This window comes from Mus caroli, unplaced genomic scaffold (genome assembly GCF_978045245.1).
Source record: "Mus caroli unplaced genomic scaffold, Mus_caroli_1 scaffold_7, whole genome shotgun sequence".
NCBI lineage: Eukaryota > Metazoa > Chordata > Mammalia > Rodentia > Muridae > Mus > Mus caroli.
The window spans coordinates 57,497,386-57,637,396 of NW_028227262.1; the positions used below are offsets into that span (position 1 = coordinate 57,497,386).

Genomic DNA, 140,011 nt, shown 5'->3' on the forward strand with positions numbered 1-140,011 from the left:
CCTCTTGGGTGAATTTGCTTCCTTTTGTTCTAGTGCTTTTAGGTGTGTTGTCAAGCTGCTAATGTGTGCTCTCTCTAGTTTCCTTTTGGAGGCACTCAGAGCTATGAGTTTTCCTCTTAGAAATGCTTTCATTGCGTCCCATAAGTTTGGGTATGTTGTGGCTTCATTTTCATTGAACTCTAAAAAGTCCTTAATTTCTTTCTTTATTCCTTCCTTGACCAAGGTATCATTGAGAAGAGTGTTGTTCAGTTTCCACGTGAAGGTTGGCTTTCTATTATTTATTTTGTTATTGAAGATCAGCCTTAGTCCATGGTGATCTGATAGGATGCATGGGACAATTTCAATATTTTTGTATCTGTTGAGGCCTGCTTTGTGACCAATTATGTGGTCAATTTTGGAGAAGGTACCATGAGGTGCTGAGAAGAAGGTATATCCTTTTGTTTTAGGATAGAATGTTCTGTAGATATCTGCCAGATCCATTTGATTCATAATTTCTCTTAGTTTCACTGTGTCCCTGTTTAGTTTCTGTTTCCATGATCTGTCCATTGGTAAAAGTGGTGTGTTGAAGTCTCCCACTATTATTGTATGAGGTGCAATGTGTGCTTTGAGATTTACTAAAGTTTCTTTAATGAATGTGGCTGCCTTTGTATTTGGAGCATAGATATTCAGGATTGATAGTTCCTCTTGGAGGATTTTACCTTTGATGAGTATGAAGTGTCCCTCCCTGTCTTTTTTAATGACTTTGGGTTGGAAGTCAATCTTATCAGATATTAGAATGGCTACTCCAGCTTGTTTCTTCATGCCATTTGCTTGGAAAATTGTTTTCCATCCTTTCATTCTGAGGTAGTGTCTATCCTTTTCTCTGAGATGAGTTTCCTGTAAGCAGCAAAATGTTGGGTCTTGTTTGTGTAGCCAGTTTGTTAGTCTATGTCTTTTTATCGGGGAGTTGAGTCCATTGATATTAAGAGATATTAAGGAAAAGTAATTGTTGTTTCCTGTTATTATTGTTGTTAAAGTTGGCATTTTGTTCTTGTGGCTGTCTTCTTTTAGGTTTGTTGAGGGATTACCTTCTTGTTGTTTCTAGGGCGTGGTTCCTGTCCTTGTATTGGTTTTTTTCTGTTATTATCCTTTGAAGGGCTGGATTCGTGGAGAGATAATGTGTGAATTTGGTTTTGTCGTGGAATACTTTGGTTTCTCCATCTATGTTAATTGAGAGTTTGGCTGGGTATAGTAGCCTGGGCTGGAATTTGTGTTCTTTTAGTGTCTGTATAACATCCGTCCAGGATCTTCTGGCTTTCATAGTTTCTGGTGAAAAATCTGGTGTAATTCTGATAGGCTTGCCTTTATATGTTACTTGGCCTTTTTCTCTTACTGCTTTTAGTATTCTATCTTTATTTAGAGCATTTGTTGTTCTGATTATAATGTGTTGGGAGGTATTTCTTTTCTGGTCCAGTCTATTTGGAGTTCTGTAGGCTTCTTGTATGTTCATGGGCATCTCTTTCTTTAGATTTGGGAAGTTTTCTTCTATAATTTTGTTGAAGATGTTTGCTGGTCCTTTGAGTTGAAAATCTTCATTCTCATCCACTCCTATTATCCGTAGGTTTGGTCTTCTCATTGCGTCCTGTATTTCTTGGATGTTTTGAGTTAGGATCTTTTTGCATTTTACATTTTCCTTGATTGTTGTGCCGATGTTCTCTATGGAATCTTCTGCACCTGAGATTCTCTCTTCCATCTCTTGTATTCTGTTGCTGATGCTGGTATCTATGGTTCCAGATTTCTTTCCTAGGGTTTCTATCTCCAGTGTTGCCTCATTTTGGGTTTTCTTTATTGTGTCTACTTCCCTTTTTAGGTCTAGTATGGTTTTGTTCATTTCCATCATCTGTTTGGATGTGTTTTCCTGTTTTTCATTAAGGACTTCTACCTGTTTGATTATGTTATCCTGTTTTTCTTTAAGGATTTGTAACTCTTTAGCAGTGTTCTCCTGCAATTCTTTAAGGGATTTTTGTGCTTCCTCTTTAGTGTCTTCTGCCTGTTTAGCATTGTTCTCCTGTATTTCTTTAAGTGTGTTATTAAAGTCCTTCTTGAAGTCCTCTACCATCATTAGGAGATATGCTTTTAGATCCGTGTCTAGCTTTTCCGGTGTGTTGGGGTGCCCTGGACTGGGCGAAGTGGGGGTGCTGGGTTCTGATGATGGTGAGTGGTCTTGGTTTCTGTTAGTAAGATTATTACGTTTACCTTTCGCCATCTGGTAATCTCTGGGGTTAGTTGTTATCGTTGTCACTGTTTAAAGATTGGAGCAGAAGCTGTGTTCCACTCACCAGCAGTCCCAAAATCCTGCGGCGGGGGTCGTGGGTAGCTGGCGGGTGTCAGGCAACCCTGCGCTCCTGCTACCCCGGCGCTGATCCGGCCGGATGAGGCCTGTGGTCCTACTCAGGCCGGTTTCTGCTTCCCTAACTAATGCAGTCTCAGGTCCCGCGCAATTGGATTGGAGCAGAAGCTGTGCTCCACTCACCAGAAGTCTTAAGATCCTGTGGCGGGTGTTGTGGGTAGCTGGCGAGTGTCAGCTGACCCTGCGCCCCAGCTGCCCTGGTGCTTTTCTGACCGGAAGAGGGTTGTGGCCCTATGTAGGCCGGATTTCTCTCTCCCCAACCAGAGCAGTCTCAGGTCCCGCGTGATTGGACTGGAGCAGAAGCTGTGTTCCACTCACCAGCAGTCCCAAAATCCTGCGGCGGGGGGTCGTGGGTAGCTGGCGGGTGTCAGGCAACCCTGCGCTCCCGCTACCCCGGCGCTGATCCGGCCGGATGAGGCCTGTGGCCCTACTCAGGCCGGCTTCTGCTTCCCTAACTAATGCAGTCTCAGGTCCCGCGCAATTGGATTGGAGCAGAAGCTGTGTTCCACTCACCAGCAGTCCCAAAATCCTGCGGCGGGGGTCGTGGGTAGCTGGCGGGTGTCAGGCAACCCTGCGCTCCTGCTACCCCGGCGCTGATCCGGCCGGATGAGGCCTGTGGTCCTACTCAGGCCGGTTTCTGCTTCCCTAACTAATGCAGTCTCAGGTCCCGCGCAATTGGATTGGAGCAGAAGCTGTGCTCCACTCACCAGAAGTCTTAAGATCCTGTGGTGGGTGTTGTGGGTAGCTGGCGAGTGTCCGAGAGCTAATTAATACAAGACTGTGGCAGGCTATTAGAAAAGCATCCCAGGGGAAAGTGCTCCAGAAAAAAACCTATGCAATTGCCAGACAAGAGGCTTTATTTCCTACTTATCCATTTATTTTTGAGACAGTCTTGTTATGTAGCACAGGCTGGCCTCAAACTCATAACTCTCCTGTCTCAGTCTCCCAAATGCTGAGGTCATAGGCCTGTTCCACCATGCTTGGCTTTGCTGGATGACTTTTAAGCTAACTAGATACAGGGATGATACTGCCATGACAAAGTGAGCTGCTTTGCACACCATGGGCCCCACTGTGATGTGCTACCAAAAGTGAGGCATGGGTGGCTGAGGCTGCAGTGTGCAAAGCTTGCATTGTAAGGTGATATGCTCAGGAGTCCTCTCTAGTGACCTAAGATGAATGGCCACACAGAGTTACTATAGGATCTAAAATGTTTAGCAAACTCTGGGACATGAAAAAATGATAAAATACAATCCACGTCCAGGAAGAATAAAACCAACACAATAAAAATTGCTGGGTTTCCCTTGAATTTGCTTAGCTGAAAAAAAACTTCAAAGAAAATAAAGTATACTTAAAGAACTAAAAAGGTTATGGCAATAATGGATCAATAGAAATGGATATTGATTAGGAGATATGAATTACCTTTAAAAAGAAACAACATAAAGTTCTTAAGTTGGAGAATGCAATTACTGAAATAAAACAAAAGTTACTGGGTAAGTTCAACAGCTGATTTGAGACCACAAGTAAAAGAATCAGCAAACATGGAGAGAAGCCAGGCGAGCACTCCAGCTGAGGAACTGAACATGTATAGATGGAGGAGAAATGAGAAGAAATGAGCAACACCTCAAAGGCCCACTACTCTGTAATAAGAGTTCCAAACAGCACAGACAAAAGTGCAGGGAAAAGGAGGACAAGTGGTCCAAACTCCCCCCAAAAACAGATACATTGTATATCCAAAGAGCTCAGCATCCCACAGGAAACATCCAAAGCAACACACAGAGAAAAATCATCAAACTCTTGTAACAGAGGGAAAAAAAGGAAGAAGAAAATCTTAATGCGAGCAGAGGGAAGGAGAAAAGTCATGTTCTGCAGTATGACAATGGCAGGCTTCTCCTCAGAAACAGAAGGCTATGAGGGGAAGAGGTAGAGCCAAGTGATGAAAGCAGAATCTGTTCAGCCAAGACTTCTATATCCAGCAAAACTATCCTCCAAATTTCCAGTCAAAATAGAAACATTTCCAGGTAAACAAAAACTCAGAGAGTGCATTTGCTGAACCTTTTGCCTTAAAAGAAGTTCTGTAAGAAGTTTTTCAAGCAAAAAGGAAATTACTCCAGAAGTTACTAAAAAACCCCAGGAAGCAATAAGAAAACAGCAAAAATGGTAAACAAATGACTTTACTCTAAAATGCATTTCTCATTTCTTTTTTCTTTTTTTTTTTTAAATTCTGTGGGTAGAACCTGGGGCTTCTGCATGTTAGATGAGCACTGCACCGTGATAGTAATCGTCTCCTCTTTCCCCACTATCAAAGCATCCAAATGTATAAAGCAATATTAGGGCAGTGAGCCAGTTCTAAGGGTGAGCCTAGAACAGTGGAGAGAACCATCTTTACAAAGTTGTTCTCTGATCTCCATACGAGTGCTTATGCTCACATGAGTGCAGCACACACACACACACACACACACACACACACACACACACACACACACACAGATGATGGTGATGATAACAATAATTATAAAACCATAACACTATATTGTTTGGTTTACAGCAGACACCAAATTGTGAGTATAAAATGTAAAATATAGAGAAATTTTTACACAAATTATATGGAAATAATAATACAAAGGAGAGGGGAAGACACAAGCCTTCAGCGGAACAAAGTTCATGTCTTACTCATTTTAAGTCAGTCAATTACATTGACATGAACTTTAGTTGTTTAAGGTGCATACTGAAATACATTGAGCAACAATTTAAAAAGTAACTTAAAGGGACTGGAGAGGTGATTCAGTGGATAAAATGTTTCCTACATGGATAATAACGAGTTTAGCTCCCCAGAACCCACATTAAAAAACCAGGCAGATATGTTAGCTCCCCAGGCTGGTTAGCTAGAGTAGCTGGAATTGGTTCAATGGAAAGCAATGGAATAAGACACTTGACATCAACTTCAGGCTTCCACAGACATGTGCTCCCATATCCATGCAAACACACACATATATGCACACACACTACACACACACATATGCAAGAAAAGAAAAAGAGCTTAAGATAGGAAAAGTCAATAGAGAAGTTAAAATGGTGAACGAACAAAACCAAATAAAATAAGCTGCCTAACACAAATTAAACCCATCAAGAAAAAACAAAGGAGACAGATGGGCCTGAGAGACAGCTTGGTGGTGAAGAGCACTTGCTCTTCTTGCAGAGACTTGTGGCTTGGACTCTCAGCTCTCACAAGGTGTCTTGGACTCTCTGCACTCACGAGGTAGCTCACAACCACTGGTCAACTCCACTTCCAGGGACTCCAATACCTGCTTCTGGCCTCTGCAGCCATGGTGTATATGTGGTACATAACTGCACACAAAGGCAAGAATATTTGCACACATAAAACATTTTTTAAAGTGGCAAACTTAACTGCAGATACATTGGTAATTACACAGAATGAGTGGTCTGAACACCCAGATACAAAGACTATTGGACTGACAGAAAAGGAGAACTCCAATGGAAAACAAACAGGCTTTGGGGAACAGAGAGACGCCCACACTATAAGAACTGGTGCTACAGGTCAGAGACGTTTCATTACTGTATCCAAAATAAATAAATAAACTCCATGGCAAAAAATATTGCTAGAGCAATATTTGTAGATGTATCAGGATAATACAATGTTCATCTACAGAAAAATGCAACAAATACAAATATAGATTCTAAGCAAGCACTTCAAGATACAAGAAGTAAAAATTCCAGCACTTGGGAGGCAGAGGCAGAGGCGGAGGCGGAGGCGGAGGCGGAGGCGGAGGCGGAGGCGGAGGCGGAGGCGGAGGCGGAGGCGGAGGCGGAGGCGGAGGCGGAGGCGGAGGCGGAGGCGGAGGCGGAGGCGGAGGCGGAGGCGGAGGCGGAGGCAGAGGCAGGCAGATTTCTGAGTTCGAGGTCAGCCTGGTCTACAAAGTAAGTTCCAGGACAGCCAGGGCTTCACAGAGAAACCCTGTCTCAAAAAACAAACCAAACCAAACCAAACAAACAAACAAAAAAGAAGTAAAAATTACAGTCAGAAGAACAATAGACAATTTTACAATAATAGTTGGAGATGAGAACTTAGCTTAGCAAATAAGAACCCTTTGTAGAGACAGATGAGTCAATCTATCAGGAAGATGTAACAATTATAAACATAGTTGCTTCTAGAGCCCTAAATAAAAAAATGGACACAAAGAGAGGACAGTTCAATAATGGCGTAGGGGATAAGAGACTAGCACTATAAACGGATAGAGACAGTGGCAGAACTCTTATCCAAACAGCTATGGAAGATTCACCTCAAGCTCAGAGGGAGCATCCTTTAGGACAGAATTCCACCAGGCCATACGCCAAATCTCAAAACATTCTGAAAACTGAAATCTTACAACTTTTCTTCTCTAACTGTGAAGAAATTAAATTGGAAATTAACAACAGAGAATTGAATTTGGGTAATCTCCAACCACTTGGAAATTAAGCAACACACTTCTCTATTTATGGTGGGAAGACACATCTTTTATGTCTCTCTAGGAAAAGTCCACTCAGCCAGGCTCCACCCTCTGCAAGGCTCCATCCTTACAGGACAGAAATGAACAGCAAGCAAAGGAACCGAGGAAGAACAAAACTATTCACACAGGACAAGATGGAGAAAATGGCCCACTCTACTCTCAAAGTACAGGTGAGCTGCTGCTTCATGTATAAAACCGCATTATGACAGTGAAAGGTGAGAGAAAACACCCCAGCTACAAACCTTAAGGTCCAAGAGACAGCATATCCCTGTGCTCTGTGGGTTTTCTCGGTGCTTCACCAATCTCAGGCTGGGTAGTCATTCTGTTTTCTGTTGCTATGTTAAAACATTCTGACAAAAAAGCAACTTGAGGAGAAAACAGTTCATTTCAGTTTCAAGTTTACAGTTTAACACAAAGAAGAGCCAAGGCAAGAACTCAATGCCAGATCCTAAGGCAGAAACACAGAAGAACCCTACTTGCTGGTTCATTCTTTGGCTCATTCAGCTGACTTCCTTATATGTTTCAGTACCATGTGCCCACAAACAGTGCTGCCCATAGTGGGCTGGGCCCTCTTGCATTGGTCAGCTTTATTTTAGAGGTAAGATGTAGAAGAAAATCTGTAATAGTGTAGGATGACAGTTGTCGATGAATGGGGATATTTAAGATGATTATTAGATAAATGATGGGGAATAAAAGAATTTTGAGAGAGACTAGACAGTTGTCTCGGCAGTTAAGAGAGCACTTGATGCTCTTGCAGAGAACCTGGGTTCAGTTCCCAGAACTCACATGATGTTCATAACTGTCTGCAGTTCCAGGTCCAGGGAATGTGATATGCTCTTTTTACCTTCTCAGGCACAAGACATACAGGTGATACACAGACATACATACCTACAGGAAAACATTCACACACATAAAAATAAACAAACAAACAAAGTTTAAAAGAGTATGAAGAGATAAGGTTTCTACACTACTAAAGCTGGGAAGCATAAAAACTAGCAGACTGTTAAGTTGTGTATGTACGTATTAGTACTTCACTTCCTAGAACAACCCCACACACAAAGATTGTGTGTGTGTGTGTGTGTGTGTGTAATATACATATTAGGTACAGCAAAACACACTTCAAAGAAATAAAAATGGAATTTCAATAATTGTTCAATCGACCCAAAGGATATAGGTTTAAAGAAATGAAAACAATTACACAAACAAAAAGAGCAAAGAAGTAGACAGAAAATGAGATGGCAGATTGAACCCTTACCTCTCAGTAATAAATTAACTTTAAAGCATTTCATTAGATATAAATTAAAAGACAGATTCCCACAATAGTTGCAAACACAGCACAACTGTATGCTTTCTACAAGAAACTCACTTCAACAGTAAGAGCATAGATTGACTTAATGTAAGAGAATGAGGAAAGTCCAGTACACAAACACTGATTAAAAAAAAAGAAAGTATCAAGTAAAGACTAACTACAAAGCTCTGCTAATAAAAACTGTGGTACCCTGGTGACACACAGCATGTAGAACAAAAGAAGGAACAGACCGGAGAACTCCAAAATAGCCCTGATTATGAATAGCTGATCTTTGGGGAAAATGAAGATACATCGCCCCCCCCCAACTAAACTGCTAGACAAAGCAATAGAGCTAATTGCACATCTTATACAAAACTCAAAGCAAAACAAGCTTAGGGTACAGCTTAATATTAAAGTTCTGACTACCATAAGGCCCTAGGTTTATAGCAAAAGTGCCTGGATTTTTAAGAAATCAAATAAGTAACTTAAAGTTGCACCTCAAGCACTTAGAAAATCAGGAACAAATAAAACCTATAATTAACATGGAGCAGAATCAAGTGAAAGTCAAAAATCAAATTGGATAATGAAACAAACAGTTCTTTGAAAAGATAAACTTTATCTAGACTAACCTGGAAAGAGAAAGTCCAGATAAAAAGAGATTAAAAAAGAAGACATCACAACAGATACTCAAGAATTAAAGGAGTCATTAAAGATTATCTTAGAAAACTATATTGTAATAAATTAGATAACCCAGAATAAATGCACAAATTTATGGACACAAATGATCTCCTAAAACTGAAATAAGATTAAAAAAAAAAAAACCTGAGCAGATAGATGACAATGAGATTTGGACAATAAGAAAGTCTCCCAATGCACAGAAGCCAGGAGCTAGATAGCTTCTGTGATGAATTCCAGCAAACATTAGACACTCTCCATCTTACTCTTTGAGACAGGGTCTCTAACTGAGCCTAGAGTTCACCATTCAGCTAAATCATGTGCCCAGGGAACTCCAAGGATCTCCGGTCTCGGCTTCCCCACCACACGAATTACAGATATGTGTCATCAAACCCAGTTTCTTAGGTGAGTGCTAGGGGTTCAAACTGAGCTCCTTGGACTACTTTATTATCAGAACCATAATCCAGACCCTCAACAAATCTTTAAAGAACTCACACGATGCTTCTCAGAGTATTCTACAGAGTCGGAAGGGAGGAAACCCTTTCAAGACCCATTGTGTGAGGACAGTTAACTCTATTACCCAAACTTGAGGGCACAAAACATTTAATTAAAAAAAAAGCTATAGACCAATATCACTGGTGAACCAAGACACAGAAATCCCCAACAAAATATCAATGGGTTAAACTCAGTGGCTCACCCAGAGGACCACTAACGATCCAGTGGGTTTCTTCTCAGGGATGGAACAGTATTCCAACATAGCATGTCATCTTAACAGGAGAAATTACAAAAATTACTTAATCATCTCAACAAATGTAGGAAAAGCATCTGGTGCATTCAACATCCCTTGGTGACAAAAAGCCCTGAGCAGAGTAGCTGTAGGTGGAACAGGCCTCAGCATAGCAAGGGAACCATAAGATAAACCCACTGCCATCATCGTGAGAAAAATGTGCAAGTGTTTCCTCCCATATCAGGAACAAGAGCAGAGTGGGCTTGCCCTGATCTTCCATAGAGTACAACAGATCTGCTGCCCAGGGCAATGAGACAAGGCTTACAAACCAGAGGGAGCAAGCAAACCACCTGTGGCAGATCAGAAAACAGAGAGTACAACTCAGGTAAGAAGCCAGGCTTGGCTAGAACCTACAGGCCTGTTCTCCAGAGGACCACTTCCTCCAGTGAGGTCCCTCCTCCTAAGAGTTCCATGTCCCATAACAGTGCCATCAGCTGTGAACCAAGTGTTCAAAGACATGATACTGTTGTGAACATTTGACACCCAAATCCTAACAGTAGGGTTTAAAAAGCAGAGTGGGGGGAGAGGGGGGAGATGATGCTGGAGAGATGGTTCAGTAGTTAAGAGCACTTGCTGCTCTTCCCATGGACCTGACTTAAATTCCAAGTACCCACATGAGACAGCTTACAACTGCTCATGACTCCAGCTACCGTGGAATCCTATGCCTCTGGCCTCCATGGACACCAGGATTCATGTGTACATACCCAGACACAAACACCACACATACACAGAGCTACAAAATATGGTACAAAAATTAAAAACAAAATATATATGTGGAGGTTAAAAAAAATGAAAGGTGTGTGTGTGGAGGAGGGTCATATGTGGAGGGGGGTCAATTCTTCTGAGTGATCCAATAATTATAAATGTGTGCTCACCTAACTGAGCCCCAACTACATGACAGAAAAGCTGACAGACTTGAAGATGAGAGTGTGCAATTGAACCCAAACAACTGTAAATTACAACTTCCTGCTTTCGGTAATGTCTACAGCAACCAGGCAGAGGATCAAAAGGAAATCAATGAGGTGGAGAGGACTGTAAATCAAGTAGACCCCACAGCTCTACAGAGCTCCACCCGCTGGTGGAATGCACAGGGGACATTCTACTAAAGGCTCTTTGTGGCAAGCCACGAGGCCCGCTCAAGACATTTGAACAGAGAGAAACAATGGCATGTTCTCCAGGTGCCATGGAGTAAGCTTACGTTTCAGTGATAGAAGCATTGGAAAGTCATGAGGCATGGCTTGTTAGTATGCGGAGAATCAGAGAGGAAATCGGACAATGCTCTGAATGAGTAATATCCCAAAACTTCCAGGATTCAGAGGAAAGAAAAAAAATACACATTTGTTATACTCATAAAACAGAAAACAGTGGAATACTACAAGTAACTATGCAACATCAAACTAGACAAGCTAGTGAAACTGGTCTAAGTGAGAATTTTGACCAAGGAAGATGCTGATCAGGATTAGAGAAGAACATGTTTGAGAAATATTCTCAAACAAAGGCCATCCTGCTGTCCCCTGGCTACAGACAAGGGCCTGGGAAACAGGTCTTATCCAGGACCTGCCACAGATAGATAATTTTAAGACCTCTCTCCCTATGAACCTCAGGTACCCCTTTAAGTACCGGGATGGTTGGCTGATGACCGGCTGGGCTGGGCTAGTCGCTGAGCTGTGAGGACAGAAGGTCCTTCTCTCTCCAAGTCTTTTCAGTCCCTATGGTCTTTTCCCAATAGTGCTTCCTGAGGTGTTTAGCTCCCCCTAACATCCAGAAGATCCACAAATGGGAAAAGGCCAGCCTTGAGCTCAGGGCCAAGAGACGCCAGGGCAAGCTGGAAGCAGCAGCCACACCTTGTCCTGGGTGTTATACCCTCCCACTCCCACCCTCATTGAAAGGAAGTGGTGGTATATTGTTCTCAGTTACACTTAGATGGAAAAGTGGCTAAAAGCAAGGTTAAGTGAGAGAAGCCTGCTATGTGTGTTTGCCACAGCAGAGGGCCTTTACCTGGAAAAAGATATCCCATACATAAAGCTGTTACTTGTTGCTGTTGAACAGTAAGTAGCCCTGGTTTCGGAGAACAGCCAGGTGGCAGGACACCAGCTGGAAGCTGACTTTACCCACACCTATTAAACTTTTGATTTCTGAACCATGTGATCATAGATCAGATGCAACAAAAAAAAAATTAAATGAAAAAATAAATTGAAAATTAAGACAAGCATGAAATAAATTAGAGCAGTGCCCACTCCTCCAGTAGAAGTCTCAGTTGTGGCGCCCGACTGACGGAGACTGAGCAGACACTGGCCGGCCACCGACCTGAGGCACTGGCTGTGGCAATGGACTGGATTCCTGGGCACTCAGCCCACTCCCCACCCATCAGCCTGTTCCCAGCAGGTGCCAGGGACAGCTCACTTAGCCCACGGGGTTCCCATCAATGCACAAATTCTTTGCCTGTTCCCAGGGTTCAGCCAAGTTAAGTCTACCCATTGTCATATATACAGATATCTGACAGATATACAGGTCAGATAGGTCAACCTGCTAGTTGACCACAGGTTTGGCCTAAGACTTAGGCCTGCCAGCTGGAGCAGTGCTGGAGAGCTCGACCTGATGATGTGGATAAGGGAGAACTGTGGGGCTGACCAGCTCAGCTGCCACCAGGCCCAGGGCTCTGAGTTGGCACACCTCAAAATCTATATCCTCTGTGAAAGATTGGGATACATTCTATTACTCCAAAAATGCAGGATCTCCATGACACAGGGCAGCAACAGGATGACAGGGAGGAGTCCTGGTGAGGATCCAATATTGATGGTGTCACAGAAGCCAGAGACCTCAAATCAGACCAATGATTCATTGCAATGAACATTTGCAAGTGAAGATGTGTGGGCAAGGGGATATACTATGGGACACATAGGACGTACTACAGCTTCCATGATGAGACATCGTTTTCTATGCTTTGTCTTTGTGTGTGTGTGTGTGTGTGTGTATGTGTGTGTTTTATTTGGGGAGGGAAGGTTGTAAGAGCAAGGGGGCAGATATGAGGGGACAGGGAGATGAGCAGAACAGGACTTGAGTGCATGATGTGCAACACAATAGAATCAATAAATAATCAATAATAATTTTTAAAAACCCTTAGGCCTGAAGATACAGAGCTGCCTGAGGTCGGTGTGTCATGTATAGACCCCATTGAAGGCTAGCTGCCTCTCCCCTGGGAGTGTGTTTTCTCATAGTTACCCCTAGAAAGAATGGTGAACGCTCACCATCCTCCTCTTGCCTGCACAGCCACAGACCTCTGCACACACCATATCTGCTTCCTCTGCACAACAGCCCAGCGAGGGGTCTTATGCTTCACCTCTCATTCTGATTCCTGGATGAGCACACTCAGAGGCAGGGGAAACTGCTGACCTCTAGGACTCACATGAGATGACTCCAGGCCCCACAATGCAGAAGCCAGAGCCCCTCACTACACAACCAGCTAAAGATCCAGAGCTCCAAGAGGCCTTGGGTCTCAGCCCTGAAGCCCAGAGAGAGAAGACCTGTACAAATTCCCATGAGAGCCCCAGGCGATGGGAGTCCTCAGAAAAGAACCCGCCTGCCATCTTGGCATGTTCCCTGCTGACTCTCTAACCCGACCCCAGCCACTGCCTCTGCTCCGACCACCAGGTCTTACACGATTCCTGTTTCACCTAGAACATACATACACATTCTTCTGTTGTTGATATGTTTATTTCCCTGCACTCTCTCATGGATAGAGGCTGCTGGAGACTGTTATGTCTACATTGGTTTGGATCTGAAATGTCTACTGTGAGCCCCAATGCTAAAGGCTTTGTTCTCAAAGCAACAACACTCAAGGTGGGGATGTAAGAAAGAGATTGAATCATTTCTCTAACCTTACCAAATGATTAATCCCTGATGGGTTCATAACCTGATGGATTATTTACTGGGAGATGGTAGATTCTGTTGGAAGAAGTTGGCACCAGAGAGAGGTTAAATGTCTTTGACTCTAAAACCCTGCCCACCACATCTGTCTCTGCCCTGTCTGTGGAGATAAGATGCTAACCATCTCCTCCATACATGGATCTCTGATTCCGTGCATCACTAGAACACACCTCAGGACCGAACCTCTTTTCTTCTCCCTCTGCAGGCAGGGGTGGGGCAGATGCAGCTGTGGGCAGGAAGGCCTCTGGGAAGTGCAGGGCTGGTACCTGAGCCAGTCCCAGATGGCTGTGTCACACACAAGCCCAGCAGCAGCACCCAGTAGCCTTATTTGCTTGTCTCAACAATTGGAGAGTTCAGTCCTGGCCCAGGTGTCCTCTGCCTACTTCACTTGGCTCAGGACATCCTTGGTCCAGGCTGCATTTTGTAAAGACTCTAGTGGTACTGACATGCCAGGAGAAACCAGAGCTTCACAGGAGCACAGTGAGAAAACACGGAGGCATAAGCTAAGGAAGGGGCTAGTTTCAGAAAGGGAGCCCACAGCTATGCAAAGAGACAAGGAAGCCAAGCCAGGACACGGACCCTAAGGCCAGGAGCTGACAAGTGGTATGATGGAAAGGCAGCCAAGAGAAAGGAGGGACAACCTGGCAGGAGTGAGCTGACCAAAGACAGGGAAGGTACCTGCAATCCCAAGGAGCTCTGTCCTGACTCCACCAGACAGACCACATGAGAGCAAGCAACAGTTGACGCAGCAGCTGGGAGCAACCACTACAGGCTGAGGAACTGTGTTCAGACCCTTCCCATTAGCTGTCGACCTGTGGGCACTGACCTCTGTCTCAGTTTCTTCGTCCACAAAATGGAGCTAAAAGGAGGTTAAATATTAATGTGGCACAGCACTGGGTCTGATACTCACAATTGACTTCCAGAAAGTACTTCTTATTTGTGGAGTTCTGTGTTCTAGGATTGAATGGGCGATGTAGGGTGGCTGGGGCTGAGCTTGCGGCAAGCCCCTCTGGCAGATGGGGGCCAGATCTCCAGGCTTTCCTCAGGAATGACCATTATAGTTGAATACCGAGCTCTTGCCAATTCCAACAAGGCATTGAGCCCACCCAAGCCTAGTGTAGATGATCCAGCTGGCGTTTGAATATGAAAGAGTAAAAAAAGAATATGCCGGCAGGTAAGCCAATGAGGCTAGGCTCCGTGCAGACGCACACAGTGTGCATAGACCTGTATATACAGAGATGTACATGATCATGGAATGTGTGTGTGTGCACACCACACACACACATACACACACACCAATTCCATCTTGCCTCCAGGGTTGTAGAGCCATATCCTTTAAAATTTCAAATTACATAAATTTTATCTGCCGGTTGGACATATGAGAACCTTTTCCCAAGCACTTGTGAGGCTAAGCTGCAAGGCATAGCCCATAGCTTGCCTACAATTCCTCACACCTCCCCTCACGGTCCAGGAAGTGTTATCTGGGAACACTGCTGCCTGGCTAGCTCCAGAGACTACATTTCCCAGCCTCCCTTGCAGCTCATTAAGGTACTCCAGGAAGGCAAGGAGGACTAATGGGAAGGGAGCCAAAATTGAGTGCCACTTGCATTCCATGAAGGAGTGGGCACTCTCCCCTCTTGCCAGTCTTTATTTTCAGCTGGCTTGGGGTAGATGAGCCTGAACTCACAGGCATTTCTGAGGACACCAGGCTCCCCTCCAAGTCCTAACACACCTTACTGAACCATAAACTGGGAAAGCTGTCAATGCTTCCAAGTGCACTCATTCTGTCTTGTTTAAGCTTCTGGGCTTGGAGGGTTCTTCTTTACGGCAGCCAAGCCCAGGCTCTGTGTAATAGGACCAAGGAGGTGAACAAGCTTCTGAGGGGGGAAGGAATGGACTCTATTTCTATCTCCACTCAGGCACAAGCATTTGGAGCACCTAGAGGCATGGTAGAGGAAGGAGAGAAAGCACACAGCAAAGCAGCCCAGTCTCAGATCTCTCTGCAGCAACAGCTCACGCTCACACTGCATCTCAGTCTGCACAGAACCTCCTTCCACTGCAACACTTCCATCCCAGCGCCTGGCACTGCCACCACGCAGGCTCCAGGCCCATCCTAGGAGATCACCCTGCTGTCCTGCATCTCCTCTTGTTCTCAAATCCCACCAAACTCTACCTGTCTCTAGTCTCAGTTGCTCAGCAGCAAAAGACATGGTTTAGATGCTTAGTGGACATCTTTCCCAGGCCCCCATGCTGCCCCTGCTCTCTTGCTGCTGGCTGCCTGTCACATGATAGCTCTATTTTGCACACATTTCCATGATCTATGTGCAGTAATGTTACCTAGTCAGTGGTCCTTTTAACAGCTGGCACCAGGCTGTATGAACTTAGCCTCCAAAAGTATGAGCTAGATAAATCTCCTTTCTTTATAAATCATCCAGACTTGGGCATTTTGTGATAGTAACAGATAATAGACTGGTAGTATAGGAGATTTTTCCAACAGAAGGAACAGAATTGGGGGAGAAAACAGAATGGGGTAGCTCAAGAAGAGAAAGCAAGCCAGTGTGATGCAAAAACAGAGTCAGGAGACAAGAGAGGGGACCAGGGGCTAGCACACAGAAGGTAGCCATGTAGGTCCTAATAGAAGAGCTTAGGACAGTGTTGTGAGGGATGAGATTAGCCACAAGTTTTTCTCAGAAGGCTAACAACCTTTCAAATGCCATGCTCCCTTGATGCTACAGCAAAGAGAACCCAGCAGAGCTTTGTAAACTGTGGGTCTCTACCCACATGGGCTTATGTGGCTGAACATGAATGCTGAAAAGAAATCAGTAACAACAGTAAAATTCTTTCTGAACACACAATTGCCAAAATCAATTCAAAATCCAAAGCATAATGAAGCCAAATTCTTCTGCTAGTGTTCACTGGGCTGCACAGCACAGCCTCTCCACAGCCTTGGTTCTGAGCACACAGGCACACACTACACTGGGCATCTGTTACACTGAACAACACTACCCAGCACTACCTGGAACCAGGAACATCACAGCTTCTCTGCACAACGAAGCTCTCTGCTCTGACAGAAGCATAATGTCTGAACTATGGAAAACAAAAGCTCTATGTTTCCCTGCTGACATTCCTCAGAACATAAGTGACAAACAATTTGGACTGTATCATGCCATATTTTACTTTTAAAATTGTTTGAGTTGCTGACTTGGGTCCCCTTAAATGACTTTTTTGGATTGGAATTAGGGCAGAATTACCAACTTCTGAGATGACCCTAAACACATTTCTGGTGTGTTGTGCTACATACTTATGTGAAGTGGTGTCCTCAGCACTAATGACTGCAAAATCAAAATATTGATCAACTGTGAAGAAACTGAAGAAGCCCTACATTTTTCCAGTATAAAATATTCAGTCAATATTTAATCTTGATGCAAAAATTAAAAATCCACATCTCATTAGTTGTCAAAACTGCTTTTTTCTTTAATATATGGTAAAATTATATGTATCCCAAAGAAACATTTAAATTATCTTTATGATTTACAGTAGATACTTAATCTGTGTAGCTTGCTTTCTTTCTCTTTCTTTCTTTCTTTCTTTCTTTCTTTCTTTCTTTCTTTCTTTCTTTCTTCCTTCCTTCCTTCCTTCCTTCCTTCCTTCCTTTCTTTCTTTCTTTCTTTCTTTCTTTCTTTCTTTCTTTCTTTCTTTCTTTTTTTTTTTTGGAGACAGGGCTTCTCTATGCCACCCTGGTTGTCCTAGAACTCACTACGTAGACCAGGCGTCCTCAAACTCAGAGATCTGCCTGCCTCTGCCTCCCGAGTCCTGGGATTAAGGGCGTGCACCACCACCTCCCAGCTTGCATAATTATTTTTATATTTCTATATACCTGAGGTCATACATGCACTGTTGTGGTGGCTCAGCTTCCATGCTATTCCACTGCACACCAAAGTTTTCTTGGGCAGAAAGGATTACCAAGCAGAAAAGTTTAAGCATCTCTGGATTAAAGGAGCTCTCCTGTCACTGCCTGGTGAAGGCTGTATGAGGCGGTCACATACAGCAGTTCAGGAGACTCAGGCTCCTCTCATCCTCCATCTTACGCATATGGCCACCAAGGCTGCCTTGCTGACATCCAGCAGGAGAATATGGAGAGGAGAATACAAGACCCCAAGCCAAGCCTGGAGCCAGTGAGGAGCACCCCTCTGCCCATACACCTGTGGCCATGATTCATGCAGTGCTAATAAAGAACAACAGTGACACAGACATCACCATACACTAGTGTCTCCACGGTCCACCCCTCGGTCACCAAATAGCTACAAGTGTCATCCATGCAGACACAGATAAAACAAAACCAAGACTTTCTGATAGAGAGACAGGGACATAGACAGAGACACAGAGACACAGACAGACAGACAGACACGGACACGGACACAGAGTGAGAACCAAAATTCCCATGTACACATGGCTTGGTCTGATGTCCTAGGCTATAGAGGCTATGTGTTTGTTGCCCCTTAGACATGTGGACTCTCTCTCTCTCTCTCTCTCTCTCTCTCTCTCTCTCTCTCTCTCACACACACACACACACACACACACACACACACTTGCACAGGCACATACAGAAGCGCACACACCCTCACACATGCTCACGCATGCGCGCGCGCGCGCACACACACACACACACACACACACACACACACGAGGTGACAGAGGGGCAGGAGCAAGAAGCTCAGAGAAACACCTACTCAAGAAAAGGAGACAGTGGCAGCCATCCAGCCGCAGCAAGTGGTCCACAGTACAGGGTGACCTCACGGATGTACCCGGGTAGCAAAGGCTAGCCCCAGACTCTGCTCTCTTGGAAAACTACTTTGAGTCTGCATCCATGGCTCTGTCTTTAAGGTTTTCTTTCTTATCTGTCATTCCATGGCCGTGGCCAATGGAGTAGGGCATGCTGCTCTCGAGGGATGCTGTGGATTTCCCAGTGCCCACCTTGGAGAATTGGAGGCCAATGAGACAGATAGTTTAAGCTTTGGTCAAAGATTCTCTTTAGAGCAAAGTCATCATTTCTTTTCTGATACAACTCACAACTCACCTAAGTTTCCTGTCTATTTGCCTCTGGTCCATTCTGTAAAACATAAATGTACTTACTAGTCTTTCCTTGACTGTTTCTATACCACTTCCTTGCCTACATCTTCCACTCAACTTCTTCATGACAGTCTTAAGGCCACACTGTGGAGGGAGACGTTACTTCTTCACTGCAGGCTGAGAGTCTTCAAGTTTTTCCATCCCTGAGTGTCCTTTCTCTGCCCCCTTTGATTCTGCTTCAGCCCAGCTGTTACCATCCCAGCTCTGCTCTTCCCAACACTGACAACACACAGCTCACTCTCCATCACCCTTCCCTAGCATGCCTGCTCAGCGCCCTGTGCTCTGCTTCCAGCCCTCTCAGGCAACTCTCATCCCAGACTTGTCACCACCTCTGAACACAGGCTACAGCATTTCAAAGACTCTCAGTTTCCACACTGCTACTCTATACCAAAGTTATCTCATAGAGAGGCTCATGGGAGCTCTGACTTCTGTATAAACGAGAGATAAACACCTCCACACCTCACACTCCTCACCACACAGGTCTACTTCTTAATCTTGTCAGTTGGCAGAGGGTTGGCCAAGGAGTGCATCATCGTCATCAGCTCCATGCAATTATCCTGGGCCTGAGTTCCTCTTGTTTAGGTCACCTTGGAAATATTCAGTCAGGGATGGAGTCGAGCCACACCTTTCCAGAATGGACCCAGGAGCAGCTGGCAGCAGTGCTGCTGTCCACAGCCATGTGGCCAGAGCTGTCACTATCATGCATGATCCCAAGGGATATATATGTCTCTCCAGAGAGGAGTTCAGATCTCAGGTTTGGGTCTAACCTCTGTTCCTATTGTCTCTGTCATGAGGCCTCCACACAGGGGATGAGAGTCCAGGCCAAAGCAGCCTCCACAGCTCTCTAGCCCATGTTTGAGATTTCCTCAGCCAAGGCAGAAGTGACAAGTCCCTGCCCTGTGCCTGGTAATGCCTCTTCCCAACATTCCTCACCTGGGACTGAGGACATCAGACCCATGGCCTTGTGCCCGGTGTGACACAGCTCAGGGCAGAGTGTGGAAGAAGCTTTGATAGGAGTCTGTTCAGAGTATGCACTGGCCAGGACTGGGGTCCCTGAAGCTAGCAACTGTTTTTGCACTTCTACTTGCTTGGAAGATGCCCCAGGATCCTCTTGTCTCCTGTTTCTCATCCTAGCTTCAGCTGTGGCTCTCACAACCAGCTCTGTAGTAGCAGAACCTGAAGTATCTCACAAGCCACTCCAGTGTTACCTTGTAGGTGTGACACAGCAGACCCAAGCCTCGCTGACCAGGTCAGGGGCAAGTCTGAAAGGACTATAAGGGTTGTTCAGTCCATGAACACTTACTCCAAGAGAAACGGGGTCCCTTCTGTCCTTGAGAAACTATCCTGAGGCATTCGCCAAACTTCTCTGACGGGCCCCAGCAGGTACAAGTCCTCATTCCACACAGTAGTGACTGGCTCAGGAGCACGTGCTCAGATTAGCCTCTTCCCCAGCCCTGCCTCACCCTTATCTTCTACTTCCGGTCCCTGAGATTGTATCTCAAATAGACGGGTCTTAAGCACATGCTGTGGGTGACACTTTAAGAGTGGGAGCCTTGGGAGTCTTCTCCATTGGCCTGCTCACAAGGGCCCACAGGCAAGTCAAACATCACTGCAAAGATCATGAGGCTGTGGGTCCACAAAGCCCATGACCTACTCCATTTCAACTTGATCCAGGATTGTAGCTTGACATGTCCTTATCCTGAAGCCGCTAACACTGGGAACTGTTATATGTGATACCAGACCCTCATCACTCAACGCTTAGTCTCAACTTCCTTCTCCCCTCAGTGTCCCCACCAACACTGTAAGACAGGTTATATTATGATAGGCTGTGAACGTCTAGCCTTCAAAGCCTTAGCTAAGACTAAGACTTTGTTGGACTTATTTGGAGACAGGGACTTTGAAGAGTGACTGAGCCAAAACACGGTCACAGCATAGACCCTCATGTCATTCAGTTGGTGTCTACAGACATGTAAAGACAGCAGCCTTGAGCCATAAGGAGGGAGGGGCCTCAGAAGAACCATCTTTGAGGGCATCTTGGTTTTCGACTCCTGCCCTGTGGATCTGTAAGGAGTGGGTCTCTGTGCTGTGATGTCATGATGGCCTGAGGAAATATCACACTCGTCTACCCTATGTCCCTACCTCTGGGCCAGGCATGCAGGCCCTGCCATGATCAGAAGCCCATCTCTCTCCACCCCCACCCGGTGTGCCAGCTGTAAAGCAAGTGCTCACTTCCCATCCATAGATGAGAAGTACCACACTTCTTCACAGGAGACAGTGAGATAAAGCCCACAATGAATCAAAAACAAAGGAATCTATCCTGACAACCCTGCAACCCAAAGAACGCTCTAACTGATGGGTGGAACTGGAATCCACCCTCTCTGACTGCCTAACCTTACATATCCAGACCTATGTGGGGCTCCTCAGAGACATCCCAGGCCAGCCTGCAAAGACCTGTGCTCAGCAGCAGCTGCCCATACCTCAGCACTGTGGCTCAACTCAGACCCCTTTTATCCTGTCCTACAGATGAAGAGACAAGGCACTCACTGTGTCAGCCAGCCTATTCTGGGAGAATCCAGAGAAACTTAATGAATATGCAAATTGATGCAAATGAGCCGGTGTGAAGCAGAGAGCAGTTTCCTTGACTCCCTTTGAGAGCTGTGCTGGTGAATAGGGGAAAATGCCTGTGAGTGGCAAGGCAATGGTCGGCATGGAAACAGGGCTGCCAAGGTGCCTAGGAGACTTCAGTCAACCCCACAACCAACTATGTCAAGCATCCCCCTCAGCAATCCTGCTCACACTTGAGTCCCCACTTGAGCTGGAGAGTGCCCTAGACACTGGAGATAAGCTTCAACCCTGAGCCTTGAGAGCGGACTCAGGACATGTGAGCCCCAGAAAGCAAAGCTGGAAGCCCTGTAGGTTGCATCCTTTCCTGTCGGTAGAATGTCTAAATTTTGGGGGCACCATCACAGAGATTCAACCTGAAGGCACTGACTGTCCTAACCATCCCTGGACAGGGACCAGCAGGGCCAGAGACCAGGTCCAAAAGACTTACTCCACAGAGCCCAGATTTAGGCCAAGGCAGAATAAATTCCCCCGCAAACATTCTGCCCTTCCTCAGGAAGGGCTCCTCTCCCGACTCAACCTATATAACATGGTGGGCTATTTTTATTTGTGTTCCGGTGAAATAAAACAAGTTAAAGCAGAACATGAAATTTGAAGATTCCACCTTAAGGGGGAAAAAATTCCCCCTTGCAATAACAAATCTCCAGAGCTGGTGTACTGAGGAGTGGAGCCCTCCCCGCTCAGACAAGTCCAAACGCTTCAGTGTCATGAAAACTCGGAGGACTGCTATGCCACCGAAAATTTATGACCCCCCAAATCATTCCCAAAAGACTGTGCACATTCCCCACCGAGGGCCACCTTCTGGTACAACCAGCTCCTCTCTAAGTGAGCCAAGAGGGCCACAGCTGCCACGTCAGACACATTCAGGTTGCCTGAGGCATCTGTTCTGTGGGGCCAGGAAGATTTTGTCTGAGCGCATCTGCCTAGAGACAGTGCTACCACATCCTGGAAGGTCCCCTTCCGGCCCCTAGACATGGCAGTCACCTCCACCCTCAAAGACACAGAGAATCTCAGTTCCAGCCTCAAACCCTATGGCTCCCCACCTTCCAGTGGGAAGCTGAGGTGACTGCCCTCACACTCCTCTCTGAGAACTGCTTTCGCCTTTGAAGACGATGAACTGGAACTCTAGTCTAGTTCTAGACTAGACTAGAAACTAGTCTAAAACTTCTAGTCTGAAACTCTAAAGCATGTGGCTCCTGAGCTTTGGAGATGTGGAAAGCAAGGGGGGGGGGATATGGAGGTGCAGGAAAACTCCTCGGCCCACAAAGAAGTGGAGCTGAGATGGACCCTTAGTCTTTGGGAATCCAGAGCCATGGGTCTCATGCAGCACTAAGTAAAGTAAGCTGGAAGGCAGACAGGAATTTGAATCTACAGACCCAGGTCCAACCTCCTCTAGCACCAGACTGCCCCTGACCCAGGAACATATTTGAGATGACTTTTCTGTCAACCTAACGCTACTACAGCAAGTGTGTCCTTTTGTGCTAAAGTTGCTTCAGCGACAGATTGCACAGCTGGTCCCAGTTTTCCTGCCCTCTGTCCCTAGACCCTTACCTCATCCCCCTCCCAGATCAGCAGTGGACTGACGATGCTCTTGGTCTCCCTTTGGAAGGGACTATTGCCACACTGCCCGTTTCTGGTCTCAGCAGACCTTAGAGACAAGTCCTTCTTCCACAGTTCCCCCAAAGTAACAGCTACACACCAGACACTTCCCTGCGGGAGCTCCTGAGACCCTGCAATCACCTGTCATGAGGCTTAAAGTAGTAACACCCAACAAAAACAGGACCAGAGAGGTCACACAGCCCAGTGGCAAAGTGCCAACATTAGGGCTCTTTCCCTGCTCTGGCTGACTTACCATCAGCAGCAGCGGCCCCTCCCCCTTTCCACTGCTTCCAACTGGCAAGCATGAGGGTAGGCCCTGAGCTTACCAGGCTCAGATGCAGATAACCGTGGCATTCCCTAACAGACAGTATGCCAAGGCCTGCGCAAAGCCCTCTCCATTCACACTCTCTAATCCACTCTAAGGCTCAGAGATGCTACATAACTTGCCCGAGGCCACACAGTAGGTAAGAAAAGGATTATGATGCTGGTTAGTTCAGGTGAATTAGAGGTCACACTGTAGGCAACTCAGAGGCCAGTGGAGGGCCTCGCAGGGGAGAGGGGTGCACAGAACATGCCCTCTATGTAAGAGGATCACTCCCCATTCAAGTCTACAGATGGAGAGAATGGGATGATCACGCTTCCTGATTCTTCAAGAGAAGGTAGAGAGGCTGGGGTGTGGCTTTGTGATGGAGTACTTTGGGTAGCCAGGAAGTTCCAGGTTCCAGCATCAGCAGCAAAAGAGAAAGTATAAAACAGACCTTTGTGTGGAAAGCCACATACAGGAAAGAAAGAACAAAACAAACTAAAGCCACATACAGAAAAGAACAAAACAAACAAACAAACAACAACAAAACCAAGTCATCAGGTTGACTGGGCACTAAGATAGCCTGCTACATGAGGCTTGGCACTCTTCCAGTTTGAGAGGGTGAATGTGCAGCCCCCCACAGATGAGGAAACTGAGGCCTGGATGGGCAGGCAGTAATATTCATACCAGTTTTGACAAAGCCCAGGGCCAGCTGGTGCCTCAGCAAAAAGAGTGAAAACAGCATATGCATGCATCATTGTCCCTAGCCCAGGTACACAGGCTGTGAGGCGGCTTCAGAGGGAGACCAAAGGCTAAAGCTGCAGACCTCTCCTGGTGGCTGAGACACACTAATGTCTCAATGTCTCCATTTGCAAAATGGAGAAGAGCAAAAATGAGAAGGGTTCCTTGTGAAGACAACGAAGGATGATGAGTGTAAATAAATAAACATCCCTCAAATCGTAAGAGGGTCTCCCCTTTGCTGAACAGAGCTGGCTGGGCTGCAAAGCTGGAAAGGACCCATGTCACAACCCTCAGCTCTAAAATGTGCCACAGAGCTTGATTGTGTGTGACCCTCTCAAGAGCTGGCATTGGGACCACTTGCTGCAGATGAGAGGCTAGAGCTTCACCAGTGGCTGGAGACCCAGGGCCAGGGGCATCTCAGACTGTGCACTGCCAGCCCCCAAGTCTTTGGGCTGTCACCACAGCAAAAGCTCACTCCCTGCCCCTTTGAAGTTCAAAGAATGGGCCTCACCCCTCCAAAGCAGGCAGTAAATCAGGCCGGAGAAAGGAACCTGTCCATCCTGACTGAGTTATGGCATCCGCGGCGAGACAGCCCTCACCCTCTAGGCCTGGCAGCTCCACCCTCACCTGCCCCTCTGCCCCTTTTCTGGACCTGACCAGATCCTCCATCTCCTGCCAGCTTAGGACCCCAGAGCATCTGACTAAAGGCTCCACAGGGCCCTTCCTCTCACTTCATCTTTTACAGGATGAGTTGCGAGCCCCTTTATTTTCTATCAAGGAGTAAGTTAGCATTTGCTTGCACACCACTGGTGTTGGGGGCTCACTCCTATACCCAGCTAGTTCTGTGATAGGGACTCAACAGATTTTCTGTGGCTTTCCCATTTCCCTCTGGGTAATAGACTCTCCATCCCAAGGTGGCTGTGCAGAGATAGAGAAAGGGCAGCAATTATAGCCTCTGGGCAGCTCTCTGTGTCTCAGAGCTACCGAGGGAGGTAAAGGTCACCCTGCCACTGGGATGGAAGGGCTTGCTGGTGTGGATGCACACATATGTTTTATACACAGAAACAGTGAACAGGTCTGGAAAAAGTGTGCACACCTAGGGAGATGAGAAGTGTGTTTGCCTGTGATCTCAGGGCAGAGGCAGAATTTTCAAACAACCCGTGAGGTGGTGGAAAGAAAGAAAGCAACTAGGGGTAGACACACAATTGAATGGGGTCAGCATGTGGGTGGGTGGAGACTGTGATGGCTCAGGGTGTTGGGGGGTATAGGTGTGCTACAGGAAGGATGCAGAAATGTAGGAGAGAGTAAGAGGTGGGAAGATACTCAAAGCATTTGCTAGACAAACCGCAGGACTCAAGTTCAGATCCCCAAATATGGTGTGCACACCTGTGACCCTAGTGCTATGATGGGGGACAGGTCTCCAAAGCTTCGTGTCCACCAGTCTAGCTAACTGGCAAGTTCTGAGTTCAGTAATCGATAGAAGAAGACACAGGACATCAACCTTTTGTCTCCATGAGCAAACACATATATTGCATGTACACACTCTAACAGGACACAGAGAGAACATGAGATGAAATGAAGGTTATGGGTGAGAGTGTGGGTGTGTCGAGAGCTGTAAGATGGTGTGACAGTATGTGAGGTTGTGTATGCAGGAGCTGTGTGAGGATGGGGGGGCAGTCTCTTGAAATCCTGACTGGAAGGGTCATTATGTGTCAAGGTGCGAGTGTGTGTGTGTGTGTGCGTGGGTGTATGTGTAAACAGTTGCCAAAGAATAGGGAAGAACAGTGGAGGATGGGCTAGTAGCATGACTATTATCTAGTGTTCGTGTCTGAGTGGGGCATCTGTCTAGGCACTGTCTCTAGACCTCCACCCCAATACCCACATCCCAGATCCTGGTGGCCCAGTAAGCCCTTGATTGGACTGGGTGGCATGGATTCCATGGGCAAATGGCTCTGGACAGGCCACATTGCTAGAGCATTGTTCCTCGTTCTCAGCCGAGTGGTTTCCAAGAGCTGATGGTCAGGTGGATGGTTTCCCTGCCCTGCCCTGCCCTGCCCATCCTTTCCCAAGGCAGTAATTGCATCTCTGGTGGTACACTCTCAAACGACCTCTGAGGCCAGGATGTGGCAAACTCAGGTTCAGACATTTTGAAGCCATCTGTCTGCTGCCCACTGCATGCTGCCTGCAGCCTGAGGCCCATCCCAGCTGTCCATAGCCAGGAGGTATTTAAATTGAAAACCAGTCCTTAGGGCACTCACCAGATATCAACTGCTCAGTGGCCACTGTGGAGATCCAGTGGGACCCCCTCCAGGGCAGTCCCTCTCCATCTGTCCATCCCTGCCCTGAACCTGTTTCTTACTCCGTAGATGAGAATGATAGTGTCCTACCTTCAGATGGAGGGTGAGAACTCAGGACGCTGATCCAGGGCCCATGGTGACTACAACATGGACTGGGGTCAGGCTCTAGCTCCTCTAGGGAGAGGATGCTCTAGCATATATCACACTAGTAATCTGGCTACTGTCCATGCAACAGGCATGCGTCTCACCGCTAACAGGACTCTCATATTTCAGCTCATAGTCCCAGGGGATGCCAGGCATCAGGCGCATACACAAATACTGATGCTCCTCTTATAACCATCTGTCTATAACTGGCCAAGGAGTGACCATGAGGGATTCTGCTGGAGGCTTCTGGGAACAGGTGTCTACCTTGATTATGGAAGTGTATGCTAAGCAAACACCCTTGTACTCCCATTCTTGCACTTCCTAGTTTGAGTCTAGGTGGTGGCTGCTGCTTGGAAGTCTTGAGAGCAAAAAGCACAACCCCATAAAAGATCGGTGGACACACTGCGGAAATGCCATGGGAGGATGGAAGGAACTGGGCCCCTGATGTCTTGGTTGAGCCCTCAAGTCCTCATAGCCCATTCACCTGACCTTCTAAGGTAAAAGTCAATGCCCTTGGTGAGTGGGCTCCCACAGCATTCTAAGTAACTCAAAGGCACACCAGAATTCACCAGGTGAGCAGGACACAGAAATGCCTCCTAAGCAAAGAAACCAGTGTGCCAATAATGGGGGCAAGGGTGACACTGTACCCTGACACAAGACAGGAGCAGGCAAGGCTGTGGGTGCAAAAACTGGGTGGAGCAGGAACCACCCAGCCAGTGTAGAGTCTGGATGTTGAGCAATGGCCGAGACAGAGGGTAAACCTGAGTGGGAGACAGGTTAGCAGAAGAGACTGGAGGGGAAGAGGCCAGGAAGACTAAGAGGAGAGCCTCTGAGGCCAGATGAGGAGAAGAGCAGGGGAGCACAGAGATGTGGAACCACGGGGGAAGATGAACAGGGGTACCAAAAAGAAGGCTGACAGAGCAGAGAAGGGCCATCGTCCCAGCCGTCCATGTCTACCTAGCCCCTACCTTATTCCTACAATCTATTTTCTAGGAGGTCAGAGAAACTTCAACTAGATCCCATTACTTCTCCCACCACTCTCTGAGCAAGATACAAACCTTCAAGGCTATCTTTGGTGCCCCGATGATCTGTCAGCTCCCCACTATCATCTCCTCCTTTCCTGGTCAGTCCCTGCTGAGGTGAGGCTCAGCCATTTGGCCCTTCCATGCCAAGACTCCCTGAGTACCTTCCCTTCTGCTGTTCCCACTGTTCGGAATACAACCCTTCAGGAGCTCCCAAGTTCCATTCCTCACCCCGTTGGTGAGGTCTTCTCGACTGCTTTCCAGAACACAGTCCCTCACTCTACCATCTGCATCTTCTGCCCCACCGTTTTTCTCCACAGCCCAGACATGAAGTGCACCATGCATCAACTGTATATCCCCCGACTACTCCACGAAGGCAGGACACTGCCTGGACTCCGGTGTGTCCAGCAGCCTAAAGTCAGTGACCAGTGCCCAAGAATGAATGAATTCTTGAATGGAATGTATGTATGCATGCATGATGATGCAAGGGCAGTAAGAACTGTTGACAGTCCTTCTGGGTCTCACAATGAATCCAGACCATGGAAGATGCAGAGGTTGAGGTAGCCTTGTGTGGCTGTTTTCAAGAAGTTTGTCAGCAAATAGAGAAAAGAAACAGGAGGGAACTTAAGCTTCGCTATCAGGTGCAAGTCACCTAAGCATGTTTAAGGCTCAAGACTCAGGAGAAGGAACTGATAGAGTGGTCCAGAGGAGATGGATGGAAAAAGGGGTCCAACCCTTGGAAGTGGGGTGGATTGAAGAATTTACAAAAGGCATCCCTGCCATGGGTGACACACCCAGGCACAAGGCCAAAGTAATCGCATGCAGATGTGGGTCATTCTGAGAGGACTAAGGGGCCACAGTCTTAGCGAGCAGGAGCAACAACAATGCTGTCTACCAACATGCATCAAATTGCCCACTCAATTCCAATAATGGGGAAGGATTCCACTTGTGGCACAGTCAAAAAGTCGGTGCCATAAAACCTATGGCTGTCTCTGGGAGTAATAACAGTTATGCCACCTCTGGTTTCTCTTCTTTTATAATCTGTGGACCATTCTAAGATCAAAGCCCAAACTGCAGGTGGATTTCCAATGCTGTGCCCTACAGGGCTCTGTAGCCACACGTGCGCATGCACATGAGCATGTTCACATACTGTCCAGTCTTATTTCCTCATAGATTTTTTTTTAACTCCGCTATAGCCCGGTTTTTGTTTGTCTCTGCAGTTGTCTGTGGGGCAAGCAGACTGCACAGAAAACCTAAACAGCAGTGGCTCAAAAGAAGAGGATTTTTTTTCTTTCTTTCTAACAATGATAGGCCAGGATTCACGTAAGCTGGACCTCCTCCATTGCTCCAGCACATGATCGGGGCTGTGGATTCCATTTCCTTGGACTCTGCCTCTTCCAGATGTCCCATGTTCCAAGAAAGCAGCAGAGTTCCAGCCATCACATCTACATCCAAGCTAGAAAAAAAAAGAGCAAATAAGGAAACAGGCAACAAAGGGGTGTCTATGAGAAGCCCTTCTAGAAATTTCTGCCTAGAACTCACTGGGCAGCACTGATCTGTCACAACCACAAGGAAGGCTGAGAAATGCAATCCTTTACCTGAGCATGTGTCCCCTCAGACCCAAATCTGAGTCCCAGTCCTGAGATGCAGGAAATAGGCAGGGACAGGCCATGTTGCCCCCACCTTTCTCCTTCCTCCTCTGCAAGGAACACAGATTTCAAAGTGCTGACGTATGTTACAAGGCCAGGCAGCCTTACAGAGAGTGTCCATTTGACCTGTGTTGCTTGGTCTTCAGTTTCCAGAGCAGGACTGGGCACAGAGCTGCCTCGACAAATATTGATTGGCTCAAAAGGACCTATGCTCTTCTTGGATGGAGTGGGTGTCGTCATCCCTATTTGTGTGAAAGAAAAAAAAATAGCCACAGAGCCACCATGCTGATCATGTTCCCTCTCAGAGCAGTAAAAGGACCTGCCAAGGTCACATTGAAGAGCATGGCCAAGATGAGAACCTGGGTGTTCAGTGGTACATTTCAGGGAAAACATGATGGGGCCCCAGGTTGTCTCTGGCAGGGCTACGGTTTCTCAAGACACTGAAATCTCACCAGTGACCATGGGCTTGGCCGTGAGTCACAGTGCTGCTGGAAAGCTGGGTAGGTGAAGAAAATAATTAATAGCTTTCGATCAGATTCAGGGCGAAACTAGCAAACAATGAACTTCGGTTGGGAGGGGTTTGTTTTCCCCTAACAGTCCTTCTCCGTGGGTCACAGCATTGTCAGCGGCAAGGCTTTCCAGTAGACCATGAAGACCTGCACATGCCCAAAATATGTAATCCCTTAATAAGTGCCCAAGAAACCCCGCGCTGGCGTCCTGACAAGTTGCCACCCGAATCCCAAGAAGTGTTCCAGCCCCCAGAGTGGAATCAAAGTCCCCGTTATTAAAATGGGTTATTTATGGCTTACGGCAAGTCCTCCAGACCCCTGACAGCTCCGGAATGAGCTCAGAAATGAACGCTTTGATATTATCACGGTCAATCCATCTCCCGGGTTCCTTTACCCCTCGTGCATGGTTTTTGTGTTTTTATTCCCCCAAAAGGCATGTAGGGAAGAGGAATTTCATTCAAAGCACAAAAGAATAATGGAGACTGCATTGGCGTCTTCCTCACGCTGCCCTCTGATCACAGCCCTTTCATGAAGGCACAGATGACTTCCTCTGGTGAAGGTGGCCAGAGTACGGAGCATCCAGGGGCAGCTGGACAGCTCCAGGAGACCACCTCCTCTCACAGAGGCATGGCAAGACAGGATACCTGCCACTACTCAGTCTGGGCTGAGTTCCTTCCCAGAAGCCTTTGGTCTCAGTGTCCCCCTCTGCAGAGGGCTGCATTAAGAACATTTTTTTTTGGTGTCTAAACCCTTATGTACTTCTTCCTGGTCTATTGATGACAGGTAACAAGGGACCCCAGAAACTTCTTGAGGCCAGAACGGGTTTAGGGAGCCTCAGCATGGAAATTCCAGGAGGTAAACTGAGGCCCTGAGCTACATTGAGACCTTGCAAGCCCTCTTGGATCGGATGGTGATCACCTCTCTGCTCTCCCGCTGTCCCCACAGGCTCTGAACACTGACCAAGCCAAGCAAGAGATGTGAGCCAATCACAGAGCCTCAGTTTCCCCACAGGACTGTTTGGGTGGCAAAGGGCTCCAACTTGAAGAATGGAAGTGTGCAGACACCCACAGTTCCCCAGCAGCCTTTTGCTGATGTGGCCTCTGAGTCTCCTCAGTCTTCTCAGCCCATGGAAAGCAAGATGGCTGCCAGGTGCATCACTCTCAGGAAGCCTGCTCTGTTTTAGTCATGTGATCACCCCCAAGTATCCCATAGCTGTGCCCAAGCACAGTTTTCTCTAATTGACCATGTTGATCCTATGTGTCCTGAGCATGGAGTGATAATTCTCTTGTCTTCCCCTCATCTAAACAATGATCTTCCCTCAAAAGGCAAAGTGGGAGGTCATGGTGGGCTGTAGGATCCCAGTGTGGGGGTGGGGGTCCAGGAGGGGTGTGTGACTTCCAAGCTAGCATGGGTTAGAGAGTGAGGCCTTTCTCTTGTTCAGAAAAACAAAAGGGAGGGATAGAGGAAATAGAAGAAGGAAGGGATGGAGGAAAAGGGAGAGAGAGAGGAAAAAGGAGAGGGAAGAAAGAGGGAAAGAGGAAGGGAAGGAGAGAAGAAGGAGAGGGAAAACAGGAGGGAGAGGGAGGCAAAGTAGGTGCTGGTAAAATCCACTAGACATTCAGGGCTTTCAATATGCACACCTGCCTGCACCTAGTGTGAGGGGCAGTCACTTACTTTGAGGAAACTAAGGCGAATCAGCCCTACTCACCTGCTGCCTTTCCACCCTCTTACAATAGCATGCTGGGCTCTTTACTTAGGACTCCTGTCTGGCCATCCTACCCCCAATGCCAGGAAGATGGTAAACCAATCTGACCCCATGTATGAGTAGCTTCCAAGGCAAGGGACTGGAGTCTGCGCCACCGCTAACAGCCTGAAGTCAGGGACTGCCCTGCCTTTTCATGACCCACAGTCATCAAAGTCATCCTATCTGAGAGCTAAGTCCCATCTCCACTTGCAGGATGTCCACCTTGCTCTTCATCCCCCTGGGTGGATGCTGATGCAAGCTCCCACTTTGGTGGGTGATTCATGCAATAGCAATAGTCCCTGCTTCTACCACAGTCGCCAGCCTACTATTAAACATCTGGATGCATGCATGCATGGGCAGATGAATGGACATATGGATGCATGACAAGCATGGATGGGGTGAAGGTATGGATGCATGTATGAATGCACAGGTAGGTGTGTATGTGGGTAAATGGGTGGCTGGGAGATTATATGGATGCATGGATGGATCCAGTAGATGCATGCATAGGTAAATGGGTGGGTGGAAAAGTGGCAGGGAAAGAGATAGGGATGGGCATGTGAACGTAGAGATAGAAGATGTTCCACGTAGAGATAGAAGATGTTCCACCCTCTCCCAGAAACTAGAACTTGGGAAAACCCCTTACTCAGCCAGGGCTTCCTCCCTCCTCCAGTCAGAACATAGGCAGAGAGGGTCCCAGCCCATAGACTTGCCTGTCTCTCCCAGTCACGAGCATTTTGGTGTAGCCCTACAAATGTTTGTAGGAATCAACACCTGAGCCTCTGAAGCCAAGAAGCCCAGTTCCTCCTATTGTTCCTCATTCAGAGAGGTGCCTCTCACCTCGCTGACCCCTCTAAAAGCACACCAGACTGCAAGGGTCTAAGCTGAAGCATTTACAGGGTCCAAAAACCCAAGAGTGGAGGTAACAATCGCCTCTCTCCCAGTGAGCTCTACACCTTGGGACATGTTGGTTCTTTGTACTACAAGGTCTGAGCTCCTGAGTACCCAGTTCCCAGTACCCAGTACCCATTACTGAGCCATGTCTTCCCCCTCTAGCCATGTGCAGCTTGCGATGTCATAACTGACTCTATGTCCTGTTCTTTTCCCTTCACAGGTTTCCTGCCAGTGTGTCAAGGCCACCCCATGGTTTCAGACCATCTCCATCTTAGCCTGACTGTCACCTTCCAGTCTTGAATGGAGGGGTGGTCCACCTTCCCTGGGATGGGGGACAGCCCAGTGACAGCCTCAGTGCTGGAGTGGGGCCCAGCTCTCCTCTTCCCCAAGGTTCCTTACCAGCCTCTACTTCTCCCCTCAGCCTGGGCTTCAGTTTCCCACCTACCAGAAGTTTCCAAAGACTCAGTCCCACACCCCGCCTTCCATCCCCAGTGAATCACTGACAGATGCAGAGAATCACACGTGTATTGTGCTTTACAGTAAGAGTGAGGTCTGTAGAGATGAGCTTGCCCCAGGCTCTCCCAGCACACCAAGAGAAGACTAATTGCAGGCATCAGTACACCCCTGAGTTCCCAAGCAGAACACAGTAAATTCTGTGTGAGGACTCTAACCCATGAGTCACGTGGCCTCTCTCTGTGGCCTCTCAGGAGAGATGAGGTTTGCCTAGCCATAAATAGGAAAGGAAGAGGACCCCTGGTCATGCAAGTATCATGAAAACGGAATGAGGTCACCCATGTGGGGCTCAAAAGATATCAGCACCCCAGCCTCTGCTGAGCACCTGACCCACATCCTCATCCCTCACCACATACACTTTCAATGTCTTCTCATTATACAGTTGGGGAAACTGAGGCTCAGAGAGAGACATGCTGCTCTTCTGCCCTCAAACTGTAATCAGTAAGTTATGTTGAGTAAGAGTGCCCACCCTTGGGTCCCTGCTGACGTACTCCTAAGTCCACAGTCATCCCATCCTTCTTCCGGGAAACCAGTTCTGGCTGCAAGGAGCCACAGCAGAGGGGTCTTCCCTGCTTTCTCGGCGTGAGACCACTGCTGACTACAAGCAATGCCCACTCTGATTTTTCCTTGTTACTCAGATTCTCAGTGGTATGTTGCCACGATGACAACCAGCAGGGTGAGAGCTGGGGGTCAGGACAGGGATCCTGGCAGACGTGGGATGTCCAGGCTGAAGGAATCAAGTTGCCTGGCTTAGGGAGAAGGGTAGGAAGCTGGATTTGGGTGGAGACTCTGCACTCCACCTGAAGGGCTCAGGGCAGTAAATAAGGAGAGTGGGTGTACCGATTTCCATGGGCTCCTTGCTGAGCAGGAGCTGGCCTGTGGGTCGATGTGCTGGGATGTGGGGCAGGAAGACACGGGGACTCAGTTGCTGGCTGCCAGGAGGTATTGATTCCAGGCACAGTGCTGGGACCCAGCCAAAAGATGAGGTCATGAAGGACAGGACGGTGACTCCGGGGGCGGTGGTGTCCCAGCCGATGACGTGATTGCCAGCCATAAGGAGTCTGCCTGGAAGACGGAACCTCTCTCTCCTTCCTTCTCCTTGGCAGCCTCCTCATCCCATGCTGCAGTGAGGCCCATCGGGTCTGATCTGCCTTCCAATGTGCTGTGTGACCCTAGGCGGGTCATCACCTCTTTAGGTTCCCAAGGGTAACTCACAGCTCCAAAAATACCTCCGGTATTGATTTTGAGCAGTTCCCACCTATGGATATTGACAACACCCAACTACCACACATAGCTGCCTCAGTTTTCCCACTGTGTGACTTAGGTACTGGGGGCAGCCTTCTTCCCATCTCCACCTAGACTGTCTCTGTGTAGACAGTGGAGTAGGCAGTGGCAGGTTAGAGCCTGGCTGTGCCACAGAGGGGCTGTGAGGTATGAGGAAGTGCCTTTTTGCTTTGTGTCTGGCTCCCCACCACGAGGCCAGTACAGAACTTCTCTGCACAGGGCAGAACCTGAGAGACAGGAAGGGTGGCTGAGGACACTGAGATAGCATCCTGTCCTATGTCCTGTGGGCTCCACTTTGTCCTGGATCCAAGCTTTAAGGCTCCATTTCCTGAGCCTCAGATTCATGTATGGACAGTGTGGCTGGGAACCTGAAGGGAGACTGCTCAGGGTAAAGTTTGACATTAGGGCTTGGCATATAAGAGCTCTATTCTCTTAGTTGCTGTGAGCATCCAGCCAGGTCCCACGCATGTATGTCCCTTGCTCTGTTAAATCCAGAGCAGCCTGGTCCCTATCCTCAAGAGTGTGGGTACCACATCAATATAGGAGAGCACTGGGTACCGCATCAATCCAGGAGAGCATTGGAGACCAACTCCAGGGCCCCATAACCAGAGCAATGGGCCAGCAACCAAGAGCTCCAGGGCCCCTCTCAGCTACAAAACCATAAAGCCGCGAATCTCCTTAACTCCCTGTCTAACTTCACTCAGGGACGAAAGCTTGGCATCTATCTACAGTGCAGGATTTGGTGTCTATTTTCCAAGGCTTGGCATCTACGCCCCAGAGCTTTGAGTCTACATTCAGCGCCAAGTACCTACATTATGGGGATGATGTCTACACCATGTAGCCGGTATCTGCAAGGATTTTCTGATGTCATAATGCAGTACTTGACCTCTACAGTCTAAGCCAATGAAGTGTTGGCAGTCTTTGAGGCAAGAACAAAATTAACTGGGAGAAGGTGAGGCCTGAATGGGAAATGTGGTTGTTGGGGAAGCCAGTGGGCTTCAGGAGAGAGATGAGTGTGTGGCTTGAGGGGGGGGGTCCATAGTGTCACTGCCATGGCCTCAAGTCCCAATACCTCTCCCTTCCTCCAGTGTGTTCCACCTTCCCTGGCCTGCCTATAACTTTGACACATCAGGCATAGCTGCCACCAGGCCTTTGCACTGGCTGGGCTCTGGTTTCCCCCTTTCATCTCACAGGTTTCTGCTCAGGTGGTGCTTTTCCAGAAACCCCCTGACCACAGCCCGAGCAAGTCACTGACCAGCAACTCCTGCCATCACCCTACTTGACTTCCTCCTTGGGTTTGTGCCTAGAACTCACACCAGCGTCCTACACGGAACCTGAACATTAGGATGGGAGCTGAGCTCCCATGCAGATAACCATCCCTTTGCATTCACCCTGGTGGCCCCGTGGCAGCTGCTTTCCAACAGGCCAGGTTCCGGGCAGAGCCTGCCCTCTGGAGACTGCGTAGAGCAAGGCTCCATCCAAAAGAGCAGGCATTCTTGGGTGCCCCTCCTGTGCCCCTGGCAGGCTGCACATCAGGCTTGTGTGCGAGCAAGTGGATTCTGTGAGCAGAAGGAGCAGCCCATGGTGAAGGAGGTTACCATCCAAGGGGGCTGCCATCCCCAAAGGGGGAGTCTCAAGGTTGCACATGGCTTTGCTCCTCAGTCTGTATAGCTTGTTTTCTGTTTTAGGAGACCTGGGACAGGGAAGCTTGTATGGTTCCGCTCCTCAGGCCCTAAGACTGCACTCCAGCACAGTCAACTGCAGGCTCCAGCCCTGACGTCCACTTCAGACAGCATTAGACCTTCAGTCTTGCATCCTGGAGTGGTCTGAGATCAATCCTCCAAATACTTGGATGTAAGCAAAAGCTGCACCCCAGCTTCAGGAGTCTTTCTAAGGATATAACGGATACCTCCACTTGGCTCCTTTTCCTTCTGTCCTTCTTTGACCTGCTGTGTAGAATTAAGTTATGAGGGCCAGAAACCTGACAGCCATCTTGGCTGTCCCCTTTGGTTTGGTAGAACCAGGAGCCAGAAGGAAGTTGGTCCTTTTGTCCAGCCTATACCACCAACTAGAAGATTTACATATGAAAAAGATAGACCTCCCTGTTGTGTTTAAGCCAATAGAGTTTTCTTTCACAGCCTAGCTGACCCACTGATTCATATTCTACCAAGACTGGGCACTCCTTGCTCCTGATCCACCCTTCAATACAATTTCAGGACAAAAACCATCAGGGTGCCCTCTTCCTACCAAATGGTCACCCAGTTGCTGCTTGGACACCACAGGGGAAAGGTTACTTGCTGTGGTCCAGCCAGTGCTGCTGAGCTGGGACAGGAAGCTGGTCTGTAGTCCAGGGCTGGAATCAGCCTCCTGCCCTGGGCTCTGGGTCCAGCTCTGGCCCCACTCCATCACCATCCCTGACCAAGACCAGGATTCCCTAAGGCTGGGTGGTTCTTCTGTAGACTTCGGACACCTGCTGCTGTGACTTCTGCATCCCAGAAGTGAGCTCCATCTCCATCTGAGGCGTTCTAAAGCTGGGGGAGGGTTTCAGAGGCTCCCTTGCTCCCCCAAGACAAAGAAGAGGATTAGGTCACCAAGACCAGGCTATGCCCGTGCACAACATTCTGGGCTTCTCACCACTCACCTGCTTTATTTCCTCACCTGGCTCTCATGGAGCCAACCTGGTTTGCAGATAAGGACAGTGAGGTCTGGGAAAGCAGTGAGAGGGGCAGCTGCCCAGCCTGGCCCTTCCTCCATCCCACCCCTGCACCTCGGCCCGCCCAGTGCTGTCCCGGTCGGTCGGGACAAGACTCCGACTTGCAGAAGAGATTAGGACTAAGGAGAAAGAACGCCGTCCTGGCCCCGCGCATGCCCTGAGTATTTAAATTCTTTTTCATAATTATCTCAGATAGTAATTACTGCAGAAGCAGATGCGCTTATCGCAGACAAGAAGCCACCTGCCTTCCCATTTTTGTCAAAAGTGGAAACTGACATTATTTTTGCGTTTTGCTTCAATGGCTGTTTTCACTGTAAGTAGCACCTTCACCACAAGGAGAGCAACCCTGGGGAGGGAGGGGGTGTCCAAGCCTCAGGGTGATTGTTCCAATCCTGCTGTGGGCATTGCTCAAGGGCTTGAGGAGAGAGAGGAACATACTGCCACAAAAAGTACAGCTGGGGTTCACCCCTCCCCCACTACACCCCTCCCCCACTACACCCCTTGCCCACCCTAGGACTACAACCCTCTGGACTCACCCACCCACCACGAACATCAGTGTCCTGGACCTTGAAAGAATTGGCTACCATGAGAAGTTCTCATAAGCCCCCCAAGAGGATGCCCCTCCAAGGACTGGGCACTCAAAGCTCTCTCCTCTCTCACAGCCTAACTCAGGGGCCTTCAGTAACAAGAACAAGGGACAACCTGAGAACCTTCCATCAAGGAAAGGTCCTGCAACCAGGCAGGATAACTGACCTTCAGGAATCAGGTGGGAATCCCAGGCCTGGCTCTGCCAGCCTCTCTGATCCCCAGTGTCCCCTCTGTCAAATGAACAGTCCCAAAGGATCTTGACCACCTCTTCCCTAATGAATAAATCATTCCTCCTGGAAAGCTTTTGGCGTGAACACCTGACCACGGGGGTCTCTTTCCACTCTCAGCCCCAAGTCACAAATTGTAATTGTCAAGAACTACAATTTAGCATACTGGGTACCTGGCAGGCATTGCTCATTGAGTCATTTATCTTGCCCCCAAATCCCACATTATGGGTCCATTCTCATTCCTCCTTTTCACTGGGGAAGCAGACTCAGGGTGGGTGAGTTTTCCACAGCCTCACAGCAAATCTGCTAAAGCACTCAGTAATCCGTTCCCGAAGATGAAAATCTGATTGCTCCCATTTCCCAAGTGGAGGCACCGAGGTTCGGAGAGCTAGCTGTACCTCGGGTTGGAGGGAGTACAGACCCAAGCTTGAGCACAGAGGAACGGGAAGGGAGCCCTGAGGAGTTCAGCCTGCCTTCTGGAAGAGCCCCCTACTGGGCGTGCCACCTGTCCCTCCTCACAGCTGCGTTCTGCTGCCCTCGTGTGGTCAGAAAGGTTGACGGGGCTTCGAGCCTCTAAGAATTTGAGCGAACAGAACAGACGTGGTCAGAAAGCAGGAGTGTATGGGTAAAGAGAGAGCACAGCCCCGCCCTGGAGTCCTTCTCAGTTACCACTGACTCCCTGTAGGCAAGCCACTTCCTACTCTTTGTCCTAGCAGAACTGTCTAGGACAGTCTCCCCTGACTTTATCTCTTCCCAACAGCGTCCCCCAGCCCTACCCATTAGCCATGATGTGGATGTATTGATTGTCCCTGTGCAGAAGTGAACCTGGCCTAGGTACTTCGCGGTAGAGGCTTGGACTGGGCCCTCTTCATCACCCTACATGCCTCTACTCTGCGAACTTGAGCTGATTAGGCTTCAGGCCCTCTTAGGGTGCCAGGCAACAAGCCCCGCACTATAAGCATTCGCCCGCTGTGGGATGCTGCCCGCTACAGTCTGCATGCCAGTGGACAGCCTCCGAGGGGCGTAGACTGTATGACGCGGGAGGACAACCGAGAGCACAACGACCAAGGGTGACAGTCTCTGCTGGGAGGAAGAGGGTGGTCTGGCACTGAATTTGCCTCCCAAATCAACCTGGGGGAGCCTCTCATTGTTCTTGTCTTGCCAGGAGGAGAAAAGTTTAGTCTAAATGCTGTCTGGGCCTCTCGAGCACCTGCCAGGACACAGTGCTCAGCGACCTGCTTCTCTGTGTCTCCACTGCTGAGGCCCCGCATCGCCCAACCTACTAGTCAACCGCGCTGTGATGGGCAGGAACATGTGTACTACATCTGGGAGTGATCCAGGTTTCCTGTCGCAACCCGGTGAACCTGCTACTCGCAGCAATCTCATCTCACAAGGCAGGAAAACCAGACACCAAGAAGTCTAGGAACTTGCCTAGGTCTCACAGCTGGGAAACGGCAGAACGGAGATCTGAATTCTGCGGGACAGGACAGGGCGGTGGGCTGCAGGGTCTAAGCCCTGCTCTCTACTGAAACCCTTAGCGCACTAGCCCTGCGTTCTGGAGCAGAGATCTGAAATCAGCAGGGCTCAGAGTGTGTGATATTCGGGTAGAAAGTTTTAGGACCTGCGCCTCGGCTTTCCGCAGACCAGCGCCTAGCGCCCCTGCGCCTGGATATCTTTCTGCCAGAGCCACCGCTCGGCCACACGTACTGACAATCCGCGACGCTCGCAGCGCCTCCTGGTGGCGTCCAGCATCCTCGGCGGCGGTGGCTTTGGCGCACGCCCTAGCTGCACTGGCCAAAGGCGGCTGGCCACGTTTAGGGACTGGCACTCAGCAGCTGAGCTTCGCCACCTGCCGCTGGAGGCCGGGCTCTTCCTGAGAGTCCCGGCATGCCTGCCCCGTGGCTCCGAGCCAGGCTGAAAGTCAGAGCCCGGAGTCAACGGCCCGACTTCACCGCGGCCTCCCAGCTCGCCGTGAGCAGCTGTCCGGTTCTGGGTATGTGGGCCCTGAGGAGGGACCCGGGAGTGTCCACCTGTGGCCACGCTGACTGCGCTGCGCACCCGCAAGGCCCACATCCTGCCCCTGTGGGCGCGAGCAGGCAACGGCGCCCACCCTGCTTATCACTGCAGAACGGAGAGCGGGAAATGCCAGGGCCCGGGGCACGGAAAAGGGCGGAGAGCTGGTCCCTAAAGCCACGTGGGTTGGGAATATGCCTCTGGGTCAAGTGCCCAGGGACTTGATCTTCCGGCTACACTGCCCTGTCCTCGAGAGCTTCACAAACTGGTGACGCAAACATCAACTTGGGGAGGGAAGGGGAGGGGTGTACAGCCAAAATAATGCCCCCCTCCCTGTGCGGCCCCGCCTTAGTCACTGGTCTCATCACAGCTAGATCTCAGGCTACGGGGGAGGGGGAAGCCGGGGGAGGGGGAAGTTGAAGGCAGGCCCAAGTCTAACAAAGGACTGGATGCTCCCTAAGCCCGAGCCAAGACTGTTTCCATGGTAACCCTCTTCAAGGATAAAGGAAAGGCTTGGTTCCCCCAACATGATGCTACTGGCTGTGAGAAGGGGAGCTGAGCCTTAGAACACAGGTAGGGAGACTGAGTTTGGGGAAAGGATAGGGACATGTTGCAAGTTCCCCTACTACCCAAGACACCCAGGTTTCCCACGGAAAGCCCATCATGTTTCCTAGAGCACCTGTTTCCTGAAGCCCCCGCTACTTCACACTGAGGACAGGAATACTATCCGTAAGTGACCAAGCTCCGAGGAAGCTACACTTCTCTAGGGAGAGGAAGAACATGGTGGTGAGGAGGGTCATCATGGAAGACCTGGTGGCCAGCAAGGGCATACCTGAGAAAACACATGGGGTAGTGGGGCCTTCTGGAAAAGGGGAAAGGAAAGAGGCCTTTTGAACATCAGGAAGCAATGTCTGGGGCAAAGGAAGTGGCCCCAGGCCAGGCAGCAACTTTAGCCTACTGAGCATCTGGGAGATGTGGAGGCTCCAGGGAACCATAGAACCCCTAGGTGGGCAGGAGTAGGTTAGCCCAAGCAGTCAGCAACTGCAGAAAAGGGCTGTATCCACAGAAGCAAGTCTCCTGCAGAGGCACGCTGGGGCATTGGAGGCTAGCAGCAAGAGAGACATGGGGCAGGGATCAGGCCGGAGCAGCTAGGTCTGCACACAAGGATGGTCTGAAATAGAGAAGCTTACGGAGAGACGGGGTCAAGTTCTGGAATGTCCTCAGAGTTCATTCTGCAGAACTCACCAGGGGTGTGAATGTTGGAAACAGAGAGGGAGGGGAGGTCTAGAATGTTCTGGGGTCCAATAGATAGAATATGGGAGAGTGAAAGAGGAGTCATATTTCTAGTCCAAAGCAATGGAGTTGCCAAGGGGCTATCTCTCCTCCCTACTGTCCCAGCTGGGACTACCCTATGCACACCTTTCTCATTCACCCCTCTCATGGTCACCCAACCCACTGCTGCATTTTTGTTCTGCCCCTAGGCTGAACATTTTGACAAACACAACTGTCTGACTATCTGAAAAAGACCTCCCTACTGTCCCAGCTGGGACTACCCTATGCACACCTTTCTCATTCACCCCTCTCATGGTCACCCAACCCACTGCTGCATTTTTGCTCTGCCCCTAGGCTGAACATTTTGACAAACACAACTGTCTGACTATCTGAAAAAGACCTGCCTTTCCACTGAGCTGTGTGTGCAAGGTTGTTTAAATTCTCTACAAACATTGCTTTATGCCACACCTGGTGCCACTAACTGGGACTCAGTTTACCATCATTATAGTCCCTTCTTCCCCCTCACTCCTCCTTCTCTTCCATGCAGAACCCCACCTTACTCCTACCTGTTTAGAAGCACCCATGTCTGGAGCCACAAGTGGGATGTTATGCAAAGGCCATGTGGTCTGGAGGAGACTCCCCAAGAGGACAGGTTAGTCTGGGACACAAATTTCAGTGTGCAAGCAGTGTACAGTGAGTAAGCCAGGGTATGGCTGCCAAGGCTGTACTGTTCACAGTGAAGAAGCTGAGGCCTCCCAGCCTCAACCACAGAGAGAACAGCCCAGACTTGGATCATGGCACACTTGGCCTTCTTGGTGCTGGTGGCCTTCCCCCTGGAGTTCTTGACCCCCAGCCGTGATAAGAGGAACCTTATTCTCTTTGGGCCTGACCTTTGGAGGCAGGATGGTATTCAGAAAGCCTTAATCCCAGCTACCATCCCTCGGGCTCTGCCAACCTCCCACAGGGATGGCTCGGCTGGCCCAAGGGCGTTGGCCTGATGACTCGGCTATGGGTGGGAACTTCAGGCATAAACCCTGACCCTGATGCCAAAGCCCTGGAGCCAGCACAGCAGCACTACTGTCCCTTCCTGTTCCCACCCTTCCTGAACTTCAAAGGGTCAAAGTCCTAGAACAGGGAGGACAGAAACCTTAGCGTCAGCCAAGCAGAACTGGCCTTGAGCTTCCGATCTGATAAAATGGACAGAAAGGAGGATGAGGCCGTCTCTGACTACCCTACCAGGGCACGGTCTCAGAGTCTGAGCCCTGTACCTGGGGCCAGAGCTGAGTTATCAGCAGCCCCTGCTAAGGAGGAGCCAGGAGCAAGTGCTTCAGGGCTAAGAAGAGGATACTTGGGCAACTCCTATTCCACCAACCTGCCCCTTACCCCGCTCCTGGCCCACTCTGGATCTTTTGGCAAACTCTGAATAGTAGGCAAACGCTACCACCTTCCTCCCAGCTAGTTTGCATCTTGCCAGGGCAAGAGCATGCCTGTGTTGTTGATTCACTCAGCATGTATCTGTGCCCGCTTTGCTCCGTGCCTGGTGCTGGGTGCTGGGGACTCAGAGAGGAACTCGTTTGCACATACACTGAGAAGTGTGACTAGCAAGCACCTAGAAAGCAGTGAGGGAAGCCCCAACTCTGTGGAGGGTGCTCAGAGCTGGGCATTGCAGGATGTATAGGAGTTTCCAGGCTCTCCAAGCAAAAGGTCCAGAATGAGCAAGAAGAGTGAGCAAGGTGACTGGTGCACAGGGTTCAGCAGGGAGTGATGGCCACAAGACTGAAGAGGGTGGGGCCAGGATGGTGGGCTGTGAAACTCATTCGTATTGCAAGCAATGGAGAGCCATGGTGAGATGAACACAGCACATGTCGGGAGCATGCTCTGCTAGCTACTGGCAACCCCGTCCTGAGGCAGCAGGCTTGGGCAGATAGGCTCAGTCAGAAAAACCAGCCCCACCCCAGCCTCTCATCAGCCCTAGCTGAGGACCCTGTGCAACCCTGAGAAGGATTTGTAACCTCTCTGGACCTATAAAGTGAAGAAAGGCTTAGAAGGGAGGATGATTCTGGTGAGGTGTAAGGACACGCATGCAGCCACCTGTCCCTCTCAGAGCAGGCAAGGTAAGTGGACTAGGCCTGGATCACTTCCCACCCCTGGGAATGGCTGGCCAAGGGCCTGGGAACCACAAAGACCAAACAGTACAGAGCTGCAGGTTGGGTGCCACCACTCAGGCTCCCACAATCACATGCATTTACCGAGAAACACACAGACACCAGGTCCTCCAGGCATCCAGGGTAGGACAGACCCCATTTACAGCCACTGCCCCAGAGCAGCTGTCAGAACTGCCTGCTCTCACGTGGGTGGCCAGAACAATTCAGCAGATGCTACAGTCAGCACCCCATACTGGCCACACACAGGAGTCGCCTTTCCAGAGGGCCTCTCCCCCAGCATGTACATGCCCATGCCCATGTCTGTGCATGTGGGCTGGCAGCTAGGCACACCTAGTCTTTCTTAAATGCCACTTACACAGAAATTACAGTTATCAGAAGCCATAGTGGGGCTCCAGTGAGCCTCTTACCCCTATAGAACTCTGCAGTAGCAGGTCTCAAACTAGTATAATTCCCATAAACAGAGAGAAAATAGGAAACAGAGGCTCTGAAAAGCCAGACAACCACAGCCAAAGCAACAGTGATCCCTTGCCTGTGGCAAGGGTGACGGGGAAGGTAGCATGTCCATTAGAATTTGGAATCAGGTACAAGGAGTCATCTTGACTCCGCACACCCCCTTGCTTATGTGCTTCTAGGTGACTCCCCAGCCCTACACTGGCTAGAATGAAGCTTACCCTAGCTGCATCAACTGCTAGCAATCCCGCTCTTGGCCACCAGGTGTCACCACACACCATCTATGGCCTGGAGAGGCCACAGCTATGGAGATAATCAGGTATCAAGCTATATGAGTGAGATTGTTGAAGCTCTGTGGCAGTCCCCAGAATCGTGCTGTTTCTGGTCAACCAATAGGGTCCTTCTTTACCCAGATATGAGTCAGAGAAGGCAAAGAGAAGCCTTCCAGTTTGAGCAGTCCCAGCCCTTGAGGGCTGAGGTGCTGGGAGCTGGACTGGCAGATGACGGAGCCAGAGGCTGCAGCTACAGCCCTGGAATCCAGGACCCTGTTGCTTCCTAGACTTAGGAGCTAGAAGCTCAGAGCTGTGGGTGCTCGTGATGGAGGTTCATCACCCTGGGCTTTAACCCCCAGTGGCCCTGGCGCTGGGCTGCTATTGTAACACTAGGCAGCTACCTGAGTGTCACAGCTAACTGGGGCAGCAAGCAGCTAGCTACCTTCTAGTGGCACAGATCCTGGGTGGGTCTGAGGTACTGGGCCACTCAGCTCCTGTAGTGACCAATGTTACAGCTCTCAGGCACTGGGTAGCCCTGTGATATCCTGAGTAGTGACAAATGTAGGGTGTCTAAGACCGTTGGCCCTGGAGACTCAGTGGTACCCTGGGATGGAGGCCACAGGTTCTGCCTCTACCTGGGATCTCTGCCTTCTCCCTCCTTTTCTATCCCCTTTACCTCATCCCTAGTTGTCTTAACCCCAACCATTCTTTGAACTCTTCAACAACCTGTATGGTCATACTCTTTAGGGATGTGACAGTCTCCCCTTGGTGAATTCACTTGGACCTCAATAAAGATCAAAGTGGGTGTGTCCCCCATTACCCTGGGACACACTCCAAGATCCCCACTAGGCACCTAAAACTGTGGATGGCCCTTAGTCCCATGGATCTTGTGTTTTTGTTTTATATGCTTGGCTATCATCATTTTTTTTTCAAGACAGGGTTTCTTTGTATAGCCCTGGCTGTCCTGGAATTCACTCTGTAGACCAGGCTGGTCTACAGAAAATCAGAAATCTGCCTGCCTCTGCCTCCCAAGTGCTGGGATTAAAGGCGTGTGCCACTACTGCCTGGCACGATCATTCATTTTATAAATGGAGCATGGTAAGATATTGTGACAGAAAGTACAGGGCAGTAGCAATACCATGGAGCAAACGCTCTGGGGCGCTGTAACAAAAGTGATGTGCTTGCTCTCTCCCCTCTCCTCCCTACCCTACTCCCTGTCACTCAGAGAAAGCGCTTTGCTTTGCTTCTTCCTTACATGAGGGAGCACTCACAGTTCTTCATATGACAGGAGCACTTATGGATTCTCTTTGTCTGAAGGGAGCACATTTGGCTCCTCTTCCCTTGAGGTCCCCTTCCCATGAAGAGTTCTATCAGTCACGTTTCTGTTGCTGTGATAAAATACCATGACCAAGGAAGGCATGGTCATGGAAGGAAGAAGGATTATGGTTTATGGTTTCCGAGTGATGAGAGTCCCTTAGGGTAAGTATGGCAGCACTCAACAGACTGGGACAGAGCAGGAAGCTGAGCGATCTTATTTTCAAGCACAAGCACAAAGCAGAGAGAGTGTAGAAGCAGAGAAAGGATGAGTGCTCTCAAGCCTCCCCCTCAGTGTAGCTCCTCCCCCTCAGTGTAGCTCCTCCCATAGCTCCTCCCACTAGGCCACACATAGAAACCTCCGCCAAACAGAGTCACCAGCTAGGGACCGAGTGTTTAAATATTTGAGCCTGTAGGTGCATTTCCCATCAAAACACCACAGGGGTGTACTCCCAACCCCTCTTCACACTGAGGGGTGCACTCCTGGCTTCTCTTCAGCCCATCTGGGTTCCCAGCATCACTACCCTTGCCCTCTGGAGCCATCTAAGAAAAAGCAAAGGCCACTTTGCTGAGTGTGGTGGCCGTGCCTATAACCCTAGTGCTTCAGAAGTGGAGGCAGGAGTCTCAGCTACCCAGTGAGTTCAAGGTCAGCCTGATCCACAGGAGACTATCTTAAAACAATTAGAGAGTGAACAACAAACACAACCATTTGAATGCCAGGACTGGAATGAGACTGTAGATTCCACAACCAAGGCGTCAAATGATACCTGCTTGGGTGTCATGGCAACTGATACTCCAAATATGACCGAGTGTGGAAGAATGGCATTACGTCACTCTATTTGGAAGAGGTCAGAGCCAGAAAACTAGGAATTACCTCTTTTAAATTTTTTATTTTCTTAAATTAATTTTCATTTTATGGGTATGAGTGTTTTGCTTACACGTATGTCTGTACACCACATGTGTGGCTGGTGCCTGTGGAAGCCAGAAAACCCCCTGGAACCAGAGTTGTGGGCTGCTATGTGGGCACTGGGAACTGAACCATCTTCACTTGTAGGGGGGCACTCTAAGCTCCTCTTCAAATGATGGGAGCACTTCCAGATTCTCTCCACCTGAAAGGCCTTTTCAAGTGCAGCAAGCACTCTTACCTACTGAGCCATCTCAGCATCTTATCATTCCTGTGTGTGCATGCACGCTGTGGGTAAATGTGTGCCACCTGTGTGGGTTGGAGGTTAACCCACACAGTTCTCTCCTTCTACCTAGTACCTTTACTCACTGAGCCATCGCACCAATCCCTGGATTATTTGTTTCTGGAACTTTCTCTTTAATGTTCTTGGGTGGCTGTTGATGAAGAACTGGAAGGGAAGGCGAGATCTCACGTGAGGGGACTGCGGCAGCTGGGTCTCGCTAGCAATTCCCTGATGACAGAAACAGGATATCTTTTCACATGCATATCAGCCATCTGCAGGCATGCTTGCTGAGGTGTCTGCTCAGCTTTTTGCCTGCCTTGTAATTGTGTCATTTTCTATTGTTACATTTTAAGAGTCCTTTGTATGCCTTGGACAATAGTCCTTTATCAGCTATGTCATTTGCAATTATTTTCTGCCAGTCTGTGGCCTCCCTTATTCTCCGGCTTTGGCCACCCTCATAGAATTTGAATCCTTATATGACCCTGGGTAAGCCAGTACCCTTTCCGCCCATCTCTGGGAAATAGGTTGAGCCCCTAGCACAGAACTTGAAGCACGGGCTGCTGGGAGTCCCTGGTGAATCTGCATCTCCTCAATTTTCTTGGTGGAGAATGTTGCTCACAGACCAGGAAATCCCTGTGCCTTCACAAGTTGTTGTACACCAGGAAGACTCTCACATGTAGATATCCGTTAGTCCTAGGCAGAGCAGAGAAGTTGGCCTTAAGGTGACTATGGGCCCAGGCATATGGTTTAAGTATGGACTGTTTGTTTGCTCCAAGACAGCACTGTGGGTTCCCTCAAGAACCATCCCACTTAACCTCCAACTGTCCCCCACAGACCTCTGTCCTCAGCTCACACTAAACCCGTCCCCAAGCCCCTCCAGGTCACAATGTGACGTTTCAAAACCTCCCACACCACTGAAAACACCTTTCCCCTAAACCTACCTGCCCAAATCCATCTTGGCTACTAATCATTGGAGTTGGGATGCAGCCACAAGAGGGCGCCATTGCTCCCCCGTGCACCAGAACTCTGCAGGATTGAAGAATCAGCAGACTCAATTTCAGGCCCCCAGACCTCCTGTGAGCCCAACTCACCGCCCCCAGAGGAGGGACTGCCCTGCACACATGACAGTTCTGTTTGTGCACAAAGAGCTTTGTAATGGCTCCGGGCTACCCTGCAGAAACCATGTGACCGTCAGAAACTCTGAAGAGAACAGCTTGACTTAGGGATCCAGAAGTGGCCTGGGGCTTCCAGAGAAGTTCAAGGCCTAGAAACATATGTACATTTTCTCACTATTTACATGTTGCTCCAAACTTCTCTAAATGAAATGTCAAGAAGCCAGGGGCCACCTGCTACCTCTGTTGCAGGAAGAACCCCAGTTAATAGCACATCCAAGTGACTTAGGTAGAACACCCCCCCACACCCTGCCCACCACAGGCCAACAGCAAGTTATCTCTGTGCCCCTCAGCCTGCCATTTTGGGAAACACATATGCAAGCTGCTGGGTACCACTCTTTGCAGGGAAGCCCTAGGCCAGGACAGGTTAGAGCCTAGACATCTGCAGACAGCATGTACTCCTCACATGTGTCCTCTACAGAGGAAGCCTCACACAAGACCATGCCCATGGTCATGCTGCCCAGGACCCCACAGCTCCAGGCCGATCCTGAGGACAACCCCTGGAAAACCCAAATCCTATGATTCATTCCCAGTCCTCAAAGCTGCTGAGATCCAACCTAGATCATGCAGGATAGGCTGTGGTTCCTGGGAGGGGTCTGTGATGGTCTGAAACAGGCATGTGGTTTCCATCAATGTTCCTGAGCGTAAGAGAGCCAAGCTAGCCTTGAGTCCACTCTAGCTGACAGTGACTTTGATCCTGCTCCTTCTGCCCTCATCTCCCAAGTACTGCGCATTGTGTGCATCACCCAACCACCATTCCCAGTGGAGTTAGGGACTAGTCCAGCTCTCAAGGAGTTGGCTCCATGGAGTAGAAAACAAAACAAAACAGGAAGTAATGAAAATGTAACTCAAAATCCTCTGGTGGGTTGAACCAGTGTGAGCCAAGCCCCCAGCCTCTGACTGCTTCTGCTTCTTCTGTCACCCTCAGAGCGGACAAGCCCATAGGTGTGAGAGAGAAGGGCAAAGGGATCACAATCCAACAGGGGACATTTCTAAATCAGCGCAGAGGGGATGAACTGGGCAGCACAGTACAGTGTTCTCTGAGACAAGTGAACCAATGGGAGTCCAGCTGCTCTCCAACACAGAGGGGACCCAAACAGTTCCACTTTACTCCAAGTATAGAGGGCAGCCAAGTCTGGCATGGGAAGACAAGCAGTGTGTGCTCTGTCACATAAGTGGAGTCCTTGAAAGTTGATCTTGGGCTGGAGAGATGGCTCAGAGGTTAAGAGCACTGACTGCTCTTCCAGAGGTCCTGAGTTCAATTCCCCGCAACCACATGGTGGCTCACAACCATCTGTAATTGCTGCATCTGCTCTCGACCAGCAAGAACGACACAACACGGTCAGATTCTTCTCAACAGCCTTTATAGCAGGAACACCTCGATGCTGCTACAGCCCCCCCCCCCCCCGGGCACCCAGGGAGGTCTGCTTATATACTCTCAGTCCCCCATCCACTCACAGCAGGCCACATCACCTCACCAGGCACGCAGCTTCAGCCAATCAGGGCGGCAGGGGCATGTCTCCACCAAATATGGACTTGTTTACACCGCCAGCATCATGGTACACCTGCGCAGCTCTCACGATGGTCGTGGCTTATTTTCAGGTGTATGAGGAAGTCAGGTGCAAGTCATGAGACTTAGCTGCAGTCCCGGGCGCCATCTTGGGACTGCTGCCACACCCGCTCCTCACATGTAATGGGATCTAATGCCCTTTTCTGGTGTGTCTGAAGACACCGATAGTGTACCCACATATATAAAATAAATAAATTTTTAGAAAGAGGGGGGAGGGAGGGGAAAAGGAAGGAAGGAAGGAAGGAAGGAAGGAAGGAAGGAAGGAAGGAAGGAAGGAAGGAAGTTGATCATCTCACAGAAGCTGAGAGCAAGCTCTGGGGAGGGCAGAGAAAGAGCAATCGGTGAGGGATGCAGCGTGGTTGAGGGGGAAATATTCCAGTGTGCCACAGCACAGCACCTGGGAGTGGGGTGTAACTAATTTAGTGTCTCAAAGTAGCCAGAAGAGTTAGAATGTAGTCAGCTTAGAGAAACAATGGAAACCTAAGGTTGTATATACTGTAACAACCCTGTGCCAGTTACTCCTGAGGTGGTTTGAGTGAGATGTCCAGGTCTCAGTATTTGAACACCTGGTCCCCAGTTGGTGGCTCTGCTCAGGCAGGCTTAGGAGGTGTGGCCTTGCTGAAGGCAGTGTCACTGGGTGCTTAAAACTTTCTGGTTCCCTCTCTCTGTTTTCTGCTCGCAGTTCAAAATGTGAGCTCCCCGCCTGCTGCTGCTCAAGCCACTCTGCTTGCTTTGCTGCCATACCTCCTGCCATGATGAACTGCGGCTCTCTGGAACTGTAATCCCAAAGAAACCTTCCTCTTACAAGTTGCCTTTCTCATGTTTCATCACAGCAATAGAAAAGTAACAAGTACACAATGCAATGGACACACTAGCCAAACAATCACTCTCTTGTATGCAGATGGAGCTCAGAGGTGGAGGGCTGGCCAGCACCTTCAGTGCTTCTCCATTCCCAGAAATGAAAAGAATAACTCTATGTATATGACAGATATTACATGTTAATCAAAAATTATTTTAAAATCAGGACTGGTAATACAGGCATCTAATCCTAGCTACTCAGGAGTCTGAGACAGAAGGATGTCAAATTCAAAGCCCATCTAGGCAACTTAGAGAGGCCTAACCTGAGGTTAAAGAGAAAAAAGGAAATAACTTAATGGTGGAATACTTGTCTTGCATACACAGGACCCTAGATTCAATCCCACTTCTGTTTTAAAAATTTTTAAATATGTGTGTGTGTGTGTGTGTGTGTGTGTTCTTTTCAAGCTAGAGGCCTTATGATGACCATGAGAAGTCTGACGTGAGTTCCCTAAAGCCATGGTCACACATTTTCATAAAGATATGCCTGAGAGAAATCCTGTCAACCCAAAGCCACATGTCCATGAGGATATGACCAGGGCTGGACAAGACTCTCCTCAGACAGCCTGCATGAAGGGCAAGATGCTCTCATGGGGATCTTCTGGACCAGGGAGACTCAGTCACACCTGGTGGATGGAAGTCAGGGGAGCAATTCAGTGGTGGCTAGAGAGCATGAACCACTATGAAGACTGAAACTCTTGCTTCTCCTGGAATGCTGTGGGGGAGAGAAGGATGGCCAATAAGATGGGGAATGCTTCAGCAACTGGAGCTGTGGAATGGGAGCCACCGAGACTGCCTGGAAGCAAGACTTGAGACCAATTGCTGATCAGCTTGCAGCCAAGCATTCCTAGAGTTCATGTTCCACATGGGCAATGCTGCTGGATGCAGGCAGCCAAGACAGGGCTACTAAGGAATCCTGGGAGCCTAATGCAGAAGATGCAAGGGGAGTAACCATGCTCTGGCAAGATAGCCCAGGCTGTGGGGGAACAGGGGCAGCTGCTATGACCTCTGATGTGTTTCTCAATGGAGCTCCATCTAGCCCTGCAGATGGCTGTCACAACAGAACTGCTACCTCTGGGAATCTCAAGGCCAGAGAAATGAGGGGTGACAGGTAGATCAGTGGCAAGGAAACAACTTCTGCTACACTCCTGGGAAGGGGGGACAGTGAGGAGAAGGGAGGAAAGAGAAAAAGCCACTGATGATGACCCCCATGAGAGCTGTGACAGCAGGGTTTGCTTGGCATGTGCCTGTGTTGTTTTGTTTACTTAAGATTTATTTATTCTTTTTCACATGTGTATGTGCTTTACCTGCATGTGTGCGTGTACACCATGTGTGTGTCTGATGCCCACAGGGGCCACAAGAGGGTGTCAGAGCCCCTGGAACTGGAGTTCCAGATAGTTATGAGCTGCCATGTGGATGCTAGGTACCAAACTTGGGTTCTCTGGAAGAGTAGGGAGCTAGACTACTACTTATGGTTAAGGGTTACGTAAGCCATCTCTCCAACTCCCATGCTTACTGTTTTCCTTTTTAAAACATTATTTAGAATATGTGTGTGTGTGTGTGTGTGTGTGTGTGTGTGTGTGTGTGTGGTTTTTGAGCACACACATGCAGGCAGGCGTGTGCGAGCACTCATGCATATGCACATGCATGTTGGTGTGCACTTCTGTGTGTTTGTGTAACAGCACATGTGGTGCAGAGGAATGTCGGAGAACAACTTGTGGGCCCTGGGAAGTGAAGCCAGGTCATCAGGCTTAGTAGCAGGCACCTTTACCCACTGAGCCATCTTGCTGGCCCTCGTGCCTGATTTTTTGTTTGTTTGCTTGCTTGTTTTTAAGTTTCCATCACAACTTAAAAACAGAAGAATTTACAATCAAATGTGGTTTGCAAATGTGTCTTGAAGAATGCCTAGCCACTGAGGGCTATGTGCCAGCGTCCCCAGCAGGCTACTCCTTGGGTTCTGCCCACCACTCACAGTAAGAAAGAATATTCTATATTCTATATATTCTAATATTCCAGAGCTGGTGGCACAGACACAAGTGTGCACAGACACCTACAATGCTGTTAGCATGTGTGAAGAGTCCGGCTATGTCTACTCTGTCCCCATCATTTGGTTTTCCTGGTGTGGTACTGGGTGTGGTACTCACACATACCAACCAAATCCTCTACCACTAAGCTACATCCTCAGTCCCCCACCCCCTGCCTTTTGTAACTCTTTGGAACAGAGTACCATTAACTCTCAATCCTCCTGCCTCAGTGACCCAAGTAGTTGGGATTGCAGACTGACTCGATCCAGTCCAGCTTCCTACCACAGTTAACATACTGGCTGTTGCTCGCCACATGTAACTGTTCCAGACTGCTCACAGGAATCTGTCTCAGAGGACACTGAGGGCAGTCATGTGGGCATGCCCACTCGGACCCTCACAGTAGACCTTAGGTATATCCCCTCTACCCTCAGGGCCTCAGTTTCCCACATTCTCATAGCTGCCCCTTTAGCTGATACCCAACAGAGCTAAAATTCACTCAGGATCAAAGAAAATGTGTCTTTTTCAGTTCTGCCTGCATCCACTCCAGACCTGCCACCACCACACCCAAGGTGACCCACCAAGCAGCTCAAGAACCCATCTGGGAGAAGGAGGGAGTAGCGGGTAGCAAGTGCGGGCAGGAGAAGAGGCAGGGACTATAATAGAAAAGGCCAGCTAGCTGACCTGTGGCTCTCACTCTGAGCTCATCTGTTAGTTGGAGACCCTGTGGCATTCCAGGACTGATGCCAATCTTCAGTGTTTTACAAAAGAAAGAAGACAAAGAGACTGAATAACCTTTATGTGCTATTTGATCATTTTTAATAATGTATATGTACTATTCTTATCATTAAACAACAACAACAGCAAAAAAAAAAAACCCTTTTTAAAATGATTACTTTCGTTTTTCCTTGTTGAGATAGGGTCTCTCTATGTAGCTCTGGCTGGTTAGAACTCCCAGTGTAGACCAGGCTGGCCTGGAACTCAGAGATCTACCTACCTCTGCCTCCCCAGTGCTAGGATTAAAGGTCTGTGCTACCATGCACAGCTGATTTTTTTTTTTAACTGAGGAACACAGTGGATGAAGGAATGGAATGTCAGCTGTAGCCATAGTTGAGGAGTGGAGTTCAGAAGCCCCCTACGTCTGTTTCCAGTTTGAAGGCCACCATCCAGCCTCAGGTGACCCTGGCCTGTACTCAGTGCCTGCTGGGGTGCATCTCCCTCCCTCTAGGGTAGAGACTCAAGACCAACCAGCTCAGCATGATTAAGTTAAGTTACAGAGTCACAGCAAAAAGCCACTTAGGAGTGGCGCAGCTGCCCACCGCCCAGGCACCACCTGGAGGAATTGCCTGACATGTCACCTCATGGGGCAAAAGTGGTGAAGAAGATGTACATCTTGGCCAGGAAGGTAGTGACAGAGCCCTGGCGCCAAAGCTTCATCTCCACATCTAGGGCAAAGTCCCGCGGCTCCAGAACAGACCGCTGCAGGGATACCACACCAGTGTAGGCATTGAGTCTGCGTGTGACGAAGTAGCCCTCCTCGTTGCCCTTCGTGATGGTCAGGGAGATGGTGTCCCCAGCAAAGGCGGGAGCAGGGCCTATGCGGAAGATATGTGCAGGTACCAGTAGGCCTGTCTGGAAATTGAGCTGGTAGTGCGTGATGCGAGCTGGTGAGGTTTGACATTCCGTGATATCCTGGCATGTGGTACGCTCGCACTTCCTGTGAGGGAAAGATGCTTGGTCAGTGACTAGGTACCCTCACTTCCATCCCAGATGTGGGACAGACCCCAGCAGCTGGCTCAGGCACTAGTGGACCAGGGAGCAAATGTGAGCTCTACCCAGAGGAATCCAACAGCCATAAGTAAGTTACTTTACCCCTCTAGGCCCCATTCCCAGCTGTGAGATGGTCTCCTGTGAGGGTGTGGCTGACATGCCTGGCACAATGTCCTAGCAGGCCTGTCAGCAGCTCTCTTCATCCGTATTTGTTCCTTCCTTTCTTCCCCTTCCCTATTCCTCACAGCCCTCTGCCCAGCACAGCCTGCTGGCCCGCCATACCCAACCTGTCTCCTGTTGCAGCGCTGGGTGCTCTCATTTCTGAGTTAAGTCCCTTTAAGTACTTCAGCTCATGCATCTCGTGTCCTGCACGAGGGAGGCCACAGCCCAGGCAGCCCTTGGAGAGGCTGAGGAGTGAACTGGCCGAGGGTGAGACACTAAGGCCTCAGTCTACAACCTGATGACTGGTTGCCTGGCCAGACCTTGCAAATGCAGGCCAGCAGCCAGATGATCGGGCAGGGACAGGAATAGTTTCACGGTGGGCTCAGGAGGCCCAGACAATGGCAGCTGTCCCATGAAACTGCACTGGTGAGGCTGCTCTGTCTGCTGGCCCCCAAAAACCCCCAGGAGGTAAGGAGCATATATGGTAATGCAGGAAGTTTGTTACACAGTAGGTAATGCATGTAGTGTGTGAGTGTGTGTGTGTGTGTATGTGTGTGTGTGTGTGTGTGTGTGTGTGTGTGTGTGCGTGTGTGTGCGTGTGTGTGTGTGTGTATAGGGAGTGCCCAGCAAATACTCTGTCTGTGTTAAAGAGTCTACAAGGCTGATTAACTGGTTGTGACTCTGGAGAGTTAGAATGTTACAGGTCCTGTAGACAGATTATTTTAAGCTATCTTCAGCTCCCTTAATAGCTACTCAGTACCCATCTCTGTGTGTGACCTGCATGTGTCATTAGGGAAATCCTTTGGGAATACACAAATAGACTCCTAGCTTCCAATAGCCCAAAGGCTAAGAATGCTCCCAAATGATAGCCAAGAAGTTTCCCCAGTTTACAGAACCTGCATGTGTCCACCAGTTTTTTTTTAAGTGTGTTCATTTATAAATCTTTTGTTTTGTTACCCTAGAAACTTCATAAAACTGTTTTCACAAACATGCTATTTGAGTCAGCCTGAATCCATGTTCCTGGGCTGTGATCATTCATATCTGACCATAGATCAATCCTCCCTTTGAGGTGACAGCCCTCTTTTTAACATGGATAGTTCTCTATATCTTTTCATAGCACTTTTTGGGAAAGGGTAGGAGGTGACCATGGCAGGAACCATCTGACTCTTATCCTGTGTCCCAGTGGCAGTAAAGAACCCTGGATCACACCAGGGCCAAAGGCACTCACGTTTCTGAGACACGGACATAGTTGGGTGGACAATCAAAGCGCAGGCAGCGGAAACTTCCCTGGATATTGTGGCAGGTCTCGGCCTCAGAGCAGTTGTGGGTGCCCAGTGCACACTCATCCAGGTCTGGAACGGGAGAGGAGAGCTGTTAAGAGAATCCTCATGGCCTAGGAACCCAGCCTGAACCACTCCCACCCACACTGGAAGCCCGGGTACTGGGCAGCTGTGTGGCCTAAGAGCACAGCTCATTCCCTTACAGAGCCATCTGCCCATCTCACTGGGGCACACAGCAGCAGGGGTCCTGTTCTGCTGGCTTCTCAGAATAAAGTTCATGATTGCCCGCTACATATTGAGCTTCATCACAGCCTGGGATGCTGGGCTAACAGCCAGCAGCCACAGTCACTAACCTGAATGCAGAGCTGCCTACCTGTCCCACCCAGGACCAACTCACTTTTCCTTCAAGACCCACAGGGCACCAGACTAGTGTTGGCCTGCCTCCCTAGGACTCCTTCCCTATACCCTGGCATCTGGACAGCATCCTTTCCTGTCCCTGTTGCCCCTGGACAGTGTGGCAGAGATTTGAGGACAGCAGCTCAGATCTCTGAGGCTCTCCTTCTAGTATGTTCATAGACAGTCCCCTGCCTCCTCACACCAGGGTGGGGTACAGATTCAAGGCCAAGCCTGGAAGATTCTGTGCTGGCCTAAATGGCAGAAAGCCCATCACCTTCCTCATCCCAAGCCTAGACACAGGGACTATTGCCCTGCCCTGAGCACAGTTGTTCTGAACATGTGGGCTTAGTGCTAAGCTCGAGGCCTGATGCAGACAGAAGCCTGACTATGTATGTGGGAGTGGAGGCTGTCACTCACCCTTGCAGGACCTCCCGTTGGCCATCATTGTGTACCCCTGTTCTGGGCATGCACACTGGTAGCTCCCAGGCACGTTGACACAGCGGAAGGTACAGAGAATGCCCGCGCCCTGTGCACACTCATCGATGTCTGTCAAAAAGGGTCAGCTGGTGAGCCTCACCCATCCACAGGCTCAGCCAGGAAGCCCAGGGTCCATTAAGAAGGGAAGACAAGAAGGCTCCAGTGGTGGGAGGGAATCGCTCAAAGCCACATAGGAGATGGGGAGCAGAATGGGGATGTGCCTCCCAGGACTGTGCACCACTAATAATGACAGCACCGTCCAAGGGCTATTTAGGTGCCAGCCTGAATTGGGCGATGTACTCCTGTTGAGATCAGGGTATCATACTTTACAGAGAAGGACCTTGAGGTCAGAGTGGAGAGACCCAAGGTCGCACAGCAGGAAAACTGTGGGCTGGGATATGAACTCAGACCCCACACTAAATCCTCTGGGATCCTGGCATATGGGGAAAGGGGCCCCTTCTTCATGTGAGTCCTGGGAGGGGCTCACCTATGCAGGTATGCCCATCCTCTGCCAGCTGGTAGCCCTGACGGCAGTAGCACTGATAGGAGCCATAGATGTTGGCACATTCCTGGCTGCAGCGCCGAGTCTCACACTCGTTCACATCTGTGGGAACAGAGCCTTCATTATAGTGAGTCCTCCCAGACTATATATTGGACTGGGCTGGCTCACCAGTATCCTTGTTTAGAGAGACTTTCCTTTCGGACACCCTTTGAGGAAGGTGGGGCCAGGCAGGACACTCAGTAAGGGCAAGTTTTCTGGCCCCAAGACAAACCAAGGCAAAGCCTGGTACTGCCCTGCTGGGAACACGCAACGACTCTTGAGTCACCTAGGCACAGAATAGGCCACCAAGAGCTGACACTGCTGAGGTGGGGGAGGGTGCAGGAGCTGCTGTAGGGTGAGGAAGGGAGACCTAGTTCATGGCTTCCTCAGAGCATCTGCCGACTGAGCCGTTTCCGATTAGACTGCACATGGCCTACACTGGACTTGGAGAAACAGCCATGAAGAAGACAGACAATATCTTCACCTGGAAGAGCTAGCTCACGTGTGGAGAGAAGAGGGGAGGAGAGGGACTGGTAAACAAGATGGCCAGCATGCCTAAGTACATCCAGAGGCGTGGGGAAAGCACATCAGAACAATGGAAAGGGTTGTCTCGCAGAGCTGCAGTCATAGGCAAAGTGATCAGGAAGGATGTAATCGTAGGGACAGGGCCATGTGGCCATCTAGGAAAGGGGCTCTGTAGGTGGTGGGCACAGCATGTGCAAAGGTCCTGAGGTGGGAGCTTGCTGAGTGTTTTTAGGGAACATGAATGAGGCAAAGGTGGCTGAGGCAGAAGAACTAAGGGGCATGCAAAAGGAAGCAATGACAGCTGACTGTATCTAACTCTTGAACTGAAGCCCATTCCCAAAAGACAGGCCACGTGTCAATATGTGGCTCATCTACTGTGCTGTGCTGTGCATCTGGCTGGCAGAATCCATGCTCAATTCACCTCCAGGTCTCCAACATGTAGCCAGTTGGAACACAGGGGCGAACGTAAGAATCGTGCCTAGGCAGAATGCTGTGGAGGTAGAGGCCCTGTCTGCTCCGGGTTGCACACACCCAATCTGGTATGAGGCATGCCCACAGTATAATGACAGTAGTGGGTACGAGTGACTATCCCAGTGTCTTGCTATAGCCACCTCCCACCCCTACTTACACATACACACACACACACACACACACACACACACACACACACAGGGCCAAAGGACTGGGAGTCTCACAGAGGTCTCAGCAGATTGGTCCCACTTGGAAGAGTGAGGAAAACTGTTAAAAAATTGGAGCCAGAGATGCCATGGTCTCTCGGCTGAAGCTCAGCTTCTCACTGAGCCACCTCATCACTCTCTTCCCTAGTGGACTTGAGCCAGCTGCACTAGGGGACTAAGCATCTGTGGGAACTCCGTGATGTCACTTCCCCAGCTACAGGCCCCTCACAGACTTGAACCACACCCTGTGCCACACTTGGTTTATCTCACTGTGTACTCCAAGGCTTACACGATCAGCCATGCATACAGAGCAGCTGATTTTACACACATGATGAAATTCCTGGTTTCTGAAAAGCCAGATAAATTAGACGGCCCCAGGCTTTACTGCCTGGTGGCATCATCTGTGGGAAACATGTGACCCTTGCTCCTGAGCACTCATGGCTGCCCAGTGCTGTCCTGCCAACAAACTCCCTGTGATCACAGCAGGAATCAGAGGCTGCCTGTCCAAGTAGGAGCTAGGTACATGGGCTCAGAAGGCAGGGGTCAGAAGCCAGGGTGAGCAGTACCTTCACAATGTTTGCCATCTGCGGCCAAAAGGAAGCCAGCAGCGCAGGAGCAGCGGTAGGAGCCTGGTGTGTTCTCACATGTGTGCTGGCACAGGCGGCCCGGCGAGACCCAGCATTCGTTCACATCTGCAAAGGAGACAATGAGCAGCAGGCACAGAGTGGGCAGCCAGGAGGGAATGTCTCAGAGGGTGCAGAAGCACAGGCAGACAAGGCAGTAAGGGGGCTACAGCATGGAGTCTTAGCCAAGGGGAGAGGAGGCTTGAAGACAGCCATCTGGGGAGGTCCGGGCCAGAGAACTGGTACAGAGCGGGTAGGCTCTTTGCTCCCAGTGGATCCCAGACCCCAGTGTCCTTTACCAATGCAGGTCCTGCCGAATGCATCCCTCTGGAAGCCGGGCTTGCAGTCACAGCGGTAGGATCCAGGGAGGTTATGGCACAGTTGGCCCTCACCACAGCGATGCACACCTGTCTCACACTCATTCACATCTGTGGGGCAGGCAAACAAGACACCCTGAGGTCTGGACAGCCCCTCTATGGGGCCTCTTGGGCAGAGAGGTAGATGGGGAGGCTCCAACCTTACCCACACATTCAGAGCCCTCCTCATTAGCATGGTAACCGCGACCGCAGACCAGTGGGTTCCTCTGACAGGTGTAGGAGCCCACTGTGTTGATGCAGCTGAACCCTGAGCGGCAAGGCTCTAGTAATGACGTGCATTCGTTGATGTCTGCAGAAGCAACAAGGTGATGGAAAGCCCGGCTTACCCCTCCTCCACTCATCTGCCCAGCTCTGGGTTTTAAGCCTAGACTATACCACCCCTGAACCCTGGTACGTGAGAATCCCACCTCCAGAAGCCACAGCCAGTGGGCTGACTACAGTGTGAACACATCTGTCCAATGGAACAGCTAAAGCAAGGGGAAGGCAAGGCTGGTTATGGTTGTTTATTATTATTATTATTATTATTATTATTATTATTTATCAAAGTATAAATGAATTCCTGGTGTTTTTGTGAACATGGCTCCCCACTAAACAGTTCAGCAAACACTATGGCTGGTGTTTTTGTGAACAGGTCTCCCCACTAAACAGTTCAGCAAACACTATGGCTGCCCCCATCTAGAATCCTGGAGCATAGTTGGTACTCAGGAAATACTGCCAGCTCTTTGCCTCTCTGTGCCACTGTCCCCTCTGCCACCTGCATTCTAGCAGAAGATAAGTCAGAAGCTCTAGGGACATGGTATGCCCTAGCTGTTTGGAAGGAGTAAGTGACATCTCAGACCTTCTCAGGACAATGAGGCCGGCATCTGTCACACGGCATGTCTCAACCATGGCATGGAGCTAATCTAGAGAGCCTCACAGTGGTTTTAGACAGTGAGGACAACTGTGGATTTCACTTCAGACAGGAACCCTGTGATATTGTATCCCAGACAGTTCTTTCTGTCAGCTGACTCAAAACACATGATCTGTGTTCTTTTAGTTTGGTCCCACAAGTAGGTAAACTGAGGCCCTGTGAGAAACAGCTCCAAGGTGAGCAGAGCAGCTACCATTCTGCACATACCCACTCAATGGATGGAGACATTGAGGCTGGGAGAAGGGGAGCCACCAGCTAGACTCACTAGGGTTCTAAAGCCTGCAGGACCTGAGGAGCCACAGCCCGAAGTCTGCTTACCCACACAGTTGCCCTCGGGGTCCTGCAAGAAGCCATCCATGCAGCGTTGCCGGGCCTGGCAGTAGAAGGAGCCCTTGGTGTTCTGGCATGAGAAGCCTGCCTGGCAGTTGTGTGTGCCCGTCACACACTCGTCCACGTCTGCCACACAGAGGCTGGGCATTAGGGGCAGGAGGCAGGAAGACCCTGCCCTCACAGCCAGCAGCCCTGCCACACTTCAAAGCTTCACACCATTGTAATCCCAGCAGCCACAAAGGTCTGCATCCCAGTAAGGTGGCAGAGTGGAGTCACTAAGGAGGCCCATGTCCCAGGAGTAAAAGTGACATAACCACATGCTCCACACTTCTCCATGATCCCTGCCACTATTCAAAGCATCCGACATGATTAAATTTATCCCATTCTCACAGCAACACAGAGTACATCCTGTGACTGGCCCACTTTATGAAAGAGGAGAAACTGAGGCACAGGCAAGCTTCCATTGCTACAGAATGCCAGGCAGTCTGACTCCCTACCACCCATCACACCATACTGGTGAGGAGCAAGCAGAAACGTGTGAGAGACTGTATCCTAAGGTTAAGTCACACTTGTCACTGGAGCCCAGAGGCTCACATTTGGGGTCCTTGCCAGGAGCCTTCCTCCATTTCGTAGGCCTCAGTGCCTGCTGTTCCCTATGCCCACAGCACCTTTCCAGGTAGCCTCCCATTGTCTATGTTTCAACTACACTCTCACTTTCCTGAGAACCTTTCTAGACACTCATTGGAGACACATCCTCCTACCTCCCACGACTGCTTCACCATCTCTGTATTCCCCACATCCTCTACCATGAGGTCACAGACAGGTCACCTCATACCAGTGCTACTGGTACCCAGAACCCTGTCTGGCATTAAAAGAAGCTTAAGAAATATGTGAGACACTAAAAAAAATCCCTCTTATTAGGAAGCTAGAATTTTCCAGTGAATGAGATATGAACAATCATCTGTGGGGCTCCACTTCAGTGTGCAAATGGGGAAACTGAGGCCATAAGAATGATTAGCATAGCAATGATCAGCAGGTGGTAGGAAGGGCAGGGGCAGGTGTTGCCCTTGTCCCAGCTCCCACCCCTAGCCTCAGAGACCACCCCACCCCCACCTCAAGGAAAGCCAAGTGCAGGAATGGGGGAGGGGAGACAGGGCAGGGGTAGGGACATTCCTGGGACAGTTAGCCTAGAGAGCAGATGTGAGGTTCTGCCACACTCACTCCAGTGGAGTCTGCATGACAAGTCCAAAAGCTTGGCCAAAGTCCTGAGACACAAAGTTTCATGGAAACTGGTCTCCTGGAGAGTCTAGCACTTTCTTACCTGTGCATTCACCATCTGTGAGGACATAGCCTGACTCACAGGTGAGCGCCTTGTAGCATTGGAAGGAACCTGGCGTGTTCACACAGTGCTCGGCCCGGGTGCACGTGTGCAGGTCTGTCACACACTCATTGATGTCTGTGTGGAGATTGAGGCAGCTATCAGGGTCTGCAGGGGCTCCAGGTACTGGAGCCTAGCACATAGGCCTAGCACAACCAGGCACTGAGACAGGAAGCACCAGGCTCTGACCTCAGGTACTCACCATGCAGGGAGAAGCATGAAGCTGATGTCCCCTTATCCAAGTATCCCTTCATTCAACAAAGATTTATCACACCCCTCTAGGAGTCAAGCAGGGCTCTTGACAAGAGGGATGGGTGAGTGAACAAGATAGAAATGCCTGCCCTTGGAGCAGATGCTTGGGGATGCTTGCATATGCAATGAGGTTGCTCAAAGGGGACTATGGGGACCACAGCAGGAGGAAGGTGGGCTGAGGCAGAGACAGGGCAAGCAAGTTTAAGGCAGGGATGAGGAGCACTGTCAGAAGACGGACATCTGAGTAGGAAGGTGAAGAGGTGACAGCAGGAGCCGCTCTGACAGTTCAGGCAGAAGGAACAGTTAGATGATAGCCCAGGCAGGTTCAGGACTAACCCAGAGGCAGGTGTGGCTGTAGGGGAGAGAAGAAAATGTGAACAGACGAGGTTATACCAAGGAGAGGATGGGAGCCATAGTGGTTCCTGCTATAGGAATGAAGGCACTCTGGTTGGAGCTGGTGAGCAGACTAGGAGGAGATGTCGTTTATCCACAGAAGGATGGTGGCTGGTATGCTGGAAGAGAGCAGAAGCAGCCAGACCCCTCAGATGGCAGAAGGGGAAGTGAGAGAACCAGGAGATCAGAAAAGCTTTGGGCTGAGCAGCTAAACAGATGCCAGCACCTGGGATGGGTGGCCTGTGGGAGGCAGGTGTGCTGAAGTGGGGTCCTCAGGGGCTAGGAGGCAGCTAATGACCTACCTCTGGGCTCACAGGGTTAGTCTTCCTAACTCTGGGCTCACTGAAGGAACTGAGGGGGTAGTCAGGTGGCTGAGGTCACTTGAAGGAATAGGTACATGAAGAAGAGGCCACGGACAGACATTGGGACACTCTAGGGATAAGCAGCTGGGAGTGGGCTGGATGGAGCCTGGAAGGGCCCTTAGCCCTGGCCTGTACCTGGCATGTAATGGTACTAGGCACAGCCTACTTGCTTAGTGCTACACTGGCCAGTGCTTATTTTCCACCAGGTCCCTGTGCCACACAGTGGGTTAGCACAGCCTCTGACCCTGATGGATAGGTCAAGGCGGGCAAGTGGAGACACAGATGAAGAGGGGTCCCTGGGGCTCAGATCAGAGGGCTCTCTTCCCTGGTCCTGCAATGCCAGATGCTTCTCAGGGGTAGTAACATTTGAGTTGAATCTATGAGTATGATTAGGGGACCAGGTAGGAAAGTAGGGGTGGGGAAGAGACCCTTCCAGGCAGAGACGGTATAGATAGAAATGGGGATAGGGAAGGGACAGTTTTGAGTCAAGCTTGCCATGGAGGTACAATCAGGCACCACAAAGACATCTGATGTACAGCTGAATAGGCACAGGGAGATGGGCACCTAGGACCCTAGGAGTTTCCCACAGCTAAGAGGCCTTAGAGTATTGTATGACAAGAGTCACCACTCACAAAGATCCCCAGGGGTCAGGAAGCTACAAGAACTGATCAGACTCACTGTCTTGTAATACAGAGGTGGCCATTTCACAGATGAGGAGATCTTTCACCCCAAAGGGATGCCACTGGACTGAATTACGCAGCCAGCAAATATGGAATCTAGGGCGCTTGCTCCGAGCTACAGGCTTTTCTCGCTGCCTGCTTCCCATTGCAGAGAGTCCTCAGAGCAGGGCTGTGCCATTCCTACTCCCTGCAGTCCAGCGTAGCTGTGGAACTTTCTTAAGAGTAAAGCATAAAGGGGGCCCTGGCAGAGGCCACACCAAGCTGTCCCCAGCTTCTAGGCCTCAGCTTCTAGCTCAGGGAACCCTGCTAGCATTCCTCCTAGGGACTAATGCACCCGGTCTCCATGGTGACCTTCAGATGCAGATGCCTCTTTTGTGGAGTGGGGAAACTAAGGCTCAGAGTGGTCATGGACTTCAGTGAAGCCACATCATCCCAGCATGGTCCTGCTCCTCCCCTGTCTGAGTTCCTGCACCTGAGCAGAGCAACTGGGGAACCCCCGAGCCCCCAAGTGATGTTGGCTTGAAGTGGGAGGAGAGTGACTGATAGCAGAATAAAGAGGGAAGAAATGCAGAGCTTGCTCATAAATCTTGCTGAATGGAATGTATCTTGGCTTTCTCATCCGTGGGCTCATCTTTCAGCAGCTAAGAACCCTGCAGCAGAGGTCATAGCTGCCAAGCCAGGGAGTGGCAAATGGGGGGACATCCTGAGAGGGGGCCCACATGCCTCCCAGCACGCACACACACAGACCCAGTCCACCCAGGAGGAACTGCCATCACTGGCAAGCACATCAGGAGGGCCATGTTGTACCGTGGGTGCAGCAAGGCAAACATGTCAGCCAGCACTGCTGCCCAGCGGTGCAGGGGAGGAAGAGGACATGTCCAGGCTGGACATGGTCCCCAAGCACAGGCAAGACAGACAGGACTCTGGCCGCAAGCCCTGAGCACTGTGTGCCCTGGTCCCACCTCCACACCTCTTTCCCAACTGTCTCCTTCCTGTTTTGTGGCTTTTCCCATCTCCAAGTCCCACCCATCCTTGGGAATAGGTGGAGCTATTCCTCTTTCCCCTGGGTGCCAGTTGGCAAGAGTGAAGTCTCCCTTTGCCTGTTTCCCTATCATTGCATCAGCCAGTCTGCCTGACTTCTCCTCTACTCAGTGCTATCTCTGAGATGCAGGAAGCCAGGGCTTATATTTTTTCCTCAGTGAGAATACCAGGTAACTCAGACACAAGACAGTATGGAGTCCTTCCTTGTCCACAGAACTCCAGAATCCCAGCCCCCGCCTATACAGGCATAGATAGACAAGAGGCCCAGCCATGTGCAGGTTTACACAGGGCTCACATCTTCCTTGTCCATTGAAGGAAGGCTCAGAGGGGAAAGTGACATTTGTTCAGGGTCACGCAGCAAATGGATGCTGAACTGGGCCAGCTGGACCAGGACAATCTACTTGCCTCTCGGGAGATCCCAGATAAATCTACAAGCAAGCTAAGTGGCCGAGGTAACAGGATGTATGACCCAGACTATGTGCACACGGCACATGCACCCAAATCCTCGTAGCTGTCAGTAGCTTCCAATAGCTGAGAAAAGACAAGATCCAGAGCCACTGGGGTCCTGCCTCCCACCCAGGCTTCCCTGCTTCCACACTGCTACATGGCCCTGCTGCCCACATCTGGCCTTCCTGTCTCTGACCCATCCCTGAGATATCCCACTAGCTTTCTGAGTCACGGGCATATCTGGGAACACAGCCACGGAGAACAAGCGGGACAAGACACCAGGACACAAGGGTATGACACAGAGCTCGGCAGGCTGCTGTGTGGGAGCTCACATGCAAAGGGTAGTAGGCCCTTTAGCATGTGGCACTATGTGGTGGGTTGGCGTGGAGCAGAGCAGACAGCCGTGACGTGGGCGGCGGCAGGTAGGGGCTCCAGCTTACCCACACACTTCCTATGTGCGTTGAGGATATAGCCCTCTGCACACAGCACTGTGTGGTTGACACAGTAGAAGGATCCCAGGGTGTTCACACAGAACTGTTTCCAGCTACAATCGTGAGTGCCCATCAAACACTCGTCTTGGTCTAATGACAGCCACGGAAGGAAAAACAGAAGGCTGTTAGAGAGGCGTGTCTGCCAGGGGCATCCAGGGAGAGAGAGATGAAGAACCCTGTGTGTGCTGGAGAGAGGGGCAAAGAACGTGTGTTCGCCTGTCAGGGGACAGCTGAACCTTAGACCCAAGTTGAGTTTGTAAAACTCAAAGATGTTAGAGCTGCCCCTACTGCCCAGTAAGGGCAGATGGAGAGAGACTCAGAGAGGGCAAGCAGCCAGCCCAGAGTAAAACCTGGGCAGCAAACTTTTCTCAACCCATGCTTGGTAATAATGCCCAGGTCTACAGCAACCAAAGAGATCACAACAGAAGGATCTGAAATTTCAAGGGCTCTGGGGTCCAGGCCAGTAGCATTCACAGAAGGGGCTGGGGAGGAGGGCTCCAGAGGCTGCCAGGCGAGGGCTATACAGAAGGGCCTCCATGAGAAGAAGCTTTATAAAGTTTCCCCAGAAACTCAAATCTGGAGATATTTTTAAAAATCCTCAGGCTGTCCCAGCAGGGAATCCCTGTGATTATTCCTGAGAACAAAGGGAGACAGGCCTCCTCCTGTGTGGGAGCTGTACATGCCCTCACAGGTGTGCCTTTGCAGCCTCTGCCCTGTTCCCCTCCACTCTTCCTGCTGGAGTGTGCCAGGGGTGTCTGGCAGAGGCAGTAAACTGGGCCTCGGGCAGCAGGTCCAAGACTTCTGAACCAAGATACGTTTCTCAGTCCCCAGAGCCCTGGGGAGAATCAGAGCTCAAAGAACACATTATCCCCTGGGTCTGTTGTCTCCATCATCAGAGAGAAAGGCCAATCAGTTGTCACCAGGCTCTGTGCTTTAGCACCTTCTCTGGACTCACTTGAAGGGTGTCAGTTACATACAGAGCCTCTAGAGTATGTGGGATGTGAGCTTCAGAGAAGAACGTGGGCATCCTTTTGGACAAGCCTGATCATTCTATGCAGATATTCAGACCATGCCTTCTGAGCCTGAGCCATACATATCCTAGACTTGGCTCTCTATCCTGCTTCTGCTAAGACAGGAGGGGTAAGATCCTAGGACCCTCAAACTAGTTCAAACAAAACTCACTGAGGAAGCCAACCAATAGGCGTCAGAACCACTGTTCCCATTGTATACTGTGTACTGAGAGGTTCTATCTACAGTGGCCCCACTGAGACATACAATCACCTATGCTGGTCATTGCGGTAAAAGGGATGGACTTTGTGAACATCACTCTTCATGTGTTTGTGACTGGCAGAGGAAGCTCACCGCCACCAGTGTCAATTCCCTCTCCATGACTGAGGCCCTTCTCCTCACTGCAGGCATGTGGGGGAGGAGTGGGGGAGGTAAGGTCACTTCTGGATGCTGCCACCAACATAGTGACATATCCAACACAGTGACACATCGCTCCCTTCTCTCTTTCTCCACCTCGGGCTGGAGCATGGATGAACTCAGAGATCACAAAGTCAGCTTAGCCTTGTAGACCACACCAGCCCTCAGGGAGCAGTGAGTTGAGAATGATCCATATCTGGCTTGAGTCCTGATTAGAACACAAGTTCAAAGCTTATCCAGACCCCTAGTGAGGTTGTCTGGAGGGCCAGCAGAATTCCCAGGAATCTGTGTTCAATGGGCCTTCAGGTGATGCAGTACACATTCGATTCTGAGAGGCATTTGGTCCTTAGACAGCAGCAGAGCAGCCAGATAGGAGTCCAGAGCTCTACAGCCGCATGGAGGGCCAATACCAAGGGCTCAGTGACACCAGAGGGAACCGCCTACACTGTCCTGCTGGGCTTCTCTGTCACAACAGCTGAACCTCACGATCAGGGTACATTTGAAGTCCTGATCTCCCCTTCCCAAAGCTCTCACCATGGGCCAAACAGATCTGCAAAGATCAGAGGGTAACCCCAAAGTACTCACCTTCACAGGACACACCATCTGCCATGATGGCGTAGCCAGGGAAGCAGGAGCACATAGCTGTGTCCCCAACAACACGACACACCTGACGGCAGGGCCCATTGTCTGAGGAAAAAGTCTCAGAGTCAGAATTCATAAGCCCTGGCCACACTGCTCATCCTTCAGGTCTGAGGTATGGGTTGGGGTTTCCACTGCAGGCCCAGAGAGACAGAGGTGTGAAAAGATGGGAGCCCCAGGCCTGAGTCTTTTCACAGGGTCCCCAGTAAATGCCTCCAGTCCCAGCTGGCACGAGAGACAATATTTTGGGTTCCTCCCACACACCACTCAGATGTCAATCCATCCCTTGAGTACCAGCAAGGACAGTGAGGGATAAAAGCAGAAGGCAGGAAGGGAAGTCTTCCCAGCATCCCTGAATGAAGAGTTGGCTTTACAGGAATGAAACATAGCAGGTGATCCTCCTTGACCAGGGTCACCTAGAGACCCAGAATCCCCTGATGTCTCCTCCTCCTCCTCCTCTTCCTCCCTCTCCTCTTCCTCCTCTTCTACCTCCTCTTCTTCCTCCTCTTCCTCTTTCTCCTCTTCTACCTCCTCTTCCTCTTCCTCCTCTTCTTCCTCCCCCTCTTCCTCCTCTTCCTCCCCCTCTTCCTCCTCTCCCGACCCCTCCTCCCCCTCTTCCTCCTCTTCTTCCTCCTCCTCCTCCTCAGTCATCAACAGACAGGCCCTTTCACAAAGCAGAGGCATCAGATAGCCTGGCCCAACCTGTACACACCCAGCCCCAGAGCCTACCACACCACACGACTCAGCTCAGACCCCTGCAGCTCAGCCCTGCAGAAGGGCCATCTTTCCACTCACCTTTGCAGGTGTTGGGCTGTGGCACGGGCAGTGGGATGGTGTTGGGAGATACCTGGGCAGACTCAGACCTTGGTGCAGACTCTCGTGCAGTGTCCAACTGTGGGGCACCTCCATCTGTTACAGGTAGAGCATGTGGCAGGGGGCATGCTCACATCTTCTGCCAGGGCTTAGACACTCACAGTCAACCGCACCAGGCACTGACTGATGATCACTGCCACTCCCCTTGCTCATTCACAAGGGAGCATACTGAGGCTCGGGGTACGGACACACCTTGGGCAAGAGCTATCTCACAGCTACTAGGAAAAGGCAAAAGAGTAAAGGAAGAAATAGGGGGTATCTAGACTAGAAAACAGCTCCACCCATACAGCTGGCATGGAGAAAACCCTGGTGCTGGAGACACAGCTGGGCCTGCTCCAGGTCTCTGAAGCCTAGGAGCCTCCTCTGGCTTATGCCAGCATCAACACAGGGGCAGCAGGAAGAGAGGTATCCTAAGAAGGCTATCCTCCATTGGCAGGACAAGCCTGTCCCTGGGCTGCCTACAGCTTACCTGGGCGGCAGGTGCGGCCATCACCCTGCAGCTCGAATCCAGGGAAGCAGGCACAGCGGTAGGAGCCGACGGTGTTGATGCAAAGATGCTGGCAAAGCTCCCCAGGGAGCATCAGGCACTCATCCTGGTCATCTCCTGGCAGGCTATTGGGCAGTTCAGCCTCAGTGCCCAGTGACAGGGCCTCCCGGCTTGCCATCTCCGTCTCTGAAACTGGGGTGGTTGGTCAGCACTTGGAACATAGCCAACATGGCCAATGGGTGGCTGAGCCCACAGGATCCAGGAAAGCAACAGAGGCTCAAAAGATGATAAGGATGAAGAAGTAAAGGAGGGAGAGAGGGAGGAATGGATGGATGACCACATGGGTGGGGAGGTGGGTGGGAGTGGAGTGGACGAATGGATGAACAATAGTGAACCCATAGCAGCTGGGTCTGAGTCTTCATCATCTAAGTCTCCTTCAATAGGACAGGACCGTGCCTATTTAGGGCTCTTACTAAAGTGCTAAACTGGAGCTGTAGAAAGAGTGCTAGCCTGAGTTGAGACAGATGAGGATGTGACATCTGATTGCAGCATCCTTAGCTGTGTCAGCAGTCTCTTTGGGTCTCCAGGCTCTGGGGTACACGGTCTACTCCCCAGAGGGCAGCAGGGGAGTGGAGGAGAGCTGTTCTGCATTGGCCAGATGCAACAAGAGAACAGAAGGCTGGCACGAAGCTACATCCAAGGGCATGTCACAGGGAAGGTGGGTGCATTGAGCTCCCCCCTGAGGAGCCCTATCCTGGTGATCACAGCTCTGTCCTGAGGACCTGGAACTGTGAGCAGACAGAGGCCAGGCCCAGGGTCAAAAATCAAGGCTCAGGGATCCCGGAGCCCACCAGGATGTACCTCCATGGGCCAAGCCCAGCTCATTGTCATCTGCATGCTCTTCTGACCATGTTCACAACAGAAGAGAAAAGAGGAGGATGTGCCTGAGGCTATTTTAAACAGTCTGCTCCCAGCACCTGTATCTCACATACCCAAGCCACTCAGAAGCTCTACACAGAAGAGACACAATGTTACTGTGGGTGGTTAAGTGAGGGGATGAATGGACCCTGCCCAGCTGTGTGGTCCACCTGGTCCCAGCCCCCCATGCTTTGTTCTGACCTCTGATGCTGGGTTTACTCCTGAATGCTACCTTAAACCACTCTCTGGCTAATAACTTGTTCTTCATAAATTATCATCTTCAACCAGTATCTTGGATGAGCTGGTGGATGGGTGTGGGGGTGGATGGGAGAAAAATAGGTGAATGAGTAGGGGAGGTGAGTGATGGATTGATTGGGGGATGGATGAGGAAGCAGAACAATAAACAGATAGGCATGTGGATGGATGAAGGTGTTTGTATGCATGGATGGATGGATGGATGGATGGATGGATGGATGAATGCATGGATGGATGGATGGATGGATGCATGCATGCATGCATGGATGCATGGATGCATGGATGGATGGATGCATGGATGCATGGATGGATGGATGGATGGATGGATAGATGGATGGATGCATGGATGGATGGATGGATAGAATAGCAAATAGATGATAGCCTGATGCACAGATAATCAGATGAAGAATGATATAAGCAGAACATGATGCCCAGCTAGGGAAACAGTGGAAGGGTGTGGAGATGGTCAGACAGTCAGGGTGGTGAAGGGAGAGTAGAAGGGCAGATGGTCACTGGTGATTGGTGAATGGTACAGAGAACTGTGGGATTGCCAGGGCAGCACAAACGGGGTTAGAGTCCAGTCAGCAGCCGCAGAACTCTATAAAGCAGAGCTCAAACCTCAAACCACATACAGTAATGGACCAGGGTCCCCACTGTAGCCCAAAGCCGCCCAGCCCAACCACCCTAGGAGCCCATCTGTCCTCCTTCAACTGCCTCCACCTGGGAGAATAGCACCCACCTCTGCGAGGAGCAGCCTCAGGTTCTGGTGGCCGGCGGACCTCAGGAACTATGAGGGGCTCTTCACCTTCACAGCAGGAGAGCATGACATGGTTGCAGGGATAGCCCAGGTTGGGGTTGGACTCACACGACTGGCCCTCAGCCCGCACTCGGAGTCCCAGGCCACAGCAGTCACAGCATTGCTAAGGGAGACAGACCATCACAACCAGGACCTTAGAGCATGCCTGTTCCCACAGTCTATGTGCCTGTGATTCATTCAGGGTCTGTGGGCACAGCCTGGGGCAGATTCTGCAGTGAATTAACATTGTCTGGTCCCTCTGTCTGCTTGTGTGTTCTCCCAGGGTGGAAGGTGGCCCACCCCTACATCCCAAGTCTGGAGAAGGGTAGGACTAATGTTAATTTTCCTTAATGAATGAATAAATGTCCCTTGGAAAGAACTACAAATAAAGACCAGGCACACTCACCATGCCCCACCCTCAGAAGCAGACGGTAATCCTGTCAGCTCAACAAAGACAGCATTTCCTAAGGGCCCTTGCAGTCCGGGTGACTTCATAAAGTGTTTGGGACAGGATCTACTTGGAAGTGTACCTGTCTCTCTCTCTCCCTGGTCATCCTCCTTAGAGTGTATGTGTTGGAGCTCCTGGTATCACATCAGGTTATGAAGGGACCTGAAGCTAACACTACACACTGACCATTCAACAAAAAGACAAAGAGAGGTTGGGTCCCTAAGGATATGCAGACCCATCGGTTCAGACAGCCAACTGACATGGGGAAGTCTGGTTTGCACTGTCAAACTGTGGCAATGGACTGGTACAGCAAAAGCCCAACTGACCAGCATCCCCGGCATCTACACTCTGGAGCCGAACAGCTCAGAGACTCAGAGAGTGAGCATGCGGTTCCGGGTCAATGACTTGCTTCGGTCACTAGGGTGAGACAGAAGTGATCATGTGCCCATTTGAGCCTAGCCTTCTAAAGGTCTTGTGTGTCACTATAGGTTAGCATATGCCTACTCCAGGACCCAGGGTGGGTCTAATGGCAGATCCTAGGTCACTGAGGGAATGCCCTTGAAGGGGACTTGGGGACACTGGTCTCTTCTCTCTTACGTAAGAAACTGGCCTTCCTATGCACACCATGCCACACCATGATACCTCACCACAAGCCCAAAGGCAGCAGGGCCAAGTGAGAGCAAATGGAACCAAAACCTTTCACTCACAAAAGGGATCCTCTCGGGCATGTTATCAGAATGAGGAAAACTTAAGTGACATGTATACTTTCAATCTCTTTCCTGGGGCCCTATCTGAACTAGGCTCAGCCAGCCCATTGTGGGAGGGAACAAAGATAGCTCAGCTGAGCCACCTGATTCCAGAGCAGCCACCAGCCAAAGACAGCTACACAGGCCCACTAAAACAAGCAAGCCACAGGCATAGCTACAGTGAGTGACACCCTTCACCTGATGCTTCAATACACACTGCCAAAAACCACATGAACACAAGCTCTAGGTGCTGGCACTGGGCCAGGACGGGGATTCCTTGTCCATGTTTTATGCATGGAGAAACTGAAGCTAAGAGAAGAGGTCTGGACTTGGGGTAAAAATAACCTCAGAATGGGCTGGAGAGATGGCTCAGTGGGTAAGAGCACCCGACTGCTCTTCCGAAGGTCCGGAGTTCAAATCCCAGCAACCACATGGTGGCTCACAACCATCCGTAATGAGATCTGACGTCCTCTTCTGGAGTGTCTGAAGACAGCTACAGTGTACTTACATATAATAAATAAATACATCTTTAAAAAAAAAAAAACCTCAGAAGCCGAACTCTATACTCTCCTCTCCTAACACCAGGTCTTCTCCTCTTCCTCCTGCTATCTCCCCTGCCCCGATGCAGCCTGGGCCTCCAGCCTCCAGCCTCCACCCTCCACCCTCCAGTATACACATGAAAAGAAAGCTAGCATCCTAGAACTTCCCATTGCTGGCCACCACACTGCTCCTAGAACAGTTGTGTGCTCCAGCACAGCCTCTGCCCACAGACCTCTTCACTACCTCAGGTAAACCACACCTTGTCACATTCAACCTACTCTGCCTCAGAGAGAGCAAGATGTCTTCTGGGTCTCTGATGAGGTCAATACATAATTTGTGGATTTGTTGACCAATACCATGACTGTTAACATTTTCTGGGCAGGTGTGAGTCTGCCCCCACCCCCACCCCAGGATGTGGTGTCAAACATCTCAGCCATGATTGTGGCAGGTGGGACTTGCCTTGTACAGGGAGACGCCGCAGGTATCATTGTCCTCTGCTCCACAGGTCTCACCCTCCTTGGCCCCCATGACCCCAGCCACACAGCTCTTCTCTTTCAAGTAGGAGATGCAGCATTGCCTCTGGGCTATCCTGAAACAGGGGAATACCTCAGTACCTAATGGGTGGGTCCCTCTCAAGGAGGGTGACAGTCCCCACCTCACAGGAGGGAGATGGAGTGGAATGTAGAGAAGGGAAGCCCCCACCTGAGGTCTACAGCAAGTGGTGCCGGGGCTGGTAGCAAAGCAGACACAACCCCCACCAAGTCACATAGGTTTGATTTGGGCCTGGGACCCACTGGCCTCAGCGCTGTGTCCTTGACTTCTGGAGGAAGATGTTGGCATTCAGAGTTCCACTATCAGTCCTCAGAAAGTTACAGAGACCCAACCTCAAGAAAGATGGAGAAGATCTGCTGGGGAGAGTAGTCCCTGGGTCCCTGGTCACCGCCTGTTCCTCTCCATATGAAGAATCTGTTAAAGAGACCCAACCTCAAGAAAGATGGAGAAGATCTGCTGGGGAGAGTAGTCCCTGGGTCCCTGGTCACCGCCTGTTCCTCTCCATATGAAGAATCTGTTAAAGAGGTGGCTGACGAGCCAGCAAAGCATGAGCCGTGAGAGGCGGGACTCAGCACTACTTGGGAGGGACACGTGCAGGGATCAGCTGACCAGTAATGGAGTTGTGGTGTGGTCCGTGTGGCGGTGAGCTCTATCTCAAGAGGGATGTAAGTATTTATAATGGCTGCAAAGCTCAAAACTTATGGGGTCTGAAGAGTGTACATGCTCTAGTCATTCAGTAACCCCAAACAGAAGTGGCAAAAAGGAAAGAGAAGAGACAAGGTTAGAATTTAAAGTTCTCTAAAGAAGGCAGAGTAGGACCAGGCATGGTGGTGCATGCCTTTAACCTCAGCATGTGGGAGGCAAAGGTGGGCAGATCTCTTTGAGGCCAGCCTGGTCTACATAGAGAGTTTCAGGTCAGCAGGGCTATATAGTGAGACCCTGTCTCAGAACTGGAAGAGGAGAAGAGGGGGAGGAGGAAGTGGAGGAGGAGGAAAAGGAGGAAGAGGAGAAGGAAGAAGAGGAAGAGGAGGAAGAAGAGGAGGAGATGGAAGGAGAAAGAAGGAAGAAGAGGAAGAAGAGAAAAGAAGAAAGAAGAAAAAGAAGAAAGGAGGAAGAAGAAGGGGATAGGGGAGGGAAGAGAAGGAGAATGGGCAGGGACAGAACACAGTAGACATTAGAAAATATGGGTTCTAATTCTGGCCATACTGGTGAGCTGTGCAGCACTAGGTGAATCACACTGCCTCTCTGAACTTTATGAGTAGGCCATGAAAGTTGAGAAAGGGAGAGAACAGAAGACCAATTCTGGCAAGGGAAGCAGAGCACAGGTGTCTGAGCCACAGCAGAGGTGACAGAGGAGGATAGAAAGGCATCAGCTCCGGGGCATTCGGGGTGGGGAGCCCCGGATCCCCAAGGTGATGATGGCACTTTGAATTTGTTCTAAATAGTACACCATTTACTCACCAAGCCAGCCACAGACCCATGTGGTCAGCTGACCCTCAGGACCAGTCAGTCTCCCCACATTCGCCTGGCCAGATGGCTCATTGTATTCACTTTTGGTCACCCTCGCACATCTGGGGCCCAGGGAAGGCAAGAGCAGTTCTGCCCACCCAAGGCCACTTACCTACAGATGTCACTCTGAGCACCATTCTCGGGGATCTCCTGGCACTCATCATTGTCGATGGCCCACTGCTGGCCCGCTGCACAACACGTCTCGATTAGGTCCTTGGGGGAGCCTGTGGGTTGCAGTAAGGGCTGTGGTTGGGTTTCAGGGCCACCAAGTGCAATACATACTGCAGGCTCTGTGCAGGGGAACCTCTCACCTCAACCCACCCACCCCTGACCTGCACTTCCAGCCCCTCCCTTGTAAGGAAGCACTGAGGAGCCTTGATCCTCTTGCAGGGTGGGTAGAGCAATGGGCAGCCAATGACTGGCTCCAAGAGCATGTGTGCGTGTGTGTGTGTGTGTGTGTGTGTGTGTGTGTGTGTGTGTGTGTGTAGGGGGTGCTCTCTCCAGAGCCCACAGGACTAGACTACACAGGTAACAGCTGACAGGTGATTTGTCTAGCCCCTTCCCCAACCCCTAGACTGTTTCTGCCAAGACATGTCTCTAAACGAACCATTGCAGACACAAGAAGCCCTGAGCTGGGTTCTTCTGGTCCAAATAACCCAAATGGGGCAGGAGACAGAAAAGAGCCTCGAGGGCTTGTGGGATTCCATTTAGAGCCATCTTAAGTTACTTTTCTTGGAGATTTGGTTGCAATGATGAAGTCTAAATAATAAAAATTAATACTAATTAACAATCATTATAACACAATGACCAAAACCAAAATTGATGTATTCAAATAGTGGTTCTTAATACAGTAATAGAAAAATTAGTAGAGAAATATGGCATTTAAAAGAGAAATCCAGAAATAAACAGGCAGTAAGCATGTTGACCAAAAAGAGGGATCTGTCTGTCTGTCTTCTCCTCCTTCTCCTTCCTTTTAGATTTATTTTATGTGTTACTTTGCTTGCATGTATATGCACCGTGAGTGCAGAACCCAAGAAGCCCACAAGGTGGCATCAGATCCCCTGGAACTGTAGTTACTGGTAATTTGGGGCTACTATGTGGATGCTGGGAATGAACCTGGGTTCTCTACTGAAGCAGCAAGTGCTTTTAACCACTTTATTTGAAACACATACCGTGTACACATACTCGAGAAGAGGGGCAATGCACTCAAGATGTGAACTCTTCTTTATGTGAGACACAACTTTAATACAATTATAATCAAAGACCCAGTCTGCTTATGGGATTTGTCAAGGTGATTCTCAAATTCACATGAATAGCCAGGCCTGGTAGAAACAGTCTGTAATTCACTACTAAGAAGGCCATGCAGCAGGATTATAGTTCAAGGCCAGCATGGACAACCTTGTGGGACTTGTCTCAAAATGAAGACTTAAAAACAAAGAGGCAGAATTATGGCTCTCAATCAGGCTGGCTTCTTCCTTTTCACTTTTCAGGGATCAAATCTCCTCAGAGAAAGTCTCCCTGGCACCTATGTACCTCAACCCCATCCAATTACCCCACTCTGCCCCCATTAACAAAATTGACTATCTAAAAGTATACAAGCCAGGCATGGAGGCTATAAAACAAGCACTCTGGAAGCTGAGGCAGGAAGATTACAAATTTAAGCCTGGGCTCCATAAAGAGAACCTCTCACCAAAAGAAGGAGGAGGAAGAGGAGGGAAAGGAGGAAGAGGAGACGGAGGAGGAGTATAATGTGGATGTGGCCAAGATGAAGAGATGGTCCACTGGCTGAGGACCCAGGCTGTAAGACATAATGAGCCTTTGGTGGGACATTTCATATCTAACACTTGATCTTCCTTCTACAGGCTGGAATCTTCCCTCCCTAAGGCTTTTCTAAGAAAGCCCTATGGGATTACAAGATTGCACCAGATTCTGGGGTCTTGGTGAGGCAATATATGATAGATGCCCTAAGAGATCACAATGACAGCCCTAATGTGCTGAGCGCCAGTAACAACCCAGGCACAAGGCCAAACACTCCAACTGTTGTTACTCCCTCTGCCCAAGAGGAAGTGGAGGATTAGACAGCACAGCCTCGATTTCCCCCTTCCCTTTCCCTCTCCAGGCACAGGCATCTTGATGCAGCCAGTCTGAGAGAGCTCACTCAAACAGACCCTCCAGCAAGCCAAGGTGCCGCCTTCATATGGACTCAGGTTTTCTAGTCTCTTGATCTCAGGCCAGGTTTTAGCCCGCACTTGGTAGATTTCCACTGTTCCCTGGCTTCTCCCACCCTAGCTCTCTCGCTTCAGAGCCATCTGGAGCTGTGACCTCATGCTGGAAGGTCAAGCTACTTGGAGCATGAAGGGGACTGGGTCTAATGTGGACTCAACATCCAAGGTATGGGAGGTAAGGTCACAATGAGGTCTCTACCTCACAACTCCCAAGGTGCTCCTGAGGCAGCTCCTCTGACTTCTGGCCTGTGGAGTGAACCCCAAGTCCTCTCTATAATCCTTCTAATAATCTGACTGTAGTGATATGCTCCAATCTCTGGGTGCCCTGTGTCACCTTGCCTTGGCCACTCCTACAGTTCTACCTAACCTGGCCACAGGAATTTGCACCCCATCTGCAGCAGACTTGCTTCAGGCTACCCCTGGCTTCCCAAGACTGGCATTTGGCTCCTTCTAATCCCTAAGCTGCTTCTTGCATCACTGAAATCCCTCCCTGGCTGTTCTGAGGACATACCTCCCAGGGCCACCACCTCTGAAGCACAGTCAACCCACCCACCTGTCTCCTTACCTCTGGACCCTCTGCTCCATCTGTCCTCCAGTCACTTCCAGGTTGGTACCCAGGTGACTGTCCACACACAGAAATCAGATGAGGATTCCTCCGTGCCTGTGCAACTCCACGAAATGCTCCTGCCTCCTCCTTCCCCACTTGACCCTTCTCTGAGCTCTTTCTCTCTCTCTCTCTTTCTCCTCTCCTATCTTCCCCTCTCCCCTCCCCCCTTTCCTCTCCTCCCTTTTCCTGAGTGTCTCAGGCTCATTCCTACCCAGGGCTAATGCAGTTGCTATGTTGTCTGCCCAGAATCTTCCACCCCTCCTCCTGCCTGTCCCCACCTCTACTCTCAACCAAGCCAACTCCTTTCTCCTTTTCAGGGATCACTTTTTCTTAGAGAGGGTCTCCCCAACTTCTGTGCACCCTAACTCTACTTATCATTACCATACAACTTCATTTAGCCTTTCTCATACAGCACTGGCCTTGTGGGGGGGGGTAGTAGCTCTGAGTCATTTTGGGGAACCTTGGAATTGCATAAAAAGCCATTACAGGACAAAGTACCACTCTATGGTGTAACAATAAAGGTCTTCCAGCTTTTGCCCCTCTACCTAGTCACTTGGGCCTCTGCTTACTGCTACTTTCATTGGTGATGGTCTGTGCTAGAAGCATCCTCCTCCTCCCTGTCCACCTGGGGAATGTCCATCTATCAAGCCTGAAGAGGCCCATCCAATAAGACTTCCCTGCCCCTCCATCTGGCCAGCACCCACCTGCCTCTGGGCAGACCATTCAGCTTCTAGTTAAACAACACACACACACACACACACACACACACACACACACACACCAATGATATCCCTGCCATGTGACACACTTATGCCAACACCATCCTTGAAAGGTCCTGTGTCCAAGACTGGGCCTGAGCCACCTCAGGTCTCTAGTGGGCAGCACAGGGCCCAGCACTGACTAGAACATCACAGATTCTGCTTCTAGGAGGATCATTCAGGATCTCAGCATCCATCATTGTTCAAAGTTCACACCAGCCCATGATGGCTGTATGTGTAGTAAAGGGGCCACCCTTGTCCGTCAGCACACCATGTGGTGCTGCACCTTTCTGAATGAACTAGACCATCACAGGAAGAGAATCAATCCCTGGGTAGAAGAAGGGGCTGGGCCACTGTCCATTGAGTGATGCCCATCTGTTCTTCTGCTTCTTCTGGGTCGGCTGGGCCTCCCTATTCCTCCCAAGGATGACCCTCCTGCCAAGCAGTAATATGGCCTGGCTCTGGACCACTCTGCCATGGTCTTCAGAGTATCAGGCTTCCAGGTCCTGACAGCCAGACAGTATGGGAGACCCCTGACCTACTCGGTCAAACTGCACCTCTCACACCCCTAGGTGACAGAGATAGATTGCTAGAGTGGAAAACTTGCCCTGCCACCTGCTGAAAGGGAAGCAAGCTGTGCAGATTCATTTTGCAGAGACTTTGTTATAAGGAAAAAGAAACAGAAATAGATACCCCAGGGGCCCCAGGCCACTGAAAGGCCCATGCTAGAAATGTCTTACCAGGCATGGTCTCTATACTTCAACAAGTCTTGCCGATGACAGCCACAGCCACCATGCGACATGCTTATAACCCACAAGTATGACATGGGGAAAGACACTGGCCACAGGAAGAGACAAAAACATGAATGGATAAGGTAACACGACTAGAAAAATCTCATAATGAAGACGGATCTAAGATTTCGAAATGATAGAGCAGCGAGCCCGACACAGACTGCAGACAGCACCTGTTTCCACTCAGATTCAGAGACAGAAAGTAGTGTAGCAGGCACCAGGGGCTGGGGCTTAGTGCGCAACAGGAACAGCTTGGGAAGATGGGAAGTCTTCCTCCACTGTGACTGCATTTAATGCTGTTGAGCTGCAGACTCAATAGCTGTAAATTTCATGTTATTTTTGAAAAAAAAATGCATTGCACATTGCAGTACAATATAAAGAACTGTGAGCTGACGCTTCCCCCATCAGGAATCTCATATACTGACACACACACACACACACACACACACACACACACACACACACGCCCAGACAGGAGGGTCCCAGAAGCATGATGTATTTGTGACAGCAAAGATTCCAGAAATACCTAACAATCCACGATGAAATAGTGAAGCTGCTCCCAGGCAATCGCACAACAGGTGTTAAGGAGCCAGGGGCAGTGTATGTGTGCCTGAAATGAAATCATTCCTGAAGGTACTTCAGGCAGAGTTCAGGAGCTATATAAACTGACATTTGTCTTTAAAAGGATTACATGGATATACACCAGGCTTCTGAGTGGAGACCCAGGACCCAGCCACAGATGGTGTCTTAGGGAGGAGTCCAGCCTTCTGTATACTGCAGGCAGGTATTAGCCATTCCAGAGCCTGTCCCTTGTAAATAGATTCAGAGATCCGGAGACTATAGCCTCCTTTGATCACAGAACAATGGATGTCCCAAACAATCCAGGCCAGACATCAAGACCCCTGGACAGTCCCCTTTCCCTGACATGAAAGCCCTGAAGAATTCTGGCTTTGAAAATGCGGCAGAGCCTTTTCTCTCCTGGCAGGAGGGCAGCAGTGGGGGTTCTCTGCTAGGCCCGCTGAACAGAATGTTTGCTTTGTGGCCTCAGAACAAAGCCCAGAGGATGACAAGGCATTGTGGGTCCCACCAGATTTGAGGGATAACGAAGGCATTTACAGCAGAACCCAGGGCAAGCCCTTCCAGGCCACCCAGGAGCCTTGAGCATCTTTCTGAGGCCTGTAAAGTAGGCAAACCAGCAAGGGTCCTGGCCTCCACTCTGCCTTCTGCCCCAGGTTCATGGGAGGTGGCAGATGAGCCACTGAGATGGGGGTCCACCTGAGTCCACCTGGCCTTGCTTCTCTATGTCTATGTCTCCATACCCTTGTTCTTTCCAGGTGTTTTAGCATACATGCTATATGAGTCTGCCTTCCAGTAGGCTCACTTAAACCTAGTCAGTCCTACTGTGTGCTGAGCTGAGCCAGAGTCTAGCAGTGACTGCTGAACTGCAGCCTGCACTTGAGGTCCCATCCCCAGGGCTCTCAATAGAGGGTCCCCACACTGTCACTTTTACAGATGGCCAGACAGAGACCTGACCTATGGAATACCACACATACTCACAGGCAAATGAGAACAAAAAGGATCAGCTACAAGGAAAGGTACTTGCTGACACCATTCTCAGGAATGTGACTTAAGACTGAAAAGAGATGCTGCTCTACACCAGAGCCAAGGATGAAAGGGGCTGTAACGGGGATGAGGGTGCTGGGAATCCACCTGCCACACACACACGTGTAAACTTAGTGCATGTAAACTTCAAGGTGCTCTCGTAAAGCATTGAGAAACATCAATCAATGCCATGCACCCTTCAGTCAGCAGATCCCCACCCAAGCATGCCGTAAGTACTCAGGGACACCTCCCGCTCCCCAAAGACAGAGGCATGTGCCAGCATCACAGCCCCCAACTCTCCACCAGCATCACAGCAGATCAACAAGTATGATTCACTCCACAGCAGAATGCTACTGAGGCATTCCAGTTGCCATCACAACGGGGGCTGCAATTAACTGCTCCTTACAAGAACGTGGATAGGACCCAAAGTGTTTCCTTCCTCCAAAAGAGACAGGCACAAATCATTGCCATTCTACAAAATAAACTCAAGAATAGGCCAGGGTATTGTCAAGTCAGAACAATGGCTTTAATGGGGCCAGGAGAGACTAAGAGCTGACAAGCTGGAGGCGACACCTGAGAACCCTGGTTTCTATCTGTGGGGTAGAGCACAGGTGTTGTCTCCCTAAGCTGTCCACGGAGATCCAAAGCGCTGCTGTCTGCAAATTAAGTTCGGATAGGACATTTGGCAATTACACTACATCAAAAGACACTCGAGAGTAGTGTGTGTATTCAGGGGTGTTTCAGAAAAACAGACCCAAGCGGTATAACCACCAAGGTAAAGCAAACACTGGCTAATCACCCTTGACTAGATATAGCCTTTACCAAACAAGCTTTACAGACCACCTGGGCAACAATTAGAGTAAGCAGAGCATTACATGGCCTTAGGGAATTAACTGAGTTAGATAGAGTATCTTTTTTTTTTTTTTTTTTTTTTTTTTTTTTTTTTTTTAGAGTTTTAAGATACAGGGCCAAGAATGGAAATGCTTCCAGAATGCACATGTCATAGGCTGGTCTTCCTGTCCACTGACTCTGCAGCTGTGGATTCAAGCAACTCAATATAAAAAAATATTTCTAAAAGTCCTGTATCTGTATTGAGCAAAGGTGCACAGACATCCTTTGCTTGTTCCCCCACACAGTACAGTAGAGCAGCTATTAACACATAGTATTCACCCTGTCTCATAATAACCAGTGATCTCCAGGTGGTTGAAGTAGGATTCACACTGGTTCTATGCATGGGTTTTACATAAGAGACATAAGCATCCTCCAACTTTGGTACCCAAGATAGAGACGGGGGTGTCCCTGGAATCAGTTCCCTGAAGATACCGAGTGGCGACTCTCCATAAATGTGTGTCTTAGTCAGGGTTCCTATTGCTGCAATGAAGCACCATTACCAAAAGCAAGTTGGGGAGGAAAGGGCTTATTTGGCTTACACTTCCACATCACTGTTCATCATCGAAGGAAGTCAGGACAGAAACTCAAACAGGGCAGGAACCTGGAGGCAGCAGCTGATTTAGAGGGCATGGAGGAGTGTTGCTTGCTTTCCATGGCTTGTTTAGCCTGCTTTCTTGTAGAACCCAGGACCACCAGCCCAGGGATGGCACTACCCACAATGTGCCGGGCCCTCCACCAACAATAACTAACAAAGAAAACACCCTACAGCTGGATCTTAGGGAGGCATTTTCCCCAACTAAGATTTCTTCCTCTCTAATGGCTCTAACTTGTGTCAAGTTGACATAAACTTAGCCAGGATGGTGACTCTCTCTCTCTCTCTCTCTCTCTCTCTCTGTGTGTGTGTGTGTGTGTGTGTGTGTGTGTGTGTGTGTGAGAGAGAGAGAGAGAGAGTTGCATGATGCTGTCTTCTATGTATGACAACCCTATTGCTGCCTTGAAATCAAAGCAGCAGTGACCGTGCATGCAGTGAATTCTGAAGGGTGGGCCTCCTAACATTCCTTTGTGGAAGTGAGGTATGAGCCTTGCCCATTCCCCCAAGGATGTACCAGCAGTTAGCAATTGCTGCTGGGACACACCCCCTGTTAAGTTGTTCATGTTCTCATAACCCCAACTAAACCCACAGTAGACTTGGAGTCATTCATTCTGTTGTGGTCTTAGCCTCCCCAGGATATAACACAAATGTAAGAATATGTGTACCCATGTGTCTCCATGAGTATCAAATGAGTCTGCACTGGATGATAACAGCCCCACAAACAGTCCTAGCTGCCCACTATGGGTTAAGTGAGAGAAAGCTTGCATCCCATTGTCAAGGGCACAAGCCCAGTGACCTAAAGACACCCCACTAGGCTCCACTTCCTAAAAGTTCCACCTCTCACAGCACTGAACTGGGACTAAGCTTCTCCATTTGAGGCTCTAGGCAATAGTTCACATCCAAACTGTTGGGTGCCTCAGCTTCCGATTCCTACTGGTCATGTGGCCTCTCTCCAGGTGTCCACACCTCACGCCTTGAGCAGCCAGCACACAACCACAGGCTATAAAGATCAGGGAGTGTGCTGCTATGCCCATACCTGGGAAATGGCACAAGAGGGTGCCTTATCCCTTGCTAACTGTGCATACGTGATTATCCTCCCCAAAGCCTGCTGCTCTCACCTCTTTCTTCCAAGCAAGCCTTCCACCCTGTTCAGCCCTGTTCATTGCTCAGCAGGAAAGTGGCCTGGAGGGGGAAAGCCTGGGATGTCCATGGCATAGGGGCCCGACTGCCTCTGTTCCTCAAGCCAGAGCTGATGCTCTAGTGAACTGCCACCGATCCCTATACCACAGGATCCTCTTGGTTCCCTCAGATCAAATCAGGCCCCTTCATAAAACTGCTTCCCAGGGGCTTTTTTTTTTTTTGCATAGCTAGACAGGGTCATCATGGAGTCAGGACTCCGGGTGACACCTCAGAGTTTGCTGGCCTTCAGCAAGCTCCTTGCTTATCTATCCCTGGCCTCTTCAGGGTTCTGGTTGCGTGCCTAGGAATGGGAAGGAGTAAGAAAGTCAACACTCACAGCAGCAAGACTAGGCCCACTGCAAGCTTTCTTGGTGCTTTAGACTGAGTGAGCTGCCAATATTTACATGATGGGAGCTTCCAGATGAAGTCCCAGATCCCAGGCTTCTGAGAAAACCCAAAGGAATCATGCTCAGCCTTCTCAGCCCAAGAAACAACAGACCCGGAAGTTTCCATGCAATGAGATCTGACCTCCCACCAGCACATCATCCCTACTACTTCCAGGTCAGGAGCCTCCCTAAGGTCTGCAGACCCCCAGCACTGAGTCACAGCTGACCCCATCCCAGCAGGGTAAGACTTCACCTCTGCCCCCTACAGATCCCCAGGCACCCATACCATATCCGTGAATGAGTGGAGAAGACGAGGGGATAGGGGCTGAAAGCAAACCAGAGACCTATCCCCAGCTCAGTGGCTCCCTAAGCATGAGCAGACAGTCAGAACCTGTGCTTAGCTACCCACACTTTACCACATACACTCCAGAGAATCTGGATTTCTGGACTCTGGATTCCATGCTATAATACTGCCCAGGCCAGAGGCTAGAGAAGAGGCCACAGCCTGCCAGCTATGCACCAGCCCTGCCCTGCCCAATGCTGCCAGTGCCCTGTAATAGTTCCAGAGCTTCCATCTGGACAACAGGGGAACATTTGTTAGCACATTATAGCTGAGAACTCAGAAAGATGGCATACAGGGCTAGGAAATACCAGGGCAAAAGGCCAAGTGGGTAGTCAGCACATTTCTCTGCTTCATTGACCTTGGGACCTTGGACAGTTCCCTTAACCTCTCTAGGTCTCAGTCATCCATTTATAAAATGGGTATGAAGATAGCAAACCCCTGAGAATGTTTTCTAAAATGAAAATATCTATACATAGCCACCATTGGACCCAGTACCTGACACATAATCTAGCCGCCTGCCCTTGCTAATAGAATGCCACCTTGTTGCCAGGCATCTGCACACAGATGCCAAAGTGATGTCAGGGGAGTACAGTGTGAGAGATAGGCAGGGAGGAGCACTCAGCTGGAGGTGGAGCACAAAATAAAAAGGGTCAGGCAGGGAGGAGCACTCAGCTGCACATCTGAAAACAGCTGGAGTGACAAACACAAGGGAAGGGCAGGAAGTGTTCAGCTAAACACCCCGGCACAACCCCAGCAGGCCTAGCCCTTAGCTCCGTAGCCAGAGGAACAGGCTTCTGACCAGCAGAAACAGACACAGATCTGTTCCAACAAAAGCACAAATCCATTCTCCTTGCACTCGTAGAGCATAGCAACCCTGCTGTAGAGACAGCATGGAGAAACACACCACACAGCTCTGGGCAGCCACCCTGAGCTGCTCATTGTATCAGTAGGACTTCCTACATCTTCCAGATACAGAACTGAGGCTCAGAGAGGGTGCGTCCCTTGCCTGAGGTCACATATCCAGGAGAAGCGGGAGCTGGAATCCGCTCACTGAGAGTCAAACTGGGTTCTTTTCCAGTGTAATGCAGTACCAAGCTGGGAAGCACTGTATGGTCATGGGGGTAAGGGCCCTGCAGAGTTTAATCAATACTGCCTTCCAGAGGCAGATGAAGGAGGCAGTAAGGCCACTGTAAACTCCTTTTACAGGGCAGCCAAGTGATTAACCTGAAGGTTATACAGTGAGAAGGAGCTGGGTCATCCAAGCTGGGGAGACTCTCAGCAGGACCAGAGGACAAGAGCTCTTGTGGGGATCACAAGGAAAATGCTTTTGTTGTGGGGAGCAAATATGATGGGGACCCCTGAGGCTCCTGCCACAGGGCTGAGGGCTGACACTCAGGTCTAGGGAGACTCCTCGCCCAATCTCCCACCACTGCTCATCCCTCAGGGTCTGCTAAGGACTTTGAAGTACCTCTCATCCAGTCCCTGGGCCTGGCCAGGCTCCTGACAGGGCTGGCTACGGATAGCATCAGAAGCAAGAGCATTGCTGGTGCTGAGTCTGCACACAAGGACCACCTTGCACTCCTCAGATGTGTGTTAGGATGGGCTGGAGCAAGCCAATCAGGCATGAGAAACCGTGGAGCACAGAGAAGTCAATGTGGGTAAACAGACAAGGCAAAGGGGAACAGGGATAAGACAATAGAGCAGAGAGGAGACCACAGAGCAGAGACAAGACCATGGGGATCAAAAACAAGACCAGGCAGAGCAGAAACAGACCATGTAGAGTGGAGTTGACACCGGGTGGGGAAGGCAGAGAGGACATCTATGAAGAACACCAGAAGCACCACAGTGCTATGGCTTGGGAGAGTGGTAGAGAGGCAACCCACCAACAGCCCTGGGGGTGGCACGTGGCCTGGAAACCCTGGTAGGGAGGTTTCTGAGTATTCTAAACCATCTGGAATCCACACTTCCAGTGGGCAAAAGAGAGGTGAGTAGCAGCCAGAGGCTGTGAACACTAGGGCAGGACATGGTATCTCTAGCATGGTGGGAATATCCTGGAATTAGATTTAAATGATTTTTGCATAACTGGGAAAGTATTAAAAGTCACTGCACTATGCCTTTAAATGCAGGGGACTTTATGGTTATAAATATGATCTCAATTAATCTGCTTTTAAAGAAAGACATTAAAGAAACAGCAAATTTAGAGAAACCTGGTCCTGGTGGAGTGACAGCCCTGGGAGACACCATGGGGACATCCGACTTATGAAAATGACAGAAACTTTAGAGAACTTTGATTCCCATGGTCTTGATCCTTCAGGCATGGTGGAATGTATCTGTGCTGGGTAGTTTGTACTATCAACCTATCATAACCTAGAGTCACCTGGGAAGATGGAATTTCAGTTGATGAGACTGGCCTGAGTCCATGTCTGAGAGAGATTATCTTGATCGATGATGTGGAAGGGCTCAGCCCACTGTGGGCAACACCATCCCTAGGCAGGTGGGTCTAGACTACATAAGAAAGCTACCTGAGCATGTGTCTGAGTTTGAGTCAACAGACAGTGTTCCTTTGTGGTTTCTGCATATGTTCCTGTCCTGACTTCCCTCAATGAACTGTGAGCAGAAAATGTAAGCCCAATAAACCCTTCCCTCTCCAAGGTGTTTACCACAGAGAGAAAATAGGATAATACCTACAACCCCAGAACTTGAAAAACTGAGGCAGGAGAAAGGCAAAGTTTAGATCGAGACTGGGTTACCAAGTGAAAGTCTGTCTCAAAACAAAACAAACCAATTAAAGAAACCCAAGCCTTGGTTTCAAACCCTCACTCTAGGGACAACTGTAAAATGTAACCAGTACCTAACGGGGAGGATAGAGCCTAGGAAATCCAGATGAGCTACCTGTGAGTCCTCCATGGGATCTAGAGCCCACTCTTCCCACAGGGAGGTAGGGTCTACCTGCCACCATTTCTGCTATGACCTCTAGGAAAGCTCCCTGACAGTTTCCCACTCTATGGATGGGATATCCTCATGGTGTCTTCCAGAGCTGTCTCTTCACGATTCAAGCAGGGTCTCAGAGTCACAGGCCCGAGTACAACTGCCAACCACTGGTGGCAACACCAGAGCTGAGATGGAGGGTCAGCAGCAACCAGTCTGACCAGTGGGAAGGACTCTCCTTGCCTGCCCACAGGCTAGCCTATGGTATGTGGCCATACCTGCCTATCAATCAACAGTGCCAAGCAAAAGTGGATCTGCTGACATCCTGAATCTCATCACATGTCCAGTATCTGCAGACCATGATGACCACAAGGATGTTTTGTAGAGAAGCTGACAAGTAGACCAATGAGGGCAAGGATGGCAGATCAGCAAACCAGAGGAGGGCACCAGGATCATACTGCCCAGTCATCCCTCGGGATCCTAAGGGCAGTGGACCCAGGAAGCCCCAGCAGAGGCCTCAAATAGCAGGTGCTCCAGTCCCATACACGAGCCTGCCTGGCCTCTACACAGTCATTGTATGCTCTAAATCATCTCTAGACTACAGTCACGTGTAACTATGCAGTGTGAACAGCTGTCACATTGTTGTTTAGGGTATAAGGACTAAACCATATGGTCTACACAGTTCAAATTCTTTTCTCAAATGTCTTGTATCCAAAGCTGGTGGAAGCACAGACCATGAGGTCCTCTGTGTCTCCAAAGCCTGGACAGGAAGCTCTGCACACTCACTGCAGCTGGTGAACTCCAGGCCAGGCCTTGCTGAGAACAGGAGAGGCTGGAGAAGCTGGAGAACACCCAGGCTTCTTCCAGCACACACACACACACACACACACACACACACACATACTACCACCACCACCACCAGCAGCCCTGGCACTTCCAATGCCTAGGTCCTGTGAGCTGGCAGTAGGGAGGACAGAGATTAGCAGAGCCCCAAGTTCCCCTTCCTCAAAAATTCTTCCTCATATCAGTCACAGCAGTTTCTCTTAACCAAAATTCATTTCAACTGGCCGCAGAGACTTTATAGAGATGCTCCCCATGCCTGGAACCACCTTCCCCCGCAGTGGCCACAACACTAACACAGTTACTCTGTCCTCCAGAAGACAGACTCCCTATCCACAGGAAGAGTCAGAGCCCCCCACCCCCGCCCCAGATGGTCACAGGGCACTGCCACCTCATCCCCAACCTCCCCTCAATGAGACCTTCACACCTGTGACTACTGAGCCTGGGTCAGCAACTGGGTCACCCAGAGCTCCCCTAGGGTGGAGATGTGGGTTTCACTCCGCAATTTTTATTCAGCATCTCAGAAGCTGGGTCACAGGACAGAGCAATGCAGACTTCAAGATGACGCCGATTCTGCCATTTCCTGTCACTGTGCCCACGAGCCAGAAGGCAGAGCTCTCTGGAACCCTCTGGGCTTAGGTGGGGATGAAACAGCGAGTGCCCAAAAGATGGTGCCCGTGACAGAGAGAACCTGGCACCTAAACTTGAGCACCAGTGTGCAGACACCTGCCCTGCAGACTGGGACTCCCAAGGAAGGGACTCTTTCCTGCCTGACTTTCTGAGAGACTCTTCAAGGTCAGGGCCACCGCCTGCTGTTTCAGTGGCTCCCTCTGCTATACCAGCACATCAGAGATAGCACCCTCCCAAAGTCTCTGAGTGACAGCAGAAACAGACGTCAGAGCCCTTCTCCAAGGCTCGAAGAGGCAAGCATGTGGCTTCCATTTAGGCCACATCTGGACATGCTCAGAGGCAGGGACAGCCCAGCTGAGGCAGTGGGGATCCCTGGTACAATTCTGACTCCCAGGCAGGATCCCCGCCCCAGTTAGGCCAGGACGATGGATGGAAACCACCTTCTCCAGGCCTCAAGGCTGCCATGGCAACTGGGCTGGGGTCATTTCCGGCCTGCCTCTCAGTAAGCCCAGAGGGTCATGTAAGGCAAAACTGTCTCTCTAGCCCCTCCCCCATCCATGGCCCCCAGACTCCCGTCCAAAACCAGCCTGAAGACCCTATGTTCCAGACTCCACTTTCCTCAAACGCTTGGCAGGCCATCAAGAGCCCCACCCACATAAGGCCTGCTGTCACCCATCCTCACCAGCTGCACGCCCCGCCGGCTGCACCTTTATCTGTTTAATGCACTCCTTTCTGCTAGGCCCCTAAGGGAATGGCTGAGGCTGCCTTGCTCTCTAGCTCAGCCCCTGGTATAGTCAGGGCCCCACAAATGCCTGATTAAGGCGAGAGCTGTGGCTGAAGAACAGATGGAAATAAAATCAGTACCATATCTCGTAATCCTCGGTGATCGCTCTGCTCATGCCAACCACAGCCACAAATGAGCTCCCTGCAGCTTCAAAACAGACTCAAAGCAGGGTGTCTACACTGTCTGCAGATGGAGGAACTGAGGTATAAAGGGCCAAGCCGTTTGTCCGTGGTCATGGAGTCAACATATGAAGTGGTAGCCATGGTGAGCTCAACCAAAGGCTAAGCAAGAGGACAGTGGCTGAGAACCCTCTCCAGCTGACGCTGCAATGCCAGCCTGGCCCTGCTCACTAGAGTCTTCCCGGCCTTTGCATGAGCTGGGTCCCTGCTAGGATGGCCCTGCAGTTGATGAAGGTACTCCAGACCTAGCTTCCACCAGCCTTCATCAACACCATAGCTCAAACACATCTGAGAAAGCCAGGCACAAAGATCCCTCAAGTGAGCAAAACTGGTCCCAGGTCCTACAGAGCCAATGGACACAAGCAGTTTGAGAAGCCAGGGCTGTTTCTATTCTGGAAACCCAGAGGCTGCAGGCACTGAGCACGCACGCACGTGCACACACGCGCGCGCGCGTGAGCGCACACATACACACACACACACACACACACATACACGCATGCACTCCATTAGACCATCCCTGTTCCCTGCACTTCCAGGCTCAGGGCTGGGTGGAGAACATCTGGGGCCTGGTTCCAGGCAGTCCCAGGCCTCCTCTATAGCCATGCCTCTCCAGCAGGCTTCAGGCAGGGAGTCCCAGGAAGGAAAGTAGGCTGGAAGCAGAGGTACTAGTGATATGAGGATCATAGGCACCAAGTGGTGCGAAGAAGAATGAGGGAGAGAGGGGGTAGACAGGTTCTCCCACCAGTTCCATCCAGCATGCAACATTTATAAAGCACCAACTGTGTGCGCGTGGTGCTGGAACCCTTGGGCTCAGCACAAAATTTGGCTTGTGTGATTCTAAATTCCAGAAAAGCAATAAACAAGGACTGAAGTCATCCTGTCTGTAATGTAAGCTGTGACTGAGAGAGATCAAAGCTGCAGGAAGAAAGGAGGGTCACAGAGGTGACCCGGCACAGAACAAACAAGTCATCCAGACACCTCCAAGAGCATCTCAGGCAAAAGCTGTGGCAAGTGCAAAAGCCCTGGGGCAGAGGCTGCCTGGTCAAGAACCTAGTGGCCTGGGCTGACTGTGGGAGCATGAGGAGCTAGAAGAGGAAGTGAGGAGCCACTGGGTGGATGAGAAGGACATGTAGTCACCATAGGGACCTTAGCTTCTACTTTGTATAAGGTGTGAGCCACTGTAGTAGCATCGAGAAGAGAGGACTAGTTAACATCGAGATTAAGTTAACTAGACTCAGGCTAGTAGGAGCAGCAGAGCTAGAGCCACAGCAGAACATGCCCCCTCTGCCACCAGCCCACAGCTGGGCTTCTGTAGGAAGGCATTCAGAGGCAGTTGGCCATGGCGATCTGCAGAGCCCTGTGATTACTACTAAGACACCCTTGGACTCCAGTAGGCAGGATTGGGCTCTATTCTGATGAGGAAAACCTTTTGTGCCTTCAGCCAGAGCCCACCAGAGGCCCTGTACCTCCTAGAACATGGACCTCTCTGTGTCCCTGTCTCAGATCTCTGAGGGGGCAGCTGCCGAGACCTCCCCTGGCCCATGCCACGCTGTTTGAGGCTGGCAAGAGAGCAGCCATGGGAAACTCTATCAACTCATATCACTTTGTCTCAGGCCTGAGAGACGGTAGCTACGAGGAGCTAGCTAGGATAGTCAGCGACTATTCCTTCCAGGTTCGGTGGCCCTTCAGGAACACAGGAAATGGATCTTACCATCAAGATCACCTCTGGGGATAGAATGTACTGAGTTGGGGTCTGTGTCTTCTTCTGCCCGGAATCGAGGTAGCAATGGTGGATGCTGGGGTATTTCTTCAGGCGTCTCTGGAGAGGGTGAGACCTGGGCTCGGTCAGGTGGCAGTGTAGATAGAGTGGGGTGACTGCTGGGCTTTACTGGGTCCTCTGAAGAGCTGTCAGTGGCCAGAGATGGACTGAGAGCAGCCAGGCCTGACCTTGGCAGAAGTGCAGCACCCTCCTGCATGACACTTCGAGGAGTGACCTGGGCATCAGGGATAAGGTTTTCCTCAGGCCCTGCCTTAGCTTCAGCCTCCTTCTCCTGGACAGGGAGACCAGGTCTGGCTGGGGATGTTGTAGGCAGGCTGTCCAGCCTTCCAGGACTGCCTGCTGCTGGTGGCTCAGTGACTAGTGTGTCCTCTTCTTCTTCCTCCTCATCCTGTTCAGTGTCCAATGTCACTCTCCTGGCTTTGGCCTGCACAGGTGCTGGAGGACCCAGGGCAGCAGCTGCTGTGGGTCTGGGGAGGGCAACTGGCCAGGGGGTTACTCTGATGGAGGACGGTGGCAGATTCCCTCCTCCCAGAGCAGCTGGGGGGCCCTCTGCACCTGCCTGGACCTCGTTAACAATGGCTGTAGTAGCTTCTGCCTCAGCCACCTCCTGGTCATAGCTGTAGGGGTCTTCATACTGCCTCTCAGAGTCACCCTCCTCAGCATCTGAGAAGTTCCCATGGCAACCAGGAAGCTGGTAGCAAATGAGCTCACCACCAGCGTCAGGACAGTGGCAAGCCCGGCAGGATGAGAGGTGGACGGTATGGCCAGCAGCATACTTACGGCCACTATGGACACAGCCCACCTGGCCACACTGCGGGCAGCTGTCGGCTACTACTACAGCTTCAATGCAGTTGGGTGGTAGCTCAGGGCACAGCATGAACTGGCAGCTGATCTTGCCACCACCGGGTGGGCAGGAGCACTCGGTGCTGCCAAAGTCCACAAAGTAGGACTGGCCGGCTGGTACACGGCCATCCACAAACCCTCCTTGTACGCAGTCGTAGTACTGGTAGCCTTCGCAGGCACAGCCCTGCTGCACACAGGTAGCACAGCAGGCTCCTGGCTCCAACGCCTCCTCGATGCAGTTCTCCAGCAGGGGACACTCGGCACCTGTGCAATCCTGCCATGGGACGGCCATGCTTGGGCTCGGAGTCAGAGCTGTGACCAGAGCCAAGGCCAGCCACACTCCTGCAGATTCCTGGAGCAGCATCATGTCTCAGGAGTCTCTAGGAGAACAGAGAGGAAGCCTGTCACACTAAGGACACAGAGAGAGATGAGGTGTATGCCCCAACATGTCTACACATAGCACACACCATCTCCACCTCCAGGCATGCCTTCCTAACCCACACTCATATATCCCTCAGCCCTGCTCTCACACAGAGACAGACACATACGGGGAAGATACAGGAACAGGAGTGTGTGCACTCAGGAGATGAAGCAATGTGGCTTCTGGAATGGAATCTGTGTGCTCAGGGTGACTTGAGCCTTCTGAACCATCTAGCCCACAGTCTCACACACAGGTAAAGCTAGGCGAGTACACACTAGTGCACACTCACTCAGTCTATCGCTGTGGCCTCTCCTTGTCCGGTTACCCAGACACACTCATGGGTTATCCTGCACACATACTGAAGACACGAATGGGGCCTCTCACACCACCAGTGCTTTCTGATGGTACCTGTCTGATGTGCGTGTGTATGTGTGTGTGTGTGTGTGTGTGTGTGTGTGTGTGTGTGTGCATATGTGTGTGTGTGGGGGGGTGAGTCCACGTCCGCACACAGCCACCAGAACAGTTTTCCTTCTCCAGACACTTGACTGCTAGTCAAGGGGTGAAGTGAGGGATGCTGGGTAGAAACATACCCCTTGAAGGGTGGCCCAAACATCCAACCTCATGTTTACTGCATCCCCAGCCCTTAGACTTCAGAGCTCAAGATCATCTATCCCATGAGACCCTGGGATTTCAAGGTCAACCTGGGACTCTCTTGCCACCTCCTCCTGCCGAATCACCATCTCTGTCCTGTCCATTGCCAAGACTGGCTCTCACTGCTCTGCTGCTCCACACAACACCTCCCACCTGCCCTGCCTGAGGCCCAGCTTATCCATCTCCCATCATGCCTCTCTGACTCACTGGGACACCAGAGTGTTCTAGGAACCACTTCCATACGTATGGCTTGTCTGGCTTGCAGGAGCCTCTCTCTCCACACTATCCTCAAAGTCCTCCACAACCACTCATATGCCATCTTTCCACCAATCCTCCCTCCTACAAAAGTTACAGGTCCCCACAGGCAGCGGGTGACTCAGCGTCAGGGCAGCCCTCTGGACACCACAATCCCCTGAAGTCACAAATGGGGGCTCTCACACCACCAGTGCTTTCTGATGGTACCTGTCTGATGTGTGTGTGTGAGTGTGCATGCACACATCTTGGGGGGGGAACACCCATGTGTGCACACGTGTGCATGTGTGAGCATGCCTGTTGCACATGTGGGTGATTACAAAGAACAGCCTCAGATTTTATCCTCAGACACGCTGTCTACCTCCTTTGAGACAGGGTTCCTCACTGGCTGAAAGCTTGACAATTAGGTTAGCCTAGCTGGCCACTGAGCCCCAGGACTCCTTCTGTCTGGCTCCCCAGAGCTGCAGTTACAGGGACATGGCACTGAGCCCACGTGCTGGTGCCTGTCTTACTAACTGAGCAAGCCCAGCCCTGTTTTTTATCTTTCAGAAAATACAACGAAGTATCATCCCTGAACCTCAACATTTATCTTTTTAAAAAATAATAATAATAATAAGGGATGAGCCGGGCGTGGTGGCGCACGCCTTTAATCCCAGCACTCGGGAGGCAGAGGCAGGCGGATTTCTGAGTTCGAGGCCAGCCTGGTCTACAAAGTGAGTGCCAGGACAGCCAGGGCTACACAGAGAAACCCTGTCTCGAAAAACCAAAAAAAAAAAATAATAATAATAATAATAATAAGGGATGATATCTTTTCTATTTAGAGACAGATCTCACATTGTATTCACAGCTGTCCTTGAACCCGAGAGAATGTTCCTTCCTCAGCCTCCCAAGTACTGGGCTAGTAACAGGTCTGCACCACCACGCCCTGCTCTCAAGTCAAACATTAAGAAGATGCTAACTTCTCGAAGGTCTGAGGCAAGAAAGAGGAGTAAAGAGAGCGCTGAGCTTTCCAAAGAATGGATGTGCTTGAGTTGCCCAGTTCCCTCTGAGACCAGCTAGGGTAAGTATGGTCTGTCAGCATGGCCTGAGCCCCGAAGGCAGCAATGGAATAATGCCAAGCTGGTCACTACCAGCTGGAGGTACCAGCTGCAGGCACCAGCTGCAGGCATCAGGGATCTGTGATGGACACATCCAGGGACTGGGGGTTTGTCAGCTAGTAAGATGGGCCACCTGGCTGACCTCCTGTGGGGCAAGTGGACCATGCCACCAGACAGAAGAACTGGTAAGGTTGAGCAGGCTCAAACCCTGGGGAATCTCAGAATTGAGAATGGCAGGCAAGGAGCCAGCTCCCTGCCAAACTACCTGATCTGCAACACGTAACCATGACGCCCTACCGAGAAGACCATGACAATCGGTTACGGAGCATAAAAACCTGGAATTCTCCATGCCAATGAGGTAGCTAGATAGGCCTGAGTGTTTAGCCAATGAGCTTCCCTTCCTGGGCATTCCTTCCCACAAAAGGTATTTAATCCCTGGTTCAACCTTAGTAAGATGTATGTATTTACATCTGCCATCTACTAAAACAGTTTGGACGAGAAAACTGTTGATGAAGACCATCTCCTGCATCAAAGATCTCAGCGGGGGAGGGGGCTTCATTGTAAAGAGTCACACCTAAATCTCCTGGAAAAGGTCTTCTCTCTCTTCCACTCAGAACCAAACCAGATTCTACTCCCATCCCAGGCTCAGCCATCCCCTTCTTCCCTGGTAAGCAGAACCCTTGAGCAGTAGCTCAGACCACAGACCACCCCTACCCCCATTCCCAACTCCCAGAGTCTGGGCACACAGGAGACTGGGAACTACAGTGTCCAACTCACTCTGCTGTTTCTCACCCAGGGAAACACGGACTGGGACCCCTATTAGGGACTGTGTTCTGCCTCCCCTGAGAGGCTTGCTGGTGGCACTCGGGCACCCCACCAGCAAGCCAGACATGCAGCCTGGCAGCCTCCCAGAGCTGATGGCCCTGAGGGTAGATGGTCTGCTCCCACCTGTGCCAGGCACTCATGGCTCTTTAAAACAGTAAATAGAGAAATTGGGAAAGGTCTGGTTGCGAAGCCTGCTATCTCTGGGAGCCAGGGAAGGTTTCTGAAGGTTTCAGGAGGTGGCATCTGACTGAGGCTGGATGGCTTACTGGAGGCTAAGTGCTTCAGGCTCTGGACAGCAAGTGCACAGGCTAGAGACAGGAGCAGTGAGAGGCAGATGAGGACGTTGGATGGGAGGGGAAGCCTTGGGGGGGCCTGGCAACAGGTGAGCATGGGAGAGTGGCGAAAGCAGGCCAGGTTTCTCTTGCTGAGTGACATGTGGGGTACTGGCAGCCCAGGGGCCTGACAACCTGTGGCTGCTCTGTGCTGAGTGCAGCACAGATCTGGACAGAGCAGGAAGTGTGGAATACAGGAGAGAACAAGACTGAGGGGTGGAAATGGGAGGTGAGGGGTGGGGTGGAGGGCTGTTACTGTGAAGATCATGTCTACAGAGTTTGTGGACAGACAGGATCTGGTCGGGCAGGGAATGGAGCAAGAGTTCTGGAAGCCTAGAAGGATCAACAGATGGAGGTCCATGGATATACTGGGGGATGTGAAGGATTGGGCTAGGCAGGATTTGGGAAGTCAGGAAGCACACATACCATAAAGATAACAGTGGAGGAAGGAGCCTGTGCCCATGCCAAGTACAGAATCTGAAGGATCTTTGGCGCTCTGAGGGTTCACTCCAACTGACTAAGTCCTGTACCCCTCCAGAAGGTGTCAGAGGAGGAAGGGGAAGAAAGGGAGATCTAAGCAGCCTCCACAAATGTCCAGTGAACTCCACAGGCCTCCGGAGGCCTTCACAAGACTTCTCAGTTGGCTCTTACCATGCATGGATGAAGTGTTTCAGAGTAAGGTCTCGGCCACACCTAGCTGGGGTGTCCCAGAGTTTCCCTGTGAGTCCCACCCTCCAGAGATGAAGTGCACACAGGACATATGCTAGAGCAGCATCATATGAGGACAACTCCATCCCGTGTGCCCTGAAGCTACCACACTACATGGCACACACTCTACCATATGCAGCTGGCACACACTCCACACCCAGGGAGCACTGGTCTGGTCTGTGGGATGAAGGTACCGCTGTGTGAGTTGAGTTACTGTCTGGCTGGCTGTCTATCCCAAGCTGTGCTGGTCTGTGCCAGAGAGGCTGGACTTGGCTGCAACCCCATCTTGGTTCTCCAGCTTTCTGTCCAGTCAAAGGGAGGAGCAGAGAGGCTGGGGCGTGTCTACTCCTCACTTTCCCCTCTTTCCCTCTGGGATATCTTAGCTCCTTTCCCCAGGGCCACAACTTCAGCTTCCCAACTCTCCCTCCTCCTTCATAGCTATGGTTGGTTCCTCCTGGCTGCCCCTCATCCTCCAGACCCAGGTAGCCACAGCTCCATTTTTGTCCTGCCTGCAGCCTGAGAGCCACATCCTTTGATGGACCCCACAGCATGGAAAGCAGGACCCAGTGAACCTTCAAAGTGGATGGCTAAGTGGGGAGGGTAGGGAAAAGAACAGAAACAGTCACTGCAGCAGCCCAACATGTGCAAAGCAAGTGTGCTCCAGTGGCAGTAAGACACATGCTCAGAGAGCTGGGGCTAGGCCAGCCTTGCTTGTTTCCCGAGCATGAGGACCTCAGTTTGATTCCCAGGTCCCACCTGAGGATCTGGGTGAAGTCACACATGCCTGCTATCCCAGCACTGTGGAAGAGGAGACAGGGGGTCCCTGGCCAGCCATCCCAGCTGAAATCAGTGAGCTCCAGGTTCAGTGGAAAATTGTGTCTCAAAAAGTAACGTGGAGAAAGAGGAAGACACCAACACTGACCTCTGACCTCCAGACACATCCACACTTACAAATGTGCACATTCATATACCACATGGACACACAACATTTTAAAAAAAATTTTGGACAATGCATGCCTTGACTTCACCATGCACAGGGCCTTATGGGTAGGGGCCCACTCGGCAAAGTTTTCTCTCCAAGGGCATGCAGTGGAGACACTCTCTCCACACCCTTCTCACACAGGTCCCTGGGTGAGCAGGGTGATCAAGAAGAGCAGGCCTCTGCCATACCAATCACAGTGCTCCAGGACTTCTGCTGGTCTCTGTAACTGAACGCACCTCCTCCTTATATCCTCACTGTTCCCTGACCCTCTACAAACCACAGTCCTCCAGTGAAGTGATTGACAGGTTAACCTATGCACTGTTGTACAACTCTGAGCTGGCAAGGACGTTGGAAGGCCACAGTGTCCCCAGGAAGACATACTGTTGCTGCCATTGTAAAAGTGGGATCTGCCCCCAAGGAGAGCAATGGCCCCCTATCATCTGGAAAAGCATCCCTGGATCCCCAGGGGCTGCCTGAGACCTCTAACTTCTATCATCTGGGAATGCACCCCTGGATCCCCAGGGGGTGCCTGAGACCTCAAGCATCTCCATGTTTGTTGCGACTGCATGTTGTGACTCAAGTGGAAGCACTCTCAGCAGCAGGCAACCTTCCTCCTTTGTTGCAAACCTTACTCCTTTCCCATCAACAAGCACTCCATCCTTCTCTTTGGCATATCGATTACCACTATCAGCTCTTTTTGTCAGCGCTTCTGTTCTTTGGGGTTATGATTAAGTGGCATGGGACCACTTAAAGGCAAGCTCCATCACAGCCTGTTAAGCGACTAGCGAGAGGGTAGTGAACACGGTGTGGATCCACTGGACAGAGTGGCTCAGGTCCCAGGCAGGAGGACACTAGATGTCATCACTTGCACCAGAATCCACATCATTTCAAATCTGTGATGTTTGCTGCTGAGATTTTCTACTTGATATTTTGGGCTGCGGTTGACTGCAGATAATTAAACTGTGGGAGTTGAAAATTGTCAACAAAAGAGCATTCTGCATGTGACTTGGGTTAGACAGTAAGACGAGTCCTTTGCTTCTCCAGTTCTGACAACTTCTGACTCTGACAAGAAGAAGCCTGCTAGGACTAGGAAATAAAAACCCAGGGCATGCCGTCCCGCTGGGATTTCAGAACAACAATGAGCACTAGCTTAGGGTAAGTGAGCCCCTGCGATATTTAGACACATATTCATTCACTGTGTGTCTGAAATCTTGCTTTAACTGGCAGCCTATACTGGATGAGCAGCTCTGGATGAAAACCTCAACCTGGCATCATATGCCTTAAAACTTCTCAAGCATTTGGAGGGAATCTCCCTTCAATGACAGACAGCTACAGAAAACCCTGGGGCTTGCAAACAGCTGGACTGACAGCTGGGAAATAAACATGCAAGCCTTTCTCGTTGGCTATTCAGAACAAGAGGAATCAGTTTGACCTGGCCAGGGGACTACCCCAGAGACCGCCAGACCCATCCTCACATCCAGCCAGAGGACAGCAAGCCAGCAGCCAGCCCATTTGTGCACAGTCCCACCCATGGGACCTTGTATTATGACACCAAACTGTCCACACTGTCACTGCTGCTCTGGCAGAACTTAGCCTCACCAGCTCTCTGTGAGATTTGAGAGCTCCCAATCTTGACTCCACAAAGACTTGGGCTTCTCTTTTGTTTGTGATACAGTCTGCCATGTAGTCCTGGATAGCCTGAAACTCACTGTATAGACCATGATGACCTTAAACTTCAGGGTTATTCTTCCTCTACTTTGCCTTCTGTACCCTCTACTCTGTGGCCACCATATCCAGCCTCTAGTCACCCTCAATGTGTCAGTCTCTTCAGATCCAACCTTCAGCCTACAGTTCCTCAAGACCTCAATGGTGAGGGGGTCCCAAATCCCCATTGGCCTCAAGTCTGGAATATAGGTGTGTATGCACTGCATGCTTCAGCAGGCCATAGCTCCTGGGGACCCAGGGTCCCAGCCTCAGTGTAGCACTATGCTGTCAATGGATCTTGCAGGGTAAGGGCCCCAGAGCTCAGCCCTCTCCCTACAAAAGACCAGGGAGAGCTGTGCCAAGATGAGGAGGACCTGGCAGCCAAGAGCAAGCAGCTGGAGCAGGTACAGATGTGAGTCATTAGTGGCCAACACTTGACAACTGGGAGACAACAGGTAGGAGGGAACTGGAGCCATGCAGAGCTGTGTCTAGCATATACACAGACACAGAAAGAGACAAACCCTGCACAGACCCACACATACAAAGACATAAAAAGACACACAGGACATACACACACATACAGTCAAACACAGAGTCAGACACAGAGAGAGATGCACACAGAGACATACAAATGCACATATAGACACACAAACATACACATACAGACCCACATATACAAAGACACATAGAACACACACAGGCACACATACAGTCAGACGCACACACACATAAATGCACACACAGACACATTCATACATACATACATACACACACACACACACACACACACACACACACAAGCACTGACAATGAGTTGGTTCTAAAATTTTCCAGAACCTACTTTAAATGCATAGATTATCTTGGGTTTGTCTAAGGTCCAGAAAGATAAGACCATGTCTTTTAAAATTAATCCCAAATGCCCACACTCACCACTGCATGCTGCCCACTGGCAGAGAGGCCAGTAAAGACAAGCCACTTATCCTGACAATGGAATACCACCAGCCTCAGCAAGGACATTCTGGCACAGGCCCCCACGTAGATGGCCCTTGAGGACATGATGTCCAGTGACAAGCTGGTCAAAATGGACACTCACTAAAGAGTCCACTTACGAAGCTACACAGAGCAATTGGACTCAGACAGAATGGGGATGGCGGGTGCCAGGACACACGGAGGGAGCTGGCATTGGATGGCCAGAGTTTCTGTTCAGGATTAAAGTCTAGAGACAGAAATGGTGGGAGCTGCACAACACTGTAGCTGCTCTTATGACACCAAGCCACACACCCAAAAATGATAAAAATTGTATGCATAATTACAAAAAAAAGAACAAAAAACCACATGCACTCTAAAGCCAAAAGCCAAAAGAGAGTGACTAAGTCACAGAGAAGGGGACAGAGAAGACCTGAAAGGAAGCAACCACTGCTCCTGAAGCCTGACTTTAGTAGTAAGCTTCCTGGCAGCCAGTGCCAAAAGGGAAATTAGAGGGTGACCCGGCACTCCTCGTCTGATAAGAGGAAGTCATTAGTTCACTGAGAAAATAAGCTTGTTCTTGGCACAAGCTCATTAGTCTGAGCTTCAAGGTTCATACTCACAGTGCCAGACACCAGTCTGCGAGGGCCTGGGTGTGTTTAGCTCATTTCACTACATTCGCTGATGAGACCCACAATCAGAAAGGGTGATAAAGGGATATGAGCTCAGACCTCAGTGGCGATAGGAGACCGAGTCCTTCAGTTCAGCAAGCACCTCTCTCCACCTCACCCCATCAGCCCTGTGCCAGATACTAAGATGGGAGAGTGAACAAGAACAAAAGAAGTCCTCCCTCTGGGGCATAACTGTCATCCCAGCACTTTGGAAACTGTGACACAAGATCATGAGTTCAAGGTCAGCCTGGGCTACATAGTTGGACTACTACCAACAATAACAACCAGAACATAAACAAACAAACATAAAGAATGTGCATGAGATAGATAGATAGATAGATAGATAGATAGATAGATAGATAGATAGAGGGGGGAGAGGGAGAGAAGGAGACTGACTCTGACTATTATGGAAATAATAACCTAATGTAGAAAAAAAGGAAAGAAATCAGTAAGACAATTGGGGCATTATGACAGAGAACTAGACACATCCTTCATAAAAGAGGACAGAGGAGCTGGGCACGGTGGCGCACACCTTTAGTCCCAGCACTCAGGAGGCAGAGGCAGGCGGATTTCTGAGTTCGAGGCCAGCCTGGTCAACAAAGTGAGTTCCAGGACAGCCAGGGCTACACAGAGAAACCCTGCCTCAAAAAACCAAAAAAAAAAAAAAAAAAAAAAAAAAAAAAAAAAAAAGGACAGAGGAGACTGAGGAGGTGACATTTCAACTGAGACCCAGCCCCCTCCCAAAATGTGCAGCCATTGAAAGGTCTAGGGATGGCAATGGGCAGAAGAAATGCATGTGCAAAGGCCCCAGGGCACGAATCAGTCTGCCTCACTGTAAGTGGTTGCAACTGAGACCGCAGAAGATGGGAAGTGGGCAACAAGATCAGGGGGCAAGGGAGAAGCAGTGTGAACGACCTTAGTCGAACGACAGGTCAGTAACAGCATGCTTGGGATTCAAAGAGAAGCTGCACACATCCCCTTCGAAGGTCCGAGGACAATCCAGTCCTAGAAAGCAGGAAATACAGAAAAACCCAGTTGCCAAGTGGGCATGTCCAGCCTCCAGCCTGCAGGCCGGATGGTTCCAGCAGATCTCTGAATGTAGCCCACACAACTGTAGGCGACAATAGCAAAAGGCTGGACACCCCTATTTATAGGATACCATGCCTCCCTGTTGCCAAGTCTTCTGGAAGTAGGGCCCACAGAGCCACAGTGCCTTCCAGGGACAGCCTCTTGATTCACAAAGGTGGTGTCACCCAAGGGTCTGCTCTCCTACCTACCCCAATGCTGAAGCACATTCTGTATGCATGCTTTTCCTCCGTAAGATGCTTTACAAAACAAACAAACAAACAAGTAGTTCAGAAAAATGTAACAAAAGGGGGCAGGGAGCTGGGGAATGGACAGATGGGAAGAGACGTGAGCCACACACAACTGCCAACTGTCATCAGGTCTGCCTTCTCCCTGAATCTCTACTTTCTTCCCTTCCTGTGACCCAGTGTCACAACACAGGATGATGTGACTGGACACAGACCAAGTCTGGCTGTGCTTGGAAGGAGTCAGCAGGGACCTAGAGAAGGGTCTGGGGTCCTCTAGGGTACAGAACTTGAGCAAAGGGGCAGGCCAGGAAGTACTGTGGAAGCTGAAGATGGTGAGCGAAAGGTTATGGGACACGCAACCCCAATTCCCTGGGAAGAGGAGGGAAATGCTGGGTCCAAATGCAAATTGTGGATTAAGTCATGCGCCAGAGTCAGGCATGGTGGCACATGTGTATGGTCCAAGCCACTTGAGACACTGAGGTAGGAAGAAATGCTGGGCCAGCCTGGGCTACATAATAATAAATTAAATATTTTTTAAAAATGAAAAAGACAAAAACTGAATAAGCTTGCTTGGCCCCATGTGAGATTCAGGGTGCCAGGCAGCTCGTCACCCACCCTCCAGCCCCTGGGCTTTCCTTCAAAGGGGTGAGCTCATGAGAATGTTGGAAAAACAAACTCTCAATGGAACAGCCAGGCTTCACCCTCCCTTCCCACTCCTTCCTAAGAAAGAAAAGGATTTTATTCTGCCAAGTGTCGGGTGAGGGCTGACCCTTGGATTCCTAGGTATGAACCGCTAATCTCATAACCAAGACAAGCAGGTGAAAAATTACACAGCTTAACGCCCAGAACTCTTCATTAGCCTTCAAGAAAAGAAAATGTTGCTTTTGGCTCGGGGGTGCTCCATCCGTGCCTTCCCCTGTTACTAAAGCCTACAGAGCGGAAGCAGTCCCAGGGTGGAGCAGTGAAAGGAGCTGGCCTGGGCCAAGACTGATCTCAGCATTCCTACCTGGGGCTCCATCCAGCCTACAACTGTGCACCCTTGACCTCCCTGTAGCTAGCTCCAGGTCCCGCCTGCCTGGGCTGTCTCCACTGATCCCGCTCGGTGCCCTCTGTAAACACTTAAGCTCTGTGGGGCACAAAGGATGGATGTGACTATCCAGCACAGCCCCTAGATTACCCTCTGAGGCCCACTGCATGCAACTCAGCACTTCTCACTTCCCACGCCACAGTGGCCAGTGGTAGACACCAAGTCAGTCAGAGCATACAGGACCCAGCTCAGGGGAGACAGTGGAGAACAACCTGTGTCTATCGCCCTGTATGAGACATCAAGAATCTCTGAAGTCATCCTGTCCTCAGAGGGACATTGAGGATATTGGAGCTAGTTCAGCTGGAAGGAAGGAGGGAGAGGGAGGGAGAGAGAGGTGGGTGGTGCATGGCCACAGCTGCCTGGCAACTGCACTAGCTACACCTAAAGTTATTTGAAAAGCCAAACCTTGCAATGAGCTAGCCCAAGCTAACTCTGACCAGGCTGTCACTAGCTCACAAGTCTTAATAGACATACAGGCTTATTCTGTGGAAACAGGGACTTGTGCCTGGCCTCCCAGTTGAAACGAAAAAGTCCAAAAGTCACTCTCCAAGCCACCCATCTCTCCCAAGCTGCCTCCTCCCTCTGGAGTCCTCCAAAGAACCAATTCCTAACAAGCCAGAAGGTTCTTTGTTTCCAAACAATCCTCTTATTACCCCAACCTGAGATGCTTCTCCTCTGAAGTTGCAGCCCCTAGTCCTATCCCATGCCTAAAGCCAAGCCCAAAGGGTTAGGAAGTAGTTAAAGGGGGGGGTAGTAGATAATAGTGGATGGATGCATGGATACATGGATGGGAAAGTGAGTGAGAAGTTGGGAGGTGGCTAGATGGATGAATGCATAAGTGGATGAATAGGAGGATATATAGGTAGTAGATGGGTGAATTAGGTGTCTGGGGGATATATGGGAGGGTTACTGGGTGAGTGGGTAAATGGATAAGTGGATGAGTGGGAAGGTAGAGAAGTGAGTGGGTGGATCGACAGATGGTTTAGTAGGGAGTTGACTGTGTCAGGAGATAAGTGAGTGGCTAGTTAGCTGAGAGGATCAGAAGAAAGATAGATGGGTGAAAAGGTGAGTTAATAAATGGACACATGAACTTATCCCCCAGAAAAGTGGATAAGAAAATGGATGCTAGTGAGCATGGGGAGCCAGGTAGGTGGGCTGCTGATGAGTGGAGGACAGATTGACAGGAAGGTAGATTCATGGGGAGCTCAGTACGTTTGTGGGTGGCAGTTGGGTGGATGTGAGGGGATGGAGGATGGAGGTGGGTGGTGTCCAGGTCCATCAGCAAGGGATGAATAGAGTCACAGGCCAGTGAACAGTAGCTGTACACATGGGAGTAAAGAGCCAGGCGTGTCCATTGATTTTACAGACCAAGGGAAGTCCCGAGTCAAAGTTCTTTACTTCCCCAACACAGCCTGAGGCGCCACCACTGGCCAGCACCTCAGACAGCTCCCTGCCCTGGGGACCAGCACCAGAGCTCAGGCCCCAGAGTCAGACAGGCCTTGTGGAGGTCCCAGCACAGGGAGTTCCCCTGCTGTGTGTCTGCCGGTGAAAGGCTGTGGCTCTCTGAGCTCAGCCCCCAGCCCTGCGCAGGAGAACACCACCGTCCTCACAGGAGAACGAACTGGAAAGCCTTTTGACAAAGGCCAGTGTGAGACAGCACAGAGAGGGCCCCTCAAAATTTCCATCCTATTAAAAGATTGCTTTAAAAATTGCTCCAGGCCTTGAAGATGGAATGTGCCTCCCCCTCCTCCCATTATAAAACCAGGAAAATCCTGAAATCTAAAGCAGACACAGACAGTACAAGAGAAGACCTCACTGCCCACTCCCCACTAAGGCCTCAGATGCCAGAAGCCACACAAGGCTGGAAGTCAGCACAGCTCTCCGTACTGCCAGGCAAGAGCTGAAAGAAAATTCAACACAAACATCCCTAGATGCTGAAATAGAAGCAATAAAATCCAACTCTGTGGAATCCAAGCCTCTGAGAAGGGCCAGCCCCTCTCTTCCTAGAGAATGAGATGGCTTTTCAAGGATGGGGTTGGAGCCAGCATGGCCGCCAATGATACAGACACATAGTCTCTCACAGCCCAGGCTGCAGAGCCAGAGCCTCCCATATCCACAAATTGCAGGTCCAGCAAGAGCCCACTATATGACAAGCTACTCACACATTTGTAGGGGAGGGAGAGCCCCTCGGGGGCTGGGTCAGGCTCTCACCTGCCCCGGCTCTCTCTGAGTTGTCTTAACTTTTTTCTTGAAGCCTTTTTGGGGGAAACATGAAGATTAATTCCAGGGTCATGTATGCATATGTAGCCACACATGTGATGGGCTCCCGTTCACCCGGCCATTTCCCACCTTTTCTGAGTAAGTGTCAGCTCTCCAGCCCTGGCTGCTGAGCATAGCCACTCCCCCCTCCCCAGACCATACAGCCTTCTGGGGCCTTTCAGTGACTGACAGGCTCTCTGCACCCATCTTCCTCAGCTGCCAACACAGCTGGACAGAGATGCCAGCCAAGAGAGATGACTGCTGGTTTCTCTACAACTCCCAAGAGTCTTTGCCAAGTGACAATTATTGACACAGACCTGGATTTTGGATATTTCTCAAGATTGCCAGAGAAGCAGGTGGTGTGCAAAACCCAGCAAGATCTAGACGCAGTCCTGGTCCAACCATCAGGCTGAAGATCTGAGAAACCCTACCCTACCCCCAACCCTGCCAACAGGCCACCACTGCCAATGCAGAGACAAGGCATCAGGACCAAACTGGGTGCTCCTGAAAATGGGGCTCAAAATCAAACCCATGGTTGCAAGGCAATTGAAAGCAGGTGGCTCAGGACCCAGAAATATTCTGCCATGCAACCTCTCTGTGGCCCTGTGAGGATTAGGAGGTAGTGTGGAGGCTGAAGAACCCAGTGACTCTCTCCACAGGCAACTGAACTCACATGTATGCGTGCAGGAACATACATAAATAAAATAATAGGGAGTGTTTGTCTATGGGTACATGTGACTGTGGGTGTGTGGTCCTGTGTGTTTTCTTATGTGCATATGTGTGTGTGGATGTCAGGGACTGGAGGGTATTGGTAGATTGTATTTACAAGATATTCTATGTGTTAAGACCACCTGTCTCAATGCCCCAAACCTTGGTTCTCAGGAGGGCTCCCCCTTTCCACATGCTCCACACTGTTCTCTCTCTTTCCCTCCCCCCTCCCCCTCCCTCTCCTTCTCTCCCTCTCCTTTCCCTGCCCCTCCCTCTCCCCCTCTCCCCCTCTCCCCCTTTCTCCCTCTCCCTCTCCCTCTTCTATTTCATCCCTACCCCCACCTCCTTGGCTCATCTCACTGACCTTAGGATCAGTTCTCACAACTTAGGTCAGACCCAAGGGAAATAGCAGGGAGGGTGCTCAGGGCTCCCAAGGGTTCCATACTGCAATGTTTTTCTGATGTGCTTTTAGGATGAGAGGACTCTAAAACCAAAAGTTTCTAGATTTCCTAAGGGCTCCCTTGGATAAAAGTCAGGGCTAGGCATTCACTGGGGGTCACAGGTAGGGGACAATGAACTCTGGGGGCACCAAGGACCATGAGGCCAAAGATCAGCTTGACAATGACACCTCAGCACCCAGAGGAGTGAATGGTAACAAGAAAGAAGCTACCATTCGGTGGTGCTGTCCACCTGTCTAGAGTGTGTTGGGAGCGGGGCATGCAGCTTATGACCATCCTTCCATCTCCACCAGTCTCTGGGAGGAGGCTGTCACTCAACTCATTCCCCAGATGGAGACTCTGAAGCTGGGAGAGACACCCTGTGACTAAGGCCAAAGGCAAGTAGCCAGCCTTTTCCACACATCCCACACACTGCCTGGCCCTCCTCACACATCAGAGCCTCTTTCTACATGCACGCTATCCCTGAACCCAAAGGTCAGCAGAGCCAAAAGCATTATCCTCACCTCAGACATGAGCCGGCGGAGGCCCAATGAGATGAGAGACCTTGGGGGATCAGGCCTGCCTCCTCCTGTGGATGCAGCACATGGTACTCAGTACCCCAGCCCCCACCCCCACCTCCACCCCCACCCCCACCCCTGAGGCTCCCACCATCCCCTTGGCCTCTGCCCAGTACTGGTGGGTGGCACCATTTCCTTGCCAGCTGGAAGACGTGGGTGGGGACCCTGGCCAGGGACAATACAGTCAGGCTCCCACCCCGAGGAAGGAAGCAACCTTCCCCTAGACCTGCACTTTCTCTGCAACAATCAGCCTGCATGCAGAGGCATTTCTGTACGGTTTCCAGGTTACAGTAACTTCGAAGACAATGGCTGTAAATGACGCACAGCCTGACCCTCAAGGGACCCTGGGAAAAGACGAGCCAAAAGAAGGCCGGCAGCACCCACCACTGAGGACATGGGGGAGAACAGAGCTGGCTCCGGCCCATTCCTCCTCTCTAGTGTGACTGCCAACAGTCATGTCCTCTCAGAGCCTTGGTCTACCTGCCTTGTCACCTCAGCATTCTGGCCTTGTCCCTCTATGTTCAAAGTATTCTCAAATGCCAGTCACTGGACCTTTGGCCAACATTGAGAGTTCTCTGTCCCCAGGGTTCTGTCTACCTCCCTTCTCATGATCAAACCACTCACCAAAGAGAAGCCAGACTTTCTCAGGGTCCCATCTCTCTCATTCTTTCTTCCCATTGGAATGGTGGTTGCACCCCTGTCCAGGAAGCTCTCCGGCTTCCTGAGGCTCTTCTGGATGTGTCTGCCTCATGGGTCAGCCTCTGAGACCTCTGAACTCTCTGCACTCTTTCTCCTGATTGGCTGTGCACCTAGGTTGAGTGTGCTGCAGCCCCCAGCCCCCAGACTGCCACAAAACAGATCTTGTCTTCCTCACTTGGTGTACCTGCTTTAGCAAGGAAACTTGGAGAGTTAACACATGAGCCCCAACTCCAGCAAGCACCTCCCTGGACATTCACCCACTAGACTCTCAACCATCCCTAAGTGTGGTCAACCAGTTTTCACTGCTCCCATTGAGGCCATCATCCCACAGTCTCCATTTACCCCATCAGTATGCAGAACCACCATGACTACAACTGTAGTAGAGGCTAGGAGATAACCTGATGAGGGGAGGAGATAACCCAGATGTTGCCTCCAGCCTGCTCTCCCCATCACAACCATGGGGATTTTGCACCTCCAGTGGTCAGCCCCGCCCATCTCCATAACTGTCCACTTCTATTACCTTCAGTGGGGTGGGCAGCTACCACCCTGTAGCCAATTCTGGCCACTTGCTCTTGACAGGCCTTCTGTCTCTTGTCAGCAGTACCCAGGGTGGGGTCCCTAATGTTGAGTCTCTGTCCTAGGCATCCTTACCACCCCCCATCTGCTCACAGGGACATGTGTACTAATCTGCCTCCCATCTGTGTCTCCCACCAGATCAAGCTCTGTGATTTGGAAAGAAATGGCCTGGGTCACTGGGTTTCCCTCAGCACTCAGAAGCACACTGCACACACAGTGGATGCTCAGGAAGTACCTGCTGCATGAGGGCAGTACCGTATTTGGGCAGCAGAGTTGTACACTTCATAGGAGGCCAAGGGGAATTTTTTTTTCTGCACCAGTCTCTCCCCGTACAAGAGTGGGGTCTGAGCCACCCCCCTGGGCTGGGCGATATGCCTAGGACCAAATGAGGGCTTCCAACCAAATGCCAAATGCCCATTCCAGACAACCCGCAGGGATTAAACAGGAGTGCACACCCCAGGAAAGGAGGCAAGAGGAAAGGGGGAGGGGAAGAGGAGGTAATTTCCTTTTGCTCACTGGCTAGACTTTGCAAAGCGTGACTTTGGCACCATACGATGTAATCACTGTGGAAACTTTCACAGGTCGTGCCAGGGAGAAGTCCGTCTATTCATGGAGGTCACGGACGCAGGGATGTGAATGGCGACCCTCACTTGTCACCCAACACCTCACAAGCGTACACCCGCTCGCTGGTGGCTTTCAGCTTTGTGTAATGTTTGGAGGTCTATTTCCTGTGTCATTAGTGGTGGCTTTCAGGGCCTTATTCACTCGACCCATAGGCTCTGCTACTGATAATACCAACTAGCCTCTCCTGCATGTTCTGAGCCTACAACACTGTAACAAGGCATACAGTGGGAAGTCCCACCTCCCCTCTACTGCCCCTCCCAGGTGGATGTAGGTCACCTTTCCTCTGGGGTAGTGGCCGCTGCTCATGTAGCCCATGTGAATGTGTGTTCCGATCTGACAAAAGGCAGCACGGCTACACCAAGTGACAGCTCCTCCTTTCCTTCTTCCAGCAGACCTTCTAGATCTTTCCACATAGCATACACCCTAACATTTTTACAGCTACATAATATGCCACAAATGACTATGCTGGCCTCTGTTTGACCAGCTCATGTCACAGGAAGCTTAGTGACCCCTGCCAGGCCTAGCTCCCCATTCGAATGCATTTTCTCAAGATGGGGCCTGCCCTGACCCCAGGCCTGGCTCTAAAGAGGGCTCATGGTACTATTCTGCAGAGGCATGAAACCTCCCATACCTGCACATGTCCAAAGCATCTTTACATGGACCTGTGTCTTGGGGATTCCTGGTTCAAAACTTCCAGGGACTCTCCTTTAATTTGGGACACTAAGAAGGCAGAGGAAGGGAGATCTCTAGGGGTCAGAGGTCAATCTGGTCGACATAGTGAGTTGAGGCCAGCCAGAGCTACATAGCAGGATCCTGTCTGAAGAAGCAAGATAAAGCAAACTAAAAACTTCCAGGAAATTTCAGACTCCCTGCTGTATACCCTGCACCTTCTCTGTCCCTACTGTCCCCTTCCTAGAAAAGCTTGCTCACACACAAGCACCAAGGAGAATCTCATCCTAGGCTCCTTGAACTTGCTGTCACTGTCATTGTCGTTCATATCTCAGTTTAGAAATCCCTCCTCATAGAGATCCTTAACCTCATCCCTAAGCCTAGGCTACCAGGATAAGGTCTAGACCAGCCCTCTGCATAGCAAGACTCCATTTCAAAACAACCAAACACACACACACACACACACACACAAGGTCCTCCTGGCCATATACCTCTTTCCACAATATGTTCCCATCTGGATCCCACCCCACCCCACCCCATCCTGCCTCCTCCAGTTAGAAAATCGGCTGCATAACAACATGCACAGCATCTGCTTCACCCACCCCCAACTCCCATGAGCATCTGTACCCGGAAAGAACAAAATGCTAGACAGTCATCCCCATCTCTGCCTCCTCACTGTAAGCTCATGAGCACTGGAAAGTGCCAGAAGTCTCTACTGTACAGAAGAAAAGACTGAGGTCCAGGAAATGGGGTTGGGAGTAGAGCAGGGCCTCACCTCTAGACTACCTCCCTAGCAAGAAATCTCCAAGAAGCACCAAGGAGAAGCCAGTGTGGCTGCACCCTCCTCATGTCCCCTGAGCTGTAGACAGGCAGCCACATGTCACAGGGGTGCTTAGCATACCTACATTCAGCCACATGCGGAAGATGAGTGTAGAAGACCACAGAAATTTCAGCTTTGAATAACACAGTGACCACCAGACCCTGAACCACCCATCAAGCAGCTGCCTGCAGGAACATGAACTTGGCTTGTGTGGTATCCTGAGTCCCTCTCTGTGTGGCATCTCCTTTGCCAAGGCCAGCTAGGGAAATAAGAAAAAACAATTATTCACAGCCTAGCTTCCAAATTTAAGGCACAAGGCCAGAAGGTGTCCAAGAGGTCGCGCCTGAGTGGTGCCATAGATTTACCCTGACTTTGTGATCTCCACTTGAGGGCCACAGGAGTCACAGCAAAGAGGGCTGTCACTCCCATCAGACATCAAAGGGCCAGGCTGTGTGTAATCTTACACCTGAGCCCCAGGTTCTGCTCCACCATGATCCCAAGGAGCAATCTCCTTGCCTTAGTCATGCCAGGAGCATTTATTGAGCACCTACTGTGTGTCTGCTATGACGAGACTCAGGAAATTTCAGAATCACTGACATCCAGGTCTCCCTTTCTCGGGATTCAATGCTGGAAGGACAGAGAGCTTTGTTCCAGGGTATGAAAATGTTCCTTTGCTTGTTGAATTCTTTCTGAGCCTCCCTTTTCCAGTCAGGAGAACCAGTGTGACTTTACTAAGGAGCTCTCAGAATAACAAGAAGGAAAATTCTATGCAAGGTCTAGCTCAGGTCCACCAGGAGCTCTGACCTTCCTCCTATGGGGACACCAGGCCATCACCCCCACAGACCAGCACAAAATGTCTATCCTATCATTAGAATCCCCTATAAACCTGATCCTGGACACTCCCACCTTTGTGGTGACCAACACCCTGAATGGTAGGAGGCTTATTTAAGGCATGGCAGAGCCTAGCCTGGTTTCACCCTTGAGATAGCAATGGATTTAAAAGACCACAACCAGAACAGGTCTCCAAAGGCCAGACAGGAGCCCAGAAGGAAGACCTGGTAGAGACTGCAACCAAAGGTGCCCCTGGCCCATCCCTAAGGGAAGGCAGCCAGCAGCACTGGTTGAAGCACTCCACAAAAGCATATGAATCCTAACCACCAGAGCTTGCGGGGTTTTTTTTGTTTTTTTCAAGAAAAGACGGAAATCCGGACTTTTCTGTGAAAGCTGCCAGTTAGTAAATGCTGGCAGCTAATTAAATTTTTAAAAACAATAATAGCATACTGAGAGCCAAGCAAAACATGCAGAGCTAGTCACAGCCAGGGCTGGCGGGTCTGCGCCTCCAGTCAGATGCTTTCTACATACTACATAGATGAAGGAGTGGGCGGGAAGACAAGGGGTACCCACTCTTGGCAACATCTCCCATCCTGCCTTTCCTCTTGGGGATCCTGCACACACACACACACACACACACACACACACACACACACACACACACACACTTGGCACCTCTGGAAGGTGAGGCCCTGAGCTCCGATCATTCCATCACAAATATGCATTAGCTCCACTCAGTGCCAAGCCCAGGGAGCTCTCTGCTGCCACCCACCCACGTCACCCAAGCTCTCCTGGAGAGGGTCAGGTTCAGCATCCTCTGAGCAACAAGGACCCACACACCACAAATTCCTTTTTGTCTCTCTGGCCAGTCATAGAACACCTGCTGGCTCAGACCAACTTCTGACTGGTCCAAGTGCCCATCACCGTGAAGCAGATGGGCACGATCTCAGGCTGGCTGAGGAAGAAAGGATGGACTCTTGCCTAGGAGGGGGGCGGGGAAACAAGAGGTGGTGAGGAGCCAAGCCCACCCCTGAAGACTTAGCCCCTCCTGGGCCCCCTAGGCCACTCCAAGAGTGAGCCAAGACTAACACCAGCAGCCACCTCCTTCTCTCTAGGCTGAGGCTCCCACTCAGCAGGGGAACCACAGATGCTAGGGACCATGATGCTGTCTGTGAACCTGAGTGTGGGGCCCTCTGTGTCCAACACAGCCCCGTGTGGGAGATGTGTGTGAAATAGTGGATAGAGATAAGCGAGGCGTTGAACCAACCGGCACTGAACCAAACTTTCTATGGATGTCGAACGCACACGTGCCTAACACAGACACATATGCATGTCTGAAGGATGCCTAAAACATGCAAGTGTGTGTGAAAGCACTCACGTGCAGAGGGATGTGGGAGAAGTGAACGTGCACAGCCCCTGCACAAGAGATTCTGGGCTGGGTGTTGGGGTGGCCTGTGCCTCTGCAGAGCTTGCAGTAACTTCTGCTAGCTTGAGTGCATGTGTGGCAGTTTGTGACTGAGGGTGGGGTGGTACCAGACCGAGAGGTCCAATGTTCCCCGCTGGGGATGGGGGCCAGTTGGGGGAGTGACCCTGGGAGACCCTGAAGGACTAGGCTGGTGTCTGGAGGGCCAGAGAGACGAGCCAGCGATCAAGAGAACGTGACTGACCTAGAGGAAGCGCGGGGTGGAGACCGAAGGCTCCGTACTTACCCGGTGCTCTGCGTTGAGCTGCGCCGCCGTCAGTCTGTCCGTGCGCCCGCCGTCGGTGAATCCAGAGTCCGGGTGGCGCGCGGCTCGGGGTTGGAGAAGAGCGGGACAAGCCAGGCCTAGAGACCCCGCCCCACAGGTCCCGCCTCAGGGCGGGGCCTCGATTTTGCTAAGACTTCGCCCAACCCAGTGCTCAACACGCCTAAATAGGAGTCCAGGAGCCGGCGCTCTCCTGTCCGGGTCTCTGAGTCCCTCTTTCCACTCCCCCTCACCATGCTTTGGCTATACTGAGACTCAGATGTCTCAGTACTGCGCCACCCTTTAGCTTCTCCTCCTGGATCCAGCACCCTGTGATGGGCAGAGGTACCCAGGCTCAAAGCTGCCCAGGGACAGGTCTGCAGAAACTAGGCATGGGCATGCTCCCATCTCAGTTCTCCACTGTCTAGATCACCCTGCCCTTTTTCTTTCTTTCTTTCTTTCTTTCTTTCTTTCTTTCTTTCTTTCTTTCTTTCTTTCTTTCTTTCTTTCTTTCTTTCTTTCTTTCTTTCTTTTTCTTCTTCTTCTTCTTCTTCTTCTTCTTCTTCTTCTTCTTCTTCTTCTTCTTCTTCTTCTTCTTCTTCTTCTTCTTCTTCTTCTTCTTCTTCTTCTATCCTGATTCAGTTGCCTGTACAAATGACAGAGGTGTCTGGTCACCACTGTCCACTCTCAGCAGGCCTAGGGCCTGTGCATGGTAGAAAGCCAACAGTGAGCTTCACTGTCTGAGATCCAAGACTGCTAATCACCTCCCATACCTGCCAGAGATGGATGCCCCTATAGCCACTGCCCGTCATCCTAGGAGCAGCTGTGGCCCAAGAGTAACACCCTGTGGCCCAGAACAGATGTGAGGCAGCCAAGAGCAAACAAAGAGACAGAGAAGGAAGCTATCTGCCCAGGGTTACATAGCTGCACCTAGAAAGAGCCAGGGAATCATAGAGGAACCAGGATGAGTTGTGGAGAGCAGAGCTGAATGGAAAAGTCTGACCCAGCCTGCCTCCATGGGCCCTTTCTACAAACGCCTCTCTCAGGGCCTTTGTGTATGCTGTTAACCTCTACCTGAACACCTCTCCCCCAGGAGCCTAGGGCTAGTGCATCCTTGTTTTGAGATAAAATATCCCCTTTCTGAGACTACATCAGAGCCCTTCTATCCTGCCACTTGGCTGCATTCTCTCCCTGGATACCTTTTTGAGATTGGTTTATAAATGATCGTTTGTAGAATTACTTAGCAGCTAAGACTTCTTTCCCATGCAGCTGTGTGTCCTTGGGCCAGTCACCTTGGGCAAGTCCCTTCCCTCCAAGTTTTGGCTTACTTCCTCAGGGGCAAACTAAACAATAGGCATCAAAGCCTACAACAGGGGTTGAGCTGAAATCCCAAAGTTCCAGAGGGGTGTGTTCGGTAAATAGTATATGAGAATAAAGAGCAGATGAAACCCTTCTCTCTATGGCCAAGAGCATAACTGCAGCAAGCACAGACCCTTTCCCCACTACAAGTCCCTCCTGAGGGAGAGAAGGGAGGCAAGCAGCCAAAATTCAGGCTCAGGCTGCAGACAAGGAGCCTGGGCCTGGTTGTCTTTCCACCAGATAACACAGAGGCTGTTTCCCACCTCCGACATTTGAGCCAGAGTCTTGGCTCGCCTAGAGCCTGCTAGGACTCTTATCAAGACAGGCTATGCATCACCCACCAGGAATTTGGGGCCAGGGCTTGGCTGACATAGAGTTGGAGGAAGTTATAGGCTGATAAGGTCCAGACAAAGTGCCATAGGGGGCAGAGGTGTTATTCACACCAGTGCTGATCTCACGGCCTCCCTGGGCACTGAGGCGCCAGAGCCAGCAGGCAGAGGGCTCACCTATACCACCTGGCCAACTGGACTGGCTCACAGTCTTTAGGGAAGGGGACTGCAGCTATACCTGGTATATGACCACTGCCCCTCTGTAAATAGCACAAGACACCACCCAAGGGCTTGGGAAGGCCGGCTCTGAGGCTGGGCAGCCTTTCTGAGTGGCCTTCAGCCTCAGCTTCAGTGTCCCCATAGAGATACTGGAGTTGTGCAGGCAATGCTGGAAGTGGTAACTGGACACACTAAGCCCTTGCTTTCATGTTTGCTGTCACTTTATACACCACAAACCTCACCCTGCATCATCTGTGGGAGAAGAGGTGTCATAAATGTCCCTGGGACTCAAACTTGGAGAGAAAAAGAGCAACTATTGGGACCAAATCTTGCTGTTATACTAGTATAGGTATTGTGGAGCCAGGACTCCCTTTGAGAGCTAGCCTCCTGCCTCTGGGGGCTGATGTGGCTCCCAACCTCTAATAGGCTCTTTGATCCTCCCTCCCACTCTGGCTCTTTGTCTCTCCTGCCCTCCCTTTAACAACGTTGCAGCCACAGTGCAGGAGCACCAGTCCGCTGGCTCCCCAGCTGCAGGGAAGAAGAGGACAGTAGATGCCAGAGCTTTCCAGTGGAGACTCTGCTGTCTCCCCAACCCAGAAAAGGCTCTGTGGCTTGAATACCCCTTGAAAGCCCTCAGGCTCCTGAGCCCTGAGTGTCTCTGAGGTTGCTGGGGAGGGGTGATCTAGGGGGTAAAATGTTGCTGGGCTGGCAATCTCCAGGAAATGGGCCTGGTGGAGCATGGTTAGGTTGTGGGGGCTCCACCCTCAGATGGGATTAATGAGTCTTTCTCAGGCCCTGCTCAGTGAGACTTTGTTGTAAAGACCCAGCCTGCCTGTCCCCCACCCCCTCTGACTTCCCGTCTCGACATGTGATCTGTCCCTTTCACAGAGTTTCAGCCATGATGTGGTGCAGCCCAGGGGCCCTCCCCAGGATTCTGGCCCTGTAATCTCGGCTCTCCTAGGCTCTGAGCTACAGAAGACTCTTTTCTTCATACAGCAGCAGAAACTGAGTGAAAATAACTTTCAAAGATGATGGCCAGAGACTTGTAAAGGCCAGTCCACCCACGGGAATGAGATCTGACCCTCCTCAATCCTGCTGTCCCACCAAGATGCTTGGTAGCCCTATCCCAGAACTTTGCATCTTTATCTGAAACATACATGTCTATTCTACCTAAATCCAGTTTTCCAGTGGGTGGAGTAGAACATCTGAATTCTTAGTAATCCCCAGGCCACCTGATAGGTATAAGCAATGGTGGGCAAAAGGCCTTCCCAGCTTTGTCTGTTCCTAAAGAGAGGAGAGTCTGCAGGAAAAAAGGCCACCTGGAGCCCCTGAGGCTCCCCCTCCCTCCTTCAGCCTTCTAGATGATGGTTCACCAGCACCTGGAATTCTTGCCTGTGCATGTCCTTCCTGTGCCCTGCCTCCTCCCCAGAGTGGCTGCACTACCAGCCCACACATCTCAGGCCTCAGGGATACCTGGGCAGGAACTAGCATTTGACATGAGCAAGACCTGGATATAGAGAAACAGAATCAATGGTCAGGGTCAGGCCAAGGCCCTCTCTGATCTGGATCCCCACATCTCTAGCCCTTCATCCACCCACACCCCATCCCCAAGGCTAGAGCTGTGTAAGAAGCTGTTCTACCCTCCTGGGAAAATCCCCCCAACCCCAGCCCCTCTGCTTTCCAGCTCACCATGGATCTGTTCCACCCACCCAACCCTTTCCACCTGTGGCAGAACTTAGACCCCTCCCCACTGTTTGATGAGAATCCACCCACAGGAAGTTCAGATGGGCACAGGAGCCTGGCTAAGGTTGGCATTTCCGGCTGCCACAGCCACAGCCACTCTGGGCCACTGGAGAGGAGCAGGAAAGATATGACCAGCTCCAAGGAAGGACAAGCCTGCCCTTTCCTTTCCCTTCCGCGTAGCTTGACACAGGTCATGCCCTGCTGGGTATCACAGGTGGCTTTACCTGCCCTGGCCCTTCACTTGGAAATGAACCAAAGCATAGACCTCTTCATTATAGCAGCCTGGTCTGTACCTAACTAACTTAAGATCTCTGCTGAGAAGCCTAGATATGCCATGTTGTACACAGGAATCTCCCATGGGGTTAGGGGGCACTAGGAGTGGGGCTTGTGTATACTACAAGACCTATGCAGTCTGCATTTCAGTTTTCTGCCCAGGTACATCCCCAGGTACTAGGGCCTCTGCAGAAACTTCCCGTATCTATCCTGAGACTACATGATGCACTGGGGCCAGGAGAACCCCCCACTTCCTAGCTGGGCACCTGGCCCAGGTGTGGCCTGCAAGAGGAGTCTATCCTCAGCACCAGTGGTGGAATCAGGGAAGGGAGGTAACTAAGAAGGACTCTGGCAAGGAGTCCATAGAGGACACTTGAGCCTGGTGCTTTTTTGAGCCTGAGCTTGTGACCACTGCCTAACGTGTGATGGGCCAGGAATGAGCAGAGAGCAGCTCTGAGCAGCACAGGAACTCAGGAGAGCTTTCCGATGGCAGATGCTGAAGCTCAGCCTTTCTGCAGATCCTCCAGTCTCAGGCTTCCACTATAGAGACTCACTTGCTTCTGGAAGCTTCTGCCAATCTGAGTTGCAGTTTTGAACTAGTTGTTTCCTTTGAGACTTTGGTCAATGTGAACAGGAGTTTCTTGTTCACAAATTTTCCTACAGGAATTGGCTGATAAACTTGATTTGGTGAGACTAAATGGCCTACCATGTACAGCCCCCATTCCCCCACCCCCTGCACTTCCAGGCTCCTCCCGACACTCCCCAATGTTGAGATTTCCATCACTGTTCCTGGTTTACAATTGAAGAGGTTGAGGCTCAGCAGGATGGCAGGTCCCATGCAATCAGCTCATTCTCTCCACCACCACCACCACCCCTGTCCCACCTTGTGAATAGGGACCAAGTGCCCTTGGTGAACTGCTCAGAGAGTCAGAAGCATATGGAACCCCTGGGGACGTGGGGAGCCATTACTCTTCCATGAGTCCCCTGTGTGTTCCAGGAAGCCAAAGGCCTGACGACTCTGTCTGGGAATGGTAGGCTTCCACCTCTGTGGCCCAACTCATTTCTGATTCATCTGACCCTTCCCTCTGGTGTGATGAAATTTCTGGCACTTTTCAGAAATTCTAGTCACCCAGGACAAGACTTAGCCCAGCCTGGCCACTCAGGACAGCTTTCCTGGCTTGGAGAAAAGGCATGGATGAGGGGGCAGGGTGCTGAACTCAGAGTAAAGATCTCACCATGGGTTAGAAAGCAAGCTGGGGGTACCCAAAACCACCCCCCTACACACACACACACACACACACACACACACACACACACACACACACAGAGAGAGAGGGAAGAGACCTGCCAAAGACCAAATAACACAACCCTCAGGGGCTAAGTCGGGCAGTCAAGAGGCAAGCCTCTGGCCATTCCAAGCCTTGGCTTTTTCACCTGTGAAATGTTAAAGGCTGGCCCTAATTTTAATAAATACATTAGAGAATTTTTACCAAACCAGCAGATGATGTCTTCTCAAAAGAATCTGTTTCAGTCACTTTTGTTTTATACAAATGTATCCAACCCTAATCATTTCTAAACGTTCTTATCATTTCAAAAATGATTTGAAGAGAATCCCTGGATTTAGATTTGGGCACCTGTCCAGTCCAAGAAGTTTCTGTGGCACAGGGCACATGCATCTCTGGGTGCTTTTGACACTTGTGTCAATAGACCCCTGGAGCTTGTATCAACAGCCCCTACAGGTTGCATGATTTCCTCCGCCCCACCAAGAGCTGCACTCTTGGCACGGGGTGCCCAGCCTCCAGGCTGCCTTTATTCTGGGGAGGGCTCCTCAGTGTCTTCAACAGGCTGTCTTTCTGAAATTCTTTGCACAGAAGGGGGTTCACCCTTTTCTGCAGACCTTCCTATACTCTGGTCATGTGATTTTTTATATAATGATTTTTTTCAATTAATGTAGATGGACCCACCAATACTTTTCCTTAGATTAGTGGTTCTCAGCCTTCCTAATGCTGTAACCCTTTAATACAGCTCCTCATGTTGTGATCACCTCAAATCACAAAATTATTGTGTTGCTACTTAGTAACTATAATCTTGCTACTGTTATGAATCATAATGTAAGTATCTGATATGCTATCTTTGTGAGAGGGTCATTTGACCTCCCAAAGGCGTCTCAATGCACTGCTCTAAGACTTCAGGTCCTGAGGTTCTGCTTAGAATGGCTTCCTCATTCTTACATCCATCCATCCACCAATCAATTGCCCTTAAACCTGACCCCAGGGCCTCCAGCCGCATTCTATATGCTGGTGTTTGTCTTTTAGTTCCTTGCCTGAGGATGAGAAGAGGGAGTCTCCAGGAGTAGAGATCCTTCTGCAAACAGCCTCCATCTGCCTGACAGGCTACCCCATCTACCTTTGGGAATTCATGAGTTTGGGGTTATAAGCATGTACGGTTTGTGGTGGCCACAGGAACACATCTCCTCGGGGTGACAGACCCTCTCCACCACCACACTTGCAGCTGAGCTGAGGCCCCTGTGAGCTGGAAGCACAGCAGCACAGGGACAAGGACACCAGCAAATGTCAGGAAAGTTCCTTGGGCCTGGGAGTCTGGAACTGAGCTCCATTCCCCACCTTCCTTCCTGAGCCTCTCTGTCTCCCAGTACAGCCTGTGTCAGAGCTGTGCAGCGAGTGGCACCTCTCCTGTTTCCCAAGGTCACATGCTCTGAACCATCTGACTCACTTGGCCATATCTCTTCATGCCGCACAATAAGTCAAACTCACTCAGTGACAGGACCAGAAGAAGCTCACAGAGTCCACGTTGCAGCACAGGCATCTCGTGTCTCACTGAAGCTTAAGCACTATGCCCCCACTTCACAGATGACAAATTGAGGCCAGGACTCTCTGGGATCTCAGGCTCCTTGGTCTTAGGTTAACCCAGTAACATTTATCTCCTCAACTCTGACAACCCTGGGACCAGGGGAACATAAGAATGTATGACAGAAGTGCAAAACCCCTTCCCTTGATGGGGCAAGGCAGTTGAACTCCCTACCCAGCTAAGCCCAGAGGAAGGAGTCAGATGGAGCCAGGAGGGCCTCAGTCTCATGTGCCACAGCAACTCGAGTGATGGGAGATGGTTTCTTCACACAGCATGGTGACTCTGATTTGGAGTTCAGACCTGCCCTCTGGTCCTCTGCCAGCTCCTTCTCAGCCTAGGCTCTTAGGATTGTTTTCTCCTGGATGGGCCACAATGACCCCAGTTTAGCCTGCCCTGACCCAGGTCTATGCCATGGACTGAGCAGAACAGGACTCTGGTACAGCCTGCACAGCCATAGAAATCCTCCTTCCACACTGCAACCCTTAGGATTTAGGTGATAGGACCCAAGCTGGAAGTAGTTATTTGGGGGTGATCATGTTAAAGCGCCAGACACGCTGTCCTCCCCGACCTTCCAATAAGGGGCTTGGCAACTCATATTGGGTCCACATATCTGTCCTGGCTGTTTGTACAAGTTTCCTTCTGGCCTATTCCCACTAGTTTCCTCCTGGAACCTGCTTCAGCCTCTTCTTCCTGGACTCCTACTAAAGTCCAAATCAGGCACCAGGCAAGGATGCACACTTAGGGATCACGCTGACCAGCTGCCTCCAGCTCCTGGAAGCCAAGCAACCCCCTGATGTGGTTCTTCAGTCTTCCATCACCCTCAGTCCAGCAAAGGCTCCTGCATGCTTGGGCTCTGATCAGTCTGCTGACTCTGCTGACTGCTCCAGATCCCCACAGCAGCACAACCTCAGCATCTGTCCACCATCCACCCCACAGGAATGGCAGAGCATGGAGAGAACAGGCTGCCTGGCTGCTGGTCCAAGCCCACACTCTGCACTCAAGACCCTGTGACCTAGAGACACTGTCTCTCCTTCACAGTGGAGAAACTTGGTTAGTTTTGGGGGGACCTGCTAGAGCTACTGGAGTCCTCCATGGAAAACACTCTGTATTAAGGAGCCCGTGTGTGTGTGTGTGTGTGTGTGTGTGTGTGTGTGTGTGTCTGTTGCTCAGGACAGGACTTGGGTATAGTGAATACTCAATATCAAGCAGTGTCTGGCCATTCTGTGCCTGGCTCTGTGTAGCCCTGTGGGTACTAGCAATAACCAGGACACATCCCTGTCCACATGGAGCTCAAGCTGCAATAGGAAGACACAGGCCATGAGAAGCACCAGGAAGCATCAAGGTAGAGCAACCCAGAGGCCCAAACAACTCTCCTTAGACAGGCCTGTCCTCTCCAGGCCCCCTTGTGCCCTCTAGGAAGTAGGGACAATGATCTTACTCCCTCCCGTGTTGGGGTGATGAATGCATGAACCAGCTAGAGGAAGAGCTACAGAAGGCAGTAGCTAGGTCCAGGGCAAGGGATATGAAAGCCAGTCATGTAGCGAGAGGATTGAGAAGAGAGGATGAAGGTAGCATGTACACTGCCAAATGACTTTATATTTCTTCTAAGAACCAAGGGAACTGTGGCAAGAGGTTGGTTCAAAGGAACAGGTAGAGATGACCTATGAACTTCAGACCATGGCAGCTTCTAGGAAGAAGAAGGATGGGGAAGATGCTAATGACAGAGTTGGCACACACTGGGGTGATGTTGGGAGCTGGAAGAGGGAGGAGCAGGGGTGGAGCCCTCAGTTCAGGAACGGAGCCATTGTTGATGAGTTGGGAAGGGGTTGGTTATAAATGTGCAGGGCTTTTCTATGCCCTCCTTTGCTCTGAAATAATGATGTGCGCACTGGCATATTTATTATGAGCTTCCTGCACTATAACTGGACAGATACTGAGTGAGCCATCTTAGTCTTGCTCTGGCTTCTCCTGCTCCATCTGTCCTTTCCTCATAGTGACTCTCTCACCGCGACCTCATGCCACATCCTCATGGCAAATTCTTTTCTCTGGTCTCTACCAGAGAGACCTTCTCGTTGGGATCACAATTCCTGCCTTATTCACTCCTGGCCATCTATTGGCTGATCAGATCTTTATTAACCAATCAGAGGTGATGGAAAACTTTTTGTTACACAACATTGAGACAGTAGATGCTTGACTGCAACCAGATCTCTGGGCTCAGTTACCAGCATCTGAACACACAGTACACAGAACTGTCCCCCAACAGCTGGTTAGAACTTTCTACTTCAAATCACAGAGTGCTAGACTCAAACACGCCTATGCCAGAATGGAACACAGAGCTTTGGTACTGAGAATAGAGGGATGGGCTTCAAGCGCGGCTGGATCCAGGAGCTCAGCTGTGTCACCTGGTTGAAGTTCTTTACTCTCATCTCTCATACTGGATCTTTATTCCACCTCTTCCAAGGCCATTCCTTCTGGTGACAAAAATCAGCCTGTGGCACCAAGCATAGTCCTAGGCTTCAGGTAGGTAACCAGGCCTGAACCAGTTACTGCAGTAGGAATGGGCTGTGTTGATTAGTTCAGTTCAAGATTATTGCTCTTCCAAAGACCTAAGGCAGGGAGGCTGAGTGGGGATGAGCCTCCTAATGGTAGCTGTTGGGCTGGAATCCATAAAGGGTCCTGATGGTCCTGGCTTTGAAGTCCATATTCTCTCTGATTCAGACTCGGCAGGATATTAATTACTTAACACACATTTTAGAAGTACTTTCTCAGCAAAATTCCCGACAGGCACAAAAGACTTCACCAGCTTCTCAGTGACTGGTTCCTATCAGGGAAGTTTTACTCACTAGCAATCCAGCCAATCAGAACCCAGGGATCAATTCTCCCAGGATCATCCATCAACCACCTTAGGTTGGACCAGAGCAGAACTTGCTGAATCTGGTAGTAACGCCAGTTGCCTGTGGTTGATGACTAACAGACAATCATGCTACACCCATTACAAAAATGTAGCCAGCAGGAGAGAGAATGACTTGGGCTTTGGGGGCTGACTGAAGCTACGTGATCATAAAGGAAGGGGGTTCTGTGGCAGGCAAGCATGCCCCACCCAGATCTCCTCTCCTGGGGCCCCTGGATGGCCTCCTGTTTCCTTAATGGAGTTACTCTCTGAACACATTCATAGTGTGATTTCAGGGTGTTCCTGAACTTGATATGGAGACGTGTCCTATAAAGGTCCCTCACAGCACTGAAAACAGGGTGTGTCCATATGAACACCTGTGGCTTTTCTTTGTCTCTTTTCAATACCTAGAAATATTCCATAGTTCAGTTATAAGTGCCGAACGAATCTCTTGTTGAAAGCAGTTAGGTTGTTTTGTTTTCTTGGTTCCCATTACAACCCTGCCTCAACACTTTCTGTAGCTATCTCCCTATGACATCCGTAGGAGTCCTCTTGGGCAGTAATCCAGGACATCAGGGGCTGAGTCACGGAGTTTACACTTGATGGAATTCACTAGCCCAAGCCAGACTGCTGTTTCCGAATGTCCCTACCCATGTGTGACCTCGCTAGCTGCTGCCTCCCTTCCTGCCTGCCCCTTGCTGACATGTGCCCATGCAGTAGGTGTTAACTGGTGTCTCTGTGTGGTTTTCATTCACATGACCCTCTGAGATGAGCTCAGCCATATCTCAGCCATCTGCTTTTCCTCTCTGTTGAAGTTTCTGCCCATGTCCTTTGCCTTAAAACACTGTTTTCTTTTCTGTGATTGCTCTTTCCTAAGCGCAACCTAGCCATGTGGCTCCTTGCCCTGAAGCCCTCCCATGGTTCCCCTGAGTCCAGAAGCAGAGCCCACGCCCGGCAGCCTGGCCCGCAAGGCCTTATGGTGGTTTGGCTCCAATTGTGTCTCCATTCTGAGTAGAAGATGCTTTCTGACTCTTTCCTCTCCCCTTCCCCTCCGCTTTCCTGGTTTTTTGGGGTCCTCCATGTGCCTGCTCTCTACCACCCTCCAGGTTGGGCATCATGCTTTACCACTAGCCAGGAACAGCCACCCCACAACCCCACTTGGCTACTCCCTCAGTCTTCAGGTCTCGGCTGGAACATCCCTTGTTTTGGGGAAGCCTTCTACTCTGCCCTCCTGTCCCCACTTCCGCAGCTCACCCCAAACACCTGGCAGCCACATCTCAGGACACTGTCCCCCGGTTGTATTACCATCAGGCTCCTCAGGTTTTTCCCATAAGCAGCAAACTTCCTGCAAGCCAGGGTCATAACTGTTTGAAGGGCATGTGTTTGCACAGGGCCACCTCTACACCTTCCCAAAGCCCTCCAAAGATGGGAATGACAGAGGGAGGAACAGGAAGGCATGGTCAAGAGAGATAGCTTTTGGAGAGGTCCTGGGAAGGACCCGGAAGCCACGGGGAGCCCAGAGGAGAGGACAGGAGGGGAAGGCTCTAGGTTTGGACTCGGTAAGCTAGCACTGGTCCTGTCTCTGCCAGTAACATAATTATCTTTCTGGACAGGTATTTTGTCCTTCCTGCCTCAGTTTCCCCTCTGACTCAGGAACTGTTGGCCTCTTTCCTATCACAGACAGTGCCTCTAATGGCCTGCTTGAGGCCCAACCCACAATTCTAGGCAGAGGGAACAGGCAGACCCTGGAGCAGACAAAGGGGCCTTGTTTCCCCAGCTCTTTGCCGGAACCTCCCCCACCCCCAAACCCTCCCTCCCGCCTCCCAGCTTGGCTCCAGCTGAACAAAACCAGATGCCAACATGTGGGAGGAGGCAGAGGGCGGGCAGCGTCCCAGGACCCCTCTCAAGGTCTGGGCCCCTGCCAGAAACTCCAGATGCCATGGACTCTAAAGAGAGTTCCCCCTTCCCCACAGCCCCAGTGGCACCAGGCCCTTGTCTGAATCTCTGTCTGTCTTCCCTAGGCCAAGGGAGCCTGTCAAACCCTGCTCCCTCTGGCCTATGCAAGGCATGCCCAAGCCTCCAGAAAGGTGATACTAGCCGGCTCTTTTACAGATGAGAAGCTGGGAACCCTTAGAAGTCATGGTCCCCAGCTCACAAGCTCAGCTCCAAATCACTTGAGGCATCCAGATGGTACCACCTTACTGCCTACACCAGACCCATCCTTGCCTTCCTCTGAGAGGACAGTACACCGTGAGCCTCATACCACAGGAGGTCAGTTGGCTGGATTCCTTCTGCCCCACCCCAGGGATACAAATTTGAGGAAGCAAGGAGACAATCCCCAGTGTTGGCAATTCCTATCGGATGCCCAGAGACTGGACTGATACAACCAGGGGCTGCAGCTCAAACCCAGACAGCCAGTGCCCTGTTGTTCCAGACCACAACAGCCAGAGACTTGGTGCTCTAGGTGCTTGGGCTGGAGGCTCATTGCCTGGAGCACTGGGCTACTGTGGTATCCCTCACCTCCTAAACAAGCAGGCCTTGGGCACTGGGGCCCTCAGCCTTTGTTTGCAGTGTCATACACTCTGGTCCAGAGTATCTGAGACCCTGAATCCTTAGGGCTGGGCTGCTCCCTGGAAGTCTTAGCTCAGACAGGCTCTATCCCGCTCTCTATCACACGCTCCCCCTTTCTCATCCTCTGCTGTCTCTGCTGCCTCTCTTCCTGGCTGATTGTACGCAGCACTCTCTGTATGCTTTATACTCTTCTCAGCCCTTCATGTCCCTCATCTGAGGCTCTGGTGAGTGTATAAAGCAAGAAAGGGGCATGGCCAGGTTGTCTGCACCTATCAGAGTAGAGTACAGTCCTTCACACCAAATGAAGAACTGTGTTTTCCACAAATCACAAACCTTTTGTTACTTCTACCTCTAACCCAGGGCACCAAGAGGGCAGTGCAGTACGAAGGAAGTGTCAGATATGGCTGCAAATAGACCCAGCCTACACCTTTGCATATTTAAAGGAAAAATACACACTAAAAGGGGACGCTTAGAGTAGAGGCCTGATATCCACATTAGCAGCAGCACCCACTATGGTTTTTTGTTTGGTTGTTCTTTTGCTTGTTTGTTTGTTTGGTTGGTTGGTTTTGTTTTTCCAGACAATTTGTGTAGCCCTGACAGTCACAGAGATCCACCTGCCTCTGCCTCCTGAGTGTTGAGATTAGAGATGTGCAATACAACTGCCCAGCTTCACCTACTAGTATCTCACAAAAGCAAAAGGTAGTGAATTAAATTAGAAAAATCATAAAGGAGAGGTGGTACCTCTGATTTGTCTCATAGGAACAGAGGTCACTTGACAGCTGTGGGACAACTTCAAGGGAGAAGTGAGTTTAAGCTCCCATCAGTCCCCAGGGATCCTCTAAGTGGCCTACAGCAAGCCAGCTGGCAGAAGACCTCCTGCAGAGTCCAACTCAGGGGCAGAACTGCCACCCGCCAGCCATGTAGCCAGCCATGTAAAAGCAATGAGAGACCCTCTGGGTTTAATTCCCACAAAGCAAATGAGGGCAGCAGGGGGCATGGAACACATCATGTGTGTGGTGTGCGTATGTAAGCTGAGGACGTGCCGGCTGGCGCCACAGGAGTGAGATGAAAACCAGAGAGTGGGCATTAAATGGGAGCAGTGGGGGTTCTCTCTCAGCGCTGTGGAAGCTTAAAGGGGACAGTCACTGGGGGAAATGGTTTGTCAGGACTGGCATGATGGCTCAGTGGGAAAGAAAACAGCACCAGGACCAGGCTTCAAGGAGCCCAGTGTAAATGATGGCACTGTAAAAGTGTGCATTATGTAAAATCCTACAATAGGGAAATGTTCTGAGCTGTTAGGAGTCAGTGTGGAGCCTTTGCCTAGCATGCTTGAGGCCTGGGCTCCACAGCCAGGTGTGGGTATCACCAGAGCCACGTGGGTGGGGAGCAGGGTGTTAGGTACAGGAGGGTGTTTGGATCATGATGAAGCAGCACATTGCAGACATGAGCCTAGAGAGTTAACAAGTGCCAGGCTGCTGCACACTGCTGTACACTGCTATACACTGCAATATACTGCTGCACACTGCAGTACACTGCTGTACATGGCTGCACACTGCTGCACATTGCTGCACACTACTGTACTCTGCTGCACACTACTATACTCTGCTTCACACTGCTGCACACTGATGTACACTATTGCACACTGCTGCACACTGCAGTACACTGCTGTACCGTGCTGCACACTCTATGCACTGCTGCATACTATGTACTCCACTTCACACTGCTGCACACTGCTGTACACTACTACACACTGCTGTTCACTGATTTATACTTCTGCACACTGCTGTACATTGCTGTATACTTCAGCACACTACTGCACACTGCTGTACTCTGCATCACACTGCAGAACACTACTGTACTCTGCTTCAAACTGCAGAACACTGCACGCTGCTGCACACTACTATACACTGGTGTATACTTCTGCACACTGCTGCACATTGCTGCACACTGCTACACACTGCTGTATATTGCTGCACACTGCTACACACTGCTGTATATTGCTACACACTGCTGTACACTCCTGCACAGTGCTGTATATTGCTGCACACTGCTACACATTGCTGTATATTGCTGCACACTGCTGTATATTGCTGCACACTGCTACACACTGCTGTACACTGCTGCACACTGCTGTATATTGCTGCACACTGCTGTACACTGCTGCACACTGTATATTTCTGTACACTGCTACACACTACTGTACACTGCTTCACACTGCTGTACTCTGCTTCACACTGCAGAACACTGCTGCACACTGCTACACACTACTGTACACTGCTGTATACTTCTGCACAGTGCTGTACACTGCTGCACACTGCTGTATATTGCTGCACACTGCTACACACTGCTGTACACTGCTGCACACTACTGTACTCTGCTTCACACTGCAGAACTGCTGCACACTGCTGCACACTACTGTACACTGCTGTATACTTCTGCACACTGCTACACATTGCTGTATACTTCTGCACACTGCTGTACTCTGCTGCACACTGCTGTACATGCCTGCACACTATTATATACTGCTGCACATTACTGTACTCTGCATCACACTGCAGAGCACTGCTGTACACTGCTGTATACTTTTGCACACTGCTGCACACTGCTTCACACAGCTGCACACTGCCTCCTGACTCTATTCCCTTTATCCTCAGTTCCAGAGCCAGAGGTCATCTGCAGCCTCCTGTATGACCTACCCCTTGGTACAGATGGCTTTTTGCCTACATGCTCATGAACAGAACAACCTCAAAAGCCATTGGAGCTGCTCCAGCAAGAAGGTGGGCTGAGTGGGTTGACAGATGCCCTAAAGCCTGGGCTTGCTGAGATGTGCCTGGGTGTACCCTGCAGTATCCATCGACACTGAGCCCTTTGCTCCCAGCAGAGGTGGCATCTCCCTTATCCTCTCTTGGCTTCACCCTGCTCTTGGCCATCATCTCCCTTTAAACTGTTTCCATTCAACTCTGGCCCCATCTTCTGTGTCCCCAGAGTTGGGACAGGAGGAAATGAACATGGTCTGTACCTGCATGTGGGTATCAGAAGGAGGATGCCCTCGCTGAATCTAATCAGGGTGCACTGTGAGGCTGTGGGCAAGTTCCCAGTCTCCACTGAGTCTCACTCAGCAGATCAGAATGTTGAGGGACAGACAGTTCATTCTGCAGTGTGGGCCTAGGCCCCACACTCAGGACAGAGAAGCATCCAAAAATTTCTTTCTAAAGGGAGTCAGAGTCACATAGGGACCAGACACAGCCAGGGCTCCTGGAGATTAAGTGCCTGCAGAGAGGAGAGATGGGCCTCTGTCATGAGTGAGTGTCTTCCAAGCCATGCAAATGGGGAGTTCAGCTGAGCCCCACCCCCTTAACAAACCCATCCCAGCTGGATGAGTTGGTCTACATCCCCACATAGAGAGGTGGAGTAAGACTAGACAGTTTTGCCTGAGTGGCCAGCTGCTCCCTCCACCTAGCACACTACAGGTGGCACATGGTCTCGGAGAGAGGCTAGAGTATTTACAGGCAGGAAAAGACTGGGTGGGAGCTCCATCTATGGCTATGGGGAAACCCTTACCCCTGCTGATAAGGCTTTCCAGATATAAGCAGTTAAGAGAGAAATGCTCACAACTTACAGGTGGCCCCTTACCTGTACTCTGCATGGAAGTACAATAAACACATTGCTTCCCTAGAGTAAGTGCCAAATTGGCAAATTAGTTTCCTTGGGGAAAGGCTGTCTTTCCCCTGGGAAGGAATTTTAGCAGGAGCCTCCTTCTCTCTGGGATGCCATCTCATGCTGTGATCACAGCTCTGGGTCCTGCCCTAAAGATCAGAGGAGGAAGGGGAGGGCTGTCAGGCAAAGGTTTCTTTAGATCATCAAATGGCTGCACTATAGGAAGTCTGGCATGGGCTGCCTTGTCTGTTCGTGGACATGGGGACACAAAAACAGCAGGGGCTATGCTGAGGGTGAGATGGGTCCCTCTGGTGCCAGAAGTCCGAAGCCAGTCCCCAGGAGAGAAGGCCTCCACCAATAGCAAGCACTTCTGAAAGAATGTACTACAGAGTTGCCTCTTCAAGAGTATTTTGCATTGCTGATAGCCAGCCATTGCAGCTAAAGAGGTACAGGGAGGCCAGTAAAATCTGTCTGGCCTGGTGGCAATCTTTCACCACAGAAGACCGGCCATATCTTCTCCTCCACCCTCCCTGTTCCTGGAACTGCAGGACACATGGTCCCAGGTGGAGAGGGACAAGGGTGTCTCAATTAGCAGTGGCTAAGCTGGGCTTTTTATGTCTGAGCACTGGGAGTTCCCAGAAATGTAGATAAAAGCATGGGTCACCAGAGCCTGTGGCCCAGTACACCACAAGACAGATGGAAAAGGAAAGACTTTCTCCTTTTTCTGCAAAGTCCAGACTGCTCAGTATACCCGTGATATATATGTTTAGACCTGTGCTGCCTAGAGAAAGCAAGAATGGTTATTTGGGGACTTGGGGGTGAAAAGAAATCAAGGCTGTGGCCCAGCCTCCCACCACCACTTAAGGCTCTGCTCCCCTTCAGGCAGGGCTCCACTTCCCTCAATGACATTGAGGCCACCAGCCTCTCACCATTCAGCTGAGCTGCCTACCCCTTGCAGGCCCTCTCGTGCCCATGAAGCTCTGCCCTGGCTTGTGAATAGGCACTCAGGCTTGGGGACACACCCAACTGAGGTGACTGAGGTGCCTGAGAAATGAAGCCCAGTCAGGGGTATGGGAGGATGGGGCTGAGCAATAAATGCTCCTAGCAAACGCAAAAGACAGGCCACCCTCACCAGACAGATGGGGAAACTCCTAGACAAAAACCAACACACTAATCCAGACAGTTCTCAAAAGACAGCAAAGGCAGGTGGGCCGTGCTTCTCTTGAGCCAGGCATCCCAGAAGGGCCAGAAGACATCTGGCTCAGCAGTTAGGAACAGAGACTATTCTTGGAGAGCACCCAGTTCTGTTCCCAGCACACAGCTACCTGTTACTTCAGTTCTTGAGAGATTCAATACCCTCTTCTCACTTCCTTGGCATCTGCACATACAGTGCAACACACACATACACACACACACACACACTTTTTTAAACAATTTTTCCCCCAAAACAAGGTTATTCTGTGTAGCCCTGGCTGTCCTGGAACTCACTTTATAGATCTGCCTGCCTCTGCCTCCTAAGACTGGGACTAAAGGTGTGTACCACCATAGCCCAGCCCCACCCCCCCTTTTTTGGACAGATCTCACTATATACCTCTGGCTAGCCTGGAACTCATTATACACACCAGGCTAGCCTCAAGTTCAGATCCATCTGTTTCCTAGTGATGAGATTAAAGGCACCACCATGTTCAGTTAAATTAAATAAAATAAACCTCAAAGGGGGAGTGTTCCCACTTTAACTGTAGATGGCTCTACAGTTAAGAGCACTGACCATTCTTGTAGAGAACCTGGGTTAGATTTCTGTAGCGGTCTGAATAAAAATGGTCCTCATAGATTCTTATATTTCCCATAAGCTTTTGTATTTGAATGTTTGGTCCCCAGTTGGTGGAATTATTTGGGAAGTATTGGGAGGTGTAGAATTTTTGAAAGAAAAAAAAATATCACTAAGGGTTAGGCTTTGAGGTTTCAAAAGCCAACACCATTCCCAGTTAACTTTCCTGTCTCATGGTTGTTTTAAGATGTAAGCCCTCAGCTACTGTTCCTCCCTATGCCTACCTACCTACTGCCATGCTCTCTGCCATGACAGCCATGAACTTTAACCCTCTTAAACTGTAAGCCCCAAATACGTTCACATTAGTCATGGCAATAGAAAAGTAACCAAGACAGATTCTAAGCAACCCCGTGGCAGCTTACAGTCATCTATAACTCCAGTCCGAGGAGATCTGGCACCCCCTTCTAGCCTCCATGGCTACTCCATGCATGTGGTACACAGGCATACATGCAGGCAACATCTATACACATAAAATAACAGAATATAAAAAAGAAGGAGGAGGAGCAGAAGAAGGCACAGCCATCTTATCACAGACTGGAATGTGAGCTTGATGAAGCCAGCTCCTCTTTACAACGGAGGCATGGAAAGAGCTGGAAGCTGACCCTACCTAGGCAAGCAGTCACTTCTCTGGATCCACTGGTTCTAGAACCTCTGGGAAGCCCAGATCCATAGGTGCTAAAGCCCTGAACAGTTTTCTGTGTCTCCCTCTCCCTTCCTCCATAAACATCTCTCACTTCTTAAAAATAGTTCTGTGCTATAACGTTTATGCAACCTACCACTGCAGCTCAATAGAAAGAGGCAGGGTCACAGAGCCTTGTAGTCAATGCCCCAGAGCTTTCCATCTTCCCAGATGGCAACTCTGACCCCTTTAAAAGGTAACTCCCAGCCCCCGGCACACAATATGCTACCTTCTGATTGAATTTAACTGTTTTAGGGATGTCACACAAGAAGAATTATCCAAAGTTTGCCTTTTGATGAGCAGCTTGTTCATTTAAATAACCAGAATTCATCCATGATTCCAGCTGGTGTCCAGTCCCCTGCCTTTTAGACATGGGTTCTATTGTATTGTCTGTCAGACGTGCTGTGCTCATTGGTTTACTTAGGGCTATTGTAGTTACTGTGTGACAGGCATGGGCGTGCAAGCTGCTCTTTCCATCCCCACTATCATGTCTTGGGAGCATACATCTCTGATTTCTCCTACACAGACATTCAGCTCTATCCAGGGGCCTCAGATGTCCCGTTTCAAAAGAAGCAGGCCTGTTGTTTGCTAGGAAAAGAGTGTGGTGAGGTAGGAATGTGGAGGAGAAACCTGTGCTGGCATATCTTCACAGCAATCCAGAGCTGGGTCACAAGTGCCTGTGCTTGTCCAGGATAGTTTTAAAGTCAAGAGATCCAGAGATTCTATATTCTGGCTTCTCTTGAAAAGCTAGTGGGTGAATCTGAGTGGGATACCTGCAGCCAGAACCAAGCTGTGGCCCTGTGGCCCTAATCTGGCCCAACTGTTCTCTGACCTTGTTCCCTGAGTTTCCTATGCTGAGCTGAGAGCCTGAAGTTCCATGTTTTGAGATGCCCTTTGACACCATGCTGTTTAACTTTAGCTGAGCCTTGGGGGACCAGGGCAGAGGTTAGATGGTACAGCCTTAAAGCAACAGGCTTTAAAACCAGATGCTGAGTGCAAGCTCCGTGTTGACGGGGTTCTGTGTACCAAGACAGCAATGTGCTGCCCCAGCACACAGTCTTCATCTTTGCCAATCAACTTGGCATTCAGCCTGATTATGGCCACAGGGAAAGCTCTTCCAGACACATACAGATGGCCATGCCTCACCCTGCCTGGAAGCCCTGATGCCCCCTATGTCATCAGGCCAGAGTCTGGGTGACTCAGCCTGGTCTTCCAGGCTTGAGAGCTGGCTTTGTGGTTTCCTTTTTCCCATACCCATACCACATTCCTTCCTCTGCCTTGAGGCCCTTTCCTATAACTCTTTCTGAACACTCCTACTCATCCTGCAGAACCCAGCTCTGGAGAGAGAGACTGTAAGTAGCATGGGGTGGGGGTGTTGATAATGGACCACTGCTGCAGGCTGGGCTCTGGGGAGAAACAGATACACTGGCGCAGGTGGCAGAAACAGCACCCTTGAGGGAACCAGAGCAATGAGGAAGAGAAGGAGAATGCAGTAGAGAGACTGGGGTAGGGCCCAGGGTTGGCTGCAAGGAGGACTGTGTAGCAGGGGTAATGCTAGAGTCTGCTGGGGGTTCTGAACAAGAGAAATACCCCCCAGGAGACTGAGGTCCACATGGATCTTGGCAGGAAATGGAAGAGGATGATGAGTCAGGATGGAATGGCCTAGAAAAGAATCAGAGGATACAAACTAGCTGGGAAAGCAGGGAGCAAGGTACCAGAGGGCCACAGAGGGCATGCAGTCAATGTTATGCCCAGGTCCATACTGCCCAACCTTAAGGTTCAGGTGGAGGAGAGCAAAGAAGATGTGAATGGAGTAGGGCTGGGGTCAATCAGTTACCACGTATAGCAGCAGGGCAGTGGGGCAACAGGGCAGCAGGGCACAGGGCAACAGGGCAATGGGGCATCAGGGCAGTGGGGTAGGAGGCAGCAGCCATGTGTCACTTTAACAGAGATCTTGCCTATGGAAAGTGGGAATAGTAGATAGTTTGGCAAACTCCTTTCTTGAAATTACCTAGATCCTTATCTCGGCCTCTGTTTCATCCCTCTCATCCCAGCCACTCAGCTCTGGTTTAGGCCCCTCTAGCCACCCTCATTGGCTATCCTGGGAAAGATGTCTGCCCATGCCCATTCAGTGCACTAGTGGCTTTGGCCTCTCAGATCCAAAGAGCGGTCTTTCCTGCTGCCCCACCATAGAGATGTACCCCGGGAGCCAGAGACTCCAAATCCTCTCAGCATTTACCCTGCCTGTATACAACCTGGGACACAGCCCAGTCCTGAGTCTGAGTGATAGTAGGGGTTAGAAGTCTCCAGGGCCAGTGTATCTCTGGGTATGCCCTGTCATCCCAGGACCACCACATCTGCCATCTCAGTTTCCCAGCTCAGAGAGCTGTGAGCTCGCCCCTCTCACAGCACAGACTGCTTAGCAGCTCTCTTCTCCCCATCCACTGGGCCCAGCAGGGACCCTGGATCAGCAGTGCTGCTCACCACACTGGTGACCCTAATCCTATGTGCAGACAGGGCTAGTCCCAAAGCCTTCCCCTCACAAGAGGCCTTTGTCTGGCTGGTCTTCTGCCCACTCCCCCATCTTTCCTTGTCCTCTGCCAGGAAGGAAGTTTCCTGCAGAGCATCTCCTACTTCAGACTTCAGATCAGTAGCCCCATCCTGCAGTAAGAAGAAACTGGAAGGGCCAGATGTGGGCTCCCTGTTGTTGTCATGTCCTGATGCAGACCCTTGGGCTCATTCCTGCACTGTTCTAAGCCCACTCCTTGAACCTCTAGATGCTTTCCTTCCCAGAACAGATTTAAGAAGAGGTCATTCTTGACAGTCCTCAGCATCACAAGCCCATTGCAAACTCAAGGCCTAACGCTCATGTAGCCTCAAGCCTGACTCCTCCTGCCCATGTGACTTGCTAGGTTGTTGCTGTGCTCCTGAGCAGACATGATGGCAATCTCCCTTCATTCCTAAACTGACTTAGTTACTATTCAATTCCTGTGACACCACAACCAAGGCAACTTAGTAAAGACAGCATTTAATTTGGGTAATTTGGGTCTTACAGTTCCAGAGGGTTCGAGTCCATGACCATCATGGTGGAGAAATGGCAGAGGCAGGCATAGAATCGGAGCAATAGCTGAGAGCTTACATCTGATCCACAAGCACAAGGCAGAGAAAGAGAGAGCTAACTGGGAATGGTGTCTGATGCTTGTGGAGGTCAGAAGATGGTGTTGGATCCCCTGGAACTGGAAGTTCAGATGTTGTGAGCCATCATCATGGACATGTTGGAAATCAAATCCAGGTCTCCTGGAAGAGCAGCCAGTGCTTTTAACTGCTTAGCCATCTCTCCAGTCCCCTAAAAGTGCTTTTTAAAAATTCAGTGATGGGCTAGGGGATGTAGCTCAGCTAGCAATGTGCTTGCCTGATGTGCACAAAGTACTCGGTTAGATTTCCAGCAGTGCATAAAAACTGGTATGGTGGTACATGCCTGTAATCCCAGCACTTGGGGGTTGAAGGCAAAAGAATCAAGAGTTCAAGGCCATCCTTGGCTACAGATCAGGACTGAGGCCACCCTGGACTACAGGAAACTCTGTCTCAAAAGAGAAAGGAAGGAAGGAAGGAAAGAAGGAAGGAAGGAAGGAAGGAAAGTCAGTGAGAAGTGTGGTTATTTTGCATTTTTACAAATCTCTTTAGTGCCTAGCTTCATTAAGAACAGCTGATTCTTACAGCTGCTTCTGCAGTCTGTCATGAGATCTGATTTTTGCTGACCCTATGTGAAGAAAATCTGGTGTTTCCCAAATGTGGGGTAAGAAAACTGCAGGGTGTCTTCACTACCTTTTCTGCTAATCCTGGATGTTTTCCTTTGCTGTGGCTCCCAAAGTCAGCAAGTGGCGCTTTCCTCAACCCCAGCGGCAGTATGCTGTGCCAACCAGCCAGAGGACATTTTCAGGTACAATTACTGAAAACTGGTAAACTGATCTAGCTCTCCAAATGGCTGTCACCCACACAGGATTGTCTCACAACAGGCCTGTGACATTTGGAAAATTCTCATTTGCTCAGTGTTCAAATGGTGGCACACTCCAGTATCCGCTGAATCTTGAATGTGATGGTACCTCTGGCTTCACCAATAGACTAGTCTCTACACCACTGCCTGGAGCCGGTACATATTTTCCAGCATTTTAATTTCACTCAAAAACTGGTACTTTATCATTGGAACCCCAGGTCCAAGGGCAAACAGATCATGGGAGCTTGCTGGCTTCCAGCCTCACTAAGAAAAGATGAGCCTCGGGTTCGAAAAGACTGTGCTTTAAATAGGCAGAGTGAGAGAGGAGGACTCACACATACACAGGCACACAGATTCACACCCAGAGATACATACACATGTGCACAAAGTACAGCTGTGCACAGCCTGATGCACACTTTCCCTGTCTTTCTACCATCGTTGCAAACGTCAGCAGGACAAAAAGAGTAAATGGTGGCTTTGGGAATCTTTATTTGGTTTGTTCTGGGAGATTTGCTATGTAATCCTGGCTGACCTAGAACCACAGAGATGGGCCTGCCTCTGCCTCCGGAGGGCTAAAATCACAGATGTGAGCCACGTCCTGCTCCCTGTGATTTTTCTGAGTCTCGGGGCACTGATAGAGGCCTGCAGAGACCAGTGATAAAATCAAGGGCAAAGGGTAAAGAAAGATGGTGTGGGAAGCCAGGTGTGAGAAGGCATTGGAGTTCCAGCGTGCTGCTGAGCCTTAAGCACCCAGCCTCCAGACACTCAAAGCCCTAAAGCAGAAACACTTGCAGCTACTGAGAGTCCCCACATCCAAGGCCCAGCCAGGAGCCTCAAAAATAGAAGGTGATGCCCACTTCCAGAAGCTGTGGATTACAACAGTTGCCTTGACCCAATAATGGCTGGATAGATCCCAGGGCAACAAGCCCCATGTTCAAGCATGGGGACAGCAGCAATGGAGTGCCTTCCCAGCTGATTCCTATGTGGGCACAGGAGGACCACCCAGCTGAGAGGTGCCAGCTGAAAGCAGTCTGGTGTCAGGGAGGGTGTGATACTGGCCCTTTCAAACATTCTCTTTATGGCTCTTCTCAGTAATGTCTATTTCACGGATAGGTAAACTGAGGTTCAGAAAGAAAACGGATTCCCTTTCATCTCTCACAAGGAGGCGACAATAGAAAAGCCACCAGGTTCCTGAAGTGTTGTGCCCTGACCCTAACTGGGACTGGAATTGCTGGGGGGACAAAGGCCCCCAAGAAGGAAGCTCACAGTATTGCTTCTTAGATTGTCCATGTTCAGACCTTATTCCATGTCAGGCCCAGAGAGGGGTTTCACTGAGCACAGACTATTCTTAACTCACAACAGCTATGGGAGGAAGGGGTCTCAAGCTAAGGAAACAAAGACTCAGAAAAGTTAACTGGTTTACAGCTAAGTAACTAGTGACCAGCAGAACTAGGGAAGGACCTAGGTCTACTGACCCCCACACCACACCACACCTGCTGCCCGAGAGGAAGTAGCTTTGAGACAGTAGGGACAGAAAGGCCACCATTAGAAGGGACTAAAGTAAGGGAAAAGACTTTAGGAAAACCCCACCTTTCCTCTTGTCCTCAGAATCTTCGGTGCTTAGCTATAGATATCTACCAAGCTTCTTCATGCCTGTGGAATTTTACATATGCTGTTCCTTCTACCAGAATCAATGTTCCTAACACAGGAACACTTTATTTACTCTTTAAGGCTTAGCTCGTGTGCCTCTTCCTTCAGGAAGCCCTCCTGGACTAGAAGGTTCTTCCATAGGGTTCCATGGGCATGTTGATTCTGTTGAACTGTCACAATAGACCGAAGTTTGAGTTTCTTCAGCTAGGGACCCTGAAGGAAACCACTGGCTCTGTCCCCACTGGGGCTGCCTGAGAGAATTCCTGTGGGAGTGTGTTCTTCCCAGTTTTGACTTGGCTCCAATATTCCTGCAGCCAAGAGGACTGCAGTCCCATGGGGTTTAACAGCTAAGCCAAGTTCCGGGTCCCCACCTCTCCTGTCATGCATGTCTCCGGTGCTGCCAAGACGTGGGCAGAGACCTGGAAACCTCAGCCTGGTTCCTGGGGATATCAAAGAGGAGAATTCTGTCTCAACTGAACACTGCTAGGGGTGAGAGGGGAGGAGTGGCAGATGTGGGGAGTGTTGGCAGGCCTAGGAAGAAGTGTGCTCAGAGCCCCATGACCTGGAGGGGTGGGCACCTGAGGAGAAGCAAGGCATGAATCTCAGAGGCAGCTGAGGGTGGTGGAGGGGGGAGGCAGGAGGTTGTTCCCTGGAGAGCAGGGCCAGCAGCACTCATTTCTTCATCTCTCCTGCCTTCCTGTTTTCTTCTCCTTGGTCTTCACAAGCTTTCTGAAGAGTTAACCCTGGGTAGCACAGGAGCAGGGGCATAATGGGTCTGAAGTCACTGTTGAGGGTGTGGGGACAGAGACACTGCAGACATGGTACCTACTTCCCAACCCAGGAGGCCACTGCTCCAAGACAAGCTTTTGTTGATGGCTCAGAATAATTCATGAGATAAACCTGGAGCCCCGGGGTGGGAGACCCCAGACAAGGCTTGCCAGGGTCTTTCCAGCTCTCCCAAGCAAGGAGGCTTAACCCTAGAGCCAGATGCTTGGGCTTAGCTCCTTGGTTCTCCACTCTGACTCTCAGCCCACTGGGTAGCCCCCCAACACTAAGCAGGTGCCACCAAACACTCTCAGCCACTTCTAGAACATCCCAAGTTCAGCCACCACAGGGATCTGGCTAAGTTCATTTTGTTCATGACATCCTTTGGGAAAACAGGCTCCCAGCCTCCCATGACTAGCCCTTTGTGGGTAGCACCCACTCTGGCACTGGCCTCTGCCCACTTGCTATCGCATGCTGACCCTCTGACAGAGCACTAGCCGAGCCTCTGGCCTGCCTTTTCTCCTTCCCACAGTCTGGCTTGCATCCCTGGGACAGATCCAAGTTCCCGTATGCATGGTCAATCCCTGAGCTGGTACTGTTTTCCAGGGGTATCCAGGAGCAGCCTGGAGGAGGCTTCTAAGGACATGGAGCCATTGTACAGTCTGACTTCCCATGTCCTCTGTGAGAACCCTGGCTACATTCGGGCCTTCAGTCCTGCATCTGAGATTATTCATCTCTGGCATTCTGTTGGGATTGTTAGTTTCCACTTGAGAAAGAAAATGGAAAAAGAGAGGAGAATCATCTTGCTCACAGTCTTGTGGTTAAGAAGAGCCTTAAGGCGGGCTGCAAAACCAGGACCCAGACTCAATATCCCCAAGCCCTCCCTACCCAGGGACTGGTCTCATCTGAGCAGATCTCCTGCCTGCCAGTAGGGGGAGCTAGAGGTAGATGCAGGGGCGATGGGGCCACTATCCACACAGTGGCCAGTACTCCTTGGGTCTTGTGTACCTTGCTCCTACATTGATTTTCTTTTCTGACTAGAAGCTTGAGTCTTGCTGTTCCTTCAGACCCTAGAGGACAGTTTTCATATGGTCTCCTGTCTCTGCCCTGTTGCTTAGCCAGGCTCCATTTTAGCCAAGCCAACCTAGTAAACCTCTCTGTTGTTCCCTTTCCCAAGGCCCTCTGATTCCTCATCCCTCTTTCTAGAGACCACAGCCCACTGTCAGCCTAGGGACCAAATGAACTCTACCCCTCCCCCTCCAACCCGCTCTGGGTAAGCATGAAGCTGGGGTGGAGCCGATAAGCTGTGCACCAATTTGGGGGAGACACCCTACTGTCAGGTGAGCCACATGGCCAGGGCTTAGGGTTATATTGCTGCAATGAAACACCATGACCAAAAAGCAACCTGGGGAGGAAAGGGTTTATTTGGCTTACACTTCCACATTGTAGTCCATCATTGAAGGAAGCCAGGACAGGAACTCAAACAGGGCAGGAACCTTCAGGCAGGAGCTGATGCAGAGGACATGGAGGAATGCTGCATACTGGCTTGCTTTATTTACATGGCTTTGCTCAGCCTGCTTTCTCATAGAACCCAAGACCACCAGCCCAGGCACAGAACCAGCCACTACAGTATCTGTGTCTACCCAACAGTGACAGCCATTTATCCCTCCCAGGTCCTGAAAATCCTGAGGTGACTCTTGTGGGTTCTAAGCCTATGTCAGCATCCCATCCCCACACTGGACCCACTGTCCTCTTGCCGACCTTGAAATGAAAGGACCCAGAGCTCCAACTTTTTTGATGGAGGTAGAAGGTGGCAGCCGGAGAGTCTCAGGGCTCAGCCAGGTCGCCTCAGAGGGTGGGGCAGGAGCCGAGCAACAAATTGAGCGCTCAGACAAACAACAGCAAGGGCTGCTGTTGCAGAAGTCAGGACAGTTTGTTCCCACAGCAGGACCCCAGGGAGCCTGGCCTGGCCACACCTTAGTTACACTGTCCAGCTGCATCAGTGACTCCGCCACCCTGGCCCAGCTGTTTTTCTCCTGTGTAATGGGAGATGGAACAAGGCAGTTCTTGCCACTATTTGGTCCTATCCCTTACTCCGGGACTCTCCCAGGCTACTGGACAGGAAGAAACATCCCCTATTCCTTGACTCCTTCTGAGTGGGGCCATCACATCTGTGGGTGCTCATGGAGTAAGAAGGGTTCTGACCCAACCCTGTATCCCTTAGCTGCCACCCTCAGGGGGTCAGAACCAGCTCCTAGGCTGGGATGACAAGGCATCTATCATGAGAACCTCTGGTCCCTGGAACATCCACTGTGCCAGGCATATCCCAGTGTCTCTTGTGGAGTGGATCATTAAGAAATAGCCACAAATATTCTTAAAGATGGAACCTTGAGACTAGGGGAGAGTAAACCCCTAGGTCAAGGCCAAAGGACAAGGGTCACAACCAGCCACTAGCTCAGCCGCCCCAGCCCAGGTGCCATTGCATACAGAACAGAATCACATTCCTCCTGTACCCCACAAGTGTCTCAGGCTGAGCCCTCTCCTGCCTGCCAGTGGTTCCTTGGACATTGCAGGTGGAAAAATCAATTGTGGTGTTGGCTGAGCTGGAGTGGCTGGAAGACTTGGGTCTTTTTCTCCAAGTCCTGCAGTGCCAGGCCTGGCTGATAAACCTGGGAGGGAAAGAAGGAGGTGGGAGGCCTGCTCGAGCGTGGGAGTAGCCACATGGACCTGAAGGAGATGCTTCCCCCAGAAGCAG

General features: G+C 50.4%; 1 protein-coding gene across 5 annotated transcripts; it reads right to left on the reverse strand.

Annotated features, from left to right (window-relative positions):
* Positions 1–52,642: 52,642 nt before the first annotated feature.
* On the reverse strand, positions 52,643–112,504 carry Fbln2 (fibulin 2). Of its 5 annotated transcripts, none has more exons than XM_085840289.1 (18): positions 112,417–112,504; positions 90,586–91,875; positions 74,252–74,363; positions 72,538–72,667; positions 70,288–70,468; positions 68,358–68,567; positions 67,811–67,924; positions 66,962–67,063; positions 64,901–65,041; positions 61,229–61,363; positions 59,896–60,033; positions 58,813–58,956; positions 58,590–58,718; positions 58,234–58,359; positions 56,412–56,528; positions 55,865–55,993; positions 55,000–55,123; positions 52,643–53,556 (listed from the first exon to the last, which is right to left on the reverse strand). In XM_085840289.1, exons 2-18 carry the CDS (start codon positions 91,862–91,864, stop codon positions 53,199–53,201), a joined length of 3,669 nt encoding a protein of 1,222 aa, XP_085696415.1. In that variant the 5' UTR covers positions 91,865–91,875; positions 112,417–112,504; the 3' UTR covers positions 52,643–53,198. The 5 variants fall into 5 exon arrangements, with proteins under 5 accessions (XP_085696415.1, XP_085696416.1, XP_085696417.1 ...); XM_085840290.1 differs by lacking the exon at positions 112,417–112,504 and adding an exon at positions 109,958–110,043 and having other exon boundaries at positions 90,586–91,877; XM_085840291.1 differs by lacking the exon at positions 112,417–112,504 and adding an exon at positions 106,435–106,470 and having other exon boundaries at positions 90,586–91,877.
* Between the last annotated feature and the right edge of the window lie 27,507 nt (positions 112,505–140,011).

Bases quoted from the DNA above. Each gene is read 5' to 3' on its own strand.
- Fbln2 (XM_085840289.1), bottom strand. From the start codon at position 91,864: ATGATGCTGCTCCAGGAATCTGCAGGAGTGTGGCTGGCCTTGGCTCTG. The intron at 58,957-59,895 runs GTAAGCAGACTT...TTGCTTCTGCAG, and splicing joins CCCCGAGGGCAACTGTGTGG to ACATCAACGAATGCACGTCA. The intron at 58,719-58,812 runs GTAAGGTTGGAG...CCTGCCCCACAG, and splicing joins GGAGGGCTCTGAATGTGTGG to ATGTGAATGAGTGTGAGACA.